Source organism: Molothrus aeneus, chromosome 1 (genome assembly GCF_037042795.1).
Source record: "Molothrus aeneus isolate 106 chromosome 1, BPBGC_Maene_1.0, whole genome shotgun sequence".
NCBI classification, from domain to species: domain Eukaryota; kingdom Metazoa; phylum Chordata; class Aves; order Passeriformes; family Icteridae; genus Molothrus; species Molothrus aeneus.
Window position 1 is genome coordinate 108,670,862 of NC_089646.1, and position 144,179 is coordinate 108,815,040.

Here is a 144,179-nt window from a genome sequence, read left to right on the forward strand (position 1 = left end):
ATGTTTTTTCTAGGAAGCAGATACAGATTTGTCACACTTTTCAGGCAGAAGGAAGTATTTTTCCCTTTTCTTTCTATACTTCCCTATATTGGAAGATACCACTTCCTCCTGAAATAAATTAGAATTACCTAGAAGATGTCAGCAAATGTAAAAAAAGGAGACTTGAGCTAAACTAATGCATTTTTATAAACTGATATATACTTTTATGCACTTTTATAAACTGAATATGATAATAAGAAGTTTATGAGAAAACAGAGGCTTAAGTCTTTTTTAAAGCATGCTGAATGAGAACAACTTAAAAAGTCCCTTCATAAATGTTGTTCCTCCGATTTGGTCAGATCAGGCATCTGATATTTCTTTTTCAAACTCCTCAACCAGGGAAGGTCAAGATTAGATAATAGGAGAAAATTCTCCATTGGAAGAGTAGTCAGGCACTGGAACAGACTGCCCAGGGAAGTGGTGTAATCACCACCCCTGGAAGTATTCAAAAAACTTGGATGTGGCAAATGGTGGGACTCATTAGTCTCTGAACTCCCTTCAGCCAGAAAAAACACTAATTATCAAGGTATTTTCTCCACAGATCTCTATTTTCAACACAATTAAAATATTGGAAAATCACTAAAAAAAAGCCAAAAATAGCCCCCAAAACCTCCCCTCCTCCGAGACCAAGTCTGGATGCTTCAGTGAACTTATTATTATTATTATGTTTAAAATAGAAGGCTAGGCATTTCCATTTTTATGAACTGTCTTGTTTTTGCTACTCAAGTTGTGTAATCTTCAAAGCACTTTGCCTGTGAGATCAAAGTGACTAATTTTCATTCCTCTAAAGTTATAGAGCCTGTAACTTTTTGGGTTTTGACAAAACAAAATTACTGTCTAACAAAGTGTTTTGACCATCGGTAGCAATGGATATAAAGAAGGGAGGCTGGGTGGGGAGATAAATATGGCAACTTAGGTTTAGCTTGAGCACTTGGGCCATGAAGCTTGAAGGAATCCAATTTTTCAGTTCACCTCTTCCCATTATTCAAAGGTCTCCTAGCTCTGCAGTCTCTTTGGTTCATACTCCAGTGAAACCCTGTTAAACTAAAAAATGCAAGGCCCAGAACCCAAAACAGGAGTTAGAGAAAAGCTTTGTGAAATCAGTCCTGTCTCAGGCATTGGCTTGGGCTGCACTCCTCGCCAGTTTTAGTGTTTAGTGTTTTAGTTTAGTGTTTAGTTTCCAGTTTTGAGTTTCAGTCTGTAATCTGCGTTCACATATTAGATTTTCCTACAGAAGTGCCACTGTGAAAATGCCCTACTGAGCTACTTTGTGTATATTTGTATGCTTCAGAAGCCTAGCCACTGGAAACACATAAATTAGGTTTCTTCTCTGTGTTTGTCAAGCATTAATGTAGGAACAGGCAATAAAGTGGCATTAAGAAAAACTCAAGGGTGGTTATGTTAATCAATAGGTGCCACAAGTTTAGCCATCAGTATTGTCCCCTGCATGGCTGTGTTTTCCAACTTTGCAGTCTATGATATCAACACTGAACTTCAAAACATTCCTACAGTTGAGGAAAAGAGCAGAAGGAAAGAAGACCTCTGCAATTTCAGGCTGGAGTGGAAGTCCCTTTTGGGATATTACTGGGTCATCCCTTTGCCTATATGACTCTTCAGAGTGTACGGCTGTTTCTATAAATTTCCTGATTAGGTTTCTCAGTGTGTCATAAGGCCTGATTGTTCTCCAATTAAACCAGTGAAAATATTGATATTGATTCCACAGGAGTGATGTCAGGCTCATACACAGTTTCTCCTTCAAGTCCTAGAGAAATTTAATTAAAGGGCAAGTTAGCATCAAGGGAACTTGAGAGGACAAGCAGACTTGATGAGCTTACAGAGGGAGATCAAATGGGTTTGCACCAATAGTGCAATAATCTCTACAAGTAAATTATAATTTACTTCCTACTTTCAGCTTCTGGGGTAGATGATGGCATCTTTTTGCCTTTATGGATGTGAACTTTGCAATCGATGGTGTCTTTTTTAAAAGTAAAAATATTTCCTCTTAATACCTCAATTTAATATTAATTTCTACTGATTTGCTTACTTTTGATGAGATTTTAAAATCTTACAGAGTAAAGTTGTTAGAAACTTTCAATGGTTTTTACAGGACATAATAAACTCCTTGGCTTTTAATTTATTTTTTTTAGCAGGTGTTTTTTTGCATTTCTACATCCCACTTTAATGCAGCAAGATAAGCCTCCTTATCAGCCATCAACTTGTTACATATCAGCCTGTGAAATCAAATAGCGGGAGAAGCAATGCTGTTAGAAACAGTTACACAAACTCTTTCTGTGAAGGAGATATTTTCAATACAGATTTAATAAAATGCCTAGTTTGAACTGAGATTTGCAAGGAATGGCTTCAGCAGCCTCTATCTGTACACTCTTCTGCTTGCTAAGCTTGTAGGTGACTTGCCTGTTGGCATGTGTGTGTGTGTTTTTGTGTGTGTAGCTTTAAGAGTACAGGGGTAATTTAAATTTAGCAGGCAAAAAATTTAAATATCTAAGTGCTTATCAACTGGGCTGGCAGAACTGTTCCACTAGCACATCTGGTAGAGCTGCTGCTTTGAGATGTGATGTGGAGAGGGATGAGCTCCAGAGTAACCCCACTTCCCACAGGCTGCACGAGCCAGCAGGACTGCCTGCCAAGCCCACTAGGTTCATTAAGCTCAGTAGAACCCTGCAGGAAAAAACAATTTTAAAAATAGCTTTCAAAGGCTCCCTGGGTTTAAAAGTTCTGGATTCTTTTCCATTGCACCATGCAGAGAAATCTTTGCTTCTAAAGCACAATTTACATCCCTTGAATAAAGAGAAAGAAAATACCTGGTCTGTTTGATGCACATGACCTGGCACTTCTGTTGGAAGTAATTTACCCTATTTTTAGCTTTGGTCACCTAATCCTTGATGGGAGACTTATGAGCAACCAAGAGGTGGTCACTTTGTTTGAAAAATCACTTTCTCTCTGCTGTTCCAGAAATGCTTCATTTCCACATCTTAAAATGCCAGGCTGGATTTCCAGGGGTATGCTTTCTCACAACCCTATTTTTGAAGGTGTTGAGAGCTCAGTATTTTACTGTTGTTGATGCTGTGATGTTGGGGATGGGAAAGAGGTTATCAGCCTGGTGCCAGGAAAAAAGTCTCTCTTCAAATTCATAAAATGTGTCGTCTAAGGTATGCATATCTTTTCTTCTTTCTTACTCTATTTTCCACGTTGACTACTAAATTCTTCCTGTTCTTCCTCTGTAATGAGCTAAATATTTAGACTTTCTTAGACTAAGTATGAATATGATCCTGTTGTGCTGAGTACCCTTTTATTTTTACTTCCAGGAGGATGCAATTCTATAAATTGCCCAGATTCTTCACAGCAAAGCAAAATGTCACTGAACACCTCAGGTAATGAAAGATTAAAATTTTATTAATAGTTCTAGACCTCACTCTCAATGCTACATTGACAGTCTGTACTATAGGAGTTGTTCATGCATGTCAGAAAAATGATGGCTGAAATTTTTAAAATATACAGGTTCTGCTAAAACTCAGCCAATAGTATTCCAGTGTGTAAATTCAGTATTTTAACAACGGTGTTGCTGTATGCTGGTATGCTGTTGCTAAGCACCCCCACTAGTTTTCTAAAAAATATCTTTTTTGATATCTTTTAAAAGATGGTTTTATTTTCTTCTTAGTATTTGAGTTTCCTAGATAGGGGAAAAGTTTATTTTAAAAATCTTATTCATTTGAAGATAATTTTTTTTTTCTAACACATTGCATACAAAAGTTACATGACACGAGTTTTTTACCAACTTCAGTGAAAAGGTATATGTCTGACTAATGAAACTAAGTGAGTAATGGAAATAAAAAACTGAGATGACCTATGACACAGCTCTCATATAGAATCATAATACCTGATAATTGGAGGGGTTTAAAGAAATTTTTAGAAACTCATGAATGGTAATATTTAACCTGATCATACAACAGAGATCCTTGGGTTTATTGATCTCAAGAACAGCAAAAAGAGTTGTTGATCAGAAGTACCAAATACAGGGTTAAGGAAATTTGCACACTTTTAAATTTCTTTCCTTTACTCCAAGCTTCTGTGAATAACTATGAGTAAAAATCTTTGTTCTTTTCAAGTTAAATTGGGGGAAAAAGGAAGGAAGTGGCGGAAGTGGAGGAAGGAAGGAAGGAAGGAAGGAAGGAAGGAAGGAAGGAAGGAAGGAAGGAAGGAAGGAAGGAAGGAAGGAAGGAAGGAAGGAAGGAAGGAAGGAAGGAAGGAAGGAAGGAAGGAAGGAAGGAAGGAAGGGAGGGAGGGAACGAGCTACTTAGCTACTTTCAGGCAAGTATAACTGCATTAAACCCCTTAATTTATAAATTAAAAAAAATAATAATTAAGAGCATATGTAAAAGAAGCAGTCACTCATGAAAAATATGACTCAGACTTTGCAGCACTACTGGAAGGTGCTGAGATGTAATGATGGCTCTGGCAGAAGAAAGTATGTAGGAAAGAACAGAATGGATGTTCAAAGCTGTGTGTGGGAAAAGAATCACATGATGCCCATTAGTGTCATGGAAAATTTTGCTGTGAAAGCCCAATGTATTTTTTAAAGCATACTTTTAAATGTTTAATACATCACTTATAAGCAAAATTTAGCACAGGCACAGTGAATCTGTTCTAATTCTCTGTACCTTCTCTGTCCTTACCCTTTTGTTAGTAGGATTTAAAGCTTCATTACCAGGCCAGAACTTTTGTTTCATCATTCTTGTTTAACACTGATGGATTTGTCTGAATTTTGGATATTTTAAAATAGGATTGAATGACAGGACAAGTGTGTGCTAGCAAAGATAATATTTCATCCCTGAGATCTTCTGTTTAAATATCAAATTTTAAAAGTGTTCCTGTCTTATGAAAGTTTGACAGCTGTCAGGTCAGAAACTGAGAGTGCAAGGAGTAAAATCAAAGCTATCTTCTTGTTCTTTCTCCACAGATTCTGTCTGATTAAATGATTCTACACAGATTTCCAGGTAGTACATAGAAGAATGTCTTCTTGTAGCATATATTTTTAGTCAAAATGAAAAAAACCCAAAGCTTGGACTTTCAGATTTCTCAGTTTTTTGCTATAAACCAAATCCCACTTCTTAGCCCAGAATGATGTGAGGGAAAATGTCATCTTAGGTAAGCACAAGTCTTCACCAAGCCCCATGAAATCTGATGCTTACATTTGGGAAATGTAAACCCTTCTGGAATCAGATGGGCTTGTTAAGGATGACATGATTTACTGGCATGCTGCTCCTTGCAGGATTAAAGTCAGTTTATGGGTAAAAAATATTGGATGAGATACATTCCTCTTTATTGACAGGAAAGGAAGTGCTTAGGCAGACTAGAAGGACTAGGAAATATGTGTCTGACAAGTCTTGAGCTGGTTAACATGCCCTACCTGGAAAGAAAAAGAGAGGGAGGGGGCAAGAACTATGAGAGAGAGGTTCATCTTCCAGATTTGGAGCATGGAAGTATCATCAAGGGTCTCTTATTGAATAAATAAAACCAATATTAGATCACTTGTAAAGGCCAAGGAAGGTAAAAGACTGAACATAAAGAGTCCTGTTAAAAGAAGTAAAATTATGATTTCTCAGGTAGGATTCCTTGGTACTTCTAATATTAAGCTCTGTTTCTTGAATTGTTCAAGGCAATTGAGAGCTTTGAGAAATCTGTTCTAGGGGAAGGTGTCCCAGCCCATGCCAGTGGGGTTGGAACTGGATGGTCTGTAGAGATTCTGTTGAATTCAAAGTTTTTTCCTGTGTGACAAGATAAAGGCAGGCCATACAAAAGTACTTCTACTATTTGAACTGTAGAGCAAATTTTGTCACTTATGGCTGGTAGATCAGATGAGAGCTAATGATGAACAGATTGATAATTGACATAGAAAGAAGACTTCTATCAGATGCCTTTGCTGTAGAAAAGAAGTTTGGAGGGATTGAAATCTGATTGGATCTACTTTAATATTCAACAGAAAACCAATTTATTTTCTACCAGCAGGAAAGACATACCAGAAAAAGGAAAAAAAATGGTGAGAGCTGTCCATGCTTTATTTATGCAGGATATTTTATTCTGAAGAACACAATGGGTTTAATAATTTTCATTCAACTCTGGCAGAAAGGGTAAATATAAAAAGATTGCAAATATATATGAAAGAAATTAATACTGTATATTGATTATATATAAACATATAGTTAGAAACTGAATGCAATGGTGACCATAAGCAGAAAAAAATGCTGTTACAGTGAGTAGAAAGTTTATTGTTGAACAGAAAATTTGTTTAGTCTTTAAAGTTATAAAATTAGTTTTAAAATCTTGAAAGATTAAGGATACAACACAAAGACCCCCTATAATCTTTGAGATCCTGGGCTACATCTCACAGGTTGTTGGAAAGACACAGAATTAAGCATTAATAGATGATCTTCAGTTTCTTGAGAAAGAAAAGGCCACCAGTCTTCTGCCTGAAGGATTAAGGAAGAGAAGCAATTGTCTTATACTGTTGATGCAACCAATAACAGAAAGGGACTAAAACAACCAGGACAGTGGGGCTCTAAGTGTGAACCAATGTGACACCACATAAGTTCATCTGATGTGGCCATTCTCAAAAGGCAAGTGGGTATCTGACATCTGGGGAAATTAAAAGAAGAAGGAAAGGCTGCAAGAAGATCCATCAAAAATAAAACAGGAGCAGGAGCTGTCACGTGCCAGAAAATTGTGCACAGTATGAAGAGAGGATTGCTAACAGCATGATTAGTACTGAGAAATTTTTCATGGAACAAGTGGAAAGCACTGCAGCTGAAGATGAATGGGCTACTACTCTGGAAACAAATGGAGCATTTATTAATTAAGTCAGAAACAGGTGCAGTGGAAAGTTTGGTAGTCAAAACCACAATTAGCACTGGCAAAGCAGCCAGACACTTTATTTAAGATACTCTGCATAGAAGAATGGCTTCTGCCCCAAAGCCAAACACATCAGGCAAAAGTGCCAGTAGTTAATAAATTAAGAAGGGGAGAGGAGGAGAAGAATGTCTTTCAAGAAAGCAAAAATTAATTAAAATGTATCAGATCTTCAGACTCATCAGGAATGACACTGCACTGAAATAGTCAAGAATATTTTAGGAGATGTCCTACAGTGAAAAGAAATATCCCCAAAAGAGCAGAGCATTGAGCTGGGGAAAAAAAAAAAAACCCAGTTGCCTCAAATTATTCCTATCCATGGGATTATATAGAGTAGGAAAGAAAAAGTGCAGAAAAATGAGCACAAGTAATGCCTGAGAGTAGGAAGAAGACATGTTTGGCCATCAGACCCTCAATATTCCTTTCTTATAGGTAAAAAGGAAACAGGCTTAATTTATTTATGCCAGGAAAAAAAACCAAACAAATAAAAAACAAAACCAAAACCAGACAACAACAAAAAGCAACAACAACAAAAAAAAAAAAACAAAACACAAACCCAAAAAAACAAAGAACCAAAACCAATAGAAGAGGATCAGAAAATCAAAGCAGTTCTGAGAATTGTTAGAACTCAAATTCACAGCTATAAATTTAATTGGACTTGTGTCCTATCTTATCTGAGGAAGATGGTCAAGCAGACCACAGGCTGCCTGCAAATGGAATATGCAAAAAAAAAATTATAATATCCATAGAGGGTAGGAGGACATACACTGATGGCTAAACAAATGTAGAGGGTATAAAATTATTTACTTCACAAACACATCCAGCAAACTTGTGATTCAAATGTTATTACAGAGTTGAAAGAACTTCTATCTTTATTCCCAAGAAACACACCAAGACTCCAGGGTATCTTGCCATCAAACTTTTGTCCTTTCTGAAATCATCAACGACATTCCTCTATCTGTTCTTAACAGGAACTCTTTCCATCTGTTTTTATTGTATCTCAATTATTACAGTATTATTTATATGACAGCAGCTTCAATTCAACACATTAGTCATCAAATCCAGATAATCTAGACTAAAATTGATATTTTTGTATTGCATTTTACGTTTTTATCAATATTGACCCAGGATGGCTGTTAATTTCTTTCAGTAAGCCTCTTTTTCAAAGTCAAAACAGCATATGATTGCTTTTAAAAGTGTGTAGGTGTATTTGTATACATGTATAATTGCTGAAGTTGTAAGGAAAAAACACCTTATTTGCAGTCAGGTCAGAAGATAAAATAAGTAGATTGTGTGGTGTTGATAACATAAGTGGAAAAAAATTGAAGAAGCACATCACAAATGTCTGAATACCTGATTTAAAACTATAATATTAAAACTATTTTATTTTAGTAAGAATATTCTAAGATTCTATATGTTTTACTTTTTTTTCTCAGTGCTTGGATGAAGGACTTATAATAAAAGGTTTTTCCAGAAACTCAATGAATAGAAAGGTATCAAAATGATAATATCTTATTAAATGTTGATATGAAATATATTTCCAGAGTCAAACGCATCCAACCTGAATCTTCTAGCTAGGGTCAATAAATTTTTCTGACAATATCCAAGGCTGATTTAATGTTCCTACAAGAAGGAATAAGAATGAATGTCTGTGTTAACATCTAATACAAATCTAAGTGTGTCTATTTGTGAGGCGAGATGCTTCCATAAGCTTCAGCAAACTCAAACAGTTGACTTTATCTGTTTATGTAGTCAACAGTAAGCTGTATTCCCTTCCTTCCTGCCAAGCTTGACTACTAATTGCTTTCTGAACATTTACACATTGTCAGAAGCTGTATGAGACTGAAGATGGAGCAATTATTTTCTACAGGTTATTTTCAAGGAAACCATACAGAGAAATGTCACACATTAAAGCAGCATGGAAAATATTTTCAGAACCACAGAGACTGTTGAAAAAACACCTGAAATGCACACAGCTATGTCAAACTCAGAAGCTCAAAGGCTTTAGATAATATTTAAAAATGAGAAAGAAACGATTAAAAAACTTTTGGGACTCTTTGAATACACATCTGAGAGACACAGTGGCCACATTAAATGCTATTTGTAAAAGTAGATTCATCTCATGAATGAGCTGGTCAAACTAAAGTTACGCTAAAGAGCCATTTGCTGTTTTAACTCCCTGATTTATTGTGAGCCCATAATCCATTCTTAATCCATTCTGAGACCAATAAAAATGAGTAACAGAACCTGAACAAGAAAGCACCAGTAGGGGTTTATGAGTTCAGCCCACAGAACCCACTGCAGTCCTGCAATGGATTTTTGTACTCCCCACAACATACTGGGGGCATACATAGAGAGAGATTAGAGCAGATGCTGGGTGATGTAACCCAGAAGAAAAAACAAGCCCACAGGATTAAATGGAAACACAGTTTCATAACTGCTTTGGAAGAAAAAAATATCCTCTATCCAAATAAAAATTATGTATGTCAATAGCTTCTCTGTTCTAGGGAAGACAGAAAATCTCTGTCAAGAGAAACCCTAACAAAGTCACGAACAGAGGTAGTTACTTTGAACCAATTCTAATCTCTTTTATCTTATTTAATTATCACATAAAATATTATTATAATTTTAATTTTATTTTAATTATTTAATTATAACATTAATATAAAATTTCTATTGATATTTAAAAAGACCAGGGACTTGTTTAGTTTATTTTCTAAGAATTTATATGGCATCCACCCTACATTTCCATCTGAACCACAACTGCAAAATAAAAGACCATTTGTGTGCACCTTGTGCACATGTTTTCAAAGGCAATTTCAGTGCATTATGTGAAAAAGAACTCCTGCAGTTCCACAGGTTTCTTATGTTGCCAACAGAACAAAATGTATTGAAAAGAGATGTGAATCATAACTCCCTGGTGAATGACATTCAAACACTGGCACCATTTATGAAATGATGACTGCAAGTTTCAATACTTTTTTAACCACAGGAACCCTGGCCTTTATCACTTTCATAAATGTGTACTATGTCCTTACCATTAATATTTCACAAAGAGAGATTTTTCACTCAAACATACTCATTCTGATTTTGAAGGAAGATGAGGGTTCAACATTTCAGACAGTGACACAAAACTTAAAATATTCAATCAATCAGTCCCAAACCTTAATTGTGCTATATTCAAAGAATTTACTGGACAATTCATCAGGGAGGAAACTGATGAATTTGTGATAATATTTCCCATAGCTGAAAACATCCTCCATCTTCTCTTACACCTTAATTGAAAAAATTGAGGGTTCAAATGTAGATGGGCTAAGAAAAGGGATGGGTCAAGTAATTAATGAAGAGTATTTATGTATGGAATTACTATGAATGGAAAACAACAGAATGAGAATTTATGTTTTGTATTTCATATCAGTTTTCACACTACATATGTAAAGGTAAGATATGAGGGAAAATGCTTTATGTCCAGTAATGCCTTTCTCAGCCAAACAATTTCCAGACTAATTTAGAAATCAGACTTCAAGTTTCATAGGTATAAATCAAAGATAGGTCTAACTATCTTATAAACTGCAACTTGAAAAAAAGTACAAGTGACTGAAATTTGGGTTACTGTAATTGTGAAGAAATCTTTTTTTGTCTGAAGTTATTTGGCAGTGTGCATTAACTTGACTAGGAGTTCTACCTCCTTCCTTTGGAGACCACCTGCAGCCTGCATAAAGAGCATTAAAAATTAGTATTGCTCTGGAAAGTTTCAGCCAACAAAGGAAAAGTTATTAAAAAGTTTTTAGGGCAGAAGCGTCATAGCATAGCTCTGGAAGAAAATCAGGGGCGTTGGTGGTGTTTCTGGCAATTGGACTAGTGCTATATGTTTTTCTTCTTGCCATTCAAGAGCTGCAGAAACCTTTCACTCACTCCAGCCTGACCAAGAAGGCCAGTGGTATCCTGACACGTATTAGGAGCAGCATTGCCAGAAGGTTGAGGAGGTGAACCTTTCCTTCTGCTCCTGTAGCAAGTTCTGTGTTTCTCAGTACAAGAGACATGGAGATTCCTGATTCTCTAACACATGTATGTGAAGATGATTGGAGACTGAAAGGCTTCATTTATGATGAAAATCTGAGGGAACTTGTCCTGTTTAGCCTGGAAAACACTGAGAGAAGAGGATGTAGGTAGACCCTTCTCAGCGGTGCCAAGCAATAGGACAAGAGGCAATGGGCAGAACTGATGCTCAGGAAGTTCCACCAGAATACAGAGACTTCTTTGCTATGCTGGTGACAGTTCACTGGAACAGATTGTCTAGAGAGGTTCTGGAATCTCCCTCACTGAAGATATTCAAAAGCTGCCTGGACAAAATCCTGAGCGTTCTCTATGGCATTTTGCTTGTGTGGGAGGTTGGACCAGATGCTCTCCAGTGGTCCCTTCCAACCTTACCTGTTCTGTGGTTCTGAGTATTCTATGGCTGTCATATACACAAATCCCTTTAAAATTAAATGTCAGCTAAAAGGCTGACAGGATACTCAAAGCACTTTGACCTGGGATGGGAATTAGGTAACTGTCTACCAACTTTTTTTTTTAAAGCCCGTCAATAGACTTCACTCAAACTGTTCTCTTTCCCAAGGTGCTAGTGGAGCTGCAGAGGGGTAAATAAACATAAAAGGGACAAGGGCTGGTTTGCTTCTTTATAAAATATGGCACAGACTGGCAGGATAATGAATATGTTATTGTTCCATCAAGAACAACCAAATGTCCCTGATTTAAAGGGGATGGATGGAAATAAGGAAGAATCAGCTTTTTGTAATATTAAGCCCATGAGAGTTTTTCCTTGTAAAAGTAATTTCTTCATTAAAACTGTAATTGAAATGGGACGTGCTGTTCAACAAGTTCAGTGTTTTATATATGCCACAGAAATCCCACAACGTGTCTAAAAATGAAATTCATATTAATCACTGACGTCCTAATCCTCCTGATATAAGATCTATATTCAGGGATATGTTCTCTTCTGAAACACCAGAATCAATTCTGAAAATGAGATTTTAGATTAGCTCTTTAGGTAGTCTACTCATAGGCTCATCCATATGAAATTTGTTATGTGCTTTCACAGCATCTGGGGATAAAGAGCTTCTAACAGTGCCCGCATTTGTCATACATGGTTAGAAACCTAAGGTACCATTCATACACTTCACTTTGTAGCTTTTCTAAAAACATCAATCACAATCTGCCACCCTTTCCTACAGTGATTGGACAAGTCACTGTTCTGAACACAGCATAAACCCCAAGGTCATTTTTCCCTAATTATTTTGGTCTGCTCCAGAAACTTCATAAAAAGTTCATAAAAAGGATTGTGAAAAAGACAGGCTTTTAAAAAGAGACATTTTACTATCTGACATCTTTACTTTCTATGCATTGTTCTTTATTTGTTCTTTTGACTGCATTTTACAGCAGGGTGCAGATTCCAGTAATAAACCTGCATTAGAATTCCATCAAAACTACCATGTTTATGTGTTTCACTATAAGCAGTAAAGGTACCAGAACCTACCTTATTTCCTAATTCCTTTCTCTTTCAGTCCACATTCTTTTGAAAGGAATTTTTGATAAGTTTCTCCTTACAATTCACAGTGACAATACAAGTAATAAGAATGTGTAATGTGTGAAAGGGTCTTTCACTAGGTAATCTACAACACTGGGGGAACATTTCAAATACATGCAAGAGAAAGTCAAACCAATGAACATGGTTTCTTTTTAAAGGAACAAGTTAGCCAAGTAAAATACAAATCTTTCAATCCATAAAAACCCATGAGGTATACTCTATTGGACAGAAAATTCATAGCATTCCAAATTTCTTAGTCATGTCTTAAGGTCAAAATAATTCTATCCAAGTTTTACAAAGCAGAAATAGGTATAAGGGCATTTCTGTTGTTTTCATATTTCTTTTGAAAGTAAATTCTTCTGCACTCTTTGCAGACAAAGAAATGTGAATAATAAGATGAAAATGTACTTCCAAGATGTTTTAGCACCTTCAGTATGGCATTTGCAAAATCTGTATTGTCTTAATCACTTACTTTACAGGCTTGCAAAATATACAAAGTTCCATGCTTTCCACAAATGTAGAAAACTAATCAAATACAAAACCACACTGTGCACTGTATGGTTCCAATCTTGTTTGTAGTTTAAAGGATCAACTTGAACAAATATCAGCCCCATTTTGGCAGGCTTTAGAAGCTAACTCTCTCATGCATCTTTTTGGAAACTTAATAGCATGTGGATTTACAGATATTCTGGTAAACTGCCAACATCTGGGGATAAAGAGATTTTTCTTTGTTAAATATAATAGACACTATGTACAGATACAGTCTCTACATCCCTCCAGAGACATAAATTAGAGAAAATTTACTTATTCCATAAAACTGAGGGTTTTTTTAATAAATTGCAAAGTACTTTTCATATGCTTTGTTCTTCAGGTGCCTTTAGCTTATTATAAAAAATATAATTTATTATTAGGAGGTCTTTACCTGAATGCAATGAATCTTTGAGCTGAAGATAGAACTGGAACCTCAGATGCTAAAAAAACCCAAAAAAGCCTCAAATCAACAAACAAAATAACCCCAAACAAAATACTACTAGCCAAATCAATTTCTTTTTCTTTTTGTTTACTGAAAATCATGGTTGCATTCCTCCATTTTAAATCATTTCTCAGAAACAGTGGCTAGAAATTTTCAGGAGATCTATTTGTTTGCATAAGAGGTAGTACATTCTGAACAGAGTGTCTCATTCATATTCCTACCATCAAAAAATCTTTTCTTTTGTGCTTGCACAGTCCTGTACTATTGTTTCTGGGTGGCCTCTCTAAAATGAGAAATGAAAGATACACAGGACAAAAAATATAGATCTGATCATCAGTGATTTCAGAGAAGCATGGTGGACATTTAAAGTCAAAAACTTTTATACCTGTAAAAAGCCATCTTTTGCCCCATGCTGTCAATTTAAAGAACAATGCAACAATGTCAGTTGATCCCAGGCCAAAAAATCCAAGATAACAGTCCATTAAACTGTGAATTTCCTTCTCCCCACATAACTAAGTTAATTTATCCTGAATTTCTGAGAATTTATACTCTGTCTTTCTACCCTCCTTTTCCATTTAAATCACCATGATTACTTAGCACCTCCACTGCAGGGTGTCAGGGGGTATAAGAGCAGAAGGTAAGCATAACAAAGAACAAGGAACTGAGTTAAAGAGAATGCCAGAGCTTTATTGAGGGACTAGCAATCCATCTTGCTTCACAAACCACAGCCAGGGGTAGATATTCTTCTCTTGGAATTACATGTGTACGTGTCTGAAATGACTCACTCAAAACCTGCTCCCCCTGAACTAATCTTAATTGGAAAAGGGCATTTTTCAGACTGCTGCCACACGAAACACACCAACAGAATCCCTCTTGATTCAGGCTGCCTTTGCCCTGTCTTGCTCTGCATTTTAGTTTTGTCTGTGGAAGAGTCTTCCTAAAAGAAACTCATTCAAGCACACACTTAAGTTTTCACACCCTCTTAAACCATAATGGGAAAGCTTAAAATTAAGCTCTAAAGGTCAGATTTTCAAAGAAATCAATATGAGTTAGGCATCTCACCTTATTAAGCATTATTTGAAAATTCCATCTGTGCATTTTGGCAGCTAATTTTTTATCTGTGAGGATCTAGACCTAATTATTTTTCTGCTCATGGATGACCTCAAAAAGTCTAGTGGTTAATTGTTTTCCTGATTTAGGGCAGGAGCATTGCGACCCCTACATGATACTGAAACATTCTAGGAGAGTTAAGGACACTTTTGTGGATTTATGATGCTTAAAACATAAATGTCAAATCTATTACAGAGATCTAGGGGCTGCAAAGAGGGTAAATAGTCATAGTTCCTTCAGTTGTGGTAGAAAGACATTGATTTTCATGAGTTGAAGGTCTGATTCAAATCCTTTAAAGCTGAATTAGTTATCATTGTATTTGCTAGCTGTGAGAATGTCACACTACTGGCCATACAACTGCAGCACATCTCGACATTTAGCTTTTGCCAGAAGTGTTGCTATTAAAAAATATGCACGCATGGTAGACCTGCTTCCCTGATGACAGGCTCATGTGAAATAAGACATTCTGAAGGCAGAGGAGGGAGTGTGAGGGACATCAACAATCATAATTTCACAAGGAAGAGAAGCAACTGAGTTAAAATAACCTTCAATCAAACAATAAAAAAGTATTAATTATTATTTGTTGTGGAGAGGGAATATTAATTCAACTCACTATAATCTAGCTGTTACACTTTTTGCACAAGAAATGTTATGTGATGGCTTTGCACAGATATGCAAATACAAAAAGGTCCCCAGGCTGTCTGTATGCAGCTCTTAATTCTGTTGGAAGTGCTTGGTTTGTTCCTAAGATGTGACATTGTCCTCTTCTCACTCTCTCCCCTTTTGGGAAGAAGCAGTCTCAGTTTTCAGGACACTTATGCATCTGCACATCTTGAGTGGAACCTGATTCTTCAAACCCATGAGCTGAGAGGATACAGTAACCTATGCAGTAGGTAGATTATCATTGTGTGAAATCAGGAGACCTTTTTTTTTTAAATAAAAGGTATGTTACGATACATGGTATAAATAAATGTACATCCCTGGGAACCCAAGGAGTTATGCTACCACCAAAAGCCTTTGCACTGGTGATCATGTGCAAAAAAAAAAAAAAAGGCAGGGGAACTTGCCAACTGAAGCTGCTGAAATCTAACATAAGGTAACTGAATCCCTAAAGGAAGTACAACTCTTAGTTCTATACCACCTTATCCACATCCTCAGAAAATTAAGAGGTCATGGAAGCAGAGGCAGACCCTCCATCATCCCACCTCTTTGGCAGAGACCGGGCCCAGTGCTGTGGAACCAGCCCTTAAAAACCTCCTCCATCCCTAGGCTGTCTCTGTAGAGCACATCCAGTAAGTTGTTCATCCCTGCATGCTTATCCAATGCTTCATTTGCACCACTTGGTGCAAAGGCTGCCACTGCCATCCTTAGAAGGGGAATGAGTGCACAGTGAGACCTTCAGCACTCTGCTCCTCCCCTACCTCAAAAAGTCATACAAGACCACTCAGGGTAGTTACTTTGAGAACTGATAAGTTTTCTTAACAATCTGTTTTCTAATAAGTCTTTCACATCAAAAGTTTTTAAAAAATTAACCAAACCTTATTTTTCTCTTCTTGCTAAGACAGCAATGACTGCACAATTGAACATTTGTCTAATGGGTTACAATTTTAATTTTGAGAAACTGTATGACAATTAATGACAATAAAAAAGAAAAAAAAAAACACTAGCACATTTATATAATTATGAACAAATAATAACGGAGAAGCTTTAAAGAATCAGTAATGCATCTGAATAGGCTGAAGAATATATTTACACATCAAAAGAAATTATCTAAATGTTCAAGATATTCTGCAGGCCTACAAAAGACACAAATGTTAATTCCCCTCTAACATTCTCTGGTTAAGATAATATAAAAGTAATCAAGAATATGAACCTTGTTGGGTCAACTGGTATCTTGGAAATACAAAATTAACCACATGAAATCATGAGGTAAAGCATGTGAAAATTCTTAGCAGCTTCTCTCTTCTGTTCACAAACTTACAGCTTGGTAAAACTTCTCCAGCTCCTTGAAAATGAAAATGAATCAAAATCTCAGCTTTTCCTTTTGAAAGAAGTTGCCACAAAAAGTCATGTCCAAACCATGACTTACAAACCAGAAGGCAAATGGTGCTTCTCCAAATGTATCATTAAATATGAAAAACAGAGACTTCTATAAGATCTTTTTTCCAAGAAGGGGAAAGAAGAGATCATTTCTTCATTATGATTCTTACAGGATTTGCAATTAGAAGGGCTGCCTAAAGTCAGCAAAACAGTGAAGGAAATATGCCAAGTATTGCAGGACATTAATGGAAGCATTCATACCTCTTGCTTCTCTTTCCCTAGAAAATCATTTGAATGAGAGCAGAAGAAACAAGATTTGGGCAGCTGAGTCACTTTCCATGCTAGACTGATCCCATGGCTCACTCTCAGCCCTTATGTTTTATATTTTTTAAGATTGTTCAACAGGTCCATTAAAACTGTTTGCTTCAAGGGAATATTCTCATTGCCTTGCAAGAAACTAGGGATTTGCATGAAAAAATAGTCACAAAAGCATTCTGATCTGAATGCTGAACATGCCTATAGTTATTCCAGGAATTAATATTTTAAGATTATTTTTCCAAATAAAGCATTAATTAATTAGTTCCTTGACAAGGCTTTTGATGATCATATAATGGTGATACATCTGGTTCCAGCTAATGCAGTAAGACATTTTTAGTCTCCAGTAGAAGGGTCTGGAGTTTGTGAGGGCTTTTTTCCCTATTTCTCTTCCTCAGTGTGCAGCCAGGTGATTGATAGAACATACTGGGCTGCTAAAAGGATGCATTTTCCTGGGTCATCTAAGCAGCATCACTATTAGCATAATGGGGCCGGCCCAGTGCTTTGGCATAAAGATGAGTCGTGTTTCATTTTGGAAAACATGCAAGAAAAGTACTAATAATGCCCTGCAGAAACACATTATGTGATTTTTATGAATCACACCTAGCAACTTATTGTGAGTTTGTACCAGATGGATTTCTGATTAGGTTTCAGCTAATTTAGGAACTTCTCTACACTAAGAGATGTCCATTTAAAGCCTGATGAAATATACATGGGATGATCAAGTGCCAGGTGATACCAACAGCACTTGCAATTTGTCAAGTATTTCAGGTGACCCAGAAGCAAGACCTTTACAGCAAGTGCCTTCCTTCTGCTTAAGAAATTTTACACTACTTTTCTGTTTTACCAGCTTCCCTGCTGGATGCACTGTTAATCAGAGATAAATTCCTAATATATTACCCTAGAGGTGTCTGCTGTCGTCCCCACAGAAGGATAAAATCTTTTCAGTAAAGGGCCTCAGTACAGATTGCAGATGAATAGATAAGCAACACCATCTTTGTTCCAAGAAAAATTGATGCAGCATGAAAAAAATCATTTTAAGTTCGTGGTGTCCTTTCAAAGCATAGTACCAAACCAGCTTAACAGCCTTTAAAAATTACTGCATTCTCCCAGAGTTTCCACATGGTATTTGCAAGACCATTTACCAGTTTTCTAATTGTAGCAAATTTAGTGTGGTATTTTTTGTCTTCTTGCCTCACACTATAAAAAAATTTCTATTTTTAACTCTGGATAATTTCTCTTCTAGTCTGTTTTTTCATATGCACTCCTATTTTAATCTATTGGTCTGATACTTTCTAAATTACTATTAAATCCCAATATGCAATTCACATACTTCTAAGTAAATTACTTGCCTTAAAAATACAGATTTCCCTTGGTGTTTCAACAGAGGAGCATATCAAATGCATAAAGATGACAAAGAACTCCAGTGCCCAAATTACCAGACTACAGGTGATATGCACAGCATTAAAAGCCTTGAATTTGTAGTTATATTTTATTCTGAATAGAGGAATAAAAAACTGGCTGGCATCATCAAGCCTGAGAGTTATTGTGAGCATGAAGTGAGTTTTGAAACCTTGAGATAGAGGGTTTCCACAATTCCATTTAGCTAGGGAATTGAGTCAAAGATGTTCCCATTACTACTGCACTGATACAACAAAATGAAATATGGAGCTATTTCCACATATCTCTGCCATGATGAATGACAATATAAACGCAGATGTACTAGAAAAACACAAAGTGTTGGAGTTATATGCTGGATAGAAGTTATGGGAAAACTCTGATTCTTTTAGATAAGAAGTTTAAAAAATAAGAAAGGGGGAAATAATTATTCACCAGAATGTTCTTAATAAATTCCAAGAGATAGCAGATTGAAGCTGAAGATGTGTATTCCTCTACAAAGTCTCATAGTACAGATAAAGAAGTCTGAGTGAAATTGCAATAAGTCATTGACTTAACCATTTCACTTCCAAACTGGAATTGGATAAGCATTCTCAATATACCAAACAATGCCCTATTAAAACTTAGATATTACATTCATTCAGGGGACTGGTTCTGCAGATTAATGTTGATTGGTTTAAGAACAGAAAAAATGGCACAAAAGCTCAAGTTAATTTAATGTTAAACACGAAAAATTGAGCTCTCTAAGGGGAATGAGCTTTTAAAGAAAGAGATTTCTCCTCAGGCATTAGGTTGGCCATATTGCAAGCAATATCATATTAAGATTGCATTTATGATATTAAAAAAAATCTAAAGCAATTTGAATTTAATTTGAAACATAAGAAATAAAGCCCGTCACATTACTATTCATTGATTCATTGATTTTAATGCCTGAAGAAAAATTTCCAATCACTTGTACTAACATCACAGGACACAGAACTGTGCACAATAATTTCTGCATCAAGTTTGCAATTTATAATAGAGCATTATAGGTATTATTTTGTATAAATCTGTTTTATTATATGTCTTCAAAAAGGACCTCTAAAATTCTCAAATGATGAAGCTATATTCCAAATTATAAATGTGATCTTATTATTATTATTATTATTATTATTCATGCAGTGCTCAGAGGGCTGGGCTGAATTCATGGTCTTGACAGTGGTCAGCACAGTGCAAATATGCTACATAAAACCGTTTTTCAAATAAATTGAAATTTATTTGAATGTATTTTTCAAAGAGAAGACTGGTATCCCATGACAGACAAAATAGAGGCATATGATTTACCTGAAGGTCAGAGGCAGAACTGGAGACTTGCTCCTTTGTCCTAGCTATAGAATTACACATGAAGCAGAGTCATCTTCTCCCAAATGTTACCCATGTTTTCTTCAGTTTATTGACTCTTCAGGGCTTTTTTCCACGTGTGAATGTTTATTGCTGTTAATTTTAATCTCTCCCAAAAATTTCTGTTGTGGTTCTGTTTTTTTGAAAGAATAATGAAAATATCAAAAATCTGAAAATTATGGGTAGTCTGAAATGGCAGGCTGGACAAATGTATCCTTAGAGGTATATTCATGAGAAGCCCAGCCTCTTTTATAAACACTATTTAGTGAGCTCTGTTCCAATGCTGACAGAGGAGTGTGGTGTGGCACTTTTTGTGCCTTCATCAGATTTGTAGTTATATCAATTACTATTGCAGAAGTAGCTGACAAATTAACTATACTGTTTTTTTTCTTGACCTCAGCCTTATTGCTCAGCCTATTTCACACTATCTTTGACCAAGATGTTCAAAATCTTGAATATCATACATTCACTTCATGAATCAGTCACCCTGAACTAGCCTACAACAGTTGTCTCAAAAAAAAAAAAGTTCAGCCTAAATTGTATTTTTATAACAAAAAAATCATTAATAAGTCATTATATACACTGAGCAAGAAATAAAGGGAGAGAAGAATAATTACATTTGTTTCAATTATTCATATTTATATGACATGAAAAGTTTGTGCCCTGCTGAAACATAATAAGGCCTGACAAAAGGCAGCCTAGTGCACAGGCAGCAGCTTTCCAACCAGGACAGTACATCCAGGTCTCCCTGTTGGCTAAGGACACAAGTTATGCCAGTTTTGTTTCTGTACATGTGACAACTGCCACTGTGTACACATATATGTGGTTCCCCTGGAGCTGCATATTTGGGTACAAAAGAGTGACTGGAAAAGGGATAATGGCTTAAAACTGAGAAAAAGCAGATCTAGATTAGGTATTGGGAAGGAATTCTTTTTTGTGAGGGTGGTGAGATGCTGAACTAGGCTGTCCAGAGAAGCTGTGGATGTCCCACCCCTGAAACTGTTCAAGGCCGGGCTGGCTTGAGCTCTGAGCAGCTGGAAGATGGTCCTGCCCATGGCAAGGAGTTGGAACTAGATAACCTTTAAGGTTCTTTCCAATCTAAACCATTCTATCGTTCTATGAAAGGTGAGCAAAAAAATGCTAAAAATTGCAACAGAAATCTGTACTTTGACATTCCTAAGGAACAGCACATAAAAGAATATTGTAATGGTGTGGGGGGATAGAATATAAGAGAATAGAGATAGTGCAGAAGGTAGTCTCACCCCTGAGGAGTTGCAGCTGTACTAATTACCAAAGATTAGGAACAAGCCTGCTCTTAACAGGCCACAGCTGTGTCCAATAAGGATGAGTGCTATAAAAGAGTGGGTTAAGTGGTTAAGAAGAATGCTTGTTGAGGAGTTTGTTAACTGTGCTGAAGAAGAAGCTAGTGCTTTGAGGAGCTGCCCATAGGAATTCCCTGAGATGGTATGGAATTTTTGTGATAAGATGACAACAGAATGGGGTAAAATAATTATTTTAAGAATGACTTAAATTGATAATTGCAGGGAAATGCAGAATTATTTTTTTTATATTTCAAGCTATTAGGTATGTGACTGAGGCAGAGTAAAACTTGACAATGTGTCACACTGAATTATTTTGTTTTTATTATATCATAAGAAAAGCAAACATAAGGTAAGTATGTTATTACCTAATATAGACTCAATGAATGTTTAAAGCATATACAAATTAATTTTAAGGGCCTAGAGGTTAGTAAGTGAGGAAAAGAATTGCAGAAATTGTGTATTTTGTCAAAATTAGTCTGCAGAAATAGAATGAACAATTCAAGTCTGGTAATGTGGTCCTAAATTTAGGAAATTGGGGGCTGAGGGCACTTAATTTAGTATATTTGGGCACGTATGCCTATGCTCACAAACTGTGCATGTATCTGTGTGTTTGTGTGTGGATGTGCTTTACAGATGAGCGATTTAGGTCTTCTTGGCATACAGCCCATATTTGCAAAGGCTGACCAATTGGGATATACGAAGATTTATCTATCATACCTACACAAAAGTTTGTAATTTCTTCAATTTCTTACATGATGAAATTCTGAGCCTGGAACTTCCATGGTATCACAATTCAGATGGAAAATGGATGTTCAAATTTGGGGTGAAGCTGAGGTTCTGAAATCAGTAGGCTGAAAACTTTGTTACTTGTGTTCAGTTTCTACCTCGGGCTGGTATTTTACAGCAGCTAATGTCTGAGATGATTGAATTGAGAAGCAATTCTCCTTTAACACATAATTCATGTGGGATTTTATACACATCCATTTTTAACAAATGGAAACCAATTACTGAGTGCATTATTATTTTGTAAGGCATAGCATGTATTAGGAGAAAAACTAAACCGATTTACAATGCTTCAGATGGGGAAAAAATATGACTACTAGTGAGGGATTTCAAAACTTTCCCATTACTTTCCTTTATAGTCCAGTTAAACTCATTGAAGAGAAATGAACTGATCTTTATGGTAACTATGATAAGCATATGCTCATTAACTCTTTAGAGTATTGGCAGTTTTTAATTTGTTTCTTTCTTCAAATTAAATATAAAAAAAATTATATCCTCTCTGTCTCTCCTTTTGTCTTGCTCTGATACAGTGAATATAACAAAAACTGAATTTGTGTTGTCTCTTGTTTCCTCATCTGTGGAAAGCGGATGCATATTGATCAGTGACAGCAGGTGCAGTGAAAGTGGGCTGTGTTTTGAGGAAATGTAAATCAGGTGCAAATCACATTAAATCAATAAAGCTATGCCAATATATAGCAGCTCAAATGCACTACTTACTTTTCATTTCTCCATAAAAATTTAAAAATAATTTCTGAAGAAATGAATAAACAATAATTACACTATACTCAGATATTAATTAATGTAAAAATATGACTTGCAGATTAATTTAATTAATGTTTTCTTTGACATTGCAGTGTTTTGGGGTATACTAGCTGCTTTCCTGTCAGTTCTTATGCAAAGTTACCAGGCAGGCTACAAGAGAACCTCAAAATGTAATGATTCAAAAGTACATATATATATATATGCACATACATAGGACTTTTGTCACTAATTTCTATTATATAGTGAAAATATAATTTTGTGGCATTTAGAGCATTTCATAGACTCATAGACCTGCTAAGACTGGAAAAGACTTCCAAAATCATTGAGTCCAATTAATTAAATTGCTCTCTAGAATACAAAGCCTAAGTTTGCTGATATGACAAAGCAGGAAAGACTATGAAAACAATTATACGGGAAGTTTTGAGGCTATAATCCCCATAATCTACATGATAATTATGTTGACATATTATTCCCCATTAATAAAAACTAGAATAATTTATTTTATTGAAATGCTATCTCTAAAACTGTTTGTAAATGTATTACTAAAGAAAATTTTTCTTCCTTTTAATGCTAGGTTTTGAGGCTGAATTATCTTCCAGGTAACCAGAACTACTTTAATAACAATGACCACCTTTCTGTAGCATAATAAAACAATAATACTTTGCATAATGGATACACTTTGGATAAGTCGTTGATTATAAAACTGAGGAAAACACTGAGAAAGCAAGAACATAAAATACTTGTCAAATGTAAAACTTTACAAATTTTCTTTTGGGAAAGTATATAAAGGCTTTTCAGAATGTTGGATTCTTAGCTGTAGGCAAAAAAAAAAAGTAGCTCATGCTGTTTTGAGTGGTGACATACACTGCATAGACAATCAATTATAATTGGCATTTGGGTAGGAGTTTCCACTGAAGAGAAGATGAGCACTTTCCACTGTCAGTTGTTGATCAATTCTTTCTGTGAATGTAACTCAAAGATTGTATTTTTGTTTTAACTTCCTTCTAGATGCAAGCAGCTTACTATAATTAAAATGAAGCAGCAATCCTAATTATTGCCCCCTATTATTAATGCACTGGAGTTTTTTGATTCACTTCCATGTCCGTGACTGTGCTATCAATGGTGTGATGAAAGTGTAGACTTTCACAAGTACATAAAAACTTTCAGAATTTGACTGTAATGGCACAATGCAGCTCCTATGAAATGACAAAAAATCAAGATTTTTCAGCTGTGTTTCAGATCAGTAGTGTCAGTATGAACAAGCCACATAGAGGGAAATATTCAAACTTAAATGTCAACAAAATAATGCTGGCCACTGCTGTAACTTTCTGTTAGGTATTTTGGTGCCTGCATTTAGACATTCTGGTTTGAAAAGGTTGTCTTTAACCTCCAGCTATTGTAAATTCACCTTTCATCTGAGTTTGCCTTCACAGAGGTAAATAAGAATGTTTCTGTTGGTATGAGGACATTAGGAGCAGTCCATGTATAAGATAGATTTCATAACAGCTTTCTATTTTTGCCTGAGTTTTCCCAATTAAAAATATTATAATAGGAAGAGTAACACTTTTCTACCCTTCATTACAAGATATGAACTAACAGGAATGCAAAAGAAACATTAAAGATCTATTAATAATAAAACTGGTATTTTGAACTCTGTTTGTGGTCTTAATGAACTTCAGCAATCTGTGTCTTGAAACAAATGACAAGTTTTATCCACATGGTTTTGGTGTGTATCCTGATGAAACACAGCTCCAGCCGATTTCTTCCAGCTTGAAGAAACTTGCTCTATTTTTTTTACCACGGAATAGTCCATTTGTCATATCTAGTATTAATCTCCTGTATGCCTTCTCAAGATTCATTTTGCTCCTTTTTCTACTGTAAAATTAGCTTTCCTTCTCGTGTTCCATCTTTAAAATCATGCACAAAACTGCTGAGGAAGCCTTAACACATCTTTGCACAAGGCAGGGTGCTTGTTGTGCTGGAAACATTAGCAGGTTACATTACAGATTTCCCTTTGTCTGTTTCACCTTTGGAACATATGGACTGCTTTGCTTCCACATATTGTAATGAAGAACTTCAACCCTTGAAAAACAAAACTTTTGCATAAAAAATGTGTTGATACAGAACTAGTATAATAAATTTTGATTGAAAAATTATGTTCTTGAAAAAATGAAGGTCAATATTTTTAGTCTGCCTTACACAAAAAGATCACATATGTTCCACCATTACCCTCTCCAGTTACAGAACAGCATTTTTCATTAAGCTTACTTGAAAGATTATAATTTTGATATATAATAATAACCAGTGAAAAAATGAATCTTAAAGGAAAACAGAACAAATTATTCTTTTCAACAAATCACAGGTTTTTGTCATCAAAAGATGGCAGTGGTTGTATCCCACAAGTGGATGCTGTAGCCAGACTGGAATGTGAATGTAGTCCAGTGAGCAATGCAAAAGAAAGGAACTTTTTCTCAGACCGGTTTGTTGGCTGCCATTCCCTTCTATAAAAATGCATACTGAGGCTGGAAACACAACTTCAGTAGAAAGGACTTCAATGAGTTACTGAGAGCAGAGTAGAAGATGAAAATCACCTCTCTTGACCTGCTGGCCACACTTTGGATGCAGCCCAGGACACAGTTGGTTTTCTGGGCTGCCAGCACACATTTCTGGCTCATGTCAAGCTTCTTATCAACCAACAGCCTCAAGTCTTTTGCCTCAGGGATGCTCTCAACAGCACACTCAAGTCATTTCTGCTCACGAGCAGTAAGTAATATTCCTAGCTGCTTTACATACCTTCCTGAATAAGAGGTCTAATGGAGTAGATTCTCAGCATCAGCAACACCTGTGAGGACAGAAAGCTGTTTGATATTGCTTTCTGTCTCTTCTAGAAAATGGTGAGCCTGAGTTTGAGATAGAAGGTTTCGTAGTATGAAGGTAATTGGATGCAGTAAGTAAAAATTTCTGCATAATTAAAATAGTCAGTGAATGCATTTATTTTTAGTTCAGGACTTAGACTGTGACTGGATTGGTAAATTAAACATATTTGGCATAATTTCCTGGCACTGAAGGCAGCTGGCCATGGAGGACTCTGTCTATACTATTAAATTCTCTTTTCCTGACCATTTTCTAGCCATGCTCACAATTTGCACTGAAAGTGTTAGCTGGTCCAAGACAGAGCCATACAAGGGGTTTTTCCAACAGCTAAACAGTATAAATAATCAAGATCCAATGTCCAAGAACTATTCACTTTCTTAGCACTTTAACATACTAATTTGACTTTATTGTATATATTTACCATAAAGGGTCAAAATCCTTTTCTATTCCTGCACTGATAGGAGCTGGGAACAAGAACTAACAATTATAGGGGGTTTTGGGTTTGTTTTTCCAGGTTTTTTGCAGAAGTGGCAAAGAAATGGCAACAGAAATATAGGGATTTAGCCTCTTTCTTTCAGATGCAAAAGAAAATAATGACACACAAAACTTAGGCCTGACCAAAAGCTGATACAGCTCAATATCCTTCCTGCAACAGTCACTGACAGCTGACATCTGTGAAATGGGATAAGAAGAAAATAATGATGGTTATTTTTGGCATATATTTTCATATTTTGGTACCAGAAAAAAAAAGTCAGATACGGCATGGGAAGTAAAAAGGTTATTACTTGAATAGTTAAATTAAGAATTTTTTTTTCTCAATGAATGTTGTACATTATGCCTCCACTTGAAATATCCCAAGCTATGGAAGGGCTAAGACCTCTCATAGAAATTATATATGTTTCCCAGATTCTCTAAAGCATTCTCCTGTGATATGCTTTGTCTCTTTCTAAGCTATGTGCTTACCAGTTGATTGGTGCATGGTGAGCCAGCCTTGCAGGGACAGATGTTGTGTTCTCTGTCAATGAGGATACTAATTTCTTCTTTTCAATACCAATTTTTACTAATCTTGCAATTTGCTTGACACCTCTGGTAAATTATGTTGGGATTTAACCCTAAATTCAAAAGGTCTTTGGAAAAGATTGACTGTCAGAGGAGCAGATGGACTGCAATTCAGTCAAAAAGTATCATCTTCAAAAAAGCTTATTGAACGTTACCAGCTAGATATAGTCATAATCCCTTTCCTTCATATACATATATTCAGAAATAATTTTATAGATGCTTCTATTTGCATACAATCCATTAGATTAGTATGATAAATGAGATTTCTTCATAGCTTTAAAAATAACATATGTGACTTCAAGCTAATAAGTGATCAGTTTAACAAAAAACTAAAATAGAGAAACAGCCGTTATTTTCTCTGTGTGACAGGTTGAAAACAGAGTTAATAGGCTGCCATGCTTGGTATTTTGGGAGACAGTTATAGGGTCACATATGTCCTGTCAAGCAAGTTTTCCTTCAGTTGCAATTGATATGCCTAGCAGTCTTGTGAAAAGAAATCAACCGTCATCCCCCTGATACCCTTTTCAATATTAGTGAAGTAAATGGAAAGACTCCTACTACCTTCAAAATTATCTTATTTTGTGCACATTTTCAAAGCTGTTGTTTCCCATCAAATAATAAAGTTGTAGGATCAAGCTAGCTCTTATTTCTGTTCAGGATTTACTCCTCTAAGTCCTGCACGCTCTTTAATTAAGTGGGTTTCCTACTCACATCCTTCCTGGTGCAGCAATGAGACCTCAGTGGAAATTCTCTTTCCATGTACTTCCTTGGAAAGGAATGCAGGGTCTGGGAGGTTACAGGGGTATGTTCCAGTATATCTGGATGACCAGAGAATAAGGAGTAGCACATGCATTGCAGGAAGCAGAGAATTGCTGCCATCTGCTATAGACACAGCCTAGGGATGCATTTATACCTTGCTTGCTCTTAGACACACAGGCTGGACCTTTGCACTGAGAAATACTTCAAATTAGCTACTCATTAAAAATAGCCTCTTCATAGCACCTCTTTATTGTTTTTCCAACCAATTTTACATCCATATATAGCTAATATATTAGAGTATTGAGTTCTTATTGACCATAACACAGCTGCCTAACTTAAACGTATATCCAGTTGGCAGCTGCACTTTCTGTTTTTTTTCTAAAACCAAAATATCCAGAATACATAATACACAATCTGCATATTCAAAACTAATAAACTATCATATTTTTCCCAGCTAATGAAACAGTGATATAGTGTCTATGGGTTTACCATACAAAAATGGAGAATCTTTGATTCAAATATTGACTTAGTCACAGTTCATTCATTAGGCAGCTTTCTCAGGCTTAATTTTTTCCTGCTTGCAGTTCCGGAGAGCTGAACACCTTAATTTAGCAAACACCATGGATTTTGGGGAAGGGGGATTACACTTAAGAGAAGAAACCATTCATACTTACATGGGAAAACACTGCAAGAGATCATTAGTTATGTATTTTGAATACAATTATGAAACACAAGCTATTAAAAGACATGGCATTGCAAACATAAGTACATGAGACTGAAAAAACTTTTCAGGAATATTTTGTGCACTTTGAGCATTTTACATTAGCTGCACAATCATTTTTTCCATCCTGATAAACTCTATCTAATAGACTGCAAAGTTCCCACCTCATTTACTTATCTTCTCAACTGAACTGAAGAAGAAAAATAATTTAAAGGCCAGTAAACTTTGAAAATATGCTTTATTGAATTTGCTGCCATTTTAAATAGAAAGAAATTAAGGCAGTGAGTGTCCTGGCTAGATTGCTAATCACCATGAGAGCATGCATATAGGTGCAGGCAGAACTTTTTCTGTCAGAGGTGTTTTCACAATGACACTAGATTACCCCTCTTTCAGTCCTCTTGGAAATAAATTATGAGAACCAGGTACCACTACTTTATTGCTCAGTGTGTCCTGAGAAGCTGATGCAGTAAATTCTACTTCTGTGACCTTTTCAGTATTCTGTGTTTTGACTGAGTGTCCATTCTAGTCACAGGTTGCTGAGGTCACAAGCAGAAGAAGAGAGGAATGGCAAGCGAATCAAATTACAGAATACTAAAAAGGTCAGAGTAGTACCATTTATATTACCCTTCACAGAACAGATGAGGCAGAAAAAGTTGTACCTCTATCTCACAACAAAAATTAAAATGATTCAGTAAATAACACCAGTGACAAATTCTCATTTGTGCCAAGGAGCTGCACTGAAAAGAAATAGCTATAATATCCATTGTTCACATTTGGAAGTTTGATAGAGTTATATTTAAAAATTGAGGTTTTTGGAAATTCTGTTTTGCAATAGAATCTTTCATTTCAGAAATAAACATGGATAAAATTATTCTGAAACAAATTTTAAAATTACATATAACTAAATCAAATAAATTATTGTTTCTCTATCCATGTCATGACTTTTCCAACTGTATTCTATACACACTTAAGTTGGATGCACTATGTTTTATAAAAGTGTATCTTTAATTCTAAGAGGACTATTTGCTGCCTGAGGATTTTGATTAAAATTCTCAGGCAGCAAATAGTCCTCTTAGAATTAAAAAAAAAAAAAAATCACTGCAAAATTTTTCTAGTGTACTGTTGATTTTATATTGATCAGTCCATGTAATTAGGACTTTGTATGCAGTTGGAAAATCTCTCCTCTCTTAGTTTAAAACCACTCTTCCTTGCCCTATAACTACTCACCCATGTTAAAAGTTGTTCTTCCTGTTTTTTATAAACTAAATCCATCAGAATTAATCATGCAAGACTCAATTTTCTTCATCCAGAAAGCCCCCTCTTTATTCATACAACTGACTTTTATGCAGTTTTTACAGACCTCATGTGCAACTTTAATCAGTTAATAGCTTCCTTGCCAATTACTCTATTGGTTAGTAAAAGCTATTTTACTTGTCCATCAAATCTCTCTACTCTTAGATTGCTTACAGATTTTCTTCACTGATTCTTGTGGGATGGATTTAATGTTTATGCAGGTGCTAGTTGTTTTTTAACCAGGAATCGACTGTTATGTTAACGAGCTATTCATACCAGGATTGTTTTCACATGGGAATTTGCAAAGTGCTAGCTGCACTTAGAAAAAATGACAGGCCAACCATCGATCTAACAGAGAAGGCCTGATTTTATGAGGCCTTTCTTTTATATTTTTTCTACTTGACTGCAACACTATCTAAGTATTGGAAGACTATAACATCATCTCTGGGCTGAAGAACCCCAGTCCCCTCAGCTTGTCATTGTAGGAGGTGTTCCATCCCTCTCAGCATCTTCATGGCCATTCTCTGGACCTGCTCCAAGATGTCCACATCTCTTTTGCGCTGAGGACCCCAGACTTGGACACAATATTCCAGGTGGGGTCTCACAAGGGCAGAGTAGAGCAGGAGGATCACCTCCCTAGATCTGCTGGTCACTCCCCTTTTGATGCAGCCCAGGATGTGGTTGGCTTTTTGGTCTGCAAGCACATATTATTATATTTCCTGTTTGCCACCTAGTGTCTTAAAAGCAGCTTATAAGTTAGAAATGGAAAAAAAAACCAACCAAAAAACCCACCAAACCTGCCTTTGGCATGCAGTGAGCACCAGCTATGAAGGCTAAACAAACTTATATCCAGGTAGTCTTAAAAGATTGCACTTTAAATTGCAATAGTAGTTAGTATCCAAATAATGATAATGAAGAAGAAAATTCTCTTACCAGTATAGTTAATTTCTCTTAAACATTCTCAAGAATATACTCAGCTATTTATATCTAGTCAGCGTAATTCAACGTCCACTTAAATGATCAACAAAATTAATTTAAAAAGTAGTTTTCTACATTAAGCATTGTTGTTTGACATTTATATCCACCACTGCTTTCAACCACAAGGTCTTAGCATGCATGGGTTTTAGGAGGGAAAAAAAAAAAAACCCCAAACAATCAGTGGGATTCCAAGAGGTTGAGAATGTTATTATAATCCATGACAAAGAAAAACTCACACCACAATCCCCACATGACCCCATTTTTTAAGGTCAAATATTCTTTGCCATAAATAAATTATAAAACCTTTTCAGAAGTTCTGGTTTTGTCCATGGTTTTCTTGTAAAAATAAAAATGTCAGAATAAAATATAAGAATAATTGTATTTATTTCTTTTTCATTTCAAGCTGAGAAGGTCTTACTTAAGCATCAGTTTATCTACAGTTTTACAATGTCAAAATATTACTCTGGGCATACCCACAGGGTGAGATGATTCTGGAAGAATTTCCAGTCCTCTGAAAGCTAAATCTATATGTACACATTGTCCACTCTTCCCCAGTAATGCCTGCCAATGCTTTTCCTATCTCTAACTATGCTGGTTTTTGTTTTCCCTTGTTTCCCTTGTTTCATCCTTCTTATGAAGCCTCTAGTTATGGTTGGAACATCTCATATGTAGTAAAGAGATTTCATTTTTCATAAGGGATATTAAGTCTTTTTCTTCTTCATGTAAAACCACCATCTCTTTCCATTTTTTGGTTCATATTACTTACAATAAATAAATACCATTAATTTATTTCCAAACTATGTTTCTCACTTTGTTTTATAATTGTTATGAACATATCTTTTTCAATCTGTATTACTCTACAATCTTATATAGGGGAAGGTTTCTTTCAGAGGGGAAACGAAAAGCAATTTTTCCTCTACAAGAACTTCCATGTTATGTGATTCATAAACCTATCCCATAGCAACTGACATCAAGATTTATCACAGCCAAGTGAAACATGGCTAGATGTACCAAATCTTCTCTGTATGCTATTCAGAATTTTAGGCAAAATAATGTGCTTACATTGGAGAATTTCTGACATATGTTCACATACCCAAACTGAATTACTGGGTAGTTGCAAGACACTTCCTGAAGTAGCTCATGAAAGCACATAAATAGGTAGTTTGCTTGCACCTCAGTTTGGAAATCTAGTCACGTACCTTGACAAATACTGATTAAATATCACAATGTTTTTAGATTCTGAAGATGCTATAGATCAATTTAACCAGCTTTAGTTGGTTTAACAATGACTAAAGGAAAAAAAACTTTAAAAAAATAAAAGTCTTCCGTACTATTTACCCCATGTGTGTAAGTGGCAGTATTTGACATATGTGCATTGAAATACAGATCCTGAAGAACAATTTATAGCACACCAATTCCAATTTCTCACTACCCAGGAGATATATCACTACTATACAAACATATTCACCTGAAAATCTGAAGTTCATTACCTTTACAAATATAAACTAGAAACAAACCAGTTAATTTTACCGGTTTTCCTTTGCACACTGATCACTCAGCAATGTTTGAAACCATGTAGATCTGGGTGGATACACAAAACAAGATATCTAATTGTTGACTGTGTCTGGCTTTTCAAATGCCACAGTCCCGCAGTTTTAGCATTCATAAAACAAAGCTAATCTGGGGGGATGATATTTTCTCCTGATTATCCTGCAATCCTCTTAAAGTCAAATCCCGTCTCAGGTAAAATGTCACTGAAAGCAATATTGTTATAACGTGATTTGTAATTTCATGGAAAGTCTCTGATTGTAGACTAAATAGGTTTAATAAAACTAAACTGATGCTGAGGTCACAGCAAGTAAATACCTGTGCTGACATGGAGACAAGGGGGAACGTGACCCCAAAACTCTGACGTGACAATTGGACTGAGCAAGAAATCTAAAGTTGCAAATCAGCACCTGGTGCTTCTGGTCAACACCTCAGGTATATTTGAAATCCCCAGTGAATTGAGCTGTAATTAGAATATTCTAGATTTCTCTGGTTTCCCCACTCTGCTCCAAGTTGCCTGCGCCGCTGATCTGTATTTCTACATCCCAGTTTCAAACAGCAGGTAGGAAGGCTAGTATTCACCCTGACAGAACTAGCATCTCTAGATATACAACCATGATTTTACATGCCCAGCTTCCCAAATCACTACCAGTAAAGGAGATGTTTGAAAGCAGATACGACCATGGCCCTGTGTTCCTCCTGGTGGTGACATGTCGTAAGTAGTGTGTGGTCTTCACAAATAAATGTGAAGACCACACACTACTTAAGTCTTCTAGCTCTGGAGGAGCAGAGATATAGTAATTTGGAGATTACAGGCTGGGGATTAGAAGCTGCCAGTGAAACACCTGCAGGGATGCAAAGCAGTGGAATGTGTTCACTGCTCAAAAAATGGAGCATGCTCTTCTCTTCATCCAGTGTTACACATTTTTACCCCATGGTAGGGGTAATTTTCCATCCCTCCAGTACTCTCTGGAGCAACATATGACTGATTCTTATTGAAGAATATATATGTAAAGCCAAGATATTATTTTGACAAAGGAATACAGAACACTATTTCATCTAGTTGCAGGATTTAATTGAACTGGGGTATTTTTTAGGTTTACATTTTTCATATGGGAGGAATGCCTGAGATTTAGAGAGTGACATCCACGCTGCCCTGTTATACTATGCTGGTATTTAAGTCTCTTGTTAAAATCCAGTGAAGCTGGAGAATGAGATAAATAAAAGAAAATTACAACATAGTCTAAAATTCCTTACTGATTTCAGAGGCCATTTGAAGTTATGTTGTGCAGCTCATATGTATATTTAAAAGCCCCACAGTAATTTCTTAAAATAAAATATATGATAAAATGGGGAGAAAAGGAAGAGAAGATACAGCTTTTCAAGGCTTCTATTTTATGGATTCAGATGAGTTTATCCTTTAAGGAAAACACAAAAAGTAATTCTCTTGACTGGCATGTTATTATTCTCAGGTTCATATTATTCTTTTCTCTAAATGAAAAGTAGTACTGCTACTACTATTTTTTATTAGCTGTTTTTTCCTTTACTCATGATTTTTGGTATTTAATTCCCTTTTGTGTTCTCTTCAGTCTTGCTTGTGAGTGTTGCCCAGATTCACTGGATGCACATTTGGTCACTGATACAGCCACTCCATCATGATCTTCTACAATGGAGTGGCAACATCAGTGGACAAAGTCCTTTATCTGGACTTTCTGGACTTCTGTAAAGCTTTTTACATCATTCTCCACATCATCCTTCTCTTTAAATTGGAGAGAGATGGATTTGATTAATGAACTGTTAAATGGGTAATGAAATGTTTGGACAATCTCATCCAAGGGGGAGTGGTCAATGGCTCAGAGCCCAGTGAACATCAGTGACAGGTGGTGTCCCTCAAGGGTCTGTATTGGGATCAGTGCTATTTAATATCTTCATTAATGACATACAAGATCAAGTGCACCCTCAATAAATTTGGAGATGACCCCAAGCTAAGTTGTTCAGTTGACGCACCTGAGGGGCTGAAATCCATCCAGAGGGTTCTGGACAAGTTTGAGAAGTGGCCCATGGGAATCTCATGAGGTTTGAATAAGACCAAGTGTACTGTCCTGTACCTGGGTCAAAGCCACCCTCAGCATCAGTAAAGGCTGGGGGATGAGCAGGTTGAGAGCAACCTGGCTGAGAAAGACTTGGAGGTGTTGGTGGATGAGAAGCTGGACATGACCAGGCAACATGGACTTGCAGCCAAAAAGGCCAGATGTGTCCTGGGCTGCATCAAGAGCAACATGGCTAGCAGGGTGAAGGAGGAGATTGTGCCTCCCTGCTCTGGTGAGACCCCATCTAGTGTGCTACATCCAGCTCTGGAGTCACCAGCACATGAAAAACATTGACTTTTCAGAGTCTTTGTAGCCCACTTCAATACTTTTTGTACCTAATCATCTTTTTACCTTGAACTGTAGAGCTTTCCTACACCAACTTTAGCCATGCTAGCCAGCTTTGTGGGAAGAGTGAGATGTAAAAAGCCATTCCCTCATTCCTAATTTCTCACTGGTAAATATATGGAAATACCAGACCAGTATCCACTATATTTGTATCTCTATGGCAGTTTTCCTGCATACTGTACAAAACATAAAAGAAAACCTCACTAGCTTCTTGTACCTTCTCTTTGCTTGTATCCTAATCTTTAATTGTTCTCCTTTTTATTTTTGTTCTTGTTTTTGCACTCTTTTCAAAAACTTTTATTCTTCCCCCTTTTCTCTCAATTTTTCACATGAGATTTTACTTCTTCTTTCCTGACTTATATTCTGTTCTTTCTAACATTCAACATTTCTTCTTTATATCTTTCATTTAAAGGGTTCCTTTAAAGTATTATTTTTACATTTTGATAAGAATTTATTTTCATCATGTTATGTGATCACATAAAAGAGTGTTGTGAATTTTCATGTTATCTATTCCGTAGATTCAAATTTAAAATTTTTCCTCCTACAAATTAAAAAAAAATAAAATAATTAAAAACTGAAAAATACCAAAATAATTTTTTTCTTAATTAGAAGATACTGTCATAACCAATTCTGACTTAAAGAACAAGGAGGATGAAATATATAAATAAATCCCTTCAGATATTTATCTATTTTTTTTCCACAAGGATCAAACTGTCAACACTTTAATTCTTAATAAGGCATTAGAATATTAGTCTAACCGAGACCTTGATCTCTTTACAGCTGTATCTGAATTGGAGAAAATATTTTGCATGTTGTAGAGCTTTTCTTCCCCAAAAACCCCAGGACCCAGTAATTTGTTTGCAGTTGTATAAACATAAATAATGATTTTATAAACAGTAAGTGACCTTCTCTTCTACACTTTCATATCAGACGCTGTAAGTGAATGCTTTAGTCCTTTAGCTTTGGTAGCAAAATATTGGCAATGTAAAATGTTTGCAGACACATTCTGATCTGCGGGAAATTCATAACTAACAGTTATTTTTCATCCACTATGTAGCTCCAATGTACTATAGATTGCTTTAACAAAGTAAACCATAACACACATAAAAGGAGATAGGACTGCAGTAATGATTAAAAACGTGACTGGGGCATGGACTGTACAGAAACTTTCCATCATTCTTGAATGTCAACACTGTGCTGCAGTCATGCTTAGTACCACAATAATATTACAGCACACTACAAAATATATTACCTTTACCTAACAATGTAAAATGTCATAGTGCATGAGAGATCAGGAAAAGTTACAGACAGTCTAGGTGCAGCCTGTAATGGTTGTGAAGATAACTTTTGGCAGTTTTGTAAATAGGAAAAAGAAAAAGATGCAGTTCCATGCCTTCCCATTAATGTGGCATCATTTGCAGGAAAAGATCAAGTACAATACAGGTAATCTGAGATTCAATAAGGTAGAAAGTAAAAAAAAATTAAAGAAACAAAAAAAAAAAAACCCAAAAAACCAAAAAAACCCCACAAAAAACCCAGAAAAACAAAGAAATGAAACCTCCCAAAATCCCCACAAAACTCAAACCCAAAGAAAAGCAAGAGAAACTCCCTTTTCCTAGAATGACAATGACAGTTGTTCAGGATTACTGAATATTCTTTCTCTTTTGTGTTAATTTAATTGGGCCTTTCCTCAATGAATTTCTAGTTATATGGAGATCACAAATCAGTTCAAGGACTGGTTATGTCATATAACATAATTTAATTTAGTTGACATACAATAACCTAAAAGGTAAAACCCTTGCTTTAAAATATGGCATCCTGAAATAGAGAGAACCAATCCATCCCTCCTTTTCCACTAATATATGCTGTGAGCAGGGGTTGTGTAAATTTATGTCACGTTGGCACCATTTTGTTTCCATAAAAGCTGACAGAAAAAGCTTAGTCAGAAGGTGCAAAGAACCCTGTTCTAGCTCTAGTGACTACAGGGAGCTTGCATCGAGGAAGAATTTGAAGTTAATAAGAGCTACATGCACATATCAAAGACAGACCCCCTTAAGCACGCTGCTAAGGCAGGAGTGTGCTCAACTATAATGGCATTATAAAGCTAAGCCATAAAAGCAGTCACCCCACTGACTAACATGAAATATTAGGTTGGTGGGATAAATCACATCTTATGCTTAATTCACTGGTAAATTGCATTAGAGGTGTACAGTGTGGGAGCAGAGAACGCACACAGAGTATAAAGCCTTGTTCTATCACTTAATTTCCTGGAATACTGAAAACAGTTCTTTGAAATTTGCTGGTGTGTGAAATCCTCATACCTACACCATGCTATGGCCTATTACAAAAAGAGTACCTCATTATCACATCACAAAATATGCTAGGAGAAGAAAACCATCATCCTCTCGCCTTTCACGCAGCCACCCCGTTTGTTTAGACATATTCAATGCCAACAATTCTGAGTCAATGTCTGGAAATGTCTCTAATTGAATGACCACCAATTTTGTACAGAGGGCTCTGAGAGGGCAACCGTGCTGGGATAAAACCAAGTGTTTAGAGCAGTGTTCAGAAATCTGTCAAGCCAACATGTTCAGCTTAGCCAAGGTCAGTTGTATTTATTTGCCTCCCCCTGCCCTGTGGTGGTGCGTGGTGTAATGTTGTTTTAATTCAGTCTGGCTCGTCCTGAAAAGCTCCCCCTTTCTCCCTGGAAATCCCCAAGTTCTTATCGTTATTTGTCTATCACGTTTCCCCTCCCCTATCCATCAGATGTGTCTTGTTGTCCCCACCCCTGGCCTTTGTCCATCACTCGGCAGCCCTGCCTTTCCTTCTAGAACCTTCTCCCCAGGGTGTCAAGTGATTGGGCAAGGGCAGGGACCCCTCCCCAGTTTTTTGCTGATTTGTTGGTTTCATGCGTTCATCAACCTATGTATCAGTTTTTTCATACCCTCATTTGCTGTCGTGTTGCCCCTCCTAAGCCCTCCCCCTTCCCTTATAAGCTGCTGTACACCCTCAGTTCGATGCTCAGTCCTTCTCCCTCCACCCTGCTTTTTCTCCCCGACCGACCTTCCTCCAATAAACCTGCCTACCCCTCCCGAAGGCTGAGTCCCTCTTTCTTCGCCTGCGCCTCCCTGCGTTGCCGCCCTCCTCCGCTCTCGCTTGCGGACCCATAGGCGCGATAGGAGCTTCGGGCTCCTCAAGCGCCCCACCGTTGCTGATCGGGGCTGGACGTGAGCCGGGCAAACTCTCCACCCCAGCACCGCAGCAGTTTGGCGCCCAACGCGTGGCGTGAAGACCCTTGCATCTGAGGCAGTCTGTGGATCCTGGAACATCGTTCGGAGGACTGTATCTCGGAGCAGGAGTCCCACGACGCGCGGGTTGGATTGTTCTAATCCTTTGGGCGACTCACCGCTCTCCGTGTAGCACGCCCTCGTTTCGGGAGGCGCGGTGCTCCGGAGAGAAGAAGGCGACACCCTCCCAGCGCACCCTAAAGAGGCCGCCTTCGGCGCAGGCAGCTCCCGCTAGCAGCAGCCTTGTTTCGTCCCCCTGACTGGTGAGTCTCTTGGCTGTGTTGTGCAGCCCACCACCTGACCCCACGGAAAACCTGGCGTAGGCATCCCGGTCCTCTCCTCGGCCAGCGGGAGGGGGAGGTCAGGGTCAGTGGGGACCCCGTTCAGTTTTATTTCAGATTCTTTTCGCTTTCCCTGTTGCTAGTGGTAGAGCGAGTGGCCGACCCCTGCGTGTTCCATCAGCAATTATGGGTGCTAAACTGTCGGCCACTCAGAAAGGGGTTTTTTACCAAGTTGTGGGTACCCTGGGGGGTGGGAATTATAAGTTTAATAAAAGGGAAGTTAAAAGTTTAGTCCGCTGGCTGACCCGTACCTACCCTGATTTAAATGCTGAATCAGTCCTGGATCCCAGATTTCTGAGGCGGGTTCAATCCCGCCTTCAGAGAGAGATCCAAGCTGGCAGCAAATCTTTTCAGAGCCATTTTTGTTTAATATCCCTTTTGATTTCTGCCCTCGCTGCTAAACCCTCTTCCCGGACTCAGCCAGCGGACCCCCAGTTATACCCCAGTTCTCCCCGTCCCCATGCACCTGCCCTTCGTTCCTCGCGCCCTCCCTCCCGAACCGAGTCCCTGCGGGGAGCAGCCCGCGACAGCCCCGCGCCAGGGAGTCATCCGTCCCTGAGCTCCTCGCGGGCGACCCGGTCCCCGAGCCTCCGGAGGTCTGGCCAACCTCCGGAGGAGACTGTCCCTGTTCCCTCTTCCCGCGCCCCCTCGACCCCAGTTGTTAAACCCAAAGTTCGGTTCAGTTCTCCGCAGTCCCCTCGCCAAGATGGCGTCAAATCATCCCAAAATGGAGGGGACCGCGTGTTCAATCCTAAAAAACCCCCTTCTCCTTCCCAGAGTTCCCCCACTCCTTCCCGAGCCCCCCCCCAAATCCCTCCCCTTCCCCCCTCGCGGGTTCCTCCCACGTCCCCTCCCCTTCCCCCGCCCCCTTTTCCTCCCCCTCCTCCTCCGCCCCTTGCCCCCGAAACTCCTCCCCCTCCTCCCCCGCCTTCACCCCCTGCAACTCCTCCCCCTTCCCCTCCTCTCCCACCACCCCCCGCCTCCGCAACGACGTCATGGGGCCCCTCCCACAAGGGGACGCACTTTGCTGCAGAACCCTCCCTCCAGTTCCCACGCCGGGACCCTCCCTCTCCCGCTTCCGGTTCCCACGCCCTCCCTTCCGGTTCCCACGCCCTGGGGGCTAGCGGGGAGGGGGTCCCGAGCCGGAGACCGGAGCTGTCTGTAATCCCATCAGCAGCCCCGGTCGTTTTTCATCCCGCGGGAGATGGGACAACCCTGGCTCAATGGGTCCCCTTCTCTCACTCATCCATGAAGGAGCTGTGCAAAGCACAGAAAGAGTTCGGGAGGGACTCCGAATATTTTCGGGGACTCCTTCAGGCTGTCCTGGCGGAGTCGGTCATTACACCTGCCGACCTCCGCCGAGTCTTCCGCTGCCTCCTCAATTCCACCGAGCAAGTGCTCTGGGAGGCAGCGTGGAGAAAGGAAGCCTTGAAGGTGCTCCCGTCCCTATGGGATTCCCCGAACTCCCGGATGAGTGTAGACGGAGAGGTCATTTCCATTGACCATATGCTTGGGATGGGGAACTGGAGTGACGGAGCAACCCAAGCCAGAGCCATACCCGTGGAGGTCCTGCAGCAAACTGCCCGGGCAGCTGAGAAGGCTTTCTTGGGGTTGCGAGCGGCTGCACCCCAGGTCCCATATGCCAAGGTCCTGCAGGGTGCCGAGGAACCATTCCTCGAGTTTGTAGAGCGGCTCCGAAAGTCTATTAACTATCAAGTTGAGGGAGAACACTTGCAGGCCGAGCTGTTAAAAGAGATGGCATTCCTCAATGCCAACTCAGCCTGCAAAGATGCGATCAACAGCCTCCCTCTAGAGCCAGCTCCCACCCTGCGGGACATGCTTTTGGTGTGTGGGAAAAAGGTATTAGTTCCATCAGGTACCGGACCACCACCTGCCGCAGCCGCCCGCATGAAGACACCCTTCCGTCCTGCCGCTGCCGCCGTCGAGGAGCCCCCTTTTACCACCGACGTCTGTCCCACCACCGCGCAGCCGCTGCCACCAACGTCGACCCTGGTGCCCAAGCCTCCAACCACACCGTGCCATCTGTGTGGGAAGCTGGGGCACTGGATGCCCGCATGTCCCCTCAAACAACAATTTTATGAGTTCAAAAAGTCCGTACAGGGGACCCACGGGCAAACTGTTCAAAAAAACTAATTAAACAGCGCAGCGGCCCCCTGCGCCAGGACACAAATGCGGAGGCCTGTTCACACCATCCGTCCTGGCGGGAGAAGAGGGAGAACAGTGAGATAATGCCTCCAACTGGACTTGACCTTCATGCCGGACTGACACAAACACCACCCACTGATACTCATGCTCTTTCATCCTGTGTTTCCTCCCGTAGGTTGCAGCTTGCGGAACCATTACATCTCCGTTCCGCCGGTTTCCACCACGTTGCTGTCCTCCCGGAGGGTCTAACAAACTGGGAACGTCAAAGCCACAGTCTCCTCGTCCTAGGCGACACAAAGGCGACCCCACCAGAAGTGAGTATTGTCCCGAGCCTGCTTCCCGCTGGCTCGGAACAAATCTCACTCATGCTGCATTGTGTCCACCCCCCGCTCTTCCTACCGAAGGGGCAAATAATGGCCCAATTCTTTGTCGTGTCACCACCGTATGCTGTTTCCGCTTTACCACCTCCGGAACTTCGGTCAGCAACCCAGGCTACAGACATACCTACAGTAGCCTGGGCTCAAACTCTTGGGCATGAAAAGCCCAAACTTATTTGTAAACTAAAAAAGGGGGGAGAGCAAGTCGCTCTACGCGGCTTGCTGGACACAGGGGCAGACGTCACGGTTATTCCCTCTCGGGATTGGCCGTCGCGTTGGGAATTGCAAAGCGTCCCTGGCCACATCAGAGGTGTAGGAGGGCTTCAATTGGCGAAGCAATCGAAAGGCATCGTACAAATTACGGGGCCCGACGGACAATTGGCTTCTGTTCGTCCGTTTGTATTAGATTATACGGAACCCCTGTGGGGGAGGGATCTCTTGGCCCAGTGGGGAGCCCGAATTGACTTACCAGTGACTCCCCAGGTTTTTCGGGCAGCGACCACTGCTGAGCGCCCCACCTGGAAGCTGGATTGGCTTTCAGATGAACCAGTACAGGTGGCGCAGTGGCCGCTAAACAAACAAAAATTAGCGGCGCTCAACGAGCTCGTGCAGGAACAACTACAGAAAGGGCATTTAGTAGAGTCCATGTCGCCTTGGAACTCTCCCATCTTTGTCGTCAAAAAGCCCAACAAAGACAAATGGCGACTCCTGCATGACCTCCGTCGAATTAACGCAGTCATTAAAGATATGGGACCCCTCCAACCAGGGATGCCGTCCCCTGCGATGCTCCCTAAAGATTGGAATTTGGCAGTTGTTGACATAAAAGATTGTTTTTTCCAAATTCCTCTACACCCTGATGATGCGCCGCGCTTCGCCTTCACGGTTCCATCTATTAACCGTGAAGCCCCAGGCAAGCGCTACCATTGGACCGTATTGCCACAAGGCTTGAAGTGCAGCCCGGTGATCTGCCAATGGTACGTCGCTTCCCTGCTGACCCCTGTTCGTGCAGCTGTGGAGTCAGCCGTCATCCATCATTATATGGATGACATTTTGATTTGTGCGCCAGACGACGACCTGTTGGCTCATGCGCTTGACCTGACAACCGCTGCGTTGGTTGCTGCAGGGTTTGAGCTGGCGCAAGAAAAGATTCAAAGGATGCCGCCCTGGCGGTACCTTGGCCTTGAAATTACCAAGCGGACCATTGTTCCGCAAAAATTGGCAATAAAAAGCAATATTCGAAGCCTAGCAGATGCCCACCAACTGTGTGGTTCTTTAAATTGGGTGAGACCTTGGTTAGGTATTCCCACCGAAGACCTAACCCCTCTCTTCAATTTGTTGAAGGGGGGAGAGGAGCTGAGTTCTCCTAGGACCCTCACCCCGGAGGCCAAAACCGCTCTGGAGAAAATTCAGAGTTTAATCTCGGCCAGGCAGGCCCACCGGTACCAACCGGGTCTGCCATTCCGTTTTATTGTTCTGGGGAAACTGCCACACCTTCACGGCATGCTCTTCCAGTGGGACGGAGTCATCGGGAAGAGCAAGGACCGCGGGGCGAAGGACCCCCTCTTGATCATAGAGTGGGTATTCCTGAGCCACCACAGGTCCAAGAGAATGACATCGCCACTGGAGTTGGTGGCTGACCTGATCCGGAAAGCGAGATCACGGATCAGGGAGCTGGCAGGTGAGGACTTGACATGCATTCATCTTCCCATTAAATTCGGCACGGGCCACCTCAAATTAACAATGTTTGAGAACGTCCTTCAAACGAACGAACTTTTGCAATTAGCTCTGGACAGCTACACGGGCCAAATTACGATAGATCGGCCGGCCCACAAATTGTTTAATCAAGAATTTATTTTTACCATCAAGTCAGTACAGAGCAAGAGACCCCTCGATGCCCTGACCGTTTTCACTGACGCGTCTGGAGCATCCCACAAGTCAGTGATGACTTGGCGGGACCCTCAAACTCAGCGGTGGGAGGCAGACATCTCTGTGGTAGAAGGATCGCCACAAGTGGCTGAGTTAGATGCAGTCGTCCGGGCTTTTGAGAGGTTCTCTGAGCCCTTCAATTTGGTAACTGATTCGGCATATGTAGCTGGTGTAGTGTCCAGAGCGGAGGGAGCAATCCTCCAGGACGTCTCGAACGTTCGTCTCTTCGAGCTACTCTCCAAAATTGTAAATTTAGTCTCCCACCGAGAGCAGCCCTTCTACGTAATGCACGTTAGGTCACACACCGATTTGCCGGGGTTCATTGCAGAGGGCAACAGGCGCGCTGATGCCCTTGCCGCTCCTGTTCAGGTAGCCCCGCTCCCTGATCGCTTCGGTCAGGCCAAACTAAGCCACCAGCTGTTCCACCAAAACGCGCCTGGCCTTGTTCGCCAGTTCAATCTGACGCGTGAACAAGCCAAAGCTATCGTGGCGACATGTCCCCAGTGCCAGTCCCACCAGCTTCCATCATTGGGCCTGGGGACAAATCCTAGAGGACTTTCAAGCTGCGAAGTGTGGCAAACAGATGTCACTCATGTTCCCTCCTTTGGCCGGTTGAGCTTTGTTCATGTCTCGATAGACACTTTCTCCGGCGCGGTATTCGCCTCCGCCCACACGGGAGAAAGGGCAGCAGATGTCGAAAAACACCTACTTCAGGCATTTGCTGTTCTGGGCATCCCTAGGCTGCTCAAAACTGATAATGGGCCAGCGTACAAGTCCAGGGAACTGCGCCAGTTCCTGCAGCAATGGGGAATAGAACATCGAACAGGCATCCCCTATTCCCCGACAGGCCAAGCCATGGTAGAGAGGGCTCACCAAAGCCTTAAGAAAATCTTAGAGCGACAGAAATCCACCACAAAGGTAGAGCCCCCTCACATCAGACTCTCAAAGGCGATGTTCACTTTGAATTTTTTGAACTGTTCCTTTGAGAGCCTGAACCCGCCCATGGTTAGACACTTCGGGAGCCACAACGCGCTGCAACCTACAGCCAAGCCTCCGGTCCTCATCAAGGACCCGGAGACTTGGCAGACCCAAGGACCCTTTGACTTGGTGACCTGGGGGAGAGGGTACGCTTGCGTCCTCACTCCTTCTGGTCCCAAGTGGGTGCCCTCAAAATGGGTTCGGCCTTTTGTGCCCAGGGAAGCGAAACACCGGACGAAAGAGCAACAAGTCCGTGTCGCCAGTTGGAGGCGCCGAAGAAAGCCCCCTGACCCCCTTCTTCCGCCTATCTGTTTTTTATTCAGTGATGAGCCAGAACCATTCGAATATTTAGTTCACGTTTCTTAAAACCCAGTTCTCCTTCCCTGATACTGTCCCTTTTTAGTTTTTAAGTTAGTCCCCCCCATCCCCCCTTTCCTTTTTGTTTGTTTGCGAAAGGGGGAGATGTGGTGGTGCGTGGTGTAATGTTGTTTTAATTCAGTCTGGCTCGTCCTGAAAAGCTCCCCCTTTCTCCCTGGAAATCCCCAAGTTCTTATCGTTATTTGTCTATCACGTTTCCCCTCCCCTATCCATCAGATGTGTCTTGTTGTCCCCACCCCTGGCCTTTGTCCATCACTCGGCAGCCCTGCCTTTCCTTCTAGAACCTTCTCCCCAGGGTGTCAAGTGATTGGGCAAGGGCAGGGACCCCTCCCCAGTTTTTTGCTGATTTGTTGGTTTCATGCGTTCATCAACCTATGTATCAGTTTTTTCATACCCTCATTTGCTGTCGTGTTGCCCCTCCTAAGCCCTCCCCCTTCCCTTATAAGCTGCTGTACACCCTCAGTTCGATGCTCAGTCCTTCTCCCTCCACCCTGCTTTTTCTCCCCGACCGACCTTCCTCCAATAAACCTGCCTACCCCTCCCGAAGGCTGAGTCCCTCTTTCTTCGCCTGCGCCTCCCTGCGTTGCCGCCCTCCTCCGCTCTCGCTTGCGGACCCATAGGCGCGATAGGAGCTTCGGGCTCCTCAAGCGCCCCACCGTTGCTGATCGGGGCTGGACGTGAGCCGGGCAAACTCTCCACCCCAGCACCGCAGCACTGCCCCTCTTTTTTCCGCCTTCCATCTCTCACTGATAAGGTCTGAGCACCGTGGCAATGGTTCAGAAACCAAAACTGAGGGCCCCACCATGTCTGCTCTGGAGTAAAATCAGAATCTATTCCAGCTCTAAATGGCTTTCAATTGCAGCAGTGCTTAAAATCCACATTATCTATAGCTTCGTCATCTAATGAGTATTTTATCTGAAGTTGTTCTAAGAATAGCAAAAAGTGAGTAATGTCCAAGGCAGAACAGATCCTAAAATGTAAGTTGTAAACCCCATACTTTAGGAATGCAAGTAGGAAGACAAGTCTGATAACTCTGTAACCCTGAGATTATCAGCACAGCATTCACATTAAAAAGTGAGTGGTGCCATTAAAATTTCACCACTCCCAGCTCCTGTTTGCTCTAAAAACCTTGTATGTCTTCCTTTTTATTTCTTTGTTTGCTGTTGCCCCAAACTCTTTGCTTTCTTTTTGCTTCTTGTAGTAAATACCAGGACCAGGATCAGCAGCATGGGATACTTCAACTTCTGCTCTGTAAATTTCATGCTTTGTACAGGACAATGACTAAAGATGACAAATATTTTCTAAGTTGTCACATACAATCACCCATCTTCATATGCTGGTTTTATATTTTTCTAAGGACTGTGGCAACAGATGTTACTGTGGTATAAATGAACACATCAATTTTCTCACACCTGTGATGACAAGTATTAGGAAAGTTTACTTGCATTTGGCTTGATACATGACCTCTGCCTGTCATTCTCTATTACATCAAGTTACTGTACTTCCATATCAGTTTTCCTAGATTTTAATATAATCCAATGTATGGCATATTTCTTGAGAGAAATTAAAAGCTTCTCTTCTACATTTAAATTTATTTCACAATGATGCTACAAATTTGATCTTTCACTAGCACGTAATAATATTTTCTTCAAAGAGCAGGAAGATGCAAACATTCAAGTGGTTTTACCTTAAAAAACATTTACAGATCATCTATTTTAAGACAAAGACACTATTAATGGTGTTGAAACATGGAATTTTCAACTGGAATACTAGCTAAGTCAACAAATAATGTTTATATTGATGTTGTGGATTTAATACACTGGCTTCTAAGCATAGTAGTATAATGTTAGCACTGATTTAAAGAAATCCTTCCTGTTGCTTCCTACATCACCATTGCATTAACTCAGCAGACCAGAACAGTGAAACACTTAGTGAAAAAAAAAAAGTCATATTTTGTTAGTGAGTTTGTTGGGTTCCTCCCCAATTTTTTTTTTCATTGACCTGTTCCTGGCAGTTGAAATCTCCTCAAAGGGGTGAGGTTTTCTGTTCATTCCTTGATAAAGCTAACACAAACAAAGCACCTTTGGAGATGGTTCACAGCTCAGTCTTGTTTGGCTTGATGGACCAATGGCTTAGAAACTCTTTGTATTTCCTAAAAGTTAGAGCATAGCAGCACTAAGAGGCTCAGCAGCAGCAGTTTGGCCAATGAATATATTGTGTATGGGCCAGCTAATCAGCTCAGGTGTAGCTCCAAACCAGTCTCAGCATTTCACATCTCCTTATTGATAGATGCCATGTGAAAGGAGAAGAACTCGGTTACTTCATGGTCTGCTTCAGTTAGATGCAGAATTTCACTATATACACTGCTAGAAACAGACACTTTTTGAGAATGAGAGGGGAAACTCTAGGCATCTGAACTGCATAATTCAGTAGCTCTTTTAGGGATAAGTAATGAAGATACACTCAAGAATATATTTCAAGCAGTAAATTATTTTTGGATTTTTGAAAGATGATGTTTTCAGCATGCCTTCCGTATATGTCACAGTCTTGTTGATCTACTCCAATACAAATGCACAACTTTATCCAGTGGAAGTTTTTGAAAACACATCTTAGTGTGTACTCTGCTATACACAGTGGTAACATCATTTTGAGACTGGACTGACTGACAGGCCTTCCTAAGACCCTATGTTTTATTTTGTTCAGATCCCATGGTTTGGAGCACTCTCAGTACAATCAAAGGTAATGCCTACACAGAGCTAAATACAGTGGTCACTTCTATCTCTGGAAAACTCCAGACTGCTGCAAGTCATCAAAGTGTGCAGGACACACTGGGAAATTAGCAGCTCCCTTTCTCCAGCAGTGGGGTAATTATCATACCAATTAATAAAAGCCTGCCAAAGACTGCAGTAAAAATAAAATTACCTGGGAAAAAGTTTGTTCCCAGATTGTGGATGAATGTCTCAGTATCCCAAATGATTATCATAATATTGTTTCAGTTTCTTTTTCTGTTACACAAAAACTGATGTGCTTTTTGGAGGAGAAGAAATAGAATCTCCCACTGAGCTTGTCACCTTGGTCTCCCAACATCTCTTTGAAATACATCAAGTAATAGCACTGACAGGCTTAACTTTATGTTTCTCCTTTGAGATTCTTTTAAATGTTAGTTTCCTGGTTTACATTTCCTCTGCTGAATTCGTTGTTTGCAGCCAACTTCTGTCTTCTGTTTGGAGCTTTCTGCTTAGTTTTGCATCTAAGTTTCACTTCTAATTTATTTCTATATAGCTCTAACTCCCTACTGCTGCCTGAGGACACAAAAATATGATACAGTACCATTAGTGTATTAATGTACAATAATACTGAGCTTACGGTATCAAAGTAATCCTCATTGATTGGTGTCTCCAAAGACATGAAACACAGAATAACAATATTAAGCAGTACAGTTTGCCTCTAGCAGGAATTTTAGCTGCAATTACACTGCCAGGGACCACCTCAGTAGCTGTATTTTGGAGAGCAAGGGACATCAGAGTAGCCTTCTTGTTCAGGGAAAAGTAGCTACTTTTTTTTCTAAGTCTACATAAGTGTAGCCATGGCAGTTTACAGAATATATTCATTACACTAGCACAGATATATATATATAATGAATATATATAATATATTCATTACACACACACTTGCTGACCATGGCTAAGGTTTTCTATTTGTTTTTGAGTTTTTCTCACATGTTTGTTCATTTATAATTTTCTCATCTATTTTCTATTTACATTTGTCCTTTGTCCCTTCCTTATCTGTCCTTCTCTCAGCCCACAAGAAACACTTTGTTTACAGCTGCAATAAAAGACAGCAGTATCAACCATATCTTCAATCTCTTGGGCATCTATAGATTTTGATCACTCAAAATTATCCAGAAAGATAATCCCAAAGAAGTCCCATTCTTTTTACCCCTGGATAAGATAGGGAACTGAAAGAAATGGGTACAAGATATGCAACATTTTTATAGGCAAAGGAGACACCTTTAGAACATATTCAATTTTAGAGAAAGGAGACAACTTTCATTTTCAGAGCAACACCATGTCAGGAGAAAATCCCTAGAGAATATGGTTGACAACAATTTGTACATCACACCAGGGAGCAGCAGGACTGGCTGTGTCACAGTTTTCAACAAGCTGGGAATCCAGGGTGATAAAACATGGAAGGACCTTCAACCTCACAGGAAGCAGCCTTATCATATTCTTCCGCAGGAAGGGCAGAGCAGATCCAGTGGTGGTACCAGGGTCACCCACAACCCAGCGATTTCTTGGTAAATCCACAGGGATGAGGCAGGCCCAAGGTCAAGCTGGAAAGCCAGGTCAGAAGGTAAGGATGAGCAAGGAACTTGGCAAGCATAACTACAGAATGGGTCCTTTAGGACCAGGGGAAGTACCTGCATATAAATGCAGCTCCCAAGCAAAGGGGGAGTGAAGGGGACCTATAGTATTTGCAGGGATCCCTGTGGCAAGGAAAAATGATCTTATCAGAAGGCTAATTAATTACTTCATTATACTATATTATTCTACACTATATTGCATTATATTACATTACATCTAAACTGAATCTGCCAAGTACTCAACTCTGCACACCAGTGCACTGAAATCTCATGACTATCAGCTGACAGTCCCAACACACACACACACACACTTGGCCCTTGGTAGGACAAGGAAACAAAACACCATCACTTTGGGTAAACAATCTCCATATTGCAATCTACTTTGGCACAACACAGGCACAGCAAATAAGATAAGATTGTTTTGATCGTTCTCTGAGGTCCAGAGAATGTGAAACCCAGAAATACTCTTGGGAAGATGCCTTGCATTTCTCTGTGAAGAGAAATGTGCCTACAGGGACCAGCAAGACTTATCCCAGCTCACCCTGCAGGCATGCCTAGCAATTACCTGATGCCACAAGAGCTATGCCCTGCCAAAGTTTCTATGGCACACTGATATCTCCCCATTTTTTTAACTACTCCCATTTGGGAACACTTGAATATAGACTGAATATAGACTTTATTATTTCATACAGCTAAAGATGTAAATTAAAATGGAATATCAATTTTGTTTATCAACATGACTGTCTTTAACAATCAGACTCATAGTCTTGTCAGTAGGAAAGGGAATTCTATGAAAACCTGGTGTTTCTTGAAACCATGTTGACTGGCATTAAATTATGTTTTCAATTTCCAATTATTTTGGGTCAGAGTCCTCAATTAAGACTTCCACTATTTTGCACAATTTTCATTAATCTTCCATTACTGATGTCAATATACAGAGCTCTAGGTCACTGCTTTTCCCAATCTAATGTTAGAATTATGTTGACCACCCTCTAATGCACTTAAATTCTGACAGCTTTCCAGGACTTTCAAAGGTAACAGTAGGAAGAGCTCCTGTGCAAAAATCATCTGGTTTTCTGGAAAAAATAAAAGAGCTCTTAAACTAGTTAATTTTCCCCACACAGAGCATACTGGTGTGTACTTCCACATTACATGCTGCATCATATGCTACAGCTGGTCAGCTTAAATATTTCCAACATTCCTTCCCTTCATCCACAGTTATTTCCACTGATAAGCAAAAAGTTTACAGTTTCTTCTGTAGAGAGAAGTTCTGATGTTGACTTTGACTTCTTGCCTTTTAGTCTTCACTCTGGAATGTTTTTATTTGTTGATTAGATGTTCAGTCTATTGCAGGGGGGATCCTTTACACAGGATCCCAAAAATGATGATTATGATTAGCAGAGCTCTTCTACATTGGGATGATGTATTTTGAAAAGTTTTTTTTTGCCACCTTTCTCTTCAAGCATTTTTACTTACTTGTCTATATGAGTGCCAAGACTTCATAATTGACATGAAAAAAATCAGCAAATTACAGCCCCTGCACACAGCCAATACTGTCCAATACTCAAATCTCTTATCATCCTTGCCCTAGACATTCTTTTAAGAATCAACAGATGCTTTGTTTCCTCTCTTTCTCACAGCCTGTCTTGAAGCATGGTTTGTGCTCCAGTAGCCTGCAATCCTCATTTCTTTTTCAGTTCTACTGGAAAGAGACTAGCATGTTTCTCCTGTTCCAAAGGTCTTACTTATTTCAATCTTTCAGAAACTCTGCTGGCTTCTAGAATTTCACATGGCTAGCATTAGATGTACAGGGCCAGAGCACAATTACCTTTGTCTGCCATCTCACTCTCTGAAGACGACTGTCTGCTCCATCCTAAGTACTTGCCATCTGATGAGTCTTCTCTGGATTTTTATCCACAAGAAGTGAACAGCCCTTCACAAACTTAAAAAAAGCACTGCAGTGATAAAGGAGGAAGGAATGGTGTTCACTGCATTTTTCCTTTGTGCAGCCTTGTTTGGCAGTGCTCTAAAAGCTGACATCTGTTAGCTCAGGTAATTTCATAACCTTGATGTCCTTATTATTTCTGGACACGTCTTGTATCCTGTTTTTCTTCTCACAACACAGTCAAGAATTGTACTCATTTGTTTTGTGCCTGAATTGGTGCTGGATGATTCATTTTTTATCTTCTGTGAGGTTCTTCTTTTATCTCAGTCCATTCAAATGATTCATCTTCATGACTTCATGAAGTGCTGAGAGGTGATTCAGAACCAGGAGATCTGGGTTTCCCAATGAAGGAGCTGCTCTTATTTCAGTCTGATGCTATCTTTAAGACTATAAACTTGAAATGTAATTAGCCAAGAGAGAAATGCATTTGTTGATTAGGTAACAGTAAGAAGTAAATAAACTAAGTCATAAATCAATATTTAAATAAATAATAAGTGCATTACTAGTTCAAAACTACAGTTAGTAACTTTTCATACCATAAAAAAATTTTAAATGTATGAATTATTATTATGAATCATACTTACTGCTGAATTACAAACTCATCAACCTTCCCTTCCACACATCTAACTACCTGGCTTCAAATCTATCCATCTTCACTCCATCCTTCCACTCAAAGTTGCTTGAGCATAAGCTTAATGGAGTGGATAGTTCAGGGAGTTTTACCTTTGGTGCTCCAAAGGTCTTGGGTCCACAGCTCCACTCCCAGCTACAGGTGTCCACAATCATACTTGCTAAAGATTCATCCTCCTTTGTTCTTTACATGATTTTTTATCTTGTTTACAATTTCTTCAGTTTCTGGGATGACTTTTTTTCCCTCTTCTCACTTCAAGTACTATGTCCAAACTCCTTCCCAACAGACAACATCTCATGAATTGCTTTTATCATCCTTAGTGGTTTACTTGTTCAAATCTGCTCATGTAAAGCCTAAAAAGTGCCCCTCAATGACTCCAGATTGTCATCTTTGGGTTTCAGCAGCTGTCCTTCACTGCTGCTCAACAACTTTGATCTGATCCTGTGATAGAAGTCTGAACTTCTCAGCCATGTTTAAGATATGGAGGGGAAGTGGCTAAAGGGATTAAATTGCTTTATTTTTTATCAGTCAGTTTATGTCATCTGTCTCAAGAGGAGTCTTATCTGAAAGGTTCCATGTTCCTCCACTAATCTCAGCCTTTGTTTGCTGCTGTAGGAAAGGTGCCAGCTTAAAGTGCTCCATCTGTCAGTTGCCTCAGACAACCCTTACCAACGTCTCCTAAAACAATTTGCAAATACATTTTCCTTCTCATTCACATTATATGGAAAGAATGTTTCCTTACCACTTTCCTCCATGCACTTTTGTCCTCAGGAGGCAGGTCTCTCTACAGCTACTCCCTAATTGCTGCCTCTGTGAACCATGCAGCTTTGCTGGTCCATGGAACTTAAATCCACATGAGAAAATTCAGTTATGACATTTGCTTCCAGGGAACCTCACTTCATCCAGGTAATTTGAAATGGAAGACCTAAAATCAACATTGACAAGTTAATTGATCATTTGTATTGACAATAAAATATTCACTTTTCAGGTATCTCTAACAGTTTTCTCATAGCACTTAATAGAAGCAAAATGTAAGCATACTTATATGAGTACTGAAAACATATAAGCAAAAGAGAATTTTAAAGTCCAAGCCCAAGAGACAGAAGATACCATTACAGAGTCTGTGAAGTAAAGTCCTCTCTAATTTGCCCTGAACTATGAAGAGCTTTAATAATCTAAAATGCTCCCATTTTATGGCATGGACTGGAGCTATCAGCTTACTTCACAGAAAATAATGTAGAGTCTTCTCAGATCACTAAGGTACACTATGGACAGAGGCAGGAGAATACTGTCCATATATTTCCTGTGTGCATATTGATTTATCTATCTTTAGTACCTGATTACCAAACCATTAGCTGAAATCCATTCAGGAAAAAACTAAGATGTCTGATAACAAAAAGTAACTGAAAGAGATAACAGGAATTATATCAATTCCCTTGTCTGAATTACTTCAGGCAACCAACTATATTATGCTCTGCTAGTTCCTGTGGTCACAACTACCCTTCACACGCATCTTTCAAAGTGTATTTCACTAGGATTAAGAGTAAGAAGAAACTTTTTGGGGAATTTATTAATTCTTCTCAGTCAACTCAGTTCCTATTTTACAGACACATTTGTATTACATAAAGATTTTTTATCTTATTAAAAAAAATTATGTTTCCTGACCTCACCCATTCAAGCTCTGTGGAGAGCTTGATTTTAATGTAACTTCTTGTGGCACAGACAGTCTTCTTATTTTTCATTCCGTGTGGACTCAACTGAGAATGTTACCATGTGCAAAACTGTATTTTGTCAACATGGCAAGGAGATGCTGGTAAATGTTGTGTGAGCTGAATTATTTATGGTAAAGAGTACCTTGCCATAAATTAGGACAGGTCTAGCAGTCCTAATATAAACAAGGTCTATATTAAGATATAGCTCTCAGATTACTCCCAACAGAATTTAGAGTCCATAAATATGTACAATAATAAACAAATCTTATCGGAATTAAACCTCCATAGCATTAATCAAAATTTAAAAGGTGTGTTAAGGATGAGTGATGTTAACTTTAGTGTGAGATTATAAAAGACCATAGGCTGTTACATAAAGAAGTAAATAGTTTGAAACCACAAAAGAAAATACCTAAATTAAACAATGTATTACTGTATAATACTGTATATGCCTACACTTCTTCATAAATTGCTTGTTATTTAAATTTGTGTTCACAAATTTGAACAATGAATAATTCTCTTTAAAAGACATATGATATGTCTTATGTGAAATCTTTCCTGTCCTGTAATACTATTGATATCCATGAACATCTTACTGAAATTTCCATGTCATTTGACACCAGATACTCAGGCAGGGATGCATCTAGAACTGTATCCAACAGACCTATCTATCAGGCCCACGATGTGTTTCCAATACAGCAAAAAACAAGGAATATGTCTTTGTTATTGAGTTATTAAAGTTCATTCAGAGTTATATGCAGGAACTACAGTGAATTTGGTGAAAATTGCCCAAGCAAAAAGAAAAAAAATATATAGAAACTGCAATAAGTTTACATTCTTAGTTCATCATAGGAAAGAAAGAAATATGAGAAGGATGAAAAAGCAGATTTTTTCTAGTATGTTTTACTTCTGAATATTTACACAAATCCGAATAAAAGTAACTTTTTCCTAGAGGGATGATTTTCTGTGTGATCACTAATTCTCTGTGCTGATTTACAGGAAAGAACATGTCAATCCAATCAGCAAGTCACTTTGGTGTGTGTGCACTCTACAAGCTGTCTGTGAAGTGCTGCCTGTTCCACTGGATTAGAAAGGCAGAGCAGCTTCAGGAGTTTTTATCTCTGCATGACTGCTGGCTAGGGATTTGAACAGAAAAGAAAACTGCAAGAGGAAATTGGTTTGGACAAGAAGAGCTTCTGTACATAATTCTTATTAATTTGAAGATGAAATGCAGTCTCTTAGAAACAAAAAAAAAGATAGTGTGATGGCTTACTCAATATGGTTATTGCTATGGGATTCAGCCCCATTTTCTAAGGATTAGAACTGGCTTCCTAGCATTGCCTATTTACTGGGAACAGAATTACTGGAATTCTTCCTTTTAGAGACAAGGCACATAAAGAACAAAAGGAATCTCAGAAGAGTGAAGCTCTCTGTTTCCCAGTACTCAGAAGGTATGAATGAGAGCTCCAAGGTGGGAAGAGTAGCTCCATTTCAATGTTGTGGAACCTTTATTTTGCATTTCAATGGGGTTTTGCTCAGGAAATTTAAACTTTATATTGAAGGAAGGAGAGTACAAGCTATTGACATCTACAATTGGTACAGGACATATGATTCTACTTAAGTGAAAAATAACTGTTAAAAAACTACCAAAATAAAATTTGTACTTTGGGACAGTGTTCAAAAGTTTTGTTTCTTTCTCTTCTCATTTAATAAATCCTACAGTATGTATTTGCCTCCATATCTCAATAAACACTCATGGTTTCTAAACTCAGCATGCAGAAAGGCCTCATTGCCAATTTCTGTGTCAGAGGAAAACAAGAAATCTTTATATGTTATAGACTTTGGGACAATGTTTCTATACCATTTATGTATATTTACTCTTGACTTCTTTGGCCCAGCTTGACAGCAGCTTTTGCAGGTGGCTGGGTGAGAACACTTTTCAAGACGTTGATTCTATAATTTAATGCTGCAAGGGGTTTTCTTTTAAAAGAAAATCTTCTTTTATTTCTCTTCTTTTATTTTGCCTTTTCTTCCTCAGCAATTTTAAATCTATTTATGAATATTAAGACTTAGCATAATATTCAAATATGTTTCCTTTGCCTTGTCATAAAGATATTAGTTTTAGATTAAAATACTTCCTTTTAACTGTACAGTGTTAATCTTAGTCTTATGGGTGATTCACTCTCTTTAAGTTTAATTAGCCACTACCCAAATGCAAAGGTCATAAAAGAATGGAATCATAACTGTAGGAGACAATACAGGAAAGCAATAAGTATCCCATTTTTGGACCTGGCAGGTGTCTAATTTTAAATGTACATGGATGGCTTCACCACCAAGAAAGCCACACAGTCCAGTCATGTTTAGTACAAAATTTTAAATACTTTCATAGTATTTTCTGAAGTTTTGTAAAAGAAAGAGCTTCCAGATCAATAATTTAGATGAAATTACTTTCAAAATGAAAGAACAAAAAAGATAAACCAGAGAGGTGCAGAAATCTCTAAATAGTCTGATTCATATGGCAAGCTTCATATAGATTGTATGAAATTTGAGGCATAGCTGGGTGCATCTCCTCATGATTATATGAGTTCTTCTACTTATATTTTGCTTATTGTGCTGCCTACAGATCTACATGTCCAGTAGGACAGTTCTATTCACTCAGAGAAAACTGCTAAAGAAATTTATAAAATATATACTAAATACTGACCTACTGATTTTGAACACAAGTGAGTAATTTGTGTGATCTGACAAGAATGCAACCTAATAGCTCTGGAGAATAAAAGAAATCTGTAGTTTATTGATAAATGTAAAAATCTTTTATTTTTTTATTTCAGTTATAAATTATTTTATCTAGTGTACTTAAAGGGAATACATAAGTCATCTAAGATTTCTATATTAGCAATATTCTAAATATTACGAGTTTAATGTTTTGAATTTTTTCACAGTTATACGTTTGATGTTGACCTAAATATGTTTGATGTTGACCTAAATTCTCATGAGTGATAGTAAGCAAATTTTATGATGACCAATAAAATGTTCAGAAGGAAAAATAATCTATAGCTTCTGTGAAAAAACACAACATAAACTGACACAAATGTTTGACTAGGAAAATAACGTAAAAGTATCATGAAAATAAGGAAAAAATGCTTATCTAAAGAACATTAGGTAGAAATTGAAACTCCTTTTTATAGAGATTAGATTCTGCAAAATTTTGAGGAGACAGCTTGTCACTAAAACTACATTGCTTATATTGATACTATAAACTGTACAAAAGAAAACAAATCTTACTGAAATTTCCATGCCATTTGACACCAGATAATTCAGCACTCACATTTTGCAAGACATATAAGATCAGCAGGCCATGGTCTCATCCTTGTTTTGTACACATGCTTTTGGGAAAAGACCAATAAATATTTTTTTAAATACTCATATCTTCAAATTTCTCTCTGGATATTCCTCTGTCAAGTACTTTTGGAACCATATTTTCTTGATTACTTCTAGGAGGTTGATGGACCATGTTGCTAGTTAAGGCAGCCCAAACAGTATTCAAATCTTTCAGTCAGATACTTCAAGTTTTTCTTGCACATACCTTATTAAATTATTGATGATACAAAGGTTCAGTGTAATAAAAATGCTTCAAAAATGTTTCCCTACTTTGATTACTTGGGAAGAAGCAGATCAATCATTCCTGAACTTTGAAGCTTTTCTTTTTTAACCCTGGAAGTCCCTACACTAGTGCTACATATATTGAATACTGATTATTGTTGTAGGCACCAGACTCTGAATATGCCAAAAACACTGGCCAGGAAAATCAGGTCTTACTGAGCTGAGACCCCTCCAAGCCTACAGATGTTGCCAGTTTGCCTCTCAGAAGCTCTGGTGTACAACCACATCTGCTGTTTCCTGCGACCTTCCTTTCTCCCTCCTCTCAAGACTGATCATTTGTGATTTTGAGACAGTAAAATCTTATAAAAGGCACAGACACAAGTTCAGAGAAGCAATAATCTCTGGTTTACATAGGAAGTATTCCCCAGACTTGAAAAATCCATAGATATCTTCTATTCATCTGTCTACACATGATTTTTGCCTCCTAACCACTCAGCCATAAACTGTACAAGATGATGGAAGGTCAACTTCCTATCCATACAGCAGCCTTTCTTCATGCAATCATAGAATGCTTTGGGTTGGGAAGCACCTTACAGATCATCTGCTGCCTCCTTTCCCCAGTGGGCCAGGGTACCTATCACTAGACCAGGTTGCTCAGAGCCTCATGTAGTCCCTTTCATGAGCATGTGCCAAAAATCCAGATCAGATCTATTTTTCCATTACAATAGAAAAGCTACAAAAGTACTCTTCCAATCACATCCTCCTCTTAACTGTGCTCTGTAGCATTTTTCTTAGCCCTGTTATAGCTTTGTTATAATTTTATAATCTGTTTTCCAAGTGCCTACCTGCTCCTCAGTCCGGCCTTTATTGTATGTGGAGTAAAGATTTCACTTTCAGGAGAAAATAAAATTCTGGAATCTGTATAAAAAATTAAATTTCCCTATGTGGATGGAAACCCTTCCTGAATTAGCAGCTCCAACAGGGGAATGACTGCAAAAGTGCTGCTAAACTTGTTTCCTGTCACCTTATTCTTCAAGTCTTATAATTGACGGTGACATTTCTTCATACAAGTAATGAGAAGGTACTCCACAAAATCTGCTATCAGCAAATGGATTATTTTGTCCTAAAGTACAATATCTTTATTAGGAAGCACCTGGAATTGCCTGCTACAATCAATGCTTGACCAACTGTGCTAGAGAATGCTACCCATGCTTCCACCTTCCAAATTAATTTGAAAATATTTTGACAATCAGAAATTTCTGGGGCATATGTGCTTTCTGCCTGACATCACTCAGTTATCACTAAATGAAATGAGTTTTCACATGAGAAAGAACTTTTCAACTGTTATCTTGGACTATCCAAAAACCCAGTGTTGGGAGAGGACAACATCACACAGGTGGCTTTCAAATAGGTTATTGGCAAAGATGCAATTTGAAATATGCCAAACTGGTGAGAATTCAGATACCATGGTTTATTTGAGATTGTCACCTCAGAGCTACCGTTGTCTTCAAAGCCTAATTGTTGGCATGTAGAAGCAGGGATGTCCCCATTTTTATTTGAAAAGTCATAGTAAACTTCTATACTGCTTTGAGATGAAAGCTATTGGAAGAGAAATAAGGTTAATTTTAAAGCTATGTGGAGGACCATAGGCAGCCACTTCTCTGTGGATGTTATCTGTCTTTGTAATGGCTTTCACAGCAGGGAACAATGTTTTTGATCTTTTCTTCCATTTCACTGAAAAATTACAGATGTTTTCCAACCCTAAATTGTGGTGATTTGCTGAAAAATGTAGTGATGAAGATGAGTTAACAGGAAGATAAAAAGAAACAGGCAGGGCCTTCTTGGATGGCAAAGTGTGGTTCAAGAACCAGTTTTGGGTTTCTAGCTTTGCTTCCAGTGAGCTCATATGTCTGAGTATATAGTAGGAACTATTGAATACCTGTCAGGTTCATTACTCTTGCCAACACCTTCCAGGATTACTACCGAGGGGAATTGCATCTAATTTGGAAGCATCTGCTGTAAAGGTTTGTACAGAAAAACTTGACACAAGCTTACCCTCAAAATCCATATATTAAAAAAAAAATCTCCAACTGAAAAGTACTTGTCAGCATTTTGTCTTAGCAGTACAGTAATCCTTAATTTAACAAGTCTCCATTTATTTTGGAGGTGGTTTTGCATGTATAAAAATTAGGAAAAAGCACTAATGAAAAATAAGTGGCATATTCCTACCTAATATTCCTACTTCTTTCAATTAATCATGTTAATAGACTGGAGAATAAGCTTGACATCAGCAAAACAGTGTGAAAATGGTATGCTACTGGACAAACCTAATTTCTGCTTATGAAAATGAAGATATTAAATTGTGGAAGAAAACTTTGTAGATTATTTAATTTTTCATAATTTTCACTAGATATTGTATTTTCTATGCAAGAAAAAAATGGAGAAAAACTCTTTCTGAAGCATTTGTATAGGAAAGAATCTCGTTGAATCCTGTTTTTTTCTGTTGCTGAAAAAGAATTCTTTCAGCTGTCTTAATATTAATATTTTACAAATAAAATTTAAAAAATGAAAAGCTCTGCTCCAAAAATGTCACATAGAATATTTAATGAGTCACAAAATACTTTCTATACTTTTAAAAGTAGCTTTCATCAACCAGCATATTTTCAAAAATATCTCTCTGTGAGCTCCATATTCTTTGTCAAAAAGTGATGGACTGGAAAAGATCTGACCATATCCAGAGAGACAGATTTTTAATGAAAGGAAGCAATATTTTGCAACAGCCTCAAAAATCTTGCTTTAAAATTTATTTAAGTTGTATTAAATTATGAAATGTATTCTCAATGGATTGTACAGACTGAAAAACCACAAACAAAGCTAAAATAAGTGATTTGTTCCATCAAAATACTGTTTTATTCATCTTTTATTAATTATCCAGGAAACAGAATAGACATTGAGTTTGTAGATAAAACAACCACATAGAAATGTGTCCCTTAATCAGTTTCCTTACATATAGAAGTTTCCCACATCCATTACTTATATTAGTTTTTGCTAATTATGAGGGTTTGGTACTTAAATATTTAACACCTACAAGGCTGCAAATACATCAACACCAGGAAACTCCAATGAAATGGTAAAGTTTTCTGATTTGTCTTTCAAATTATATCTTCCTCTGGGCATTTTTTTTTATTTGTTGATGTTTATGAATATATGTATGCAAGTGTATCTGGAATAGAGTAAACATAGGTTAGAGCTCTTCCATATCCAAGAGCATCAAAAGCAAAACACACTAATAACAGTAATAATAATAAAGACTTCAAGGAGTTCAATTCTAGAACAGCACTCATCATAGCCCTCATATAAATGAAATAACTTGTTTTTAAAACATTTCTCTTTCTAAAGAAGACAGATCAGACGGATCTGAAAGTTCAATCTTCCAGCAGATAGCTGGTGTGCGCAAAGATCTTCAAAACTGAGTTTTCTACCTCCTGGTGTCTCAGAGTAGGTGTTCAGTGCAGACACTTCAGACCAAGCAAGCACACTCAAGCTGGTTTTAGAGTAAGTAGTAATTGTTCTGGCTGCTAACACAGGTCTGCTGCAGATCAGAGATGAGCTCAGGCTAAGCAATGTGTTGCTATGGCTACACTGATGGCAGTACCCAACCTAGTAAGAGTAAATCTAACATATGTCTCCTGCTATGAGGCAGAGCCTCAGTGACTGCCCTGGAGCTGTGCCTGAATACCCACTCTGTAGGAATTCAATTTTGCAGAGCCACTGCAATGCGATTCAGAATCAATGGTCCCATATGTGCTCCTAGGAGTATTATTCCCTGATTTCATCAAGGAAGTGTGTGGTACATGGTGGGTCGAATATATTTGGGTTGTTTTCTCAGCAGTTTAATAAGAGAAAATGAGATTCTTCATGACTACTCTTTTTAGCTGTCTTGAGCCTCAGAGTATAACTGATTAATGGCTATGCCATCCAGTCTCCGGATTTCGGATATAATAACAAAACTACACAGTGCTCTCCACGGCTCTCCACACCTGCAGGGAAAATTGAGGCCCTTGCTCTGCCATTTTCCAGCCAAACAAGTAAAAAGGTACTTTAGTAGGAGTGAAAGAGCCCCGGCAAAATCCTGATTTTCTCTTTCCTTCTTAAAGGAAAAAAAATAAGTTTTTTCAAGTACATCATGTGTCTCTGTTCCACTGTTGAAATTGCTTAGCAAACCCATTTCATCCACATCTTTAAATTGGTATTTTTAAACATCTTAACAGGTGTGAACTGTCCACTTGAAAAGACACAAACTGCTTTCTGTGTAAAAAATTAAAATCCCCAGAGGGGTGTAAATACAGAAATCTTTGGGCCAAGCCCTAAATATGCCAATCTTCATGCTAAGATCACTATATATGGCTAATGAACTATTAAGATGATTTGAGTACACCATACAAAAATATATCTTTTTAATCCTTTGTCTTATATTAAGTTCAGAAAACTATGGTTGGCAAACTGGAAAACTCAGTAATCAAGTACACTCTAGCAACCAGTAGCAGTTTAAACCTTAATTATTTTTCTTCTTCCTTTTTTAATTTTTTTTATGAGTTGTGTTTTTTCTTTTGTTACATTTCGTGTGCAAAAAAAAAAGTCTCATTTTTTTTTTCCATTTAGGATACTCAATGAAGACATTAGTTTGCAATCATTAATTTAAATGGGTAACAATTACTTTATCTAGAATCCCCTCTACTTTCCCAATGAAAGAGAAAAATAATTTACAATGTTAAATATTAAGACATGTATTTAACTTACTTCTTTTCAAATTATCTCTTTAAAGACTTCTAGGAAAGAAGCATCAATTTAATAGTCTTTTTTAGACTGTTAAATAGGATAATAGCTGTCCTTCCAAAAGAAAAGAACAGAAATTAGTCGGAGCTTTCTGAAGGAGTAATTTCTTTTTCAGTCCCAGTTCTCTGAAAACAGAAAAGGACAAAAAATACCTATAAGGAATGAGAAATATGCTTTTTATGGTGCTAACTTCACTTGCACTTTATCTGTTAAAAAGAAACAAACAAAAAAAAAAAAAAAAACAAAAACCAAAGCAACAGCATTGTAGCAACAAGTTACAAAACCCAGCAAGATGGGAGAGATAAAATAGGAAGGGGAAAGAAATAGACACAAAATGAAGAGTGTCAGCAAGAATAAGTGTCTTATATTAACATTGTATTCAGGATTTGGTTTTAAATTGTATGTAGCAATTAAAATGTAGAAATAGTTGTTTTCCCTTGAAAAAAATAATCTCAAAAGCAAATGAACCTTTTATTTCAGGGATACAACTACTAAATTAAGCACATCCTTCCCCTGTAAGGACAAATGCTACACATTTAAGCTTCTGCTTCACCTGATCTCAGCAAAAGCCTTCATTTTATCCACCCTGCATCATAGATAAGTCCTTCATATTTGACAACTGATGCAAATTTTCTCAGAGTGTCCCCTTTCAGAGTTTTTTTCTATTTTAATAAATGAATACTCACTGATGTAGAGAATCTTGAACTCTCACACCCTAATTAAGCGGTTCACATTATCTGTTGGCTACCTGTCCACCAAGATACGCTATCTGTCTCTTTTTTCTGGCTCAAGAGATACTTAACACAAATTACAGAAATCTGTGAAGTGTAAGATCCTGATTCTGCAGACCCATGATGAGATTTCACACCAGGAATGTAAAATACCTGGTTTCAAAGGGACACTGGATTATTAAACTTGGTCCACTATTTCCAAGGTTGGTATAATTCATGATGAACATTCCATAACTTACAAAGCATTGTCTCTGTCATCTTAAGAAAACAAACCTTACAAAACTCTCTTTCTGAACTCAGATGAGAGTTTTCGTTAAATATTCTGATTCTGTAAATCATCTCTTTCTAACCAGAAGTCAGAGCAAGTTTTGTGACTCGTTTTAGTGGCATCTGATTTAAAGATTCGGTCAAGAGATATTTTAAAATGAGTTATGAAATCTTACACCTGCAGCAGCGTATTCTTGTAAATATGCGATAGAGGTAATGATGTGCATTACTGATTATCTCTCTCCACCACCTCCAGCAAAAATTTCAAAAACTTACTCTTTATTAATCAAGCTATAGTTCTGTAGCTTCAGGAAGATAGCACCTCAATTTCTAGGAAGGCCCAGTTTATTTTCTTACCAAGTGGTATTTTCAAAGCAGGATAAAAAACCCACAACCTAAAAACAAAAAAGTCAAATCCCATCTGTTTCAAATGTTCCAGTTTTAAAATAAAATTTAGCAACAGGATGAGATGGATACTGATAACCTTGAGTGACTTTAAATCAATTTGCATTTGGGATTCCTTAGGCATCTCTAAAGACAGAAAAATATTATGAAAGATTGGAATAATATTGAGTTTTTAGGAGCAGAAGAACATGCATATTATTTTGGGGGGATAAAGATGTGTTGTAAGTATTGGAGAAAGGATATGTGAGAGAGCAGAATTAATGGATAGATGACTGACAGGCATGAATGAACAGCATTTCAGATTAAAAAAGAAAACTTCATATGAAAGAAAAATCTCACCTTGCTTTACTCACATGTTAAATGTATCATTCATTGCTTTGCTATAAACAATATAGAAGAACAAGTGGTGTATCAAATATCAAATCACTTGAAAAGTGTCAAATATTCCAAATCACTTTTATTCTTGAAATATTAATTGATGATACAGAAATGCTTTCCATAATGTATCTCGAAAGTGGTGGTGCTATGAAGAAGGTTCTGCAAAACTGAAGATGTAAGTGGTAATCTCTGGGGTTTTCTTCTTTCTGCATGAATATTGACTTTTTATTTCTGTACTACAAATTAAAGATATTTTTGGAAATGTGGTATGGAAAAGATGGTCAATAGAAGTCTTGTGATGGTATGGCTGTAAAATACTTGCATCTACCTGGGGTCATAAAGTTTGAGTTGAGAGGAAAAAGGGATGAGTTGTAAAGAATTTTGTCAGGGAATGTGAGAAGCTTTTAAGTGATTTGAATCAAAATATGCATCCAGAATGATCTTGGGGAATAAAGCAAAAGGTGATATTCTTCTTCTGGGAAATAATTTTTTTGCTCTTTCCAAGAAAGTTAGTAAAGCACCACTTTTGGTACTTCTGCCCCAAGCAAAATGAAAAATTACCTTCAGGAAAGCCAGGTACTTTTGAATTCTTTCAAATTAACTTTTAGATTAATATGTTCTAAAGCTGCCAAATTAAGAGAATTAAAGATTGGATTAAGCAGAGAATGTTTAAAGGTGTTCACAGCTCTAACGGCAATAATAAGGACTCCTATGCTCTGAGGGAACAACTCCTTACCTTGGGGGAGATAAACATGGTTCTTCAGGTGGACAGAAACAGGTTTTAGTGATTTAAAAGAGGGGTGAAGTATTTTCATATGAATTACATTGGAGCCTTTGCTTCTTTTTTTAATCCTAGAGGGGGGCTGATTGTATGTTCTGACTAAAAAGCCCATCAAAAGATGAGACATTTTTCAGAAGGGAAATTGAAACAGGGATTACCACATTAAAAAAGTGAAGTCATCTGAAGGTGGAAAACAGTGGGGAATTAATGAACATGTAAAGCAGCAATTCTCAAATGTTTCTGTAAGAACCTGTTGCTCACCCACTGAGAGCTGTAGCACAATTACTTGTACTCCCAAGACAGATTTTGAAAAACTTGAAGGCAGCTCTGAAATCTGTCTCATTATGTGTTATTTTCAGACATAGGACTGGATTTCCAAATTATATAGAAAATAGCAACTTTAGTGAATCCTGGGAGAAGCTGCTTTGACTAAGTGCACACGGCACAAGCAAAAGCCAGGAGGAGTTGGAAGCCACTGTGCAGCAGGAAAACAACATATAGCTGCCATCATGAGAATTTTAGCTGACTTAGACAATTGCTACAATGGATGGCTATAAACCCTCCAGAAGGGGTAGGCAAAAAAGGGGGGTCTTGATTGTCTAGATCTGAGTGATGGTGAGGATATGGTTGAGTGTTCATGAATAAAAATGAGGGGGAAGGCCAACAAGGCAGGTATCATGGTGAGAATCTGTTGTAAATGACTCTATCAGGATGAAGGGGCAGACTATTCTAAAAGCATCTGGGAGAAGTCTCACATTCACTGGCCTTGTTCTTGTGGGGTGTTTCAATTTGCCAAGATGCCTGCTGCAAATGCAATACAGTAGAAAGGAAAGAGTCTAGGAGATTTCTGCAGTGTCATAAAGAGAATTTTCTGGCACAGATGTTGATTGTTCCCCATTGAATCTGTAGTTTTCAAACAGGAGAGGATTTATGGGTTGGAGGCCAACTTGGGCACAGCATGATTTTGATTTTGATGTCAGAGAAGTAAGGAGCGGTGATCAGCAGAACTGTTACCCTGAAATTCCAGAGGGCAGCCATTGGCCTTTTTAGGTGACTGTCTGACAGGGCCCTTGAGAGACATTTCTGAAGGGCAAAGGAGTCCAAGAAAGCTGGACATTCTTCAAAAAAGGAACTCTTAAAAGTGCATCCAGGCCATCCCCATGTACCAAAAGTCAAACAAGTGGGGAGGACCACTGGCCAGGCTGAAAGCAGAATTTGGCTGGAATTCAAGAAAACAGAGAGAATTTATGGCCTTTGGAAGAAGCAGTAGGCAATTCAGGAGGACTACATGGATATTGTGAGGTTATGCAAGGAGAAAATTAAAAAGGCCAAAGCCCAACAATAACTTAATCTGGCTGCTGCCTTAAAAGAAAATAAAAAATGTTTCTATAAATTCATTAGCAATGAAAGGAGGGCTAAGGAATAACTCATTTTTTTATTGAATGTGGGAGGAAAAGGATGAGAAAAAGATTATGTACTTAATGCCATCTCTGATCAGTCTTTATTGGACTGACCAGCTATTCTCAGAATACCAATCCCTGAACTGGAAGACAGCAATGGGGAGCAGAGTCTTGATAATCCAAGTGGAAATAGTCAATTACCTGCCCTAAAAGAGGCACAAATAAATGAGGCCAAATGGGATTCATTTAAAAGAACTGAGGGAGCAGGAAGTATTCACTGAGCCACTCTCCATCCTTTTTCAGCAGTCCTGGATGACCAGGGAGGTGCCAGTTGATGGGACATTAACAAATGTGACAATTCTTTCATGGCTGGTCACAAGTGGGGTTTCCCTGGGCTTATTATTGGGTGAGTTCTATCTAATATCTTTATTAATGATCCAGATGAGGCAATTGAGTGCATGCTCAGTCAGTTGGCAGACAGCTCCATGTTTGGTAGGAGAGTCAGTCTGATGAAAGCTCTGCAGAGACTTCCGGAAAGGCTGGATTGGTGGTCCAAGGCCAATTGTATGACACTGAAAAAGGCAGAGTTGGATCTTGCAATGAGTCACAACAACCCCAGGGAGCTCCACAAGCTGGGGCAGAGTGTCTGGAAAGCTGCTGGAGAGAAAAGGATTGGGGCTTTCTGGTCAACAGCATCTGAACATGAGCCAGGGTGTGCCCAAGGAGCCTAGAAAGTCAACAGCACCCTGGCCTGTATCAGAAATACTGTGGCCAGCAGGTTTAGGGAAAGGATCATCTTTCTCTATTCTGCACTGGTGAGGCCACACCTTGAACCCTGTGCAGTTCTGGGTCCCTCACTACAGGAAAGACATTCGTGTATTGGAGTGTGTCCAGAAAATGGCAGTGGAGATGGTGAAGGGTCTGGAGCACAAATTCTGTGAGGAGTGGCTGGGGGAGCTGTGGTTGTTTAGCCTGGACAAAAGGATGCTTAGGCAAAATCCATGGGAAATCAATAGCCAATCCAAATTGCTGGAAGAAAGTGTGTTTGTCAGTGATGAAGGCAAAAAAAAAACCAACAGAGATCAGAAGCTGAGCTGTGAAGGTGCAAAGCAAAAATAGTATAATTAAGATGCTTTTGTTAGTTTTTTGTTTCTGCAGGTTATGAGCTTCAAATTTACAGGTGATTATGTGTTTCTAGTGATGTATTTCCTGGGCAGGGACAGAGTCAAATTGCCATTCTTCAAATTACTCTCTAGGATCTATATTTCAGTGGACAGTTGTCAAATAATACCTTCATACACATATAAGAGTAAATAATTGCGATTTTTTTTTAATTTAATAATCTTTAAAACAACTGATATAGATTAAATTGATCTGTACTATCTCCAGAAACAGCAGCAAGGGCTGCTTACAAGAACAGCAGGAATATGTTATCTGTAATTACCTCACTTGAACAGTAAATCTGAAAAGCAATGTTGGCAAAAAGAACCCTGCAAGGGAGGTTATGGTCTATGCATGGTGTTGCTTATGGGGTTAGAGAGATGTCAGGGATTACAGGGAGTTTTAAATTAGGGAAAAAGTGGTGAATGATTTTGAACTTCAGGGATAACTTTTCTCTCATTAAACTCACAGGTGCACCAATATATTCTTGTCTCAATAAAAACAAAGTAGTAAAAAAGAAGTAACAAAGTAATCTGAGTTATATAAATAATAGTGACTGCAAGGAACTGTCAAAGTTTTGGAGGGACATGTTGTCCCTTTCATGAGTGTTTCTTAAACTTTCTTGATCTGAAACACCTATCTTTACCACTAAAATAAATAACTATTCTGAAGTACTGAAGTTCCTACACCCTGTTGCCTGGCTGGTGTGATGCACAACTGTACCATCACAAACAAGTACATATTTTCTAGATAAAAAAATAGCTTTACTGAAGGTAGAAATGGCCCAGCTCTCAGAATGAAAGTCTGTGGGATATCTGTAACTCTATGGCTTCAAAGGTTGTTTGACGCAAACTAGCTGTTCTAATAGGAAAAGTACTCTGATCTTTTGAGTCAGATAGTGCATCCAGATTGCAGAGAACAGGATAACTAAACAAGACTGTCAAGCATTGTCCTCTGAAATTTGATCTATATTGTTTCGTTACATTACATGACACTTGTGTTTTTAACTCTTAAGATTAAGAGGCAAGCATAGAGAAATTTCCAGCTGTGTGGTTTGCCACAAGCTAAAGCAATCGCTTATCTTGATAGGAATATATGGAAATATATATATATTTGGTTGGTTTTGGGGATTTTTGTTTTTCTTTTTGTTTAGTTGTTATTTTTTTCTTATGGGACACTGTTTATGCCTGCATTCCAGCAAATAGAGATGTCCAGAATCCTTATTCTTTTCATCTGGAATCATGATAGTTGATTAGACATGAATATTTTAAATGAGTCTGCTAAATAAGAGGCAGAGTAAAACATTAATTTCAGATTTGTCTAAAAAATGACATTTTTTTCCCCCAGATTCTCATAATTACACAGACCTGCCCTCCAGTTTCAGGGAGATAGAGCATTAATTTGGTAAATTCATGTCAATTACCATTGACTTTTCTGATATTTCTCATTAAGGAATGCTATTTCACTTAAGAATGAAATGATTCATTCGAGGTGTCTGGCTTTTAAAATTTCTGTCCAAACCCCTGTATTTATTCCTACAACCTTAAGAATTCCTGACTTAAGTATCCTAAGATAATCCTTTAGGTGTCTGGAAAGTGACATCCTAGAAGCAAAGTTTTAAAAAAATCGGCATTCTTCATTAATACATTAAATGACACAACTGAGGTATATTGCTATTTTTTCTTTACTTTTCTTTTTTTTTCTTTTAGTGAGGAGAGGATAGAAAATGTAAAGGATTAGAATAAATTTGTTCTAAGTTGCATTTAAAGACAAACTGAAAAAAGAAATAAAAGAAAAAATGGAAGACTTTTGCCAGAAGCAGTTTCATACCTTGTAGAAAATTACAAATATAAAGATTGTTCCATTCTGACACCTCTGAATATATTATAGAAAGACATTCCTCTAGATTTAAATAAGTTCAGAATCTGTTTTCTCATCATGTTGGATCCATTGTTATTGAAGACAACAATGTAAGAGGGTATGAACTATTATTAATTAGAATGGTAAATGTTGCCTTCTATAGTATTCTATGTAATATGAAGTTCATTTTGTTGACATAGATGCATACAAGATTTTATTCTGTTATATCTTCTCTGAAGTCAATGAATTTCCTTCAGCTAAGAGTTAAGGCTTTGTAAAATAGCTTTCATTAAAAGATATGGTGTTTTGTATTTCGTTCTGTCTTTTAGAGTGTAATGAGATTTCCATTTTGCCTTGCTTGGTCTTTTCTTTTCTCTGACCTGGGTTCTGTTCAGATAAACTTGTTTTCTCTTTTAAATTCAGTAGCAGTCTGGATTTATTACTCCTGCATGTCTGATATTCATTTTCAATGCATCTTTCTCAGAACTAAATATATCTTTATTTTTTACTTATGCATCTTTCTCAGAACTAAAATATATCTTTATTTCCTCTCAACAAATGGCAATTTTCAGATGACCTGATACTGATCTAAAATCTTTGCTTAGAAATTGTATGTATTGCATCATTAGGGCAAGCCACCCAAATATATTTGAAAGCAAAATCAGCTGAGAATATTATCTAAACGTTTTAGCTTCTTGTTATATATATATATATAAATATAAATATATATGTATTATATATATTTATATTTATATATACATATATTATATATATTATATATATACATATATTACATATACATATTATATATATATATATATATATATATATATATATATATATATATATATACAAGTGCATACATTTCTTCTTCTCAATATTTTTTTCTTCACTGTGCATTTTGATAGAAAGTTTCCATGACACTTTCCATGATAAATCATTATTTCTATTGGCAAGTCATGGAAAAAAAAACTTGAAAAAATACTATGTAGTTTAATTTTAATATGATCTTAATAATTTTTACATTAATAAAGTAATTCAAATACATGAGAACTCTAAAGTAGTGCTTTGAAACCAAATGCAATATATCTACATAGTATTTATTCTAAAATACAGTGATTTTTTTTCTAAAATTAATACAAAATTCACCTGTTTTCTAAATCTTCAGTATACATAGACAGGTATTTGTATGATACAATCTTTCCCTTTATTCTTCCTATTGAATCAAGGCAGGCACTGGGAAAAATGAAAGTAGGGAATGGTCATTATCCAAACAGATATGATCTATTTTTCTTTTCTTTAAAATCTGAGTCTATTTGATCTCAGTAAAAACATCTAAACTATTTTGGAATAGAGGCTGCTCAATAAGGTATCATACTGATTTTGAAAATCAGGAGATTTAAGATAATAAACTTTAACCAAGATAGTGCTTTTTATTTTTTTCCAAAGTATTTGAAGTATCTTTTAAATGCAGGAAGAAGGCTTCCTAAAGTGCATCATACAGATGCTGATATTGGAATTTGGTTGTCTTCACCAATACCTGCTCTCTTTTACAACTGGTTGAGAAGACATAGTCGGTGATTCCTAGGGCAGAAGTGAATTGCTACTTTAGGGTATCCTTTCAGGTTTTGTGTGGCTGTTCATTCATAATTATGTACTTTCTAGGTTTTGTGTGGCTGTTCATTCATAATTATGTACTTTCTTAGGCAAAGATTTTGTAAGGTCTTAAGTTAAAGATTCCTATTCCCATTAAATATTATGAGCCTAGAATACAAAAAAAAATTTACAAATATGATTAAAAACTATGTTTACATGATACAGATAAAGATCAAGAATTTATAAAATTAATATAATTAGACAAAAAGATATGTAATAATGTCATTATTAATTTTCTTGTATGATAAATATCAAGAGAATATTAAAAGGATTATAGCTAATTTTAAGTTACTTAATCTTCTATTAATATATATGCTCTCTATAGACATACTTAACACATATATTTTTATATAAATACACACCATATATATATATAAATTATATAAATGGTAAGTTACTTAATAGTAACTTAAACTACTTGAATATATTACAAGTGTGTAAGTCAGAAGTTTGATAATGTTTTGAGAGGATATTTCCTTATCAGTTGAGATAGAAATGAAGTGCTAACACCCTAAAACAAACTTTAAAGTCAGTAAATAAAGATTAGAAATAAGTTCTGATTATCAATTACAAAAGAAAATTTAAAACTGGGGAGTTTAACAATTGATGATCATGCCTTAACTTTTATGGATAATTCATTCTTATTACGAAAAATAAGAAAACCATAATAATAAACCATAATAATTTTGATGATATTATGTTTTGAAAATATCTTAACAAGTACTTTTACAATGTTGAAGAGTGACATATCACAAAACTTTACCAAAAAATCTTTTCAATTCCAAAGAAGTTACTCTACAGTTACTTCTACAGAACACTGCACAGAGCAGAGACATAGCAATTTTTATTTTAAAATTATATTCTACATTAACTATTTCATTGAAAGAAATGTAAATGCTCTTCCTTCAGGAGATAAGCTAACACTTAGGTACAGGCCTGAGGGCAGAACGACCATGTGGGGAAACCGTCCCATATGTCCCTATCACTTGCTAATCTCTTTACGTCTTCACTGGAAACATTTGGCACAGGATCAGGAAGATCTGCTGAGAACCACATCGGACTCCAGAGCAAAGAATATGTTTAAGCTTTTATAGCCCTTTTATGATGTTGTTTTCACTCTTCTACCCTCCAATAAAATCTTTGTATAATTGGATGTATCAAAATAACTCCTGTCTTCTACCCTCTTCAGTACTAACTGTCTTTCGCCTTTTAAAGCCAAAAGGATGTCATTGTCATTGTGAGTTAGATCCAGCCAGATGTATACTGTAGTAGTTTCTAGTGCATTAGCATGTAACCCCCAGTACCCTAGAAAGATTTTTAAGGTTATTGAACAATATCAGAATTGGAGCTATTGTTAACTTTTATATACTTCTGCAAAAAATAGTGAAGTTTAGAATCTCAGTTTAAGGAAAAATAGCTCTATATTAGTCTAAATCTGTTCCTAACATGGTATTGAGTTGAGATTTAGACCTTCAAATCACAAATTTCTTTCTGATGCATTTACTTCTTATAGGGGCTACAGATGAAGAATATTTACATAGATTCAAAAAATTATTTAAGAAATCATGATGAAAAATTCCATGGCATTACTAAATACAAGGGTGGCACTTCTGATTGTGATCCCTGACTGTCAGTTTGCCATGGCTTGGGAAAGAGGACTACATCCCTTTGTCTCTTTTCATTTGCTACAAAGCAACTTGGTCTTTTTTTGGTATTTCTTTGATATTTACTTGCCAGTTCTTCTGGCACAGTATTTTTGTTTTCTGAATAAAAAAATGTAAGGAAAGTTACATTTACTTCTTTATGGAAAGCTGACCTGCAAAGCTTTTAAGTTGAATAAATGAAACTAAATTAACGGGAAATTTGCTGATTTTGACAAATGTTTCCTGAAAAGTATTTATCATCAAAAAGATTAAAGGAGATAAAGCACAGGGAAGATAAATCATGTAGTAAAGTTAGGAATTGTAAATGGAAGCTAATGGAATTTTGAAATTACAAATTGAGGTTGCCTTTTGATATATGTTTAGTTTTTTCTCTCAATGCAAATTTTAAATTCTGTTCAAGGGAAATAAGACTTAGGACTGTTCCATTTTTAAATTTCAAGTAGAGCACTGATCACACTCATTTGCCTTTTAAAAATCCATTATTTTGATTGGCACATAAAGAATGACATTTAGCCAGGATATCCCTTCCTGCGAATGTTTGGAACAGTCTTCCTCCCATCTTTGAAATCCTATAGAATGAGATTAGTGTGATAACAAGCCATCCATACAGTGATTCAGCAGTTCAAGGATTGTCCCTTCCTCTGTCAGAGTCTTTATATCAAAGGTCATGAGATAATTGCATGTACCAGCAGCACGGAGCATTCAGCCTCACTGGTCACAAAATCCTTCCTTGCTTAGGGTTGAATGTTAGCAAGCAGACATGGTATTCAGCATTTCTGCAGAGCAGAAACTTTAGTGAAGTGTGGGCATCCATCAAAAATTAATTTAAAAATAAATCTGCTTCCAAAAAAGAAGAAAGGAAAGTGTGATCTTTTGTTGAAAAACTTGAAAAACTTAACTATGGATTCTTAGCTGGACAGCTACAAATTGTTCTCAACAGTTCAAAGCCTTGCTTACTGTTCTTGTTAAAAGGGAAAAGGGTCTCCATTAGGTGCTGAAAAGGTACTGAAATAGATCATTAGGGTTCAGAATAGGGACATTTTTTTTCCTGTATCAGCTCTAAAACTATCATCAGAAAGTGTAGACAGTAATTTAAGATACTCTGCCTCTTCTCTTTATTAAGGTAGTAGTATTTATTCCAAAAACTCTTTCTTTCATTTTTTGCAAGCTGTTATTATTAAATAATAATAATATTTTCTCATTAAATTTATTCATTGAGTCAAGTGTTTCTCATTAAATTTATTCATTGAGTCAAGTTGTGGAAAGCTCATAACTCTGTAGTTAAACTTCTGTTAAGAGAAATACTATAAGACACAAATAACTGTATTTTAAAATATTGTTAAAGTTAGTATATGTAGAAGCATGCTCTTTCAACTGACATTATTAACAAATGAAAATTTTCCACATGATGAACTTTCCTTAAGAAAAAATTATTTTATGGAAGGCTTGCTAAAACTGATAATAGCTTTCTGTTGGTGACTTTTTTATAGTCAATGGATACTTAAAATGAATAAAATAAATGTGTGACAGGAAGTGAAAACTTTAAAAGGGCATGTGAATTTGGTTTAAGCTCTTACTTAGGTATTAGTTTCCTCACTTATTTTTGAGTGATAACAATTGCCCCCTTCTGATATGAGTTAGAATTAACCCTCATTTTCTCAGCATGTGTTAGCTCTCAAACCTTTAAGAAAACCTGTTCTGGCTTCTCCCTTTCTATCTGCACATGTAAAGATGGAATAGCTTTCATCAAAAGTTAGACCACTGTACAGAAGTGTTCCACTGGAAATGTGGGCTTTCACTTCCACAGATCTCTTTATTGCCTTTATAACGTCTTAGAAAAAATTGCACTATGCTTTTTTACGGTGCCCATATTCTTATTTTCTATCCAGGAAGAAAATGTGATCTTCTCACATTTAGGTTGTAATTAGCAAGAGGTCATGTGCAAGAAGAAGCATCTATGAGATTAATATTAACCAATCATCACCTTAAACATTTAGTTTTAAGGAAGGCATAAATAAAACTTCTTATATTGCAACAGAACCAATTCTTTTTCCCTAGATCTGATAAAGTACTCTTTAGCCTGATTGTTGATTTTAATCTGGAGTCTCAACAGATCAGTGCTCAAAGCCATGAAAATATCTGCAGAGACTTGTACCCCCCTTACAGGCAGCAAGGTTCAGTTGCATCTCATCACATGAGCAAGCGCAAGTGGAGGACAGGGTGGGAGGCTACTTCTGCAAATCTGGTTCCTGTTCTCTGGAACCAGAAATACGAGTACAGCTGCAGTTTGAGTAAAGCTGTGGTCAAAGAGAATGAGCCCAGATTTAATTCAGCTGAGGTTTAAGTAAATATCAAAGATATAATAGTATTAGGAGCATTTTTCAAAGATGGCAGGCTATGAGAGGAGCATTTAATATTGTCCTAAAATTAGAACTTGATTTATCGATTCAGTGTGTAGAAGGAGTCAGGAATTTCCCCACTACAGAATTCAAAAACTGTAGTTTTAGCATTTTCTCACCATGTGTAACTTATCCAAGCAACAGAAGGAAGGATTTGTGTCACTGCACTGTCCTGTTTCCACTGTGCAAGAATCATAAAGCGAGTAGGGAGGTCTGGTCGTGTACTGCCTCAGTACAGAGCGACATGTTCAGCTCCCATGCCTACTGTTCAGTTGTCAGTTCCCACAGCTTTTGATCAACCCCCGTGTCAAGGCCCAGAACATCTGGTATAATTTGAACAAATGATGAAGTTAAAAATGGGATCATAGGTTAGTCTTTTCAGATCCTCATTCTTAGATGTGTCTTCGTTTCTGTCACTTCATCACTTTCAGTTTTCTTGCCATCACAGCAAGATGACAGCTCTCTGTGATGGCATTGGCATGTTCATACTTTTTATGACAGTTGTTAACAAAATATAGCCTATTAGAAAAAGATAGCTTAATTTTGCAGACTTTTGGCTTTTTGTCCTGATTTTCATTCCCCTTACCTAAACTCGCGCAGAATTTCCTCTGAAGTTTTGAGTTATGTTAAGGTCACCAGAATGTCTATTAGCCCATCACAGCTGCCAGAATTAGATATTGGCTTTGTTAATTACATTTCAGGCACACAGAGCCACCCCAGCTCAGTCAATTTATTAAACTATTGTGGCACAGTGCGCTCAGTTGCTATGCAGTGCTGTAAGAGAGTGGTTTGCAAGCCCTGGAGGAGAGTCTGCAAGTAAGATGAGAGCAAGGGTCCCAGCGGCTTTGTTCAAGAAATGTCCCTTCAATCAGTGTCACAGAGAGCAGCAGCAGGTGAGTCAATATGCCAAGAGGCTGCCTGGAGAAGCCTGTGACACCATGGCCCTGTCTGTGACTGGAAGTCTTTACAACTGCTTTGCACAGTTTCCTTTATCTGTGCACGATGAGCAATTGCAGGCTTCTGCACAAAATTTGAAAGCATTACTTTCCCAAGAGGAACAGACTCTCACTAGGTATCAAATCCCATTATATTAAATTAAACCTAGTCTAATCTGCCTTTCCTCCTCACTTGGCCATTCTAAATTTTTAATTTCATCTAGATTTACCTTTTTATTTTGCACTGAAGATCACTGGTAGAAACCAGGCTTATTAGGATTGTCAATGACGTGAGAGTATGGGGGTTTTTTATCCCATCAATTACTCTTCTTGGTTTGGTCTGTTCAGGGAGGGGACTTGGAGCCATTGCAGCATGATGGATATTAATTATTTTAATTGTTTAATCTTAGATAAATTATAATACTGTTATTAAATATTAGAACAATATTATAGAGAGAGCTAATGTGAAAAGTAACATTGAATTTGAAGTTTTTCTTATTCTTGTGTATTCGAGTCAGGTGAAAGCAGATTAAATTTCTACAGTTATTGTGTGGCTGTTGGTTTTATCTTGGTTTGGTGTTTGGGGGTTTTTTTTAGGGGGGAATGTGGTCTTTTTGGTCAGTTGGGTTGGTAATCTTTATTCTTTTTTTCCCCTAAATGAATAAGATGAATTATAGTTTTACCTGTAAATGGCTTCAAGAAGATTTTCTAGCCTGTTATTTCAGAACTCCCATCACTCTTCTGTTAGGGTTTTTTCTCCTATTTTTTCAAATGAATTTAATAACCATGAAGAAAAGCAAACTAATTGAAATTATTCCCCACAACATTACCTAAATTTAGAGAATGCAATTAACCATGGCATACACATCAACACACTTAATTCTGTAAAACACTTATCTTAGGCAGAAATATTGCCATTACTAATTATAAAAACATAATCTGCAAGAAATAACTAATACGAATAAAATGAACAAGCAAATTGTATTAAAAGTTGAAGGAATGCTGCAGAACAGAATTAGAGGTAGGACAAAAAGGGATTCTAGCCTTAAAAAACATGCTCAGTGATGCTTCCATTTTATTTTGTATGGCATGAGTTGGTCTGTAGTTGATTCAATGCAATCTGCTTATCAGAAAATATTAGAAATTTACAATTCTGCCTCCTCTACTGTAAAGAATAATTTTTTTTTTGGAATTTCACATAATGGAATACATTTATCTCACGTTTAAGTAAACTTTAAATCTGATACCATATGTGAAATATGTTGCTCAGGTTCAGGATTTCAACTTCTTTTCATACATTTGAATTTTTGTTCATATAGACTAGAGCATTCAGCTGCAGTCCAAGTAACACCAATTCCAAGCTTTTGTCTTTGCCATTTGCCTGAAGTGTAAAGACAGAGATGGCCACCTCTCCTCTCTCTATTGCTAGTTTCATTTAAAAGCTCCAGAAAATCACCAGACATTCCCAATGAAGGTACAGAGAACTATTTCTACAGAGTACATTACTCTTGCCATACATAACATTGACTTGTTCTGACCATGCCTCCGGACTGGATTTTCTTCTCCATGTGAGGTTTCCTCTGCTCCCTGCATCTACACAAACTTCATCTTACCATTTTAACTTATGAACTCTTGGGAACAAATGGGCAAATTTTACAAAACCTGATAAAATGGACAATTATCAGGATCTAAGAAAAACTTGTTTGCTCCCATTCATCTTATATTTCATACCAAACTGATGATGCATCAGTTTGAAGTGGTTCCATTCTTAGACACTAATGAACTTGTTGCACTTTACAGGGCATATATTCAGAAAATTTCAGAGGAAAAAGAAGTACATTCATTTAGAAAACACTGACACTCTATTGTGTTACCAGTATCAGCATCTTTCACTGACTTTTTTTTTTTTTTGTAATCTTACACCCAAAATTTTTTTCTCAAGCCTTTTTTAGAGCCCTGGGTTCTCCACCTCCTGTATATACAAATACTCTATATCTTGTTGAGCTCCATCTACTTCCTCGATTTTTGTTATTTTCATCAATGTAGAATATCCTACAACACTTTCACTTACAAATTAATTTTGGAAATAAGTATATAATTGTAATTGAAAACCTACATAATTCCTTTATTGTTTAAATGTTTTTTTAATTTTATTTTTTATTTATTTCTCTGACTTGTGAAACTTATTTTGCAGGTACAGAATGGGAGACTAACATTGGCAACTGGATATCATAGAAAAAAGAAATACTAAAACAAAAGGTGCTTTGCTAGCATCCTCTATCAACCTGCTGTGTTAGGATAAATATTGTGTGAAAGTTTTATGCTCTATGTTCATACAATAAAGTACAGTGCCTTAACACCAATGTAAAGAGAGGAATTATGATTGGGTCTTGGTCCTGGTACTTTCTATGTTTTGAGTGATAAAATTTTATCTTCTACAATGTACAGCACTAAAATGTTAGAAGTAGTTTGGGTAGTGTTAATTGCGGTACTTTAGAGTGCTGACATTTAATGTATTTATTTCTGGTTTCATAGTTGTCATTATGTGGAGGAGACAAACTGTTCTTTCTAGCAATCATGACTTGAGTGTCTTAAATGTTTTGTTTGCCAAAAAATTTGACATTTTTCTGATATTTTGCTTCTATAAGTGTGAGGAGAATCAAGACCAAGTATAAAAATTTTTTGTATATAAATTTATTTAAATACAATACCTTTAATCTCAAAAATTATTTTAAGACATCAAACGCTACCAAAAGAAATAGGAGTTGAGGGAGATGCTTCTACTTGTTTAGATATCAACTGCACTTGAAAGTTTCCCCTTCCTATTTTAAGAGAAGTATTTGGTTTTGCTGCTACTTTGATTATAACAAGAGGCAGGTATGATATTTAAATCCTGTTGTTTGGATATTTATATCTGCTTATAAACTTAGAACAGTCCTTATAATTGCAGGGTCAGGATGCCTGCTAAATTTTCTGATGCTGAGATGCATTGGTCTGTTCTATTATGGCAAGAACCATGAAACATTGCTGTAAATTATTTTTACTGACAAAGCACAAGTTGCAGCACTCACACAGTAAAAGTGAATTCTTTCAGCCTGTGAATGTCAGTGGCTATTTTCAAGGACACAAATTATCTTCTGGGAAATCTGAGTAATTTATATGACATATTAAATTGTGATGTGGGTTCAGTTAGGTGCTGCTTATTCAAGAAGAAATCTGAAGAAATATTAGCATATCTGTGAGACTATGAGAATAGTAAGTTATATAGTTACTATAGTTCACATCAGAAATAAGAAATATTGTAATATAGTTGATGGCCATGACTAAAATCAGATAATATGTGAAAGGCACTGTAATCTAGTTTAAATAGTGCCTTAATTTGGCACTTCAGCATTACCTTCCCAATACACTGGGAAACCCTACTGGTGGTTTACTTATCAGCTGGGAGCTCCTAGCCTCAGTAGAGACATTAATCCTTCCTTGCCTAAGCATCCTGTGTTTGCCTGCTTTTAACATCTGAAAAGGCAGGCAGTTTTTTTTCCTCCTAGCTAAAACCCAAATTAAGCTATAAACTGCATTTTCCACGTTTTTGTTGTTGTTGTTGAAAACTTCCTTTTATTCTCCATTTTTAATTTTGTCTTTTCTCATTTTCTCATACCAGAGGTACTTAATTTCTGTTACATCAATTGTCTTCATCTTAGGGTCTTGTAAGTGCTTTTGTTTTGTTGTTCGCTTTTCTTTTTTTTTGGGGGGGGGGAGGGTGGGGTGGGAGGGAGATTTTTTCTTTTTTCCAAATAAATTTCACTGCAAGTTATTGCTGCACAGTAGAAAAATAAGGAGGGATACTGTCAAGTTGCCACTGGTGACAGGATACGAATCTTTGACTTCACTTGATATGGAATTGCTTGCTACAGGAATGGGAAACATCATTAGTTTTCTCTAGTAAAGTCTTTAAATTAAAAACTTACAATACTATTTTTTTTTCAAAATCTGAACATTGCTACAACAGAGTTCAAGTTGAATGTATTCCAAGATCTCTGATCGTAGCTGAAGGTCTGAGCCATGGATCTTTGCAACAGCCTTTATTTTCTTTATCTCATTATAGTTTTCCATTTATGAGATATGGGTGTCTATTCACTGAATCTGTGAATCCTTATTACAAGAAGGATTCTTTCATTTTCCTGCTGTGTAACATAATATTACCACTTCAAGATCTCAGTCCACTCCTCTGAGATTGCTTTGTAGACTCTGTGTGTGCAGACTCAAGGTACAGATATATAATCTGTTCCTTGTCTTTGCTGGGCAAAAGAAAACAGTAATTGATGTAAACAGCCTCTGTTTACCCTTTGCTCTTTGTTGCTTGCAGTCCTGAAAGAGAAGAGCAATGCATGGAGGTGAAGCACTGCAGTACAGAGGAATAGTCAATCTGCCCCTTTAAATAAACTTACTTCTGCCAATACATAAACTCAGAGAGCTGGAAGGGACCTTGAGGTCATCTACTGCACTCCCCTGCTTCATGGTTGTACCTCCTACTGCAAGGAGATACTCTAAGGAGACGCCTCATTTATCTTGTTCCTAAATACCTCCTGGTGACAGAGTGCACATAGACCTCTAACACTGCTCCTAACCTTTACAGTTTCTCACTAATTTCTAACCTGAAGATCCCAAGTGGAAATTAAGGCCCTTGAAAATTCTCCCATTCACCTGGATTGCAGGCAACAGGTTGTCCTTACACATTTTTCCCTTATGAAAAATAAATATTCAAAATTGCATTTAAATGGGAGTGTCTAGGACGAAAAGCACGGCAAATTCCCAAAAAGTAAAGCTGGTCACAAGAGTTTACTTTAAAAGGGCAACTTCTTTCACAATTTCTTTTGTATGATATTTCTTCTAATGAAGTCCTGTGAAGCAATCCAAAAGGAGAAAGTGCAAGTAATTATTTTTGTATCACAGTAATGGTAACTGTGATACAAATTTAGGTGTCCTATGTCCCAAAACAGTCCCATGTTTAATAAGCACTTGGAGAGAGATTCATCCAATATGTTTAACTGAAAACCGCCTTGATTTTTCATTTGCTAATGTACTTGCTGCATGTAGCATTAAGAAAGTTAGAAAGTTGTCTATGACTAACAAATTGTACCTTGACCAAGAAATCAACAGCTAATGGAGAATTTATTATATTCAACAAAACAGATGGCTTCCTGGAGCCAATGGTGACATAAAGGTCTCAGTCATGTTATCTTTAAATATCATGTGTCCTAGAGTCTCTTAATTCCTTACAGTAATTAATAAGATGAGATCCTGATTACACATAATGACTAGTAAAATGAATGTGGATAGTATTACTTTAGTCAAGTTTATATCTAGAGAGCTTCTATTTTCTTGCTCTACTTAGCTTTTGGGTCTGTTTTTTTTTCTGTTGAACATTTGGGCAGACTTTCAGAGGACACTGCAAAAGATTAGATGGTAAAATACTGAATATGTGCCAAATACATGAACATTTTTAGCAATATTAAATATATTAAATATCTGTGCTCATTACAAATTAAAGAATGGTGCATTTCCAAGAAAGAATAACAAAGTAAAGAAGAAAAGACCCAAATAAATTCCTTTCTGTTGAGCACCAGATGTAGCTAGCCAGAGAAGGAGCTGGTGTGCTTTTCAGTTGTTACAAAGGCTGCAATGAAACAATGCTGGTTTTGGTATAACAAAATAGAATAAGTGAAGTACTTGGGAACTGGCTAGCTCATTATGCAATTCAAATTTAATTACATGTTGCAGCCCAAATTTAAAAAGCACAAAATAATCTTGAATTATTTGACAGATTTAAGAATGCAGGTTTTTGAGATGTTTCTGAGCACTTAAGGAGGCAGCCCCACAGATACCTTTATAAGGGGGCTTTTATCCTCAGGCAATTGGAGTTGTAAATCAGAGCATGCCCAAGCTATAAACTATTCAATGAAAGCTCCAAATTTACTTCATCTCTTAGGATAAGCCCAGTTTTGAGGACCTTGGGCACTATATTCTGAGATAGTTCTCATCTCTTGCAATACCAACCTTTCTAATATTTCAAGAAAATCTATATGTTTATAGAAGCAAATATAATTTGAGCATGTTCCAGGGTGGTAGAACCCTCATATGGCAGTTAAACAATATTTCATAATGCGTGAGAATATTATTATGTTACCCAAGATCAGGAAAGGAAAACTCTAATCGTAGAGTGGCAGTAGGCTGGTAAAATATGCATGCAAGCATGTTAGCTTGCCATAGAGTTTCTGCTCCATTCTCTTTGTTTCCTCATGTAATACCTTTTTACTTGCCTGATATGTCTTTTATTATATTTTATTTCAAGTAAAACTGCCTTCAGTGAATTCACAGGGCAAAGACAGCAAACATTATTCAAATGTTAGACTTCAAAATTGCAAAGTAATTGCAGGTGAGGCTGATTTTCATGCATGCTTTCAGAACAATTCCTGTTCAAACTTTAGGACATTGATATATATTAATTTGCTAATATCAAAATTAATTTTTGCTTCTTCGTGCAGGGAAGGAGGGAGATTTTTTTCCATTATATATATTTTTTAAATCTATTTAGGTTTTATCACATTTCCTTTGTTATACACTTAATTTTTAAAAACCTGAAGAATTTTGGGCACAAAGTAATACTTTTTATTCTTCACTGAGAAAGAAACAACTCTCAACAGTCTTCGTCAGTAATGATTCCATTGAAAATTGTTTTATAAACCTGGCAATAACCTGTTCTCAACACAGATCTACTTAATTGCTTCTGCATTTATAATAGACACAACAGATGATTAATGCTTGGTGCACTGAGCGGCAATCTTTGGGAATTACTTAAATAACTTTTGTATAATACCTAAGGCCATAATTATAAAGGTTTATGTAACTTGGAAATGATGCAAATCATGTTTTCTGCAAATATTTGACAAAACACCAGCAGAACAAACTGTGTTTCTGAACAACTATAAACTGCTCTTCATTTATTTGGGGCATTCCATAACTTAAGCTAATTATGATTCTTAGCTGTAGATAAACACATTACTAAAATACCCTTTAGTGCCTTCAAAAGAAGAAATATGAAAGTTCTACAGTTATTAAATTGCTCATGAAATAAAGATTGAGAAAATATGTCTCTTTCAAAACTTGGAACAGAAGAGATGCCCCCAGCATCTGGAAATTTTCATTTCCATATTTCTATTTTTAGCAAGACAATTATTTGTTTATAGCCATAGAAATTATTATGAATCCATATTGACACCTTGAAGATAACTTGGTCAAATGCAGTGAGCATGTTTCTGTACTTATTCATCTTGGAATATATTAGTCCTATTAGATAACTTATAATTAAGCACTAGGCACTGTTTCCATTTGAAGCTCTTGTAGTAGTTCTGTATTTTATGAAGGGGTTGTATCTAACAATATAGTTTTTAGATGTAAAAAAAAATCAAAAATAGATAGGAGTTGACACCTATAAAATATTTGTCTTGCCAAAACTATTTAACATCATATTTCTTTTTAATTACTTAACTTTAGATGGAAAAAAAATGCTTCCAGAGCAATCTACCCTAACCATTGAACTCCTCAGCTCAAATAGCTGAGGATTTCAAACTTAAAGAGGGAAAATTTAGGTTAGATATATGGAAGAAATTATTTATTGTCAAGGTGGAAGAGGTTGCCCAGAGAAGCTGTGGATATCTCTTCCCTGGCAGCATTCAAGTCAAGGTTAGATGTGTTGTTGAACAACCTGGTCTAGTGAGAGGTGAATGTAGATAAGACAATATGACAATATTTATTTTTTATATCAGATACTCAAATTCCTTTGCCAATAAATGTTTTTGTCTACGGAACTGCAGAATCCGTTGCACCATGCAGAGATGTGCCATGTGTGTCTAAATGGCTTATAGATCACTTGCAGTGTTTAAGGAATTAGATGTCAAGACCTCAGTCAAGAGGAATGTCTTCTGTACATAATAACAAGAAAAGGGCAACCATTTTGCTTCTGACAATGACAAGAAACATGAAGCAGTCCACCGAAGAGCAACAGGAGCCAGGACCAATATCCCCCACTGCACTTTTTCTCATTCTCTTTTTCTTTTTATTTCCTTCCCTTTTCATTTTTATTTAAATTTTCTTTCATTTGCCACTCTTCAGGTTTCATTTCCTTTTTTTTGTTTGTTTCTTCGAATAACGTGTTTAGCTATCAAAACTTTTCAAACCTCTGATCTTCTGCATTAAATAAGATTGGGTGAGAGCCCTTCACTAAAGAGTTAAACTTGATTATTCTCGTGGGTCCCTCCCAACTAAGAGTATTCTGTGATTCTCTGGTAATTTTAGCCATATTAGTTAATCTAATATGTATAAAAAAATCCCTCTTTACATAAACTAGGTATAATCATGAGATTAGTATTAAGATTACTTTTATTAAACAAAGAGTCAAAAACAATGAGTAGTCTGCTACTTATGGCCTCTCTGAGAAGTACAGGTTATTTGCATTCTTCAGAAATTTCTAAAAAACATTGCTACAGCCAGGAATACTCTAAAATTTTCATCTCAAGTGTCAATGTTTCTTTGAGCAGCATTGTTCTCCAGTTTTTGTTGTTTAGAATCTCCTTCTCATTTGCTTGACAATGAAACTGAACAGTAATATTGAAGCTTTGAGGGACAGAGGGGCTGAGCTAACCCTTACTGGAGCTCATATCTAATCCAACCCCATGCTGCATGGATTCTGTGCTGGTGCACTAAGGAGGGCGGGCAGAGGGACAAAGGTATGTTGTGCAGAACTAAGAGGACCCTCACAGGGGAAAACTGTATCTGAAATGTCTTATTTATTTGTTTTGTTTGTGTTTTCTAACAAAATAAACATACTGATGTATTAGGTAGCTCATTCATTTATTCAAATGTTAGATAAAAGCTTGATCTGAATATCTGAATATATTTATGCCCTGTGGAAGAGAATTCATATATGTGTATCATGCACAAACATGTCTAATTATTGCTTCAGTTTAAGCTGAAGTAAAACTTTGGCCACGGACCTTTTCTTGGGCAATATAGAATCAGTTATAATATCAGGTTAGACTTTTAAGCCAATATCTACATATTAATGCTGTTTTTGACCTTTTTTAATGCACTTCAACAAATTAAAATACATGTTATCTTAGGTCTACCAAGTGTCAAGTAAGAGACACTGATCAGCATTTTCTTAAGCAACTGAAAGCTTTGCCTGAATTAATTCCTTTGATAGATTAGAATAAACTGCTGCTGTGAAGCTATGAAAATTGCATATATAGAATACACCATTCAAAAAACAACCAGAAACAACCCAGAAAAATAAATTCAAATATTTGTAAATGTTTTCCGGCAAGGATTTCTGAGTTAGAATTCTTCAGGACAGATATGATTCATATTTGTAAAACTAAATAAATCAATACAATTTTTCTCTATACAGTTACTTAATTAACCAAGAGCATCTGCCTCTCCAGGGATGCCATGTGTTGAAGACTAGAAAACCTGCACAGGAGATGGACTGAGAAAGAGAAGGCAGGTAAGCAATCACTGTATATAGTTTCTAGTTCTACTCTCCATTCAAACCCCTTTCAAACAATTGATTTAGGAAATCTGACTCCTTCTGTCTGTAGTTGAACTGGTTTACTTCAGTAAGTCAGGCTATATGAGCTCACTACACAGAACATGAGCTATCTGTTAGATTACTGAACCATGACCAATATCAGTAAATAAAAATAGCCAGCAATTAACTTCTCCTCTTAAGTTATTAAAGACTTCAGATAATGGCCTGGAAAATTTGATGGCTTAAAATGTTGACAACAACAAAAGCCAAAAAAAACCAAACCCAAACAAAAAACACAACAACAACAACAATGACCAAAAAAAAACCCAACCAAACAAAAACCAAACCAAACCAAACCAAACCAAAAAACACCACAAAAAATTCTATATAATGTGATAGTAATTTTCAACTGGCAAATTTCTTAACATTTTCCTTGGATCTATTGAGTGTTTAGAGTTTCTGAAATACTTCAGTGCACCTTTCTTGCTTTGACTTTCAAGTGTCACTGCTGTGCAGTAATACCATCTCTCATGTTGTCAAAATACTGTTATTCATCTGCTTGGCTGATAATGACACATGCTGTTGGATAAGATGCTGCTTGGAACATACCTGTGTCTGTCTGACTCCAGTCCACTCTGTTCAGGAGATTATGTTAATTTTTTAATGAAGCCAAACCAGTTGGCTGCCCTGTGGATGTTTGGAAAGGTGGCACAGAATGAACAAAGGTACTTGTGTTGCATGTCCAGGATCAGTGGGAAGTGGTTTCATGACAATGTCTAGACCCAGATGCCATTTTAAGTATTGGTAAGAAAAAATTTTGGGAATGAGAGATAGACAGAATGGAAAGGAAAATGAAAGGTATAAAACAGAAGGATCAGATGTTGAAATACAGCATGGTTTTGGTAAATATTTTGGTAGATTTGAGTACAGTATAAAAATGAAACTATGTTAATAAGACATCAGAACTTACATAAATGTGGAGTGCCCCTGTTCCTAAGAGGCAGGAATTTGATCTTACCCTTCTTGTGTTGCTAATAACTCCTCCCTTGACCCAAATCCTGAACTCCATTTTGTGATACCTTATAAAACCCCATGACCCTGCCTTTGCCTGGTCTTTCGTCTCCATCCCACCCCTCCTCCCTGGGGGTAATAAATGGATTATTGAGCTTTCTGAAATGAAGACTCGTCTTGTTTTTTTCCGATGCCCGGCACCGGCAGCTGCATTCTCCCTGGACATGACAAACCCAGTTGCAGCTCACTGCAACACATACATAAATATATCATTTAATTTGGGACCTGAGCATAAGAAAAATTCCATGGAACACAGGGTGGAGATTATGTTAGTCTGGCTGTTTTGGAGTTAATTTTCTTCACAGTAGTCCATATGGTGCTGTGTTTCGTGTCTGTGGCTAAAACAGCACTGATAAGACGGCAGTGTTATGGCTATTGTCAAACAATTCTTGCACAGTGTAAAGACCTTCTCTCTTCCACATTCTGCCATATTCCCCTCCTCCCCAGTGAGAAGGCCAGCACAGGAGGCTTGAAGATAACATAACTAGGATAGTTGACCCAAACTGACCACAGGGACATTCCATACCATAATACATCATGCTCAGCAAAAAAATCTCAGAAAGAGGAGGATGAGGAAAAAAAATGAAAAAACAACAGAGAGAACTCCAAGGACAGAGAAGGAGAAGGAAGATGGCAAAATAGATGTTCACAGTGGTATAAGAGAGACACAATGGAGCAGACTTTAACTGAAGGATTATAGCCCATGAAGAGCTCTCACTCAAGGAGAGAAAAAGTGTCAGAATGAAGAAGCAGAAATGGGAAGGTGTTATGTACTGACCACAAGCCCCAGCCTCACCATTGTGTCTCATGGATCAGTGGGACAGGGCATCTACATGTGGACATCTGTATGTGAGACATAAAAACTCAGCTCCTGATCGATGGGAGGACTTGCCCACTTATGCAGGTTATCTATGAAACATGCACCATAGATCAGCAAAAAAAGTATATCTGGATGGTGTGTGGAATCAGTATAAGTGGGTCTGGCAGATCAATTGCACTGCACCACCGCCACAATCTACCAATTCAATCACTGTATGCCTACTGTGATGGAGGCAAATGCCAAGTGGCTGAAACCAAGCCTTGCAATCCATTCCAGTGTCCAAAACATCATTTTGCATAAGTCCTGTGGCAACATGGCACAGGAATGGGACTCCTCTCTGAAATAACCCCTGAGGTACCTGGGCCAGTAAATGCAGCATTGAGTGTATCACCCTATCTCCCACCAGGCCCAGAAAGATTGTAAGTACCAGGCACTGAATGATGGAAACTGGGGAATACAAACCCTAGGATGCACATTTAGCAGAGCCTCTTGTCTGGTCAGTATAAGAGTATCAGAGAAACCTGGCCCTGGTCAAACAAAGCTCCTATCCTCCTACTCATACGATTTTTATCATTAACAGGTCATAAATACATACTTAAAGTGTTGGAAATCAGGAGTGAAAATCATCTTTATTGTCATGGTTATATTATGATGAGAGGGTTTCAAGTGCCATGGCAATGTTAATACTATGGTCCAACCTGTGTCATGTCTTACTATAGTTCATCTTCAATAAGTGACTCTTCTACACTGCTATGGGACACAGTAATTAAAGATTTTAAACCCTATTTTCCTGAATTCCCTTGTTTATCTTAATTCTCAAGTGATTTTGGATTTTACTTTCCTTGTTTCTCTTTTCTGTATAAAGAACAAAATTAGAACAAATAGCAAAATGTTCCTTTAGTGCAGAATTTATAAAAATATTCCACTAAGTGATCATTTAGGCCAGTGCTGCCTTATATGTAGAATGTAAATGAAGAGTACCTCTAAAAGCAAATATAAAAGAAACTATTTTTTCTCCTAAAAATCATCTACAAAGCAAGAATGGGGGCACTATACTTTAACTGTTTAATGAGCTGTTAATGAGAATTCAAATATACTACTCCCAACTTTGAATACAGAATTTTATTATACATTTGCATTAAACAGCTCTGACTCCTCTGAAATTGTATCTGGCACATATAAATATACTTCAGTATTATTGAATTCTAAAACAAAATAATGGTTCTATAGTTAGAAAATATTTATAGAAAAATATAAATTCACTTTTTTAATGGCATAGCAGAATATTTTCATAAGATGTATGCATATATGCATATATGTATATTATATTATGTACACACATCTATCTTAATTATAAGATATTGCTTTTTTTTTTACTAGGTTACTTGTTACTAAGCAAAATAGTATATGCTTATGATAGTATATGTAAATCAATACAGTGGAAATAACTTTTGCAAGTTGTGTTCCTTTATTCTTGTCATCGTTTCTGAAAATATTTTCAAGGCTCCATCAGGACTGGTGTTCATATAATTTTGCCTAGTATTCTTCAAACAGTGGTCTTGCAGAAATCAATGATCATAAATAAGTACATGGCTATATAGTGGTTAAGTATGTTTCCTTAGATCAGTCTTTCATGTGTTTTGTCCATAGATATTTTAAATATCTAATCAAGATAGTGACAAGCCTTGATGGTTGTTATGCCAGGTCCAGTTTACATAAAGCAAAAGTAACCCAGGCACAGCCTCACTCCTGATGAGCCTTACTCAGTGCTTATAAGCACTTACCTCCTTAGCAAAAAGGCAGTGATCAAAATGCAGATCACTCAATAAACTTTTTGATGTATATTTAATTAGATATTTGATCTGAGTAATGGTTATGGAAGTGTCTTGTTTGCTTGTTTATTTCAACTTGTTTCAACTGCCTTACAGGGAACTTCCACTTGCTGGATCATAATTTGGAACACCATTCAGCTGGAACAAATAAGTCCAGGAGAATCCTAAAACACCTGGATGGTAACGTCATGGTGTAGGTCTTAGGGGCACTGGAGAAGATGCCCTTCTTGATTGGTTGCTTATTGAAAGAGGGTGTCTGAGGGGTGAAGTGGTGATTGGTGGCCACCTTGACCACAGTGACCACAGAACAACTCAGTTTTAATCAAATCTGACTGGACGAAAGGTGCAAGCAAACCTTCAGCCCTGGACATGAGAAGAGCGCACTTGAGGCTCTCAGGGATCTAGGTAGGTAAGGTCTCCTGGGAGAATGTTTCTGAGGGTGCTCGGGTCTATCAGTGCTGGTCACTTTTTGAGCACCATAGCCTAAGAGATCAGGAGCAGGCAATTCCAAAATGTTGGAAATCAAGGAGATGAGGCACAGGGGCAGCCATGGAGCTGTTCTGTGCAGGCACGGGAACTGGACCTCAGTGATCCTTCTGTGTCCATTCCAACACAGGATATTTTTTCTAGCTTTACAGACAATGAGGTTTGTAAGGCCAAAATCTTGTCAGCTCAAGCTTACTTGTGTATTTTGATGTCTTTGGTCATATATTCATGTTAGATTTCCAAGTAAAAATTAAGACATAAATAATACTAAAATATAATTTAGAGAGGTAAGAATGATCAGTTCTAAAGCTTTTCAATTCCAGCAGAATTCTCCCTTGTTCAGGCTACTCAAGAAATCTATTTGTCTTGGATGCTACATAAGAATAGATTATGTAATTTATAACAGTCACTGCTTGCAGTTTCTGAGGAGAAATTAAATTATTTAACTATTTCTCTGAGCTTCTAGTATGTAATGACTAAATTGCAAAGATAAAATAGCATATTATAAGATATATATCAGAAAATCAAAGAGCTTTATGTAAGCTAGGAAATGGTCTCATACATTTCCATGCCTTATGGGGAGTTTTTAATTAACAGATTTTTGATATATTGTCAAATCTCAAACAAGTAAATGTAAATGCAATATTTTCTAATTTTAAAATTAATTACAATGAAATTTATCTTTAATCATAAATTCAAAATTCTACTTCATACAACTGCAGATGGATTTTGATCAAGGAATGTGTCATAATTCTGGATTTTTCAATACCATATCTCTACATCTACTGGTATGTAAGTTGCACTGACCTCTGCTCTCAGAACATGCAATGGTTTAAAGGAAGTGGAATTTTATCAGTAATTTTTAAGATCTGATGTTTCATAATTGTGCAGTTTTCAATTCAAGATCTTCCCTTTCAGAATTGTTATTCATAAAGAGCAAATTTAATCAAGCTCTTGCAAACCTCAGTTCTGGCTTAACAGTTGATATGTATTATCTATTTTATATTGGTCAAGTCTTTTTGAAACCAGGGGATTCACATGAATGAAAATGCTATGAGCCATCTCACATAACTAATGCAAAGATTAATTACAGTAGAAGGGGCAAAACCAAAGTGATTTACATACTTCCAAATGTAGCAAGTGTAAAATATTCTTCAAAGTAAATTATCACTAACTTGATGAGCTGAGAGACAGAACTGTATTTGCCATGAATCGCCTTTATCTTCAAGACTGAATATAAGAATGGCACATTTGCATAAAAATCTAAACTGTGGATCTCAACATTAACTTCTAATTGAATATTCCTGATTAAAATTTTAATCCTTGAAAGCAATTACATTTTCTTCTGAAGACATTTTTAATTGATTCCTTCAGTAAAGATGTTGGGAACTCTTTGGAAATAATTTTAACAGTGTTAAACTGGTGCCTCTTCACACATCAGCCTCCTGGGAATGGCTAATTATGAGTACTATCTACAGTCAGGACTTCAGACTGGTTCTACATTTATGTGAACCTATTTCTTCCCAGCACAGAGAACACAGCTGGCAATGGAACAAAATATGCTAATGCGTCAGGCCAGAACAAGTCAAAAATCGTGAACTTTCTGAGAAAAACACTATTAATTGTAGAAAAATGTTATTTCTATTTTATCTGCTGCAAAAAGATAGGCTCCTACTTTCCTGTCACTTTAAAGTGCAAAAGAACATATGCTGTAGATCATTATATGAAATAAAGCTGAGGGAAAATTTAATCCACATTTTATCATGAAACTCCAAAAGAAATTACTATAAACTAGTAAGGTTCAAAAGTTTAGGTATAGTTTATAAACTATAAACAGATTCTTGGGAGGCAGGGGTGGGTGATGTTTTTGGCAGCTGATGTTGATCAAATTTTTAATTTTTCTTTTTTTTTGTTTGAGGTGCAGCTTTTTTTTTGTTTGTTGTCTTGTTTGTTTCAACTAGAAAATGGATTGGTTAAAACAGGAACTATCAGCTCATTAGAAGAACACCATCCACTCTACTCTGCACCTTACTCTATTTATCTTTTGTGCTTGTGTAATTCTGATTGTGAGGATTTGCTGGATTTTAAACCCAAAGTTTGATTTGCGTAAAATGAAGAATCTAGATGTAAGTCTTGTGAAGATGGTCTTGACACATTACCTCCAGCATGACCAAGAAGGGTTTTCTTCCAAGCATTCAATTTTAATAAATTTAGTTTATTTTATTATTTTTAATGGCTAGCCTGTCTTTGAACTAAGATATCTCCCTGAACCAGGGATATCTCCCTGCTCTTTTATTGAGAATTCTATATAAGAATTGCAGGAAAAATTGGAGTTTTTTTGGTGGGATTTTCTTATCACAGAAGTTAACTCTTTTATTTCTAAAATATCACGGTGTTTTTACTGCCTCTTAAGCTAGTAGTACTTTTTTGAAGGGTCACTGCCATTTAAATTGTAATCTCAGAAATCTCATTTAAATAGATGATATTCGCACTCAGATTATTTGAATGAAATCAGAAATGTCGCTCTTGTTTTTGTCTCTAAAAATAGACTTAACTTCTTGTGCTCATTTATATCCTCCAGATCAAGTGCAGCAAATGAAAGGGTGGTTCTTTTTATTGGCTTTGATACTCTTTGGATGTATTTAGAAGTGGTTTTACAGTAATGATTTTGGCATGCCCTCTCTTTATTATTTAAAAACCCAAATGCTTCTATGAATCCTCAGTGCACATGGAATAACTTATTTTCTTCTTTTTCTTGCAAGTAAAAGATTCAATGTGCATATGTGCCTTCTTACTACCACCTATTTTTAAACATTTTTAAGAATTTTAATGTTTGATGTTTTGTGGTTTGAGATTGTTCCAATATATTCAGGCACAGAGTAACAGATTTTCATACTGAGGGTTTTTCTTTTTCCTTCCTTAATTTTCACTATGCAATACAGAACAAAGTAAATCTTACTTTAAGTTCAATAATAGCTATACAGGACAGCATATAGTGCCACCAAGAGAAGGTCAAATCATGTCAAACAAGCCTGATCTTGTACTGATTGTAAAAGTTTGAAGTGCTCCAAAGCCCAGGAAACTGTGAGCATTACAGCATTTTGTGTCCCTAGCTGGAAATATTGCCTCAATTAAAGGTGATATAGTAACAAAGGTATGTAACACAAAGAAATAGTTTCGTGAAAATCCAATGGTCTATATTTTAGTCTTTCTTCCTTTAGAAGTCAGTTTTTTCAATGAATGTACATCAATGGAATGGATAATTTTAGTTCCTGATACCTTACTTCCCAATTCCTGATTTTCAGTGACTTTCTGATTTTTTTTCTTTTGGTAGCAGAGCTTCTGAAAAATATAACAATCCTTCCTCTCTCAAGTTTGGGATGATACTTCTATTGTTAATGTTTTAAATTGTGCATTATAGAATAAAACTTTCTTTGCAACTCAGAGGGAGTGGTTATAAAATCTCATCTCCTTCTACTGATTGGTTATTCCCTTGAGACCTCTATGCTAATAGCAGTGGAAATGGAGTATCCAGTAAAAGGCATACAGTCTGAGTATGTGGTTGTTTAGGTTCTCAGTCTTCAGAGAGTTGCAGGCAGTAAAAGGAAGGTCAGGAAGCTATGTGTTTTGTTCCACTTTCTACCACTTTCAGTCTTAGAACACTAGAAATTCTGACTCAGGTGACCAGTTCTTACTGGTTATTGTGTGAGACATTAACAGCAGCTGATATTGCTACTTGCAGTGATGAATAATGTGAACTTAATAAGTATGCTGTTGCCATAGAAATTCCAGAGTGCTTTAATAATTAATGTATTGTTAAAAGTTAAAATTATTAAACACATATGTTTGTTGTGAGGAATTTATTTTCAACAGTTTTAAAACAACTCTTATAACAACTCTTAAAACAACTTTTATAACAACTCAGTCAAAAATAACTATAATATCAAAATTTATCTGCTCCCAAGAGTAGATCTTACCAAAAAACATGTCCTACTAAAACAAATATTAATTAGAAAACAATTTTGCTTTGGTTTACAGTAAGCAGAGATTAAGCTCTTTCTATCTGTACTGAGTTAGAGGAAAGTTCTACTTTGAAATAACAAGGTATATGGTAGTAGTCATTAGAAAACAGAATAGAATTTTTTTAATATTGCTCCATAAAGTGCTATTTGAGATATCATTCTCTAGGTTTTTTTACATCATGTGTCTTTTCTTACATGAGCATCCACTGGAGGTAACTGTAGCATTCTTCTTAAGACATTTAATATTTTTCAGAGTTGTGCTACTCAAAAGATCTATATACATAAAAAATGATGCCAGATGCAGACTATTATGAATCAACTCACAGTATTATACATGGAGGAAGAGAAGACCCTTGTGCTGTTAAATGACTTTCAGTACATGTGCGTGATTTGTGGTAGGGGTGAGAACATCATCCCTTAAATGTTCTTTTCAATTAGAAAAGTATATTAAAGGCAGCTGCTGTGGCTGTTTGGAATGAGGGCTGCTCCGTCATAATATCACAGCAGAGGAACAAAATTGCACCTTGCACAAGTGTATAAAATGGCTTTTGTTCTGCAGGCAACAGAGAACAAGGCAAACAGCTATTTTGGATTATACAGGACATGTGACTGCAAGTGGATTAAAATCCTTCCTTTTTCACTTTGTCTATCCACATCCTTTGCTAAAACAGGTTGTATATTCCAAGAGTGAGCAACAAATGTGATGAGCACTTTTCAGCCTCCAGTGCCTTGCAGCAGTTTTTGTTCAGGCAACTCCTGGAGCAGCGTGGCCTTACCAGCAGCATTCCCTGCACAGCACCTTTGCTGCCTCGGGCAAAGCCACGCTGCCTTCAGCCAGCTGTCAGAATCGCACAGCGCATTCTGCCACGTTCACCTCCACAGCTCCTAAAACACAAGTGGATGTAGGTCGAACAAACATCCTGTGCAGGTGGCACCAGAGGTTTGCTAGGTGTTCATGTTACCTTCCCTGATGGTCTGCTCCAGGTGGCTTGCACAGATTCAGCATGAGAGGATTGAGGCCTTTCGTCTGTTGTGAGGTGATGTTCTCTGGCACAGATGCAAGAGACATGGAATCACTTTCGGTTGGATTTGTTTGGCTTGTTTTTCACTTAAAAGACTAGTAATATTTTGAAAACAGCAATAATGTTGAGAACAGGATTTAAAGGAGTTTTCGGAGATTCAGAATGCTTACTCTTGATATGACCTTTGCTTGTCACTCAAGCTTGCAGGTGACAATCCCTGGCATGTCTGATTTAACCTCACACTCCCTCTCCTTCTGCTATGAAATCCTCTGAATCTATACTTCATTTTCATGAAGTATTGAGAAGATCTCATTTAATTCTGGTCTTTCGCTGTATGGTGCTCAGCACTACTTCTTTTGTTAAAAGAGATTGAAAGGGCTACAGTTTTCAGATCATTTCAACACCACCAGATTGGGTAATTATATTTTGATCAAAAGGGAAAAGCAGTGTTTGATGATTCTGAATCATTTTGTTGTGCATTGTAGGGATGGTATGATAAAGTTCTGATCAATATTTTTAGAAGTTCAGTCTATTAAATTCTACAGCATCCACTGTAAACATTTTTAATGAAGCATTTCTGCTATTTTGCCATGCATTTAAATTGTTATTCTCATTAAGCTTAGGAATGACGCTCTGCAAACAAGAAACATTAATCAAAATGTTTGTTATAACATCAGATCATCTATTCACTAATTATTTACAACATGCCTAAGGCTGATCTCTGAACTTTCTGCATGGAAAATCCTGTTCATCTGCTCTATCTTAACCCCTGAAAATTTCCTGTACCTCAATGTTGAAGCAGCAGATAAAGGAAAAAGTAGGGAATAAAAAAAGCGGAGGACTTGATTGGACAATGATTTATAGTATAAAATATACCGAAACAAGATTTTTTTTTCTCTTTCAAAAACCTTACTTTGTTTTCATCTACAGAGAGGACAGTGGGCACCTCTATAGTGCAATGGAATAGCTGTACCTATATACTGATACTAACTAAAAGTAAATTGAATCCCTAAATCACTGGTATTTATTTTCATTTATTTTTAGACCATGACTACACATTGTTTTCCATAATGGTTCTGCAGGAGTCATTCTTGCTCATTACTTGCTTCTGGTCTCAAAAGATACCCAGTTATCACCACACACACAAAAAAAAAATCTTCTATTACTGAATCCACATAGCTAAAACAGTCAGTTCTGTGAGCCAGAGATAATGCTCTGAATCTCTTGACTACTCTGTCTTACAGATTTAGAAACACTGCTTTAAACAAATATGTAATTATACCATATAAAAACTATTAAATATAGATTTAAAATTCCACCCAATCTATGTCAGATGTGCCACCATATTTTCAGTGTGTGGTTTTACTCTTACAACAGCATGAATCCTACAAGTGGCCATGTGGGAGCTGCTGACAGAGAGCTGCCTCCTGTTTAGAACTGAACAGGATTATTCCCATTTCAGTGTGAAGCCTGCTACTTCTATATTCTATAAGCACTGCTGCTGACAGGTCTGTGATGAAGGGCTCACCATCTATGTTTCAAAATCCTTTCCTGAAATTAAACTATTAATCCACAGGGGAAACTTCCAAGCAATATTGTGTTGCTTCTTTATTGTCATATTATGCTGCAATACAGAAGGGAAACTCTGTAAAAGTAAATTTGTTGCTTTGCTCAAAACCTGTCATTTTCACTGGGGAGCAGCTGCTTTGCGAAAATATTTGCTTCAAATAGTCATTCTGCAGAAATTTTTACATTGAAGCTGGACTTCTTGAAATAAAAAAATAGTAAGAGATTTTCACTTGCTGATGAGTATCCAGTGAATCTGAGGCTTAGTGTAATTATTCCTTGCACAAGGACCCTAAAGATCATCTGGTCCAACCATCCTGCTATAGTCAGGCACATTTTCCACTAGACCAGGTTGCTCAAAGCCACAACATAGTCTTGTCTTGAACATTTCCAAGGGAAGGGCATCCACAACTTTATGCAACCTGTCCCAGTGCTTCAAAAAATATCCTCCTTTAATCTACCCCCTTTCAGCTGGAAGGCATTTTCCCCTGCCCTTGCCCTACCCTATCCAGCTGTCTTGAGGCCCCCTTTTGGTGCTGGAAGATGTTTTAAGGTCCTCAAAGTCTTTTCCCCTCCAGGCTGAACAGTCCAACTCTCTCAGGCTGTCTTCATAGGACATCTGTTTCAGCCTCCTGATCCTTTTCCTGGACCTCCTCTGGACCCACTCCAGCAGGTGTCCTTATGTCAGGAGTCCCAGAACTGTTTATTTATTTATTCAGGTGATCTGTTACCTTTGTGTTAAGTTAAACAAAATTTATGAAAGGAAATACATGAAAATGCATGAAACAGGTTTAATAATGCTACTTTCACTAGAAAAACTGTGTTATGACAATCAGATTTGTTATTCTCCCAGACCCACCGTGACTGTTTTAGAGCAATATATTGAAATCTTTTCACAGAATCCCAACTAGAATTAGAAAGAGGATCTATATATTTAAATTAGAACTGGTTACTGACACTCAGTGAAACAGCTGAAATAAAGTGGTTAACCTGACTTCAGTATTGTAAAGATATACATATGGTGGGAGAAAGGAATAGTAGTTGAAACCAAAGGAAAATTGATTTTTCAATACAATTCCAACATGTGTTGTTTCTATTTAGCTCTTCCACTGATAAAAATTATATAAAATTAAAAAATGGTATAGATCTACCTACTAAAATAAGTTTAAGCTGGAGACAGACATTTGACAATTCAATATTTGTCTGAGCAATAAGAATAGGAACTAATTAGCTTCTGAAATACATTTTTGAAACTTTCTAAAACTATTGTAATGATGTAAGAAGTGATAAATACACTGCTGATTTGGCACAATTCCAAAAATAGCTCAGAATATGCAGTCTAGATTTAAGATAACTGAATAATCTTAAACTTCCCCTGTCCTGGCTCCTGGGATTTGGTTTTATCTTCCAGAATATTGTTCTTCAGTGGAAGTTCATTCCAATCAAATAGACATGGCCACTAGGTCATATCACCTCTTAAATCATGAAGAACTTATTTGCCCCTATATACCAGTTTATATTTTTTACTCCTTACTAGGAAATTCTGTTCCATATGGCAAATCTTATGGGTATTTTAATATTAAATGAACAGAAGATACTTTGCTTATGAATATAGATTTAAAAAATCATTATCATTTGCTTTGCATAGAGAGATTTGGAGGCAAGAGAAGTAATTATGAAATGTATGGAAAGCACTTAATGGCTGGTAAAACACCCATTTAAAACTGTCAGGATGCAGTACACAGAGAATTCTACTTAGTACTTAGGTTTGCAAATAGAACAGTGTGAATAATAAATATCAAGTTTATCTAACTCTGGAAGGATGAGGAAAATGGAAGCAATCTCTTGTTGCTCACTTGATGAGATGTTACTAAAAGATAAATACTGCCTAACACCCATGAAATGGAGTGCTCCTGATTTTTTTTTTTTTTTAGATTGAGAAAGCAACACTTGATTTTGGAGAATTTTGACATCTGAATGCATAACAGGGAAATAGTTCTCAAAAGGGAATCTCTTGCTGTGTTTTGAGGTTTTGATTTGTGAAAACCTGAGAATTAAAATGGTCAGAAGTCATGGCAACTCTGTAAAGATATCTTCTTTCTTCAAAGTCTCCAGTCTCTCAGTAAGAGATAGTGAGCTGCCAAATAGTGGCTCCCCTTGAGAGAAACTCTAAACCAAAACATAACAGTCAGTGTCAATCTTTTATTAAGATTAAATAACTTCTTTTTACAATGCTTACCAAACAAAGCTTTGACTCCCAAATGTGTATGCAAATATATTGCACAAGCAGATGAAAATAATATATTCTCCATACTTCTTTTGGCCCCTACGAAAAATCTTTTTTTTCAGCATGAAAGGACCAAGTTTAGGGTGAGCTCAGCTATCCATCCTCCACTTGCTCAGGTACACTAAGCTGGCCCTGGGAGTTGCACTGGCCGAGTGGTGAAGTAGGAGCAAAACCAGATTTAACAGAGAGCTGGGCAGGCTGGCACACACATTGCTCATTCCCTCTGCAAAGGAAACAAGGTACTAGAGGCAGAAGTTAGCCAAAGCTGGTAGGTCACAGTAAGTCTGATGTTATCACTTCTCAGGTTGGCATTGAGAAAGAAGAGACAGCAAATTTGGCACCTTTCCTTCCTTTCTTTCCTTTTCCTTCCTTTTCCTTCCTTCTGCAGAGTGCAAAATGCTATGGCTCTCCAGTTTTGGAGAAACTTTACTTTTTTAATCATTCTTGGTTCTGGGAGACTGAGGGCATAATAAGGCACTCTTGTTCCATGATTAGACATGTAGTCTAGTCACAAATCTAAGATGATTTTGGAGGAGGATACTGGAACTTATGATTCACCAAAATGGTCATTAGCAGAAAACCAGAGCTTGCATCATGGAAATTCACTTGGTTAGTGCCCAGGAATAGCTGGTTAGGGCCACTAGAAATAAATAACACTTTGGCTGTTTCTTCATTAAGGAAACCATAACTTTGTTCTTGAAGATGATGAATCGTATATAAAAGTACCCTTACAACAATCACACCCACAACAATGCGAAAGCTCTGCCCTGTTTTTGTGATCATGCTTAGAGGATTTCTGTTCTTGCCATTTTTTCAGCATATTGGTACTGAAGTGTTAAATCATCCTCATGGCCAATCTCACACTGTTATTTAGGCTTTCCATTTATCCTGTCAAGGATTGTGCTTGGCTTCCCCACCCAGTCATCATTAGGTTGGCACATTAATTTCTTCAGAGATTGCTAGCAACCTCTAGAGGTTTTCCTTTCCTGTAGGGTGATCCTTCCCTTAAACCGTTCTGGACTCAGGGCTGGCATTTTTCTTCTCTGTCTATATCAGTTTGTATTTAATGAAATCAGAATGTTTTCCTATGGACAGGTTTCTTTACCAAATGCACTCCATCACATTGCATTCCTCTTTCATCATACCACCAATATATGTGTCCTATGCAAACTACCTCTGCAATATTTACTTCTAAATCATTTTGTTTTCCCTTGTTGGTTGTACATAACTTCACTTAGAATTTTTTTAAAATTTTATTTTAGATTTTGGCTCTATGTGAACAGAAAAACCCAGAAAAAAAAACTATAATTATTTGGATTTATCCTGTCTAATCAATGTGACCAATCCTGTGAAGTAACTGTTGTAGTAGTAGGCAAGAGTTTCTTGCTGTGAATGATACATGCTGGAAGTCTGTTTTCTTTAACAGAAGACTGCAGCTCATGGAACAGTTCACTATCTGTTGAAACATTTATTCAATAGCTGTGTTTTCTTCAGTATTGATACCTGTGGTGCTCAGTACATCATCTTTTATTTTTTACTAAACTATATTTCTTATTGTGAAAATAGTTTTTTTGTGTATGTCTGCCAAAGCACATTTAACATTCTAGTTAAGTAATTTTTAAAAGGAGAGAGGAGATTTTCAAAATGGAACTTTGGGTAATTTTTTTCTAAGATTTTGAATTAATGCACGGCATGTTTGATTTCTGGTTATAAAGAACCCAACCTGAACTTCTAAATAAGTAAATTTATTCATAACAGCTAGTAAAAGATAGCTTCAACATGTGTCGAATAGCTGATGTGTGTCATACATTAGGAAAAAAAATCACAGGACCAGTGGTCTTTTTAATTTTAATAGGTAGAAATAGATTATGCTTAATTACTCATAATATTCAATGAAGGTACAAGCTTTGTGTTTCCAACTGGACCAAAAAGCAAGGACTAAATACAAGTTATTTATTTTAGAAAAAGAACTCTGGTTTTAGAGAAGAAATTCTATCATCACTGTAAGCTCATGCTTTGCTTATCAACTTCTGCCAACTCTTTTTCTATGAAGAGAAAGCTCCACCTGTTTGCTTCGAGACCCTTTGAATCTTCACTTGTGAAAATTCTTTGTGTTGTCTTTGGTTCACAGAAAAGCCTTTTTTTTGCTTCTCCTTTTTTTTTTCTTTTTCTTGTCCTTTTATTTAAATTATTTTTTAAAATTTCTTTCCCCTGGAGATTGGCACTACCACAGTTTATTTCTTATCATCTAAGACTCAAGTTGATCACATTTTGTCATTTAACAGGTCTGCAGCTTTTCTAGTGCACACAGAGAGAGCTTGTCAAAGAAGCTGTGTTTTTGTTCATCACACTTTTTAGGAAAGTATCTTGTCTGGCTTTGAAGCCTGCCTCTCCCTGGGTGATTTTTTTTTTAAAAAAAACTTTTTTTTTAAGCAAGTCAACACTAAAAGAAAAGTACGGAACAATTTTTTTTTTTTTTTTAATCTATTTTCAGTTTTGTGCCTCCAGAAATCAGTAAGGGCTTAACTGAGTCTTTAAGGTCCTGGGCCATGCTGGGGAAGGTGTGGATTCACATTCCTCCAGCAGGCACTCTGGGAGGCATTCTGCCTCCGGTATCACAATCCTCTGTACAGCTATGGAGCACTGCCTGCTGCTCCCTTCCCTAATTGCTGCTTCCTCCCACAGCCAGCAGCTTCTGATTATTACGGAGAGGAGACCGTAACCCCATTTCATCTGCACCCCTTCTAGAGTTGCTGCTGCTAGTAGCACTAAACAGAAGCTTTTTATGGTTTATTTTTATTGTACATATGGTACATGTCAGAGATTTACAGTGTTGTGCTTCCCTAAAAGGCAGTTCCTAAGAGCTTAGCTGATTCATTAGGGCATATATGTATTATTAGAGATTTAATGCTAGTACTAAAATAATTAGAGCTTACAAAACAGGAATGCAAAAGACCCAAAAGATTTATTATTTTCCTTTTCCCTGCTCATTGCCTTGAAAAACTTTAACAGTATGAAAATTGTGATTTGAAAGCTTTTAGGTTTACTATCTACCTTTCTGTGTAGGCATTGGGGTAAGTAACTTCTGAACATTCTCAACCCTTCTGATGGAATTTTCTAGGTGATGTTGCAATTTTTTTTTTTCCAGCAATAATGAATAGGGGTGTCTGAAGTACTTTAGTCACCAGCTGCTAAACAGGAAAAAAGTAAGATTCAAACAGAAAGGCTGTGTTTCTCTTTAAAGGAATCAGAATTTAATCATCTTTCAGTTCAGAAAATACAGAATTCCTCTTCTGCTTAGAGAAAAAAACTCAATGAAAATTTCTCAGAAAACAGCTGAAAATAAAAAAAAACCTGCCAGATTTGGGGGTTTTGAATTTTTGTAGTGTTTTTTTGTTTGGTTGTTTTTTTTTGCTTGGTTTGTTTAGGGTTTTTAAAGAGATTTGGGAATGTTCACTAGCTTTTCTAATGCTTGATGTTTATTCATATTCCTTATCTCTTCACACAAAGGTCTATGGCATAGTTCAATTATAAAGAAAGAAAGGACTGAGGTACAGGAAAACTTAGCAGAGGCAAAATATGCTTTAAGGACTTATTTTGTTACAAAGAAGGAAGGGCTTAACACACAGCAGTACTGTGAATATTTCAAAGGGCATAAGGATTTTATTATCAACTTTGGCATGAAAAAGAGGTAGGTAAAAAAAGTAGGTTTTTACCACAGAAATTACTGAAATAATCAATATAATGTTATACCCCAACCAGAAAATCAAGAAATAATGAAATCATTTTCCCTGCAAGGAACTCTTTGACAAAGGCACTTGTTTCCCATGGAAGATTATTTTTATGTTAAAAAAAATGTAAAAAAGGAGAAATAATTGTGGAGTACCTCTATATCAAGAAGCGTCTGCGGAGTGGTGGCGGAGGAGGCTGATGATCCAGTGTTTGAGGAAAGGGGCCAAGGCTCAGAGCTCTGCCCTTGTACTGGTTCCTTTGCAAGGGCTGACAGTGGCTGCAAGCCCACGGTGAGCATTACACCGACTTTGTGCAAGCAAGCACTTTGTGAATTGCAATGGCCCAGGGTGAGAGGTGCCCTCGTGGAGCTTTCTAGAGGAAGCAGCTCTCTGGTTTAGCTCATAAGTGGCTAAAAACTGACTTTGAACTATGAAGGGATGCTTGCTTGTATAGGAATGATATCCTCAGAGGAGCTGTTCTCTTTGAGAGTAAAAGATTGTTTTAATAATACATTCAAGTTCTGCTCAGAAAAGATATTTTAGAACGAGTTACCTGGCTTTGAAGTCAGAAATAGGTACATTTTTGGATCCAGATGTTTAATCTGGAATGTGCATTTAGCATGGTAGATGTACAGATAATTGAAAAAAATAATTCCCGCCTTAAATCTTAGATTTATGAGCAAAGCTGGCCAAACAGTTTTTCAGCATAATACATCACTTTGAATTTAGTGAGTCACTCTGCAATAATTCATTATGGTTCAGTTAACAATACAGATGATAACTTTCTTCTCCCATGTGACTACTTTACTGCAATTTCTACTTTACTACTTTTTCTAGAAACAGACTGATTTCAAGGAGAAACTATCAGATCTAGGATAGACCCTTTTTGGGGAACAGGGAAAGGGAAAAGATGAAGAGAAAATGCAGATCATATATGTGGCACAGAATGAAGCAATTTCGACTTAAATTTTCTTGTTCCATGCCCTTCCCAAGTCATTTATTGAATTAATAAATATTTATTTATGAAAATATATATATATTTTTTTTTGTTAAAAGGAGATAAGACAGAGAACTAGACCTCATCTATTACCACAGGAGGATACCAAAGTATGTGTCTGGATTGAAGGTCTTTGCCTTTTAAGAACTCTGGGTATTGGCCATGAAAGAGTGAAACTGTCTCGGCCAAATTTCCCAGTCTTATGTTCTCATTGAAATTGAAAAACTATTGTAGTTTCTCATCTTCTTGGTTTCTAACATATCTATTGGTATTATTTTCCAATATTACAGGATATTTATTGTGGGTTTTTAACATCCAGACACTGCAATGGCAAACAACTTATCAATTTCATTTAAGGTTCTTATTGAAAGGCATCGTTGGAATATCTTTGTTGAAAAAATTTTAAAAAACCCCAAAAACTCAAAATACTTGGTCATTCATCAAGACATATAGAGCTAATGAAAATAACACAAAAATTAATGTTTCTAACTGCATATGTGTCATGAAAATGTTTTGCACTTTGGAAATAAAGCTTAAGGACTGGAGACAAATATGAATAGAAATAATTCTAGATTTTGAGTTATTTGCAGTGTTAAGAAAACTTAAATTATTTCTTTTCTCACTGTTGTTTGCCTAAAGTACCTGCAAAAATACCCTGATTTGCATCATTCTTAGCAATTTACCAGTATCTGTAGAATGGTGATTGAAGATATTCAAAAGGTAGAAGTTATAGAAACATACTATTCTTTTATGTAACAATTATTATAACAGAAAACTCCACTTGAATATATAGGAATAGATACCTTTTTGCATATGCATATTTGTATGTTTTTTTTCCTATATGGAGACTGCACAAAAGTAAAAAATATTGAGGAGCTAACTGAATGAAATAGTCCTTTTGTATGGGGATGTAAAATAATGGGCAGAAGAGGATTCAGCCTTGTACTGAATGTTTATATCACTATTTTAAATACATATAACTGTAGTATGTGATTAAAGTTCGTATAAAACAACCATGGAGAAATTAAACAGGTGTAAGTTTTTGATTTGAATTAGTCTCAAGAGCAGAAGGCCTTGTCTTTAGTGGGTACCTGGTTCAAATTAAGATTTGCCACACATGGGTAAGGTGGATTTAGATGCATACACCATTATCTATCAACATCTCAGTTCTTAGCATTCTATGTCTGCATACTGGAAGCCTCTATGTGGAAATCAACTAACAAAAAAAATATTTTAGGGTTTGTTTTTTTTTTTTTTTTTTAATATTGCTGGAAGGAAATGATAAAGAGTTTATGCTGCTATTAAAGTGCTTTAAATTTTATTTTGGAATAAATTCCAGAGCTGAGATCTGTCTCCTGGTTTCCTCTGGGATAATACAGTAACTTTCTCCACAACTTAAATTAATGTGACTTTGGAATAGAACCTCCAGTAAATCATCAGAGAAATATTATCTTCAACTGAGGTGAGCCAAATTACCTCAAGCAAGAATCTTTTGCAGAATGGATGAAGTTACAATTTAAATGTAATATCCTACCAATGTTCCCAAACTAAGTGGATAGAAATTATAGAAATAGCAGCTGACATTTAGATCCTTATTTAGGAATGCACTGGAGGCAGGTTGTTCTAATTCCAGTTGTTGTACTTGCTGTAATTGACAGTCTTGTGGTGTGTAGGTAGTGTTTTTGTCCTGTGAGAAGTAATGTTTAGTTGTGGTAAACAACAATATGTCTGTCTGAGTTCATGGAAACCTGCACCACCTCCTAGAGTGAGATTAAGGGGGCTTGTAAAGCCTGGATGCCACAGTTCCAAGTTATGTTTGGAAGTCATAGAAGTAACTGCTGCCTGCAAAGTACAGGATAAGCTTTACGAATAACAAGGAGAGAGGACACTGAAAGTTAAATTAAAAAAAACAAACAAAATACCCCAAAAACATCAACAAACAATCAAACAAAAAAGAGTAAGACCAACATTCAACAAGCTCCCTCAAACTTACTTAGCAGTATTGAATGGTGATTGTGCATAGCCATCTGCTTTCTGCAGAGACCATCTCTGCCCTTAATAGTTTATACAGGAGATCAAAGAGTTAACTGCTGTTACCCCTAGTACATAAAAAGTGATGGATTTTAAATTACAAGGCATTCTTCCTTAAGAGCTCCATATTTATATGTTGAGATTAAACTAAAGTAGCATCACCATCTGTTACTGTGCCATGTTGTGATTCCGCAGCACCAGCACAGTGTCCTAGGGAGTGTCAGATAGGAAAACAGGAGGAGAAAGAGGAGAGGTGCAGTCAATGGAGCAAAAGTACAAGTTCAATAATTCCAAAGCATATTGTAATTTAAAGACAGTCTTTTAAACTGAACTTAGAGCTTCATGATTACTGTGCTCTAAACCTTTACTCCCAACCTTTGTAATAGCTGCTTGTCTGCATCAACATAAACATAGCTCTGCCATGTTCATTGTTCTTAAAACTTATTTTTGTATAAGGCCAAGTACACAACAGGTGTCTCAGAAAGCCATGCCTGTAAAACTTTTATTCTACTTACTTTCAGTGCCTCACCTAAAACTACAATACATGTTACTTTAGAATGATGCTGAATTATGTAGAATACTTTATGGTATTCTAGGATTTTGCATTAGATTGCATAATTAGAAAGAAATCATGCAAATATCATCAAAGTCTAATGCTAAATAGATACTGTGGATAAAAAGAAATTGAACAAAATCACCTGGTTTAATACCATTATGTATATTGTGACCATAAGGGACGAATAGCATAATATTTTTTGCCCTTTCTCCAGAATATATTTTAATTTTTTTAAAAATGTAATTTTATGTACATACATTGCATATCTTTCCCTTTGCACTGATGAAGGTATAAGGCTTCCAGCAATCCTTAGGATAGAGCAGAGCGGCTGACAATCTGCCCAGTGGAAAAAGACCATGGGGTGCTGGTCAACAGTGGTTGAACATGAGCCAGTGTGTGTGTGTGCCCAGGTGGCCAGGAAGGCCAATGGCATCCTGGGCTGGATCAGAGTAGTGTGGCCAGCAGGACCAGGGCAGTGATTGTCTCCTTGTACTTGGCCCTGGTGAGGCTGTGCCTCAAATCCTGTGTTCAGTTCTGGACTTCTCACTCTAAGAGAGACATTGAGCTGCTGGGGTGCATCCAGAGAAGGGCAACGGAGCTGGGGAAGGGCTTCAAGCACAACTCTTATGGGGCTTGTCTGAGAAATCTGGAGTTGTTTAGCTTGGAGAAAAGGAGGCTCAGGGAGGGTCTTATCACTCTCTACAACAATCAGAAAGGAAGGTGGAGGTCAGCATCTTCTTCCAGGACACCAGCAACAGGACAAGAGGACGTGGCCTCAAACTGCACTAAGAGATGTTCAGGTTGGAAGAATTTCTTCACTGAAAGGGTAGTTCAGCACTGGAATGGGCTGCACAGGGAAGTGGTGGAGTCACCATCTCTGGAGGTTTTCAAGAAATGCCTGGACGTGGCACTCAGTGTTGTGGTTTAGTTAACATGGTGGTATTCTGTCAAAGGTTGGGCTTGGTGATCTTGGGCATTTTTTCCAACCTTAATGATTCTGTGATTCTATAGTACTTAAGACAGATTTAAATGCTGTCTGACTTCAGGTAATATCCTCTGTGTAGAATCCCCAAGTGGTCCACAAAAACAGTAGAAATCTTGTTCAGTGCTGAACATGGTTACAGTTAATCCTGATTTATAGTGTTCCCTATGCCACTCTTTCATGAATTCTATCCAGGGACAGTATACCACAATGAAATGAATGACATATATGACAGGAGGATATGTGAGTCAGAAGAATCAGTCTCAATTTGGAAAAAAAATCTCAAATTTAGTTAGTGCTTAAAATAGTATGGCAACATGATTTTGCTGTTTTTTCATCTTTGTGCTTTAAGCAGCAAGTGATATTTTAAAAAGCAGCTAGTGATTGATAAAGGAAATTGTAGTGAAAGTTAGAAGCACATGAAAGCTATCAGGAAGCAAACATGAAGGAAATTATTACAGCAAGTGTTTGCTAATAGCTTTGATGTTAATAGTATTTGAAAAGAAGAAACTTGCCAGTGTTCAGATTCTTATGTTCACCCTGATTATACTTTTCTAGCGGCCAAAAGGAGATGCATAACAAGCTTTAACAAGCTCTGTGAAGTTTACCTTTAAATACACTACATCTAAATTACCATCAGCTTAGGAACCTGGAATAACTTCTGAAGAGATCTGGATAGCAAACCTGGAAGCATTTTAAGCTTTAAGAGTCTGAGCTGGCACCTGGGCAGGCAGGCAGACACAGGAGGAGAAAACACAAGCAGAAGTTGTAACAGAATTGCATACCAGGAAAAGCTGTTTGCATAGGTCACATTTTGCTTACAGGTAAGGACCCAACAGGGCCTCCCCATCCTCAGATATTAAAACAAAATAGAAGAAGTGTAGTTTGAAGCATGTTTTACAGTGGGTACACTTTTGCTCATTTTAGATGGAATCTAGCAGGTTGCGTGTCTGAATCACCGGGACATTTTGTCACAAGCATCATCCTGAAATGAAGATCATTTTCCTTTGGACTTCTGCTCTGGATTCAGCTGATAAAGAGCTTCAGAAGACTCAGTGCAGGCTGCCCTGACACAAGGCCCAGCATGGAGTATTATGTCTACTTTGACCTCATCTAACTTTTGGGCTTCTGATGAGTATCTAGCCATCTGTGAACTCTCCTACTAATCAGTCAGAAACTGGAGGAACGTTAGTTTTGGGTTTTTTTCCTTTTTTTAACAATGTATCTTTTTTAAAAGTCCCCAGCAGCTGCCTAGGGTTTGAAAGCAATCTCAAAAAAATTCAAAATAATATTGAAATTGTGAGGAAAAAATGTGGCTGCTCTTCCACTGTTGAGCTCTTTGACCTTTGATTATGTTATTTAAAATAGATGTGGGGAAAGATCTCTTTTAAATTAAAATATATTATTATTTTCCAGAACAAATACTTAGGTTACAATGAGCTATCTTGCAGGAAATAAACTTTTCCATAGCTTTTCCAACCTGCCAGGAAATTCAGCAGCCTGCTTCTCTAATTCCTCTGAGATGTCCCTGATTTGAAATTTTTTGCCTCAGTTTTGCCAACAGAACACATGCCAAATCACAATCAAAGAATTAAGAGATTTTTCTGCTGTGCTCCAGGTGCACTTGAGTAAAAGAATGGGGATGCTGCTTCAAGTTGTGATTCTGAACTTCTAGAAAAAGCTTTTCCAAAAACTGAGAATCACTGCAATGCTTCATAACTCCATTGGAGATATGTATTGAGGATGTGTAAAAATGGAAATAGTAAATATGTACTTGTTTGGCCAATATATCAGGTAGACACAGGAAATAACCATCAGAGTTTTGCTGATGGATCATTTATTCTCTAAGTTCTTGATGTCAGGGGTTTAAAAATGAAACAGGATGCATGGTTTCATGATGTTTTTTCTAATGGACATAATACATCTCTCTCAATTGTAATGTCAGAAATTTAAGCAAGCTGGCAGCCAATGACTCAGCAAAAAAAAAGTGATAGGTTTGCCCTCTTGTCCATCACCAAAACAAAGCAAAAAATCTCTCTCTTCTAAAATCTTACCAGTTCTACTGCGTTAGTTAATCTCTCCTCAGGTAAGTGTCTGATAAAAGAATCATAAATACAAGGAATGTAATGAAGTAGTCCACACACACACACACAAGGTAAATCTAAGGATAATGTCTTTTAAAAGATTAAAATATTTGTTTACAGATATTGACTTAGCAGCTATAAATCTGATTCTGTAAGGAGCTGACTGTAGTCAGGAATAAAAAAACAAGCTAGAAATCATTTAGTAGATGTCTGGGTTCCAGCAGTTTATTCTGTACATTATGGAGGAATAAAGAGCTTCAGTGAGCCTTTAAAGCTTTTCCAGCAGGACTTGAAGGAATACACTGAAGTTTTTTAAATTAATGCATCTGACACTTTATTTTTTTTAGTTTTACAAACCATGTTAATGTGTTCTTTACTCTAAATATCAACCTTATTTTCCCCTTAATTTATCTTTTTTTTTTCTTTTAATATCATGTTACCAATTTAAAGTGGGTAAAATTTTAGAAGTGTTTTGTTAAAGCATGGGCCCAGGTGGCACCACTAGCTTGATGTTAGGAGTAGATAATTAAAGCAGAACTTTGGTCTGCACAATCTTGTAGAATAACTAAGATAGTCCTTGTATGATTCAGCCATTACAATACACATGAATGTCTTTATCTGAAGCATATCTTCATGTAGCTTGACTGGAGTACAACCTGCTAGTGGTTCAATAGTGAATCCAAGAAAATTTTTACAAAAATATGTTTTGTCCTGTCATCTCCTTCATAAATCAAATAAAAGCAAAGGCAGTTTTTGTCAGAACAGACTTCACTTTATCACATGTGTTCTAGATGAACAACCACAATTACTTATTTCTGCTATGCAGCCTTTTGGTTTTATTGCATATTAAGTTTTAAAGGCTATGTCAATTAATTTGAGTGTTGGACCACTTCTGCTATGTCTGAACAGAAACCAGGTCTTCCTGTAAGAAACTCAGCTCCAGGAAGCAGAAATTATCTGACCAAATCCTCCTCCATATTTAAATTTAACCAGAGAAAAAGACTGCTTTTTAGACTGCCTTTTGTAGTTTTCTTTCTTTTCTGTTTGTAATAATAAATACAAATATAAATTTTATTTATTGTGTCCTGTTCTCGCTTCATCTCCCAAAAGGAGAACTGCAATTCATCACTTACCTCAAAACCTCCTTGCAATAGGGCTTACACTCAGATTAGTCAGTTATGATCATTCAACAATGTAAGGCGGTCTTGGCAGAGCAGGTGAGGCTTTGACTGCAGGGGAAATTTTCCTTTTTCATTTTTGCTCCCTAATTGATGACTTTTTCCCAAGCATCATAGGTTTAATTCTCTCTTCTGCCTCATCAATTTTGTATTGATATAACACATTCTTTTGAGGGTGCAAGTCAGAAGTAATTCCAATTGGAAATTAATTTCTTTTCATATTTACATTTTTTTTCATCTGATCATTTGCTTTCTTCTTTCATGAAAAGCTGTTCCTTCAGTGCCATACATCTGACAATCTGTTTAATTGTTCAGTTGAACATGCAGAGGCAACACAAGTGGGGCAGTGGGAGTCGACAGACTTCCACTCATGCCCAGAACAACATACGGAACATATGGATTGTCAAGAGAGTTGAGAAGCTTTCATTGCTTCCTGTTATCTGTCAGTTTTCACATTATAGGAACAGCATATATCTAAAGCCTTTTTTGGGGCCTTTTTTTAGTTGTGGGATTAAATTTAGGTTGTAGCTCTCATATTTGTAGCCACTCAGCAGAAGTGTTTATGTGAAGAGCCCTTTGTGGACTCATCCTGGTTTGACTAGATTGCTACAGGAAGCTATCAAAGAGCCATAAAATCCCCAGCACTGGTTTTACCTTTCCTGTGGGCATTGACCAACATGACAGTTGTTTCACTTCACAGCTGTAGCTACAGCTTTTCCCTTTCAGCTCCCCAAACCACTCAGCACAGGAATGGCAGATCCTGTCTGTTCTGACCTGCAAAACCTCTCTCATTTCTTGCTGTCTTTGTGCCCAGGAGAGGATCTAACACTGCTACAGCCTCTGATTAGACACAGGGCTCTGGAGAATGGCTGACTCCAGAGCAGAAGTGCCCAAGCCAGAAAAACATTGATTTCTAACATGTGGATCTGAAATCTAATCAAATTTCAGTAATATCAGCTCGTGACCTTTTCTCTTATTAGTGAATTTATGCACGGCTTAGTCTCTGACTCCCTTAGTGCTTTGTGTGTGCCGGTGTTGCTTTCAGCATAATTATTGGAAAATTTTGAGTGCTAATTGAGCATGATTGAATTTTGATATAAATCATGTCTACTGTATGTGAGAAGAAAAGCATGCTTGTGTTTTTCTCAGAGTGGAAAGGGATTGGGAAAGCAAGATTTACCGCAAGACATAGAATCCTGATTTTTCATTATATAGTTATTTTTAATATACAATTCCATTACAGGAGTCTGGTGACATAGTTCCATGTAGAACAGTACATGTTTCACTTAAAATCCATTAAATGCATAATCATAAGACTCCTTGCAGGACTGAACTGAAGCTCAGATAACACTGTCATGGATAAACCCCTCTATTTTCAGGTGTTTAATGCAGCAATGAAATTTTGCTTCTGGCAGAAGCTTGACTAATGTCCAAACAGCAAAAATATATTTTATAAAATTAGTTTTTACACTTTCTGAAAAATATTGGTTTTCCTTTCAGAAATAATATGACGGTGATGTCCTAGAATACTTTGCTGAGTATTTTGATGCTTAATCTGCAATCAAAGCTGTTGCTTTCTTTCATCCTATTTTTTAAAAAAAAATTTATCTGTTAAAAGGAATTATTTTTGCACCTACTGGTGAAAATGCATTAGTTTCACCACTGAATAAATGTATTGGTAAAGTAAATTAATGTGATTTCAAATAAAAAAATGGGTATGCTTTCTCTCAAGAATTCTCAAACAAACGAGAACTAGAAACAATAGTTTAATTTCCACAAAGTAAAATAGTAAAATACTGAAAATAACTTTTGAAACTATTTGTAAACTATCTATTTGTCTAAAACATTTGGACCAAAAATTTAGAAACACAAATTGATTCACAAGGTGACTTTTGCCTAGTTTCTTTGAATTTTAGCTTATTAGCTAAACCCGTGCTGGGTGCTCAAATAGCTCAGTTAATTTTTCCATGTGAACGTTCTATTCTGGTTTTATTCTGATTTCAGATGTTTTGAAATGTGATAATCTTTTTTCCCTTGCAATAAAGTTACTTTTAATTTGAAATAAAGATGAATGGAGATTATATGCCCAGGCTTGGTCAAGTTTTCTTATTATAATCAAGCCTGAAGTGTAGATGAAAATCTAAACTTACATCTGTGCTTTCTAACATGTAAGTTTAATAACTAAATAGATAGATTTTAAGTTAAAATAATAAATATTATCTGTGATTCAAGATTACATTTTATCTTTGTAAGTTAAATATCTTACCTGAGAATGTAGAATTTTTACAAAAATAATTGCTAAATACTTAATTTTTAAAGACTATTTTTCTAAGCAGACTACAGGTTTGTTAAAAAAATGTACCATGCAATTCTAGTGTTTAAAATTTCAAACATAAAGTCAGCTGAAGCTGAGTCCTTCAAAAATCTATTTTGCATTATTTTTAAGGACAACATATGAATATTTTTAAGAAAAACAGATGCTTCGTTCTTAAGCAAGTCACAGAAGAGACCATGATTGCAAGAGAAATGCTCTAAATCAGCTCCTCAGAAATTTAGAGTGGATAAGAACTGCATATATACCTAAAGGTACATTTATACTTCTAAAGAAAATTGTTTTAAGAGCCTGAAATATGAATTTTTAAATCTAATAGCTATTGTAATTAGCAGACTGAAAATTACATGGATAATTCTTTTATAAGGTCAAATTAATCCTAAAGCTTTGTTTGGATTATGAGGAGAAATTTAATAACATCAGCAAACATGAAGAAATGTGAAGGGGGAATTTTTTCTATTTATTCACTTTTTCTTAATTTCCACTGAAAACTCAAGAAATACCCAGCTCAGGACAGCCTTTTACCTAAGAGGCTGATTGATAGACATTCATTGCTGATGAAGAATCTGTCAATAGAACATCCCCACACTAATTCTTTCTTTTAACACTTTTTAATCCATTGGTACTTTGCTAAGACTAAGATTTCTGCAGCTTTATTTGTACTCCTTCATTTTCCATGCACAGTTCTTACTAGGAGGACCTTCAGTGTTTCTGACTCCAAAGGATGAAGAAAGTACTGAAGATTAACTAAAATAAAAGGGAGAGATATTTTACGTCATGTGTATAAAGCTCTTCAACCAGGTGTAATGAAATTTCTCAAAAGAACCAAAATACTTTGAATACATAGGCAAAATGTCTATAAAAGTTTGGACTTTAGACATAACCTTTGCTGTCCCTTGTCTTTCTCACATTATAGAGCTAAGTATTCCTCATACTAGCAGTGGCACAGACAAGAAACTTGCCTGCCTCAGAAGAACTTGAGAGCAATTTTGCCATCCAGTAAGAGATTATGATTTCTGGTTTTGGGGATTTTTTCTAACATGTTTATCTCATATCATTATTTGATAGTGCTCTGGTGAAACCTGGAAAAAAGATGTAACTTCTCCTTAAGGCCAATTTGTGATGACATCTTGCAAATTCTTGCAATGGAGAACCTCTCCAGTGACCATCACTTGGGGTCCACAACCTGCAGGGTATGAGTATTCACTGGGATGAGCATTTCCATGATTTCACTTGGTGAAGAGGCTGAAGCCTGACTGTTTCAAACACATCAGAACACAACATTGTTTTGCATCCAGCAGGGCTCCAAGGGAAGAGTAGTATATCATTCATTAATGCATAGATGAAAAGGAGAGAAGGCAAAGTAACTATTCCTAAATGTAACTATAGAGAGAGTGGGATGAAACAGCATATAGTCATTTTTTTAAGCCCTCTGGGAAAAATCCAAACTTCTATGGACACAATACAAAATGTCATTGAAATACAATTGATCTGAAAGCTTAGAGATTTTGGGAATATAGTATTATTAGTACCAGATAATAATGACCTGCATAGTAGCAATATTCAACAGATGTTACAAAAATAACATTTAAAACTCGTCATGCATTATTTGAGAAATTAAAATATGTGACTTTAGGAACGGCCCTTTTCTATAATGTCTTATGCATCTAAATTGTGCTGCAGCTGGCTTCTGGATCAGATTGATACTAAGCACACCTGGTAAAACAGATTTTCTTGATGGGGTACAACTGAACATAGAATCATAAAACAATTTCAATTAGGAGGCACCTTCAAAGACCTTCCACTTAAACAGGCTGATCAAAGCCACATCCAGACATTTCAGGGTTGAGGCATCTACAAATTCTCTGGGCAACCTGTTCCATTGCTCACCACCTAAATCTTTAAGTTTAAAACCACTGCTCATTGATCTGTTGCTGCAGGCACTGATAAAAAGCCTCTCTCCATCTGTGTTGCAGATGTCCTTTAATAGATTGGAATACTGCACTAAGCTGCCTCTGGAGCCTTCTCTTCTCCAGACAGAACAACCCCAACTTGCTAAACCTTTCTTCACAGTAACAGTGTTCAAATACTCTGCTCTTTCTTGTGGCTCTCTTCTGTACCTGCTCTAGCAGGTCCATAGCTGTTTTGTACTGGGAACCCCAGTGATCAGGCATTCTGTGGCATTTATTTATTTTGCCTAGTTTGCTTATACGACAAAATCAAAGTTCTTATATCATTCAAAAGAAAAACAAAAGGTAAAAAATTCAATTATTTTTTGTAGCTAGTTACCTGTACAGATCACAATGTTCTTGTTCTGTACAGCTCACAAAGCTCTTGCTCAACAGAAGATTATGATTAGCAGATTTCACCTGGGGATGCTCCTCAGAACCTTATCTTTACCATGCGTTTTAGTACTTTTCATTTCCAGATACATGTCAATTTGTTTTCCTTAGGTTTACTGTCACCTTGTTATATTTTAACAAAATATTGTAGCATCAAAATAACTTCAGAAATACTATATCAAAGCCTTTGTTCTTAATTATTCTAGTACTATAAGAAAACCATCAACTAATGTAAAAAAAAATCCATCAACTAATGTGATGTTGTCCAATGTGATTTGAGAAAATGAAATTTTTCCCTAATTAGCAAAAAAACCCAAAGATAAAACAGCCTCCCAAAACCTGCTTTGTCTATTTCCAAGAAAATTATTCTTTCCTTTTTCATTGCCATTACTGTAGAAATATTGTTTCTAGTCAAGAATGCCTAAGAAGGCAAATTTTTCTTTACCTTCTCCAAATAAAAAAGATAAAATAAATGGATATGTTAAAATATGCCAAAAGAAAACCATTTAAGAAGCACAATATTGCAATTTTTAAAATTTGCATTTATGAATTTATAAACTATCTGTAAATATATATATATGTACATTTATTTTTGTCATTAACTCAGTAAGCTTTTGAAGAAAAAAATTTTTTCTAAAAAGACAGAAGCAGAAATTATATCTTTTGAAATATTAAATATTTAGTTTATGTGCAATTATCATTAAATCATCTCTAGTTTCCTGTTTAAGTAGGGGAAAAATAACCCAACCGGAAAAATATTTTATGCTTTCATGAAATAATATTATTTGAGCTACATTTTGATATTATGTTAACTAAACATGTTAATTTTGATATCATGTAAAAAGTTGCAGTGGTTTTTTTCTTTAGAAAGTCTTCTCTTGAAAATTAAAAAGAAAAATCAAGGGAAATTGAAGAAACTTGAAGAGGAAAAGCTGTAGTAGTACAGATCTTGTAAGGTACTTAGATCTTGTAAGGTACCTGACTGTTATAAAGAAATGAAAAAAAAAATAGAAATAGTATTTCTCACCAGTTCACCTTCATCATTGTCCTGGAAAAACCCAGATACAGGGAGATGCTGACCTTTCTCAGCAGCTACACAGGGCTGAACAAAAATGGAACTGGAACCTTGCTGGGCTTCTTTTCCAGAACCCTTTGGGGTCCAAAGATATTTTATCCATCAATCCATTAAGGTAGAATTCATATCTGTTTCCTGTGTTTTCTTTTAAAACTGAAATTTGTGCAAGAGAATTGAAGGAAAAGTGATGAAAGATAACAGCCCACACTTCCCTAGGCACTGCCCAAATTAACCCCCTGTGGTACTGGTTACCCACTGATAGCTGGGTAACCGTGGAGTCGGCCAAAGATTGTTGGTGATTGCAGCCAAGGGTTGTTGATAATCACACACTGTGAGAGAGAACAGGATGTGGCTGGAAGAGCAGGCCCTGCAGAGGTAGGGCATCGTTTTTCTGGGATAAATGTGCTTGTTCAAGTTTCTGGGAATAAGCACAAGGCAATACTGTGCAAGTGCATGCTTGCTCCAAGTTTAGGCCCCAGGACCCTGGATACCCCAGTCCCAGCCAGACTGAATTTCTTTATTCTTTCCTTTCTGTCTCCCTCTCTTGAATTAATATCTCTCTTTATTCCTATTTACCCTACCTCTTTATCCAAAATCCACTGCCATATACCTATACCAGGAGATCAGGGACTAATCAATTTCCCTGTCAAAAGTGTAATTGTTTAATAATACTTTGTAAGATTTTGTGGGGGGGGGGGGGGGGAAGCCTCTCATTATTTCAGACTGTACAATTCTGTCTTGCTATGATGGTTTATTGGCAATGTCCTCCTGAGGAAAAAAAAAAATTCTACAAGAAATATCACATCCAAACCACTTCACTTTTTCACAAGAATTTCAGTTACTCTGGAATACTTTGATGTCTTAATTTCTGTGACAAGTGGTGCTGTGCTTTCCCAGCAGAAGGAGCAGAAGGTCTGGAGCAGCAAGGCTGTCTTTCCTTTTGATTACTCCGAGTGCTATATTGAAATACCTTTAATGCTAAGTACTCATTGAAAAGTTGTCATTGGAGCTTAGCTTTTTTGGAAAACAAACAAATCTTTTAAACATCACCTTTGTGCATAGGTTAACATGAAATAAATTACAAACTCCTTTATAATGTAAGGTTGGATAAACTGAATTCCTTGAAAATAAATTTCAAAAAAGTGCTAGGTAAGTTAAGAATAATGGGTTAAATCTCTTTACACATTATCACTCCAAAGTCAGTCTCCCATTTCCCCTCCAGCAAAATCACTATTCTTAGCTTGCTTTTCTAAGAGCTGCTGGATTTCTCTCAGTCTGGAGGAAAGTTGAAGGACTAGGTGATGACTGGGATGGTTGAAAGATGATACACTTGTTTCACTCTATTTGGGGCCATCCCCAGGTAACACAGAACATTATATACTGCATTTGATGTAGTGAAATAAAGACCTCCCAATAAGTTATTAAGGGTTTTCTGAGCTGTTTGGAGAAGCTAGGGTATTTTCAGTCTCTTGTGTTGAGTTTTAAGCAAGCCACCCTCTACTGGCAGTGTCCCTCCCATATCTACTCCCTTGTGTCAGTGAGCCTTAAATCACTAACAATAAGATCTTAGATGCTATTGCCTGTCCTCATTTTCTCATTTCATGATTGTTTCTTTTTTCACTAAGTGCAAATATGCTTAGGGCACGTTATTTCCTTTCTTTGCTTTCCCCAAGTGTTTTAGCCTTATTACTTCAGTCAGAGATCTTTTCACACCCTCCTCCTCTAGTTCTGCTTGCTTAACTCATGAAGCTGTACTTTTCCGTTCACAGAGGATGTGCTTACCCTTTCTCTGCCATCAGAAACTGCTCCAGTTAAACATTTATTTGCTTTTGGCAAAATAATTGTTGAATAGTTTGTTTTCTTCCAGCACTTTAGCTGGTAATTTTTTTTCTCATTCGGGCATCTGAAGGACCCTTTCTGTTTGCTTTATTATGCTTGCAAAACCAAAGAATTCTTTTTTCTCTGTCTCAAGGACATGCAGTCTATCAATCTTGGTACAAATTCATATTAGATTTTGTGTCTGAATTTGTTGCACAAGATCTAATATTTTATTCTGTTTTCTTTTCCTTTTATATTTTCCCTTTCTTCTCTCAGGAGACTCCCGCATTGCCAGAGTAACGTAGGGGAGTATATATTCCTAAATTTTGTGCTTATTTAGCAGACTACTTCACAAAATAAATTTCTTGAAATTATTACTGTCCAGAAAATGCCTCATTTAGTGGTTTAAGTCTTGGAGAAGTCTGCAAAATCTTCTGACTTTTCCCATTCTGAACTCTCAGTCAAAAAATACATAAACAGCAATTCACAGATAGTGATATCCGCATCTTCGAACAGTTTCCTTGGGTATCTGGTATAATTACAGAGATTAAATGATAATTCTGAGTTTTTGTGTAAATGGAAATGTCCTGCTCATTTAATTTCTTTGGTCTTTAGTGCTTATAAAAACAAACCAAGCATAAGGATATTTTTAAACCTGAATTTTTTTAAATAGCCAGGTGTATGACATGACTTAGAAACTCCCTAGACAAAGACAGCATTGTTCAGATGCTTTTAATAATGTCAAGGTGATTATTTTCGTCTGGATTCTGACCATCAGAAAATACATTAGCAGAAATTCAAGTGGTTTACAGTCTTTACCAGTTTCTGCTGGTTTACGCACAGCAAGCAGTGACTTTTTTCATAATCAAGTTAAACAGTTGTTTCAGGAACAATCCAGGCCTTTTAATTCCCTAAATACTGCCAGTGAGTTGATTAGAAATGTTGCAGAGCACCTTCACAAAGTCTGCGTAACAAAATGTCGCTGGAAGAAGTTCTTCCTCTACCATGCTGAGTGCAATACTATCTCCTTTCAACTACATATCTTACAGGTAAGAAGGGTTTCTTCAAATATATTGATGAGGTCAGAAGAGATTCATGAGGGAGAAAAGCTCCCTGGAATAGGCCATAATAAGACAGGAAAGCATAAATGACATGCCACTGTAGTCAGCACTGAATAGAGGATTATGACAGAACTGACTACTTTAAAATATTGTTCCTGTCAGCTCTTCTTGCAGATATGAGAATGAAGCACCAAAAGAAGTGAAATGAGGAAACTTTTCAGGTAACATTCAAGTTCTTTTCTTTCTCTTAAATATTTTTTGTCCAAAGCTTAATTTTTTTTTAATACACTGAAATAAATTCATAAACTTTTTTTATCAGGAGAGATAAATGGGAAAATCATCAGAAATATAAGAAAAAGAGAGTACATAAGAGAGAAAATCATAATTTAAAAAGAGGATTGTTTCTTTCCCAATTCTTTGAAATTAAAATAATAATACCTGTTATGCTTCAACATCTCATTTTAAAGAAGTGATATCTCGGTAGAGTCTTGAGCTTTTCCAGCATCATGTTAAGTCAGAGATCTGTCTCAAAAGAATTAAGAATTAAGAATAATTTCTTCACAAGTTGCTTGTGCAGTTTAGGTTATCATATTGTACACATTCAGGTTATCTGTGACTATTCCAAAGGAAGACTCATAAAAATAGGTAGAATCAGGCTTGTGAATTTTTTTCTTAATCTGTGATGACTTTGTCACTTTAGGACTACCTAGTCCATGATGTCATATGCAGCTAGTTGAATGATATTATTACATTGGTTAAAATACAGATCTGAGTTTTTGTGCAAATGGAAATTTCCTTCTCATTTAATTTCTTTGGTTTGTAGACCAAAGTCAGAGTATTTTTCAATATTGGCTCTAAGACAAGACATGATATGTCAGCAGTGGGCATTATAAACTTATTGGAAAGCATCCAAAATCAACTGTCTTGTGACACCAACCTCACATTTGACTTCAAATTAAAATCTAATTAAAAAGGAGCCCAAATTAAAAAAGCTCACTTGATTCCTTCAATTTGCAGAACTATTCCGTTCCATTAGGCAGCTAATTTCTACCTGTCAAATACAGCATAAAAGTGCTCCCTCTCTGGAGGAAACTTCTTACTTGTAGTAATTAGGAATCAAGAACTGGGGAAGATGCCCATACTTTGATAGTAGCCCATGCCTGACTCCCAAAGTGCATCAGCCCATTGGTAAATGCAACTGAAGTTCCATTTTCAATAGTTTCACACTACAGAAGGCTAAAATGAGGTTATATATTTCATAATTAAATAATAAAATTGCTTTAATTTTTGTTAGAGAATTATGAAAAGTTACCTTTGTGAAATCCATGTGTATAAATCCCTTTTGTGATCTATTATTCTAATAAGCTTTTAGAGACATTATGAAGTGGTCTTGATTACTCTTAGAGGATAAGAGTCAGGAGAATGCAAGTAATAAACAACATCAAGAAAATATTAAACAACATGAAGCTAATAGAATTCTGCACACAAAATAAAATTGATTCTCCCACAATTCCCTTTGGATTTCACCTCCATTTATCTGTTTACTTCTTACCTAAGAGTGTGTAATAAAATAGGCGAGAAAATAAAACACATGCACAGTTTGCTGGCAGAAATGAAACCCCATACTCTTCACTTAAAACTACTTCTCTGTGCTTGCTTAGACACACTGCAGTTTTTAAGAAAAGAAGAAAAAAAAATCTTTATCAAAGTTCATACGCTTTTCATTGCCTCTTTTTAGACAAAGATAGTCCATTTCTAGATGAGATGGAGTTTGAGTTGACCATCCTTCAGTTTAGAGCAGACAGTATTTTACTCTTTTATAAAACAATATATATTTTATTGTAAGGGCAAAGGGGGAAAATAATAACAATGATTTAGTACATTATTTCAATTTAAATCAAGACAAGTGTGATATTTGTAATTTTAAAAAGTCCAAAGTGTTATAAACTGATTTGGATATGTATCAGTGACTTATGGGGAAGAAAGTATTGGAAGTAGTGGAAAGATTTGCTTTATTTTATTATCTTGTCCCTAAAGTATCTTAATTTTCTTACAATGTGAGCATTAAGCTGGCTGTAAGTCCCCTTAGGGTTGAACACAAACTTTGCAAAGTTTAAATAGGAAAAGCTCAGTAAATCTCAGTTAAGAAAACAAAAGCACCTTCTAACAGTATCCATATAATAGGAAGGGTAATTTTTATATTCCTGCAGAGTTTCTTTTATTAAATTGCATAATTATCTTGAAAGTAAGTTGCTAACAGATGAATGCACACACCAAGAATTCCACAGCATACCTTCAAGAATGGCATATTTGGAAAACAGCAACCTTTTATTTTACATTTTCTGCAATGCCTACAAGTAATTTTGTTAACGCTTTAAAATTCATTCCATCAGTAGGGGGTTATGATCCCACAACATCAAATTAGCATAAGAACAACCCTGCTGCATATAATCGAGGACAGAAAGGCAAGGCCTTGTTAGGAATTTATGTCAGCAAGAAATAATTGTTTTGTCCTACAGGGGAAGAAATTCTCAAAAGTGCTAAACCCCAGTTTAGCAGAAAAAGTGGGGCTGCCTATGCCACTTTCACCTGAAATCTTAACTTTCAAATATTGATAGAGATAGTTTTAAAAATCAATACTGGTTGGGATATAATCGTTGTTCTTTTATGAAACAAATTGTATTGCTATTGTGAAGGCTGAAAGAATACAATTAAGTTCTGGTACATTGCATAGTCCATACAACCAGATTTTACCTATAGGGATATTCTTTAATCTAAGCAATGCCTCTTTTTAAATTTTTTTTTGTGCATGATCTTTTCTTACTATGAAAATACGTGTATCTGCATGATGTAACTGTGTTGAAAACATCTTTGTCACCATTTTCTTCCGCCAACAGGCTTCTAGTAGACAGCGAAAAAAGAAATGCATTAAAAAAGTCTCAGATTTTAGACTGAATAATTCGTCTTTAAAAAGAATTAAGAATATTTTCTAGGCATGAAATCTGGTCACGTAGGAAGCTGGAACAGCATTCCCAGGTTCTTGCCTGGAGTCTGAAAAGCAAGTATCATGGGAAGGATATATCCACTAGAACAGCAAGGGGAAGTACTTTCTAGACATGGTTAAAAATGTTACATATAATAAAAATACAGCTGTCTAGACATCTTGGTTTCAAGAGGAGATTTCAATCTCCAAAAAAGAATTTTAAAGATATTCATCTAAAAATAAATCCAGTATTTTCACATTGGATGAGTATCAGTTTAGCCTTCAGTTTTCTTGGTTTTTAATTTTACTAGTATCAGTTGTATGAATATATTTGGTTATTTATGTTATATGGAATACTTCTACAGTACAGTGTTTATCTTATTTAAATCATATCTGCCCTTTAATGAAAATACAGAATTTCCCTTTTATGTGTGGAAAAAGAACAGTTCTTCATCTTGCCTTGAAATAAAAACAAATTCCAACACAGTAGAAGATGGAGAAAGAGCTGAAAAAATGAGACACATCTTGCACCTTTCTTACAGATGATAGACATTAGCAATTTGGAAATATGCTTTAATAACGACAGCCTGAAAGCTGAGGATATCAGTGTGAAAAGTAACATGACATGGGAAGACAAAATAAAAAGACTGATCTCTATATTTACTTTTTCTCATTTTAGATGCTTCAATTTAAAGAAAGAATAGAAATTGCAATTGATTTCCTACAAATTTAAAACAAAGACTAGCAAATATATTTTCATTTTATATACATCAAACTTGTGGAACCAGTGACCACTGTATGTCATCTGAACAAAGGAACTTTGCCTTAAGTAGTGGGACTAGAAATAAATTGTGAAAAGTTGTAAAAACTAAGTTCAGAGGGTATTTTCTTTTGTGGTGGGGTTTTTTTGTTTCTTTTTTTAATTTTGTTTGGGGTTTTGGAGGGGGGGCAGGGAGTGGAGGTTGTGGTGTTTTGGACATTTGGTTGGTCAGTTTGTTTTGGGGTTTGGTTGATCGGTTGGGTTTGGGGTTTTTTCTTTTAGGCTTCAGGAATAATCTTCTGTGAAAGTGTTACCACTCATAGTCTGTTTTCTTGTGTCTTAATAATGATCAGTGTTGGAAAGCCTGCACAACAGTAAATGATCACTGATCTATATTCTTACTTTTTCCATTACTTTCAAAATCTGTGTCAGCACCAAATAGAAGCAAACACTGAAGAAATTCCATCATATGTCCCCCATTCATACCTGTCACATCATAAAAAGTCATCAATGCTCTAGTTAGACTTATGGCATGGAACAGCCTGTCCTCTTTCACAGATTTGGGTAGATGCCCTGACCTTCTCCCCAAACTTCTTTATTGCTTTGGGCATTCTCTAGATGATACCTACCAAAAAAAGGCAGTTTAGTGCCCTGTTTTAGTGGACAATGAGAGAAAAAGAAGATGAAGTAAACTGAGAACACTTTGCATTATTCACCTGAAAAAAAAGGGGAAGGTGTTTCAGGTCTGTGTTTCCTGCCTTGGTCCTTTTCCATTGATTAGTAAACAACACACAGTGATAATTCTTTGATACTTTGATTATTGATTGTATCCATAATTACATATATTTTCTGATCCAGTACATTTTTACCTGATATCTCCAAATAAAAATACCTACAGATTAATTCTAGTAATCACAATTTACAACAGCCATTCATATCGTCCTTAAAGCTGTGTGTATAAAACTTTTTTTTTTCCACAGTTTTATTGTTGCTCATTCAAATAGTAAGCATGTTATAAAGATTAGATTTCCATTTTGGGTTCTTCTGACTTGTATACAGAAAGGATGATCTTCTTTGTAGTTTTTTAAATGCAAAAATGGCTTACCTTTATGTTTATTTCTTCCTAGAAATTGGTATAGGAAAATAATGCAGTTAATTTTTCACGCAGATAAAACCTCTAGTGAACGATGTATTGTACTTGTCACTAAAGTTTTCCTCTCTCAAAATTTTGGGAAATTTTATTAATTTAATCATGAGTTAGGAAACAATCAAATTGTGTGATGAAAATTAATGGCTCTTGTAATTTAAAGTAAAGGTGGGTAAAGGCAAATGATGAGCCAAGAAAATGAACAAATAGCTTCAAATCCCTAACAAGTTTTCAGGGCCAAGTGCTTATTAATATTCTGAATAAAGTGATTAGATTTGTTAAAAGTTAGCTAGCTAAAGCTGTTTGAGACCCCAATCTATGATTAAGTTATACAATATAAAATAAAAAGCAATTGGTTTTAGTCTCTATTTTGTTAGTGATCTCCTGAACAGACTTTAGGAAAGTCACCTTATGCATACATTAATTTTTCTACTCTTTAAAGGACTTAACAACCTGTGATATTAGCTTAGTTCTTTAATTTGTTCAAAATTTCCAAAAATTTCTTTGATGCAAGAGACAAAAAAACCTTAAAATCTCATGCAAGTTTGACTGACAGCAGTGAAAAAGAAGTAGGATTTTTTTTTGAGGTGAGTTAAATATTTGTGGCTAGTTAAAAGGTACAAAAGGTCATTTTATATTAGGAATTCAAAATAGATATAAACATAACCTGAATATACAGAACTGACATTATGAAACTAACATGAGATTGTTCCCAAAATAAGCTAAATTTCAAACTTGGAGTTTCCCCAGACATATATCATCCTTGTGATATTTGAGTCATAATCTATCCAAAACCTGCAAATTTGTCATGTTCCAGAATCATCTCAAGCTACAGAAAAATTAATAGAAATAAAATTAAGCTAGATCCCTCTTTTAATTTAAGCGGTGGCAACACTGGAGAAATGGCTACAGTAATATTTAGAGCACTTTAGAGAACCCCGATAATGATGCACATTTCACACATGCAACATTTGTTCCAAAGCACCTGGATGCACACTCTGATTTATGTTGGTAAATATTATGGCAAATCACTCCTTTAGATCAATGAGATTTTTTGGCTGCTAAGTCTTAATTAAAAAGCATGATGCATGAATTTCAAAACTTCATAAGTGTAGGTTTAAATATAATATTTGAAATCTCAGTTTCAGAACTGTTGTTAGACCTCCAGTATGTCACCTAGGCTCCCATTAGTATCATTAGGGTCTGGAGATAGGACATTTATACTAAGGGATGTAATAAAATTTAATAAATCCTAAATTACCTCCATTCTTCAAATCAGAATAAAATCATCTATGTCTAATAAAAATCATCTTGCTATTCGTAGTCTTGTGATATGTTGATTTTTTTTTATGGGTTAATTGACCTAGGATTTCTGGAAAACCATGTTTGGTAAATGAACTTTTAATATGCATAAACTCACTTGTTTGTAAAGGTTTTAGGCATTGAGCTACAGTAGCATTAAGATTGCTTCTAAAAAGCAGAATCTCTTAGCATATGTTAATGATAAATTGATTATGTGGATTTATGCAAAACAGACTTCTCAGTCCTTGAATGGCTTGAGAATTCTTGCTAAAATACAGAAAGTTCTTATTAGTCCTGCAGGTGTGATTTAGGTAAATGCCTGGTTTCAATAACAGGAAGAAAGATGAGAGAAGCTCATCTGTTGAAGAAGTCATGTGTGGTCTAACAAAGAGAAGACCAAAAAAAGTGTCTTGTGCAGTGGGATGCAAAATGATTTATTTATACACCTTCAGGTATAAATTGTGTGAATGATGAGTTTGCAAGTTTTTTGCTTGTATGACTTAAAAGTAATAAAGTTGGAAGACAAAAAATTATGTCAAATTTACAATTTAAATTATTTTTTAAAAATTAAAATGTATTCTACAACTTAAAAATCTTTTATCATTTTTCAGTTTTAAAAAGAATTAGAGAAAAATGGAAAGATCATGGCAAATAACTTCAGAAAGATTTTTAATGGAGATATTTTAAACAGTATCTCTAAACTAGCCACAATAATAGAGAATGCCCATGACAAATAATTACTTTATAGTGGTCAATATATTTTATATATATAAATCTATGTTGTCCTTGGTTTTGAAAGTACCAACAAAACACCAGAAGCCTTCAGTTTTTATAAACTTGTCAGGAGTATGAAACAGTAATCCCAATACTTTTGCAATAACTGGGAGTACCACTAGTATTCTTCACACAGAAAAGCCTGCTAATTAAGGAATAATCTGGAACAACACTTACAGTTGAATGTGATGCTGAGGAAGACTTATTTCACTGCAGTAGCATGCCATGTTCTGGATCAAAGTTTCAAGTACAGTTTTGCATTTTAATGTTTATGTATGTATTCCTCTAAGCTAACAAGTAAACATTCAAAATGAATAGCTTTATTTATCTTCTAGCAAATCTATGACGGTCTTAGAACTGCTTCTCACTAAAAAGTGCCATGCTGTTCAAACCCAGCTGTCATTTCAGTAAACCATGCTGATGCCACAATTCTTAGTATTTATTTTCCTTAAACATATTAAATTAAAAAAAATAAAATGCATATATTTAAAGGATGCAGCTTTGAAAATGTTTCATGTTCCAATACAATTATAAACTATGTAAATACTGCCAGTTTAATCATCTTCAACATAATGGTCATAGAATTGGTCATAGAATGGGTCATAGAATGATAGAGTGGTTTAAATCAGCAGGAACCTTAAATGCCATCTAGTCCACATCCTTCCCATGGACAAGTTCACCTTCCACTAGACCAGGCTGCTCAAAGCTTCATCCAACCTGGTGTTGAATACTTCCAGGGATGAGGTATGCACAACTTCTCTAGGTAACATGTTCCAGTGCCTCACCACCCTCACAGTAAAGAATTTCTTCCATAGCTGATCTAAATCTACCCTCTCTCAGTTTAAAACTGCTGTTCCTTGACTCGTTACTTCAGGCCCTTTAAAAAGCTTTTCTCCATCTTTTTTATAAGGCCCCTTTATATACTGGAAGGCTTCAGTAAGCTCTGCCTTCTCTTCTCCAGGCTGAATAGCCCCAGCTGTCTCAGCCTTTCTTCATAAGAGAGATGTTTCAGCCCTTTGGTTTTCTTTGAGGCCTGCCTCTGGACTCACTCCAACAGAACTATGTCTTTCCTGCACTAAGAACGCCAGAACTGGATGCAGTACTCAAAGTGAAGTCTCACAAGAGCAGGTAGAGGGGCAGAATCACCTCATCTCACCCAGGACACAGCTGTTTTCCAGGCAACATCCCTGTATTCCTCTTGGGATACCTGTCCCTTGTTCCGCTGCCTGTAAATTTCCTTCTTGCACTTAATTTGGCTGGGAGGTCCTTACTTACACATGCTGGTCTTAGAAAAATGTGCTCTTAGAAACAAATCCTTAAAGAACTGCCAACTCTGTTCTGATCCTTTATCCCTGAGTTTCCCAGGGAGTCTCATCCACTAATTCCTTAAGTAACTGAAAGTTCACTGCTAAAATTCAAGATCTTGACTTTACTCATTGCCTGGCCTATATCCTGTGAGATCACAAATCCTACTAGGTCATCAGAGCTGCAGCCCAGGCAACCACCAATCCTGACCCCTCTAATTATTTCATGTGTGTTGATAAGCAACAGGTCCAGCAATGTTTCTCCTCTGGTCAGGCTTTCTGTCTCTCAGATTAAGTCATTATCCCAGACAGAGTCCAAGAGACTCCCAAACCACTTAGAGATTTCTCTGCTTTTCAAAAAGGGGTTAGGATGAAAGGAGCCCCCCAGCAGTATCATAGTTTGCAAGTACAGCGGTACCAACTCCTCCTCTTTGTAATTCACATTACATGTACTGGCACAGACTCCAGTACCATGTCATAATTTTAGAGGAACAAGTCAAAATTCCTTTGAGACACTTTAAGGTTGTTTCTCTGCTGGTTCCCAATATGTCAGCAACTTTTGGATTTTCTGTTACTCAAAGTTCCATCTCTTTCCCGTTAAATCTATGTTAAAGCTCTCCTTATAAGTCTGACCAGTTTGGTGTAAAAGACCTCTTGCTCCACTTTGTCATGTGAATTCTATTAGCTCCCAAACAAATCTGACTTCTCAAAGGTCAATCCATGATCATCGAAGTCAAAACCAGCCATGCAGCCATGTACTAGTTTAATTATTCTCCCTGTTCCTCTGATTGTGAAGATAGAGAGCACCTGTTCTCCAGCCGCAAGGAGATGAGTTATCACTCAGTCTGGGACAGTGCATAATATCATGCATAAATCTGCTGCTGAAATTCTCAAATATTGTGTTTCTTGTTGTTTGATGTAAGTAACCCTTGATGGCTTTAATGCATTCACTGTATTCTAATGAAATGTTTCTTGTAGAATACAATGTAGCTCTTCCCTCATTACTAAGAATTAGGAAAAGGCCTTTCATAAGTAAACTCCTAATAATTATTGTTTATTAAAATCTTTCATGAAGACTACTCACTTATTACACAGATTCAAAGCAGGTTCATGAAGACTGTAATAAAGACTCCAGCTGACTACTGCAAGTCTGGAATATGAGTTGCAGTAATTTTTATTGATCTAGCAAATTGGTCATGGGATTTAGTCCTGTGCAATGTCATATTTCCTCTTTTAGTACTCTCCCAGCATTTAACTTTGTCTTGTGCTTTCTGGAAACGAATGATCCTTGATGGTTTCAGAACTGTACATGTCTATATGATGCTGGAACAAAGAGGAAACTTCAGGCTGAGACCCTGGAGAGCTGATTTACCCATCACTTTCAGCTAGCTAAGAGAAAGCTGTTGACAAAAAGAAAATATTTCTGTGAGGAAGAATTCGCAAAACTGTCCATGAAATATGTTTTCTATTTTTTGGCAAGATATAATACCTCATGTCCTAGATGATAACATACTTTTTTTACCAGGCTAGACACTCAAGAGTTTTTTTGTGCATAAGCTGAATTTTAATAGCTCCCACAGGGAGACATTGCAGAAATTGTCACACCATGTTTGATCACTATCTCCATCTAGGTTTGACACTATGAGAGGAAGAAGACATACCTGCTCCTTTAAAGAAAGATAAATCCTTCCCATTCTATTCCACATGATCATGTGTAATTATTATCAGACCTGTTTGCATAGAAGCTATTCTCTATGGCAGTAAGGAGAATTTACACTTTAAACTGTAAGGTTAGATCCTGTTTTATCAGGGGTGTATTTTGCTAAGGCAGAAGCTAATAGTCATAAAACTGCAAATTCTGTCCAAAAATCAAGTCCTTCTTTTTTCCTTTAATGTCCATTTATGGTTGTGAATCTTAGAATTTAACAGGAGACTGCATAGGGGAATACATACATATCTAGGTCACCAAACAGACGTAATTTTTTATTAATGAAAACAAAAGAAAAAAGAGCAGTTTATTTTGCTTTATTCTTCTTTCAAGTTTTCTAGCTTTAAATTGCAGGAAAGGAGTGTTCCTTTTTGGTTTTCTGTAATACAAGAGATTTATACTATCTCATAAAATTTATGCTGCAAGGCATAACAGCTGTAACAGAACTGAGAGTGCTAGGAAGGTCATAGAATGAGTCTTTATTTTTTTTTCCAGTTAGACAGAATCAAAATAATTAGACTTTAAAAGATGGAAGAACATATTAAAAGGAGCAGGATATTCCTACTCATGCTTCACATGCCGCTGGGAATGGAGACATATTTCACAGATTTCACAGAATATTCTGAGTTGAAAGGGACCCACAAGGATCATTGAGTCCTAGTCTTAAGTGAATGTCCCATACAGTTCTCATTTAAAAAAAAAGAAAAGGTGTTAAAAGAGGAGGAAGATAACAGTCTCTTCAATTTAATTAAAACTCTTAAAGGTAAGCTCTAAGTTGATTTCAGAAGTCTAGCAGGATGAAAGCTTTTCATTTTCAGTCCTCAAATAAAGTGATTTAACTTACTTAAGTATAATTATTAATTGTAACTGTGGAAATTAAAAAATGTACCTAATTTAGACATCAAAACTGGAGAAAAAACCAGAGATCTCTCTACAGAGTTCTGCATAGTGGTGAAAGAGCTCTGAGACCATCTGCCCTATACAACTGTCAAAAAGGAAGAGCAACTTCTATGCAAAGCATAAGCAAAGACTGACTTTATCAAGGAGTTTGTTCTAAACAACATGAAATATTGTGCCCCAGTTGCCTTAATTACGCTGCTGACTCTGAACACTAACTTCCCTGCATGTTGCTGGGCTCCTGTGGAGTTCTCCTGTGACTCCATTCCTTAGAAGTTTAGCAGCTCTAAAAGACCCTGGCATTACCTCCACTACGCCGCTAATGGCTGCCCCGGCTCCCACTGGCTCCAGTGACGGGTTGGGTAGGTGGTGTCACAGCCTCAGTGCAGCTGGAGTCTGCAGCTGCAGCCTTGCTGAAGTGAGCCTGACTGCCCTGCACTACCAAGGGTCACTTGACACCCTTGGGTCACCAGTGAGGTGAAAGATTAAACATGGGGGCATGTCTGTAGGGTGCTATAACTCTCTGAAGGTGGAATTTCCTCTCAGGAGGGATTTTATCTGCGGGGAGCCTGTGTGCTTATCTAAATCCCTTTTTCTCTCTCATTTTCACAAATGTGAAACACACAAATGTGTTCCAATTATGAAGAATTCAATAAAGAAATAAGTGAGCATACAGGATATTTGTCCCAGGAGGATACATATCATGTGGGTAGGACAGAGAAATCATGCTGTAGACAATCGAAGCATCACTGAGCTTTGAAGGTACATTTATTTGCCTGCTAGGCAGATAAGATACACATCTGAGAAAACTCAAGAACAAAGAAATTCTTGTTTCTTCGGCTTCTGTTAACATGCTTTAGAATTTCAAACCAAGAAGGTTTTTTTGTTGTTGTTGTTTGATTTTTTAACAAAGTTGGGCCAAGTAATTTCAGAGTTTTACGGAGTGAGATAATTGTTCCACTGGGATTAGAGGAATATTAAGAACTGCTTAGCAGCAGCCACCTAATGGCTTAAGGTCAAGCTGTCTTCAAACACCTCTATAGCAAATTATTTTGAAGTTGTTTCTGTTGAGTGCCAAAAATTGAATAGCCAGCATGAGGCATAAGTGAGATTTGGGAGCAGTGGAATTCTGCACCAGACTCCTGGCAGACTGGCCTCCAGGCTCTAGGGAGCTGCTGAAGGGCTTGGCACCTTTCTCTCAATCCACACACATCATCCAAAATGTAAGAAAAAATAAAAAAGAAACTGACAGACTTTGCTCCTTTGGCAAAGTCCTAACTGTCTGCATACCCTTTTTTTTTGATATGTCACTGAAAAACAGATTATTACAAAATATAAAATAGTCAGAGAGCATGATTTTTTTTACTCTTTGTATGTCTTTTGAGAGTGTTTTCTGTATTACCTTTAATTGTCAAAAGAAATATCATGTAAATGCTAACTATATGCAAAGAAAAAATAAAATTGACCACTGAAAAGCAAAGTAAATTGAGATGATCACCTATTTTATGTGTTAGTAAACAAAGAAAGAGTTCTCTGCTCCGTAAGTTTGATGTCTGATGAGCTATCACTTAGGAAGTTCAAAAATCTGACAGGTTAAGTTTATACAAGTTGCATTAAAGAAATTAGAATATTCAAGGGTTTTTAGCACTTGAGCTTCCTGACAAATAGTCTTATAACAAGACCTGGTCAGTTTATCTCCTTTTCTGTCAAGTATTCACCTTCAATGAAGGCTTTGCATGCAGTTTAATTTGTCTTAAATTTATTCATAACTAGATTAGCAGTTTCTAGCAATCATTTGTTTTTCTTTCTGCTTTCAGCCATCTCTTTTTTTATACCACCTGCTGTATTTGCCTTCTGTTCAGAGTATGCTTTTGACAGTTACTAATAATGCAGATTAAATTTACTTACTATGACAGGCAAAACACTGTGTAAAACCAAAACAATAGAATCCCATATTCTTTTTCTCTGTTTAAGTAGTAGCTGAAAAGGCCAAACCAAATTTTTAAGATCATTAATTAATTAGCAAAGCAGGTGTCTTATAGGACTTAAATACCGGCTATGTGGAAAGCTGGCTATGGTAATATAATATTGCAAGGTTTTAACAGGTGTGTATATATACATCTCAAGAGCAAAATATATCTACAGGTCAATTTTGATTTTTTAGAGCTCATTAGCATTTGCTACTAATCAATATAGGAATTTTTTTATTGAATGAAAATTAGCTTAATTCAGATGTCTTATTTGCCTATTTTTTACTATTTATTTCTAATTTCTAAAATATCTGTCATTCCTTCTCATTCATGATTTTAAAAAAAGCTAGAAGAAAACTATTTACAGCCTTTTAGATATGGTGATCAAGCCCAGACAGAAGCTGTGTTTATTTTGCATTTAAAATGTGTGGCTAGATGATGTCAGAAGCAGTGAGTGTATTCAATGACTGCCCTTTGCACCAGTGGATCATTGACCTACAGTATCCTCCACATGGCAGCCTGGCAAAACCCCTGAATTGCAGCAGTCTATGCCTTTTCCATGCATTTAACTTGGAAGATGTATGAATTACAGGGATCACACAGAAAAAGCTGTAGTGTCTCATACTGCATTATAATAGGATTGTTCCATAATTGGCATTGGTAATGGAAAAAGATTGGGTTGTTGGTTTTTTTGTGGAAATCTAGGTCAAGATAGAATAAGCATACTAGATATAATTTAGCCCCCAGATGCAAATATAAGGACCCTTTTAAATGGAAATAGGAATCATTTAGAACATTAGAGAAGAAAAGATGACCTTCAAAAAGAGGAATTTCTGTGGAGACATAAAAGGCATCTTATAGAATATGAGTGATTCATAGGTAGTCAACTCTGCAGAATTCCAAATTAGTTGGAGATTCACTGACTGATGTATTTTTAAAAAAGAAAAAAAGTGAATAAAAAATTGGAGCTGTTTAAAAATGTTATTTTTCTTTCCAGCTGGGGCCTCTCCCCAAGACTTTCATTAGACCTACAGATTGCAATGCATAATGTTCTGCTGTAACAAGGGGAAGAGGATTTTTTTCACGGTATCTACATTAGACACCTAATTTGGGAGACAGTTAATTGCCTAGGCTCATTATATATCCAAAGAATAAAAGTAAGCATCTCCAAAGGGCACCTTAGAGCATCTCAATTAGGAGGAATCTACCTCCATTTATTATACAGAGAACTGAGACTTTAGTTTTATGGATCAGTTTTCTTAACCTGTTCAGGGACTGTGAATCTTCCATTGAGTCACCACAGTTTTTAAGGAGATTTCCAGGAAAATGTTTATTTGTCACCTGCTGCAAAGAAACATACAGGTTTCTCTCCAGCTGTCATTAACAAAGACCTCAGCCAACACCACATACCTTATTTAATGCTTGTTGGTGAAGGAACGAGAAAAACATCCAGACTTGAAGAGAAGTAAAATGGGGGTTTGCTGTTTTTAACTGAGGACAATAGTGAAAATGCATGAAGGCACAGTCAGTGGAGAACATGCAATGCTAACAGGGGAAAGGAAGCTGCAATAAGAGGGACTACAGCAGAGCCTAGGGTGAAGGAAGCAAAGCAGCAGCAATGACTGAGTGTTTTGGTTATTGCCATAGATTTTCAGAGTTTGTGAAGGAGAAGTACTAGGAACATCTGCTGCAGTAAGCTACAGTGAGTGAATGGGTTTGGGATCTCAGAAGATGGCACACAACAGACAAATAAGGAAAAACAAGTGCTGGGAAAGAGCATTCACAACAGAGTTCTGCAACAGCAACCTCCAAGCGTCATTGTCAAGTATGATGCAGTCATTAAAACAACTGATATGATGCAGTAGTGGGTGTTAACAAAGTTACAAAATTCTGACTTAAAGAAATGCCAAAATTATCATGGCTGTATCTGGTTTACTGTGTTACAGTAAACTGTAACAGTTTACTCAGTAACTGTGTTCTGGTACATAATTCTAGATTAGAAACTCTTAATTATGTACTTTGTAAGGTACTGTGATGATCTGAAGTAGCTGCATGTACTCACTCTGAAGCATTTACAATAGGAAGATAGAAAAAGAAACAATCAGCAATAAATTAATACATTTGAGAAAATATTTCAGGGAATACTGAACTTCATATGAGAAAAAATTAAAAGAGACACCAGGAATGATAAAGGAAGTGCTGAATCTGACATATTTAGTGATGACTTATCTAAAAAATGTCAGAAATGCTTTCTGATAACATAGGTGGGAGTGACAGAGATGCAGAACAGAAATTGGGAAACAAAAGCACAAAGGAGAAAAACAAATTTACATCCCAAAGCAAACAGATCTTTGAATCTAGGCCTAAGCACATAGATTGCTGTATATTTAGATAATTTAAAACTCATTTGTGCTTGATTCCAGGTGATGAAACTCTATGACAGTACCTTGGTCTGTATGGACAGGTAGTCCTAGTGCATAGCATTTTGCTATTGCACCAATGCAGGTAAAACTTGAAGGAAACTGAGAGTCCCTCGTGTCAAATGAACTGATATAAATGCATATGCAATCAACATCAGAATATATTCTCATAATCTGTACTCTATATGCATTTGAAGGAATTTTGCCTTCTCAAATCATAAGATAACTATTGAGAGGTGATAGTAAAGCAGACCTGTGCCTTAAAACTTGATTGTCTACACTGAGAATCTCAACAGAAATTGGGCACAGGACAAAACTGGGAAACCAAGACTTCTGAATTTAGCACTTGAGATATTCTGCAAGTTCACACGCATCATGAAGATATATATTAGTAAGAAATGAATCTATTATGTCAAAGTGCATTACCTCCACTGTCACTGAGTTTTGTTCACTTGTAAAACTACACTAGTCACTTTATCTAGCTTTGGTCACTTTATCTAGCTTTGGTGGCAGCTACTGAGTATAGAGCTTTCCTAAAATTTACTGCTTCATAGCAAATTCTTTTTGTGTCTGTGGTTTCATATCTAACTTGCTTACTGACCAAGACATTCCAGAGAGACTCATTTTCTCCTAACTAGTCTCAGTATTACCAACAGTTTTTTGTGATAATGATTTGGTACCATGTGACATTTCCAAAGAATTCTGTTTAACATGCAATAGATGAGGACGTGTGCTCCATGGGGTCATGTTTTGTCACCCAAAGTCTTAAAGTCTTTAAAAATTTTTTCACTTGCTGCTTTCAATTTTGTCATTGAAAGCAGTATTATAAAACTCAGTGTTTGAATGTAAAACTGATTCATGGCCAGGGAATTAAATACAGGCTTTAAACAGCCAAGATATCAGTTTAGACTTCTGGATTTCTGAAGTCAGAAAAAAAGATGACAATTAGACAAAGAATAGACAAGATAGAGATGGTAGTAGAGCATTATAATTATTAATATTTTTGAAAGGAAGTCCAAACATGAAAGAAATCAGAGAAGAAATGTGCAACACAGCTAGCTTTTATCTTTTATTTGCTATGAGAAACAGCCTCTAGAAAGAACTTGGAAAGATCCAAGCACAATAATAATATGCTATTAATAAAAAATACAACAGCAAGATGAAGGAAAAATCAAGGGACAAAGAAAGGTACATGAAAAAAAAAAGAAACAAAGGAGACAGAGAATGAAGCAAAGAAAAATAATTCATTGTGAAATTTCATTCCTATCCTTTTATTTTCCCCCATCCATCTTCCTTTGTTCTTTCTTTGTGATATTTTGAGATAGGAAGATTGAGCTCCTCCTTCTGAACATTGACTAGCATGCTGTGATTGACATGCCATCTGACAAATGTTTTGCAAAAATTGAGCTATATATCATGTATAAATTGTTCTGCAGCTGGCTTCATAAACTTGCTATGTTGCAGTTAAAAATCTTCTAGAAGCTACTCACAATGGTAGCATCAGTCCACAGATAAGAACCGAAATGTTTTTATTTCAGACTGGTTGATTCATCTTTCATAATTCTATGAACAAATCATTTGCAGTTGGGTTGTAATAGACTCTGGTGTCATTTTTATTTTCCTTAATACTCTTCTTAGTCCCAGGGAAACATATTAGATAACATCAATTCCAAACAGAACCAGTTTTATCTCCAGTATTAACTGCACTGAATTCACAGTAGTGCTCCATTGTTAAAAAAACAACCAACCAATAATGAAAATAAAAGAAAAAGGAGTCAAAGCCCCAACTTAATAGCACTGAAGTCAAGACTTTTGCCTTTAAAAACACATATCAGATTCATCACCCTCAAGAAACCAACCTTTTTATACACTTCTGTTTTATTGTGAAGTCATGGACTCATAGAATCATAGAATTGTTTAGGATGCAAAAGACCCCCAAGATTATTGAGTCCATCCATTAACGCAGCACTGCCAAGTCCGCCACTTGTGTCCCCAAGAGCCTACACATCTATACATCTTTTAAATACTTCCCTACCTTTTAAATAAAGGGATGGTGATCCATTCCTTGCCCTGAGCACCTGTTCCAGTGTTGACAATACTTTCAGGGAAGAAATATTTTTTAATATCCAACCTAAATCTCCCATTGCAACTTGAGGCCACTTGCTTTCATCACATTTTCCCTGGCAAAAGAGACAAGAAAAGTCTTTTTTTCATTATATTGACCAGCTCAATATCACAAATGCAGAAATTCACATTTTCCCTTACCACAGTCTCAATTTCCCTGCACAAGTTTAGCACCACATATATTCCCTGGCCACTTGCAAATAGATAAAGAAAGAAAATATTAAGCTGGAACTATATTTTTTCCAGAATTTCCCCCTAAATAAAAAGACACTGAAAATCTATGGCAGCTTTCAATTTTATTGGATGTATAGATTGTAAAAGGATGTTCTAAAGGTGCTCAGAGATCCTGTGGTCTCTGAAATACTTGGAAAAAAATAACTTCAGCTCAAAATAGGAGAGATTGGTGACACTGACACAATGAGTTTGAAGTCATATGAAGCTGTAGCCTAAAAATCTAACCCTTCTGGAATTAGACTAGCACAACAGAGGATTTTTTTCCATTTTAGTTTCTCAAGTATCTTAACATTTTTTGCCTATTTAAATAATGCCTTTTGGAAAGCAGTTTGATAATGCAAGGAAAGTCTCTTACTTGTGCTGGTATATGAAACTTGGGGTTAAAAAGGCAAAGATAAAATCTGGAATATGGAGAGAATGTTAGCTAGGTTACATAACTCACTTTATACTCAAAAAAAGCTGGGGTTACATAATATTTTGCTTATTTTGCTGAATATTTTGCATATTTTGCTTTGTTCTCTAGGTAAAAATGCTATATATTCATTTCTGGCAATGAAAATTTAAACATTTTGACAAATTTTATTCTTCAAAAAAAGAGTTTTATTAATCTTTCTTTTTTTCCCGTTCTTTGTTTTTGAGTATGGAATTCCTTATCTGAAAATGCCCAACAGGGAATGAAGATAGAACTCATGGATGTCTAATGCCATCAGGATAAACAGAAGCAAAAGATGTCATAGTTCCCTAACTATATCTGTATGTATACAAGCATCAGATGTCTTAGGTTTTACCCTCCATTAAATGGAATTGTGTAGCACATGAAAATTTCTAGCACCAAACAAATCTTTGAATTTCAGTAACATGGATGCAAATGTTATGTGGATATAGACAGATATTAGCAATAATTTCAAAGTATTCTAATTGCTTCCCATTATACTTGAGATTTTCTTTAAAAACTTTCTGGTTTTAATTTATATTAGTTGTGGGTTGGGCAGTTTTGAGTGATTTTTGATGTATTCTTTAAAAGTGTTTCTCTTTATACTAGTTCCATACAACAGTTTGTAATTCTTTAAATATTATTAGCCTGACCCCAAGATAAACTTTGGTAGAATCTAAATGTCCCTGAAAATTACCACCAAAAGTCATAAAATCATATAATATGCTGAATTGGAAGGGACCCACCATGACCATCAAGTCCAACTTGTGGGCCTGCTCAGGACACCCCAAGAATCACAATGTGTGCCTGAGAGTGGCATCCAAACACTCTTGAACTCTGACAGGCTTCATGCTCTGAAGTGAGTTGTCAACTTTGCAACCAGTCACATTTTCTGTAATTTTGAGCCTTAACTTTACTTATGAACCTTACCCCACTTCAGGTGATTCATCATGTGCATTCAGATTTGCTAGTCCCATCGTTTCTTCTCTGGTGAACTCTTGGGAAAGAACAGGTGGTGGTGTCAAAGTGCTGCAATCTAACTCCTGCAGCCTGAGTGCCCCATTGTGGATAACAATAACAGTTCGGAAGGGGGTTCTTTTTTGCTCTTCAGAATCCTTTTGATTAGGCTGAAATTGCTGGTGCATAATTTAGTTCTGGTGAATAGTGAAGAGAGTATCTTTTGAAAATGAAAGAGAAAAACACTGATTTTCACAGAAGCATATTAAGGATTTAAGCATACATACCTAGATTCTGATTTGGAAGTACATTGATTGTTTTCTTCTTTTGTTGAGCGTACTCAGCTTCCAGTAAAATTCAGCTGAGTCTGCAGATTGTAGCACAAAAAGGTGATTTTTGACATGTTTTCCTCTAAGAACTGGCAAATATAAATAGTATAGGTCATAAACAAAGAACTCTTTTGATTTCACAGATCTCTAAAATGAATAATGCTGAAAAATATTTACAGATCACAAAGATTAAATAAAAATGTGATTTATTATGAGCTTACCATGAAGAATGCTTTTTTTTTGTTCTCAAAAAAAAAAAAAAAAGAGGTCAAAGTAAGCATAGGACATAAAAGTTTTCATTTTTAAATTTTATGCAGAGTTCCATTCCTGTAAAAATTTGTGCTCTATCTTGGAGAGCCTTGCTGGGACAGAGACAGCATACAAAACCACTGCAAAACTCTGCACTCCACATTTCTAGATATTTTCTGAAAGTATGGAAGTTGAGTACTTTACACAGGAAAGAGACAGTGAAAAGGAATGTTATTTCCTTCTAGAGCTCTCTGAGAAATATCTCTGAAATTGAGGCTCAACATAAACACAGAAAGAGGACATAAACCTGTACCTTAAAATTTTAATAAATGTGTAATTCATTTGATTACTGATGGTGGCTTGACCTTGATTTCCTGTTCTAATTTATATGGCACCACTCCAGAGTTATAAAGGGGAACAGCCTTTTGTTCCAGGGATCAAATTCACTCATTCTGCTGCTGCTTTTAAAGAGCAGTTGAAGCTGTCAGCTGCAATTGCAAAGGAGAAAATAAATAATGAGTCCTTGAAGTGGGTATGATTCACTGCTTTGGGAGACTTGAAATGCTACAGAGTCTATATCCCAGTGGTAAAGCCTTCACGAGGGCTTTGTAACGTTGTCTGTATTCCTAAAAGTCAGTTTTTACAATACAGTTTTGAAGTGTTACAATGCAAAGTAACTGTTCTTTACAGAGAGTGGCTTTGCAAGCATCTCACTGCACCTGCATTAACCAGGTATGAGACAATAAGCCATAGAACGGCTTGGGTTGGAAGGAACCTTGAAGACCACCTAGATCCAACCCCTCTGCCAGGGGCAGGGACACCTTGCCCTAGACCCTAGACCCCACTGCTCAGGGAACTTCATCATGATGGCACAATGTGGTCAGAGAGCAATTTGTGATCAGAGAGCAAATGACATGATGTATTTACAATTCCCACATCCTGTGATGCTGAACCTCAGAGAATGAATACATTTGCATGCCCACAAAGTCAAAGTCTAAACCCCAGGGACTGAGACTGAAATTATGGTGTGGGCTCCTACATATAACGTTGCCTCATGAGGCCTTTGACTGCTGTATGCAACACTTCAGGTTACAGGAGTGTTCAGAAATATGGGAAATAAGTACAATACTTGCAATTTTACATAAACATGAAGGCTGCTGAAAAAGCATTTTAATTGAAGAAGAATAATAAGAGACCCCTTGGAAGAAGTAGTCTTATTTAAAAGTTTTTATGTGAAGATGTCAGGCATCCTTTCGTGTAAAATTAATGTCTTTTTTAAGGACAGTTTTGATTGCTCTGTGGCACAAAAATCTGATGATTAATAAAATTAATGAAAAAATTGAAATAATGAAAAAAAAAACAGCTTATCTATCATTATTTGTATAGTTAGAGCAAGGTGCAACCTTTGTGATTTGCAGAACAAAAACTTTTCTGACAATTGTCCTATTTGTCTTTTTGAAAAGAGCAAAACTATTAGACTAGAAGATTTAGAGCAGAGGTCTTAAAAACATACCTAGAAGCTTATGTAGCAAAAAAGTTAAGAACTTCTTTAAAGTTATTAAAAACTTCATTTGAATAGCTAGAAGCTTCTTTCCAAGCTTGTTAAAAGACATTCAGAATTTGTGTCTTTGTTCCCACCAAGCCTTGAAGGCTTAGAATTTAATTTAAAATAGTAAAGTTTTATTTTCTCAAGCTCAGAGGCTCCTTAAAGCCTAAGTAATTCATAGGACAATCAAATTCCCTTGTATATGACGTGACATAATTACTTTTAAGAAAATTTAAAATGATGCTATGAACTGTACTAAGTCTTCTGGCCTTCATCAACCCTTGCAGTAATTATCTGTGCCAGAAAAAGGCTTTTGGAGACACAAATTGGTTATAAATCACTAAAAGCATTCTTGTTGTACTTTTTAATTAGCTGATTTGCAGCACTTATTAAAAGATAACTTTTCTTTTTGGCTCCTGTCTGTCTGAAATAAATTTGATTAGACAAAGACTTCTTGACACCTAAGAAGAGTTGTTTTCAATCACTTTTATGTAAAATAATTGCTCTTTGACATTGCAGTTTAATACACAGTGTCAGTTGAGCCAGGAAAAAAAAAAACCTGAAAACCAAAACCAAACCTCAAAAGCGCCGAACTCAGAGTTCAGGGCTTCACTACAGGTTTTATGCACAACCTGTTTTGATTCTGGATTGCATTGTAGGTTCAAGATGTTGAAACATCCTTTGTTAGCATGCCAGTGTATATAAACCTGAGTTTATCAAAAATCTTCCTACTTAATACTGACATTACCAGCTAGCATTAGCTTTGCTGGTAAAAAGGTGTTTATGTGAAATCCAGAGTAAATGTGACACTAATAAAAACTGCACTGTAATATACTGAATCTTTTAAGTCTGTTGTTTGTAAAGCAAAACTATCATTAGGATACAGCAAGGAAGAGTGCTTCATGCTGAAGATCTTTTATGATGATACATCAAAGAAACTGCCTGATAAATCTGATTCTTAGATGATAGGTGCAGAAATCTTGCCAAAGTCTTGCGTTATTTGGTACACCTTGACTAGACAATGATGTGATATGAAATTTAAAACTACTCAATAGGTGATATAATTGGGTCTTTTTTGTTTATCAAATAAAAAAATATTTTATAGTAGAAAATAGCTACTTTTCATTATCATTAATTCAACCAGCTCAGCTTTATATAGGAAGAATGTTTTGAGAGGCAATGTTTTCCTAAATTCTGTCAGTTCAATATTTAAAGTACCCCCTGGACTGGGTTAAGAAAGCCTTCTGAATATATTACTGGAGGCAAGGACATCTGAGATTAAGTATACCACAAATAAAGAGATTTTGTTACAAAGTTTGTAGCCAGTATTATATGATATATTTCATATTAATAGTAAATCCATGCTAATATAGCAGTCACTAGGGAGAGCTTAAGAAATAATAGCAGTAGGAAATATAAAGAAAATGTAAAGGTGGTTTGTTTTCTGGTGTTTTTTTGACAGCTTTAATATCATTTTTTGAGACTACATTTTACTGATATTCTGTAGGAAGAGAATAGAGGATGCTTAGGATACTGAGATTGTTTTTTCTTATCTTCCTGTGACTGCATACAATAGCTGCAGCAATCCCTGATATATGTTCAGAAACACAAAGAACAATTATAGACTCAAAACTGATGGTGTGAATTATGAATTCTCCAGGAGAGAAACAGTGCATCCCTGTTCCTCTTCAAAAGTTCGTGGCTCAGCTGAGGTAATGTAGGTTTGTATTATGATACAAGAATCTCTTTCTTAATGACACTCTTTTACTCTTCCTGTATAAATTCCATTGTTGCAGTAGCTCATATTCATCTATCAAACATGGAATTTATGTCACTCATAGGCTTGGGATGTGGTTGGAAACAACTGCAAACTCACAAAGGCATTCACCATCTAGTTCTCGTAAATAAAATTACATGCTGCTACATATATTTCAGTTCTCTGCATATTTTAGAGTAGAAATTGGAATTTGGACTCTAACTGAATGACTGTGTTACTATTTTCAAATTTACTTTTCTTTTTCCGTATCCTCTTCTTGGCCCAAAATTCTGTAAACACCTGTCCAAATGGCAAAGTTTTAACAGGAAAAGCAACAGTGCCATCCTCCTGACCTATTTTGCCATTAATATAAATAAATTACTTATATTCTCATGTAAAGGAAAAATCAAGTATCATCTGAGGATTACAGAGCTGTGTGAAAAGATGCTCTTATCAATCCAGAATTACTATTCAGAGCTCTGGAGAAGCCGAGATACCAGGGAAAGTTTTTTCATGTCTACCTGAGGCAATCAGTACCCTTCTCACTCTGTTAAATTACAAGCTGATGCTGGTGTTATGTGATGAGCTCAGACATCCAGCCCTTGGGTACAGATTCTGCTCAGAGTAGAGGCTCTTCAGGAGCACCACCAGCATGCCCAGCTTCCATCTGGTGATGTGATGTGTGCTGTAGATTCTCTGCATTCTGTCATCTTCCCATGTTATTTCCCAATTATACCAGATTTTCAGTGTAGCCAGAAATGTAGGACTGTTCAAGCATTGCTTTGATGAGGCTTGTACGGAGCATGTTTTCTCCAATTTAGATAGGATGGAATTGGGTGTGAATTTCAGCAAATTTTCTCTGGCCTTAATAACTAAGTTTATTTTATTATTAGAAATTAGGAAAGAAAGGAAGAAAGAGGGATAATTAGATTTCTCCCTGCTTCAGGCTCCATCAAAGATACATTAAAAATCAAGCTACAAAGAGATATCTAACAGAACTTTTTAAAGATAGAAAACTAGTTAAACAAAATGGATAAATACTTCCAACTTTTCCTAACAGATAAAGCCCACACTGAGTACTTTGAATTAATGTAAAAATGTTTTACATAAAAAATGAAACATAATATGAAGATCTAAGAATATGTTACTGTGCTTATCTATGTAAATTTCTTAACATCTTTCCTCTCTTGTACAAGACTTTAAAAAAAAAATCTGATTTCACTGTATCTTCTTTTCTGTCAATTCCATCCTTTTTGTGCCTTTTATTTGTACTTCCCTAACCTACAAATAATGGTAAATGCATCAAGCAGTCACAGCCCAGTTGCTCTCCCACTCCATTAACCTATAGAGAACTTGGCCATGCAGGCAGTCACTCATCCAAGTGAATTGTCCTTGTAATTACGTGTGTTGCAATTGTTATTAGTTGATCACAGCAAAATGCTAATTCAGAGGATTCAGTTTGATGGAACTAGTTTTTTCCCAGTCTTGGACTCTTTGAAGCAGAGGTGTCATGCAGTTTCATGGCATTTGTATCTTTTCTTTCTACCATTAGAAAACAACCTCATCAATTTAGATCAGGTTTTAATCATAGTCATGGAGATGCTCAAGGCCATGTGCAGCTGGCTGCACTCCCTGTACCTGAGGGGATACAGCTGAAGGACCTGCTGGATCACAGAGACTGTCACGTCTCATTGCTTGGATGTGATTGACTGATGCAGTGCCACATAATGCTCTAATGAAAAACTTTCCAAAAACATGCTTTTCCTTAAGCAAATGCATTAATTTTTTAAAAGATTATGTTAAGCTTTCTTTTCCTTTTTGTCCTTCACTTGTTTAGGGAAAGAGAAAATAACAGATAAAGAGGCATCCATTCTGCATAAGAATTTTGACGTAAGGAAATAACCAAGCATTAGAAATGTTGATCATTTGGAGTAATGATGCTATCTGCTACTCATTTTACAATTTATTCCAAAGAAAGAGAGGTTCTCATTCAGATCCTAGACACATTTTTCACTGTGCTTAACTGTTAGATTTGAAGAGGCTGAAGAGAAGTTATTATTAGTGTCAGATACAAGTAGCACTGCTGATTTCTGAAATAGTCTATGTGATTGTACTATTCTGTGATTCACTCTAGTTTTGCTGGAAGACTGTAACTCAGGCTGTATATGAGCTTTGTGCTTAGCCTTTGAGACAAGTCTACTAATTCTACCACATTCTTGCACTTAATATAGTTTGCCTTAGGATTAAAAAAAAAATCTATAAGATTTCATTATTTCAGGTGCCCTGGCAAGCTGCTTAACAGAAACCAGTCCCTGGGGTGGAGGGAGGGTTTAAAAAAAATGTAGGAACTTGTGCCATAGATTTTCGGTTTACATCTTAGGTTGGATTTTGTCTTCTCTTGCCTAACTTCAAGAGAATTCAGTGCATGCCAGGATTGGGGGGAAAAACCCCAAAGTTTTCATTGCAGGAAATTCTGAAGGTCTATATTTTTTACTTTATACCTGTTTAAGGTATTATTCTACTCTAATGCTGTATCAGAATAGGAAACTCTAGAATAAATAAGGAACTTATAATAGTGCATATTTAAAAGTGACAATTATCATCTTTAATAGTGGTAAAAATAATTTGTTCTTTGAAGACTAACCTAAATTTCAAAACATTCCTCTGCAGTCATTCTGATTGACAACTCTTCTGTTCTAGTCACTATTCTGATGAGATAAGAGCTGGAGGGTGCATCAAAGTGGAAGCTTCAACTAAGTACAACATTGTCATATTTGAACATATGTTTTAAACTAAGATGAACTTTAATCTGTATCACAGAACTATAAAATCTTAGAATGACTTGTGTTGAAAAGGGACCTTAAAGATAGGATGAGGTGTCCACAACTTCCCCAGGCAACCTTTTCCAGTCTCACCATCCTGAAAGAATTTTCCCCTAGTATCTAACCTTCATACACTCTCTTTCAATTTGAATCCATTCCCTTTGTCCTGTCACTATATGCCCTTGCAAACAGTCTCTCTCCATCATTCTTGTAGGCTGTTCTCAGGTACTGGCAGGCCAAAGCCTTTTCTTTTTCAGCTGAAAAATCCCAATTATTTTAAGATAACTTGGAGAAAAAGAAAAAAAATGACACCATTGAGTGTGGGTATCCAAATTTGATTACAAATTTCTAGTTTCAGTTTTTCATTGGGTCAGGCCAAGATTTTTCAGTTTTATAATAGCATAAATAAAGGGAAACTATGACCCATATTATCATGGTCTTCAGAGACCTCATAGCAAAGAAGGTAGAAAAATGTTAATAACTCTTTTCCATGCAAAATTTATGTCTTATGAGAAAGATTTCATTTTGTTTTCTCTTGCTATTTCACAGAAACAAAGGTTCATGCACATTTTAAAACCTATAATGCATTTGCTATTTAAAATGCAGTCATTATAATGACAACATATCACAGATGGCAGATAGTAAAAGGGACAGTTTTGCAAAAGTATATTCCTGAACCACATTTATGCAAACTGACAAATAAATACAGTCACAAGGTCAGTTTGTATATTCCCTGTTCACATTTATGAACACTCACAGACATGGGAAACACCATTACAGTCAGGGAGATAATTCTTCTGGATAGCTATCAGCATCTGTAAAAGGTTAATCACCTGATAGAAATCATTTTATAAATGATTTGACAAAGATAAAACAAGAATTACAAAGGTGCAAAATTTACAGTAAATCATTTAATCAGTCTCACTTTTGGGGAAGTGATGTTTTATTAAAAATGAAACAGGGTTACTGCTGGGATGAATAAATAATAGCAAAGGACAAAAAGGCACATTTGAAGGAGGATATAAATCCACATATCATGGTGAACTAATTGGTCTGTCACTGAATAGTGTCCATCTAAGCAAGATCATTGATACTGGGGGAAACTGCT